General features: G+C 40.1%; 2 protein-coding genes across 6 annotated transcripts; one reads left to right on the top strand and one right to left on the bottom strand.

Annotated features, from left to right (window-relative positions):
* The first annotated feature begins 16,478 nt into the window (after nucleotides 1–16,478).
* LOC119492774 (nuclear receptor subfamily 5 group A member 2-like) lies at nucleotides 16,479–46,369 on the top strand. 2 transcript variants are annotated; one of them, XM_037777508.1, is made up of 7 exons: nucleotides 16,479–16,751; nucleotides 18,875–18,993; nucleotides 19,442–19,583; nucleotides 20,365–21,008; nucleotides 33,618–33,737; nucleotides 35,216–35,363; nucleotides 41,717–46,369. In XM_037777508.1, the coding sequence occupies exons 1-7, from the start codon at nucleotides 16,730–16,732 to the stop codon at nucleotides 41,968–41,970; spliced, it is 1,449 nt and encodes a 482-aa protein (XP_037633436.1). In that variant the 5' UTR covers nucleotides 16,479–16,729; the 3' UTR covers nucleotides 41,971–46,369. The 2 variants fall into 2 exon arrangements, with proteins under 2 accessions (XP_037633436.1, XP_037633435.1); XM_037777507.1 differs by having other exon boundaries at nucleotides 16,480–16,751; nucleotides 20,353–21,008.
* Nucleotides 46,370–49,937: 3,568 nt separating this feature from the next.
* Nucleotides 49,938–86,806, bottom strand: adgrd2 (adhesion G protein-coupled receptor D2). Of its 4 annotated transcripts, none has more exons than XR_005207984.1 (25): nucleotides 86,381–86,806; nucleotides 86,099–86,156; nucleotides 85,679–85,918; nucleotides 84,945–85,574; nucleotides 82,797–82,919; nucleotides 80,155–80,249; nucleotides 79,358–79,648; nucleotides 76,169–76,280; nucleotides 74,472–74,606; nucleotides 74,021–74,129; nucleotides 71,543–71,648; nucleotides 71,405–71,460; nucleotides 71,076–71,202; nucleotides 70,835–70,938; nucleotides 70,505–70,607; nucleotides 67,899–68,052; nucleotides 64,452–64,585; nucleotides 62,917–63,032; nucleotides 59,356–59,476; nucleotides 54,254–54,295; nucleotides 54,060–54,113; nucleotides 53,724–53,871; nucleotides 53,017–53,098; nucleotides 52,893–52,923; nucleotides 49,938–50,841 (listed from the first exon to the last, which is right to left on the bottom strand). XR_005207984.1 is itself a non-coding variant. In XM_037778927.1 (25 exons), exons 1-25 carry the CDS (start codon nucleotides 86,423–86,425, stop codon nucleotides 50,834–50,836), a joined length of 3,201 nt encoding a protein of 1,066 aa, XP_037634855.1. In that variant the 5' UTR covers nucleotides 86,426–86,806; the 3' UTR covers nucleotides 49,938–50,833. The 4 variants fall into 4 exon arrangements, 3 of the variants coding, with proteins under 3 accessions (XP_037634855.1, XP_037634856.1, XP_037634853.1); XM_037778927.1 differs by having other exon boundaries at nucleotides 53,017–53,075; XM_037778928.1 differs by lacking the exon at nucleotides 49,938–50,841 and having other exon boundaries at nucleotides 52,730–52,923.
* Nucleotides 86,807–132,477: the final 45,671 nt, after the last annotated feature.

Genomic DNA, 132,477 nt, shown 5'->3' with positions numbered 1-132,477 from the left:
TTAAAGGCCTCTTTTATGACAGCTAATTACCAACCAGCCTGCTGTGGCCTTGAAAATGAATGTGACTCTGGCATGAATCTACACTTCAACATCTGGTGTCCAGATAATAAAATCTCTCAGCACTACACTCATAATGCAATAAATTAATTTTCAAAATAAATAGCGATAAGACCGGCAATTATCTGGCGAGGAAAAAAGAGATTTGAAGAAACCAAAAGGAGTCCGTTTCATTTCCCATTTTCAGCTGTTATGAAATGTATGCAAAAACTTTTAAGATCTCTTTCCAAATTCTCAGAGGGGAGTGTGGGTCAAGGATTATTTGAAAGGGGTTTAGACAGTGTTTGGCATGGTTTACGGCAATATCTGCACTGTAAAATGTCTGCAAACTCACATAGTTTTTTCAGACTATAAACATTTACACCGATCAGCCATAACATTAAGACCACTGACAGGTGAAGTGAATAACATGGATTATCTTGTTACAATGGCACCTGGCAGTGGGTGGGATATATTAGACAGCAAGTGAACATTTTGAACTTTGAACTTTGTGTTGGAAGCAAAAAAATCGGCAAGTGTAAGGATGTGAGCGACTTTGACAAGGGCCAAATTGTGATGGCTAGACGACTGGGTCAGAGCATCTCCAAAACTGCAGCTCTTGTGGGATGTTCCCGGTCTGCAGTCGTCAGGACCTACCAAGAGTGGTCCAAGGAAGGAAAACCGATGAACCGGCGACAGGGTCATGGGCGGCCAAGACTCATTGATGCACGTGGGGAGCGAAGGCTGGTCGTGTTGTCCCATTCAATAGAAGAGCTACTGTAGCTCAAATTGCTGATAAAGTTCATGCTGGTTCCGATAGAAAGGTGTCAGAACATTCAGTGCATCGCAGATTGTTACGTATGGGGCTGCGTAGCCGCAGACCGGTCAGGGTGACCATGCTGTCCCAATGTTATGGCTGATCGGTGTATATAGACAGGTACCAAACAAAGTGACTTAAATTGTGTGTATGGACTTCCGTTGGCCTGCTGTGCATCCCTCAATGCATATCTGGTCTTGTATATTTAATAATTCAATCAATAATAACAAGTTCTGGTGATAGCCTGTATTTTTTCACTGTCTTCAAATCCCATGAATTGACCAATGATTGGTATTGTGTGTTTATCAAAGCCTGATATATCTTCTTCCTCTGTGCCATAGAGCTCCATTGTTGTCTAAACTCTTAAAAACACATCAATGAGCCCCATTGTTGCACTGGGTGACATGTTCCTTCATTACAGCGAACACACACAGTGTAGTTTAGTCTCGCATACACCGTCCTGCTGCACCAAATAGGTGGCAGCAATACACTGCCATACCAAAACACTCACTAGAGCACTAAATGTATTAATTTTAGGAAATTACTGAGACTTAATTTTTTTTTTTTACATTGTTAAATATTATTAAAGATTTACCTTTTCAGTGGGCAGGGATTAAAAATGGTGCTGGACTTTTGACCCAGAGTTATATATCATGAACTCCTTTTCACATAATACAGTCAAATACGACACTACCACAACAAAAATGACCACATAACTGAGTCAACAAACAACTAAATGAATAGTATCAACAATATCTGAACATCCCATAAAAATGCCATGAATGCATGGCCAATTTCTTATGGGTTAATAAGTGAGGCAACAAGTATTTATTGCTTTGCATTACATTATACAGGTTTTTTGTAGTTTTTATGTTCCACTCACTGTATACTAACTTCAAGTATTAGTACAGACTAGAATTGATTAGAAATATTTTTCTCTTTATATAAACCAAATTTATAAACCGGCACATTGGGAGAGCTCCCACTACTCCAGATTGCAAATCCATTTTTTTCAGTAGGAATAACTAAAGTCATATTATAGTATGTTGAAAAAAGTCATGAAAAAATCATAGTATAGTATGTTGAAAAAAGTCATAGTATAGTATGTCGAGTGAGGGTCGCACTGTAGAGGACAGACGGTGTCGTTTCTGTACAGATTGTAAAGACCCCTGAGGCAAATTTGTGATATGTGATTTTGGGCTATACAAATAAATTTACTATGTCGAGAAAAAAAAATCATTAAGTCATAGTAAAGTATGTCAAAAACATAAAGTCATAATATAGTATGTCAAAGAAAATTATAGTATAGTATATCCAAAAAAAGACATAAAAAAGTCATAGGATAGTATGTCGAAAAAAATCATAGGGTAGTATGTAGAAAAAACATTCATAAAAAAGTAATAGTATAGTATGTCGAAAAAAGTCAAAGTATAGTATGTCGAAAAAAGTCATAAAAAATCATTAGAGCATGTCAAAAAAAAGTCATAAAAAGTCATAGTATAGTATGTTGAAAAAAATTAAAAAAATTATAGTATAGTATGTCGAAAAAAGTCAAAGTGTAGTATGTCATAAAAATGTCATAGTATAGTATGTCAATAAAAGTCATAGTATAGTATGTCGAAAAAAGTCTTAAAAAAGTCATAGTATAGTATGTCAAAAAAAGTCATAGCGTAGTATGTCGGAAAAAAGTCATAGTATAGTATGTTAAAAAAAGTCTTAACAAAGTCATAGTATAGTATGTCAAAAAAAGTCTTAACAAAGTCATAGTATAGTATGTCAAAAAAAGTCATAGTATAGTATGTCGAAAAAAAGTCATAGTATAGTATGTTAAAAAAAGTCATATAATATTATGTCGAAAAAAGTAATTAAAAAGTCATAGTATAGACTGTCGAAATAAGTCATAAAAAAGTCATAGTATAGTATGTTTGAAAAAATCATGAAAAAGTCATACCATAGTATGTTGAAAAAAGCCATAGTATAGTCTGTCGAAAAAAGTAAGGTAAATACACCTCTCGTTTTAGCTGCACTGTGGATATTATTCAGCACCAGTTTGTGATGTCTGTGGTTTCATCCACCTCAACTGCAACAAACTGTGCCACACTCAGTTCCTCTTTTATGTCTTCCTTCAGAACATCTGCAATCGCTTCCATTAAGTCATTTGGGATTTTGTTTGACCTGCCGGAAAACACTGTTGATGATGCCAAGTGGGGGGCTAAATTAGCATCCTTGCTGGCTAACAGGTGCAACAGTTCAATTAAATTCCCCCGGTTTGAGGAACTTGCACTCTCATTGTTCCCACAGAAAGCTAGCTCATGTTTACCAAGGAAACATACAGCATCTATGAGACATTTAATGATTTCTCTATTTTTCTTTACCTTTTCATTGTGGATGCTAACGCTCAGCCGCCGTTGTTCATCCAAAGCCAGATCGATTCTGTTGTGTTCAAATATTTTCAGAGCAATCTGGCTCTGAATGTGGACCACCCACTGACTTTTCGTGCTTGGCTATCGCACAGGGCAAGTTGTTCGGGTCAGAATATCCTGCATTGGTCCAGACCTTGTTGGTGGTACAGCTAAACAGTAAACATGGGAAACAGAACAGCCTGTTCAGTGTAGCACATCCACAGAGCCAATCCTTCCTTTTGTACCACTCGGTCTGAAAAGTACGAACAATTTTCTGTCCCTTCCTTTGGTGAAGATCCGCTAGGTCAGGCGTTGGTCTCCCGACACTTAAAGGTTGACGCTTTTCTTCCGAAGAAAGCCGTGGAAATTGTTTTAGCAGTGATAGCGGTGTCATCATGTCGGTGAGCCCGCGCTTGAACTTGCTGTACGTACGAAGGAGCTGCCGGGAGGGTGTGTGTCGATTCAAGAAAGCATCATAGTATAGCATGTCGAAAAAAGTCCTACTATAATCGGTTGAAAAAAAGTCCTAAAAAGTCATTAAAGCATGTCGAAAAGTCATAAAAAAGTCATAGTATAGTATGTCAAAAAAAGTCATAGTATAGCATGCCGAAAAAAGTCATAGTATAGTATGTTGAAAAAAGTCATAGTATAGTATGTGGAAAAAAAGTCATAAAAAAGTCATAGTATAGTATGTCGAAAGAAATCATGAAAAAGTCATAGTATAGTATGTTGAAAAAAGTAAAAAAAGTAATTGTCTAGTATGTTGAAAAAAGTCATAAAAAAGTCATAGTATACTTATTATGTTCTGGTTAACAAAACGTGGGCCCAAAAGCAGCACACAACTAGTAACTTGAAGTTGCAACAAAAAGAGAATTTATTATAATAATAATTGTACGGGGGACAGGGCTGGGGGTCCTCAGAGTCCGACATGGCAGTGAAAATGATTATCAGTCTTAAAGGAAGCGAGGGGGCATGGGGAATAGGGTTCCAGGGATCCTCCAGATGGTGAGTCGTGTCAACGAGTGATCCGAGCAGGAAGAATGGCGTCGGAGAGTGAGCAGGCAGGTGGGCAACTAAGGGAATGGATCCGAGGTGAGTAAGGACGGCGTGGAGGAGTGAGCAGGCAAGTTACTGGCAGGAAACGGAGGCAGCTGACAGGTAAGTAGACCACGCTGGGTGACGGAACGATCTGGCGATGAATGGCAGGAAGACCGGCGTTGATATACTGCAGGAGCACAGTTTCATATAGTATGTTGAAAAAAGTCATAAATAAAGTCATAGTATAGTATGTCGAAAAAAGTAATTATAAAGTCATAATATAGTCTGTCGAAAAAAATTCATGAAAAATTCGTAGTATAGTATGTCGAAAAAAGTAATAAAAAGGTCATAGTATAGTATGTTGAAAAAAGTCATAAATAAAGTCATGGTATAGTATGTCGAAAAAGTCATAGTATAGTATGATCGAATAAGGTCATAAAAAACTCACATTACAGTATGTTGAAAAAAGTCATAGTATATTATTTTGAAAAGAGTCATTAAAAAGTCATAATAGACTTGGGGCTGAGAATCACAGACACGTTAGGTAGGTCAAAAAGTATTTTACTGTAAGATGGAAGAACACATTGTTGGTTTTTGCTCATTTCATGCAATTTGTTGACAAAATGGAAAATATAGCAAAACAAGCCTTATCTGTGTACGCAGCTCCCTCTGATTGGAACATTTCAATCAGGAACCTGTTTCCTTGCAAGTTATTAGATCTTATTTTCTTTGAATTAGAGGCAAGCAAATCTACCTATAATAGTAATTTGTTTTGTTCAATGGTGTCATCTGTCTCATGATTTTATTTATCCATTTTAATTTTTTATTTTATTTCTATAAGCACTGAGCACAGGTGAACTGTCACACATATATTCATGCAAACCAAGTAAGCCCACCAGGGGAGGATCCAGACGTTATAAACCCCTAGGTTTGGGGGGTCCAGGGGCCTGCTCCCCTGGGAGATTTTATTTTCCCATTTACGGCAGCTATATGTACTATTTTTCAAGTCATTTGATAACAGAATACCTAAAAACATGTAGCCTACATCATCTGGGAAATACATATGGTTGCCAAGGAAAAAACTTATCCTGTAGCCTCGATCCTATTTTGTATCTAACTGTTCTCCAACTGTCTTCATCATTCTGAAACCATAACACAAAAGATATTGAGGGTGATTAATTTTCTCTCCTGCCACCTAAAAAGACGCAAAAATTGTCTGATGTTATTATTTTTAAGTTAATTAGAGGGTAGGAATTTGGTGTAGACCGCATTACTAATCTTGTATACTAATCTTGTGTTGTACTATGCTGGAGCAGAGTTCACAGAATGAATATTTAGCTGACAAATCTGCTACATTTGAATCCATGCTATAATAATCTGGGCTGCTCTAATTGCAAATCAAGGATCCCCAACAATTTCAAGTAAATGTGCATGTCTTCCATACTCTGAATTGAATATTAGGCCAACAGAAGATCTTTTTATATTACAGATATTAGATTTCTTTAGGAAATAGCATAGGCGTAGTAGTAAAGAACAACCCCACATGACAATGTTAGGGCGGTCAAAGATTTCAATATTTTCCCAGTAATAGAACTTTTGCTCTATTGATTTGCCGGTTCAGTCAGAGAGACTGAGGGGAAATGACAAAAAGTTAGAGGTATTTCAAAAACCTAAAAGATTCAAGGCTTTTGAGAAAACATATCGAGGCTGGAGCCCCAGAAGTCCTCCCCCAGAAGCCTACAGTGATGGATTACTACACAGGAGATATATTTAAGAGTGAGCAAGGTTGCTATTGAGTTTAGCCTTAACTAACGTTTTCCTATTGTTAACCGAACACAAAAGGCGAGTTCTGAGAGGGGCACTGTCAAGAATAGGCTGTTCAAAATCAGGAACCTTGTCAAGGGCAAGAAGAGGTGGTGATTTGTAATGTACCCCCACCCCATGCGTTGATTCTGTACAGCTCTTACGAGTGTCATGCGTCACACAGCGTACACTGCTAAGACAATGTTTTTGTGCTGTTATTCATTTGGCATTCACTGTCTTGATAATGACTTTCTCACAGAATATTGAAATACCTATTCATATGTTATTTGCTACCAATTTAATCTCTGCCACAGTAAAAATGTTACTGTAGAAAAGCTCTTAAATCATTGCATATAATGTGAAGAAATGTCATATATAACAAGTGCTTACTGATTTATTTGCTTGCTTGATTATAGTTGTGCTCATGTATTTGCCTCTGCTTATCTAATTATATCTATTTTAAACTTAAAAGATACTCTCTTTGTATTTAGATACTAATTTAGTATCTACTTAACTCGTATCGTTTTAAATTATGCTGCTGACCTTGGCCCATTTCATGGGAGCAACTTTAAACAACAACAACATTAAACAACAAGATATGCCCTCCAGATAATCTTAAGTGTTCTCTGATCTGACAGCCCTATCACCAGGACAACATCATTCGCCTGCGCCTTCCAACATCTGTTACAAATCCCTAAAAAACTATATGAGTTTTAGGATGTGTAATTAACAACCCTTAAGGTTTGGTTAGGTTTAGGTACAAAAACAACCTGGATAGGGTTAGGGAAAGATCATGGTTTTGGTTAAAATAAGTTGTCTGTTGATTGGATATGGGAAAAGAACAGCAGTCTCCCGTGGTATGGTCTCATGTTTTGTTTATTCATATATCCACTGCGATTAAGGGGTTGATGGTGTGGGGCATGGGGAGAGATATTTTGGGTGGTAAGGTACAAGGGGGGCCAGAGGGCTGGCTTATGTGAGCTAGTTGTGAAGTCGAAAAGGCTCCAGAGAGGGACGCTGCTGAGGATCTACAGCCAGACACAGACGCAACACGTCCTGGCAATTTTTAGACAACTCCTCGTTGATGTTGAGTTTGTCTCTCAGGAACCTTACTGTCTCAAATCGTGTGTGCCTGTGCAGCATGTCATACAGAACCACTCCCAGTTGTCATACTGTGGTGGGACCAGCCCTGCAAGTCCAGCACTGGTATACCATTCTCGTGGGATGTGGGCTGAAGTACTGTACCATAGAAGATCCTGTTGGATGAGGTCTTCTTTGTAAAGCAGATGAGGCCGCAGTCAATCAGCGCTGCTTTCAATCAAAATGTTTTCCGCCCCGATGTCCCGGTAGAGGACAGACTCAGAGACACTCTTCCTCTTCTGAGGTGGTGTCTTTGTCAGTACCGATCTTTCTCTTTCTGCTCCTGGTCCTGACAGAGACATCACTGGACTCTGTGCTTGCTGCTGTTATTGTCTATAAATGAGAAAAATCCAGTGAACCATCAAGTTGTTAAGTGCATGCAATTCTGGTTACTAATTGTATGAAATGGCCTCTCTTGTGAAGTCACGACACAGAGCCAGATCACAGATGCCTCGTCAGTATTTTCGAAAAGGAACAGGAAAAGGAATCTGTGCAATAATTCATCATACTAGATTTCATACTACTTAATAAATTGCATGGATTAAGTAGTGGTTGAAATTAACTAAGTATGTTTACTCATGTAAGTACAATTTTGAGGTACCTCTCCTACATTTCAGAGAGAGAGATATCTGATAGCTTCAGTTAAGGGTTACTTTCTAGAAATGTTTACACAAAATGAGATGATCCTGTTACAGACAGTAGTGGAAGAAGTATCCTGATAATTTACTTAGAAAAGGTAGCCTGCTACATTACATTGAACATACTCCATTGCAAGCAAACATCGTGTATTTAACTTGTTACTAATGTAAGACTAGATACATAGACTACATATTAGTAGGTAGTTGGTAATATTTGTGTCTGCTACTAATGAGTAGCACTCAGTACTGTCTGTACATGGTGTGTAGGTGTTTAAATATGTACATTGCCTGAATTTGTAATACCTTGTGGTTCAATGATCAGTTGTCAGTCAGTGATTAATTTATACCAGCAGGGGGCATGAGCCAATAAGACAAGTTAACAGCTATGATTTATTATCCTACTCAAACAATCCACCGTTCAGTGCAATGCTAAGGCAGGTCAACTGATAGACTGAATTAATTTTCTTGAGTAAATTTTAAGAAGCTGAGTGTTATAGGATCAGAGAGATAGATTAGTTTTTTGTTTTTTTTTTGACCTTGTAGGATGACACTGAGGAAAACCCCTGCCATGTCTGCTTTCTCTCCATGCTATTGTAGTCGTTCTATTTAATTTCCCTTTTCTAAGTGGTTTGTTGTGGTTGCGCCCCAGCTTGGTCAAGGACAGACATGAGGACACTGAATGCAGGCTGTTTAGCACAAAATTGCACTATTCTTCTTTACTTATTGTGGAACATGATGCCCTGGCGCTCTCACCTGTTCATACAGCTCTCCTCTCTGGTACAGATTAACCAATTAGTTAAATATAAAGGTTGTGGCTGTGTCTCATAGTTGGAATACAGGCCTTTCTTGAGGATTTGAACATCTTTTCATTGGTAAATAATGTGATTAGTGGTATTTGATAATGTTCTCAATGATATGAGGTGACTTATATGGAAGGTTATTAGTGTCAAAATGATCGGGCTAGCCATAAATGTTAATCAATCTTTAGTCAAAAGCACACAGGGACAAATTAATATCACAAGCCAGGTTTTGATGTCAAAACCCCAATTTCATGCATGCTTTGTTCAAAATAAGTTATAGCACTGTCGCTGAACCAGAAAATAGTCACAGTGTAACAATGCAGTTACATAACATTTTTTTTTGCGGAAGCATAAATTAGCCTTGGAGGTCATAGTATATTTTACTGTCGTGCCTGGCAAATACGAAAGCTTCTGGACCATGCTCGGAAGTAGCCTGACACGTCATAGCGGGCAGGATGACACTTCACTCGAAGGTCGAACCCTGTAAAACTGGAGTTTGCATAGAATAGAGACAGAGCGCAACGCATCATACTCTGAAAACCACAGCCAGCGGAAGGGGAAAACAATCGCCGCCACAATATGCAACCAAGGGCTGAAACGCTAACAAAATGCCTGTAGCTAGCTAAAAACATTAGATTTCAGCATGTTAAATGATTGTTTCAACACCTTACGTCTACCAGGGGTGCAGTTGATAACTAAAATGATGATGAATGTTGATGAAGATGATGAAGTAAGCTATACAGTGGGTATGGTGCAGAGAAAAGGGAAACACCGGGCACAGGAGTTCTGGATTGTGGTTGAGACCGATATGCTTTATTCGCCGAAGACATTGGTTGTCATCTCTGCTGCTGGTCCACAACCTTACGAAGCAGTGAAAGCAAAGTAAACTTCCATGAGGAAATATATTCTAGTGCAAAAATAAACAGAGTAAAATACTAATCTAACACTGAAAATGAATTACAACACATCAAATTATATAAGGCACTCTTAACATCTAACATAAGCTCTAACGTGAAAATAATTTAAATGAAACAACAAGACAGATAGCAGACAATAACTGAAAAGGCTAATTCTCCAGCCTGCACTGTTTTCTTCTCCACTGCTCGTACTCAGCAACAAGCCAACATTACGGCCATCATTTATATACGAAACATATCTTCTCACTTTTACAACTCTCGCCAGTAAAAGTCAACATCTTAATTAGCGCAACAGATTAACTGCAAGAGTGTTTATAGTTTTAACTATACTATGACCTTTTCATGATTTTTTTTACATTCTATAATATGACATTTTTATGAAATTTTTCGACATACTATACTATGACTTTTTTTATTACATACTATGCTATGAATTTTTCAACATGCTGTACCGTGACTTTTCATGATATTTTTCTATATACTATACTACTAGTTTTTTCTGACATTTTTTAGACATACTATACTATAAAAAAAATGTTGCATACTATACTATGACTTTTTTTCATGAAAGTTTTCGACATTCTATGCTGAGACTTTTTTCATGATTCTTCGACATTCTATACTATGATATTTTTCGACATACTATTGGATGACTTTTTTCATGGAATTCTTTAACGTACTATACTATGACTATGCTATGACTTTTTCTATTCCAATTTTTCAGTATACTATGTAATATTTATTTAATTTTTAAATATCAGGGTAAATTTGATCGTTGCGACTGTGCTGGGAAAAAAACTAGGACTGTCAATTGATTAAAATATTTAATCGCGATTAATTGCACATTCTTTTATCTGTTCAAAATGTATCTTAAAGGGAGATTTGTCAAGTATTTAATACTCTTATCAACATGAGAGTGGGGAAATATGCATGCTTTATGCAAATGTATGTATATTATATATGTACTGTATATTGGAAATTAATTAACAACCCAAAACAATGACAAATATTGTCCAGAAACCCTCACAGGTACTGCATTTAGCATTAAAAATATGCTCAAATCATAACACGGCAAACTCAAGCCCAACAGGACACAACAGCTGTCAGTGTGTCAGTGTGCTGACTTGACTCTGACTTGCTCAAAACTGCATGTGATATCATAGAGTGGGCATGTCTGTAAAGGGGAGACTCGTGGGTATAATAATTTAGCGTAAGTTTTGAGCGTCATTTAGCCTCCTTCACGACAAGCTAGTATGACATGGTTGGTACCAATGGATTCCTTAGGTTTTCTAGTTTCATATGATGACTCTAGCTTTAAAACTTAGCCTGTTACAATCTAAAAATCACTAGTTGCGTTTATGCGTTAAAGAAATCAGTGGCGTTAAAACAAATTTGCATTAACGTGTAATTATCGCGTTAACTTTGGCAGCCCTAGAAAAAACTGAAACTTTAACAAATACTGGGTTTCTAATTTGTGATCTTGTTTGGGAAAGATGACAATTTTGGGATGATGGCTTCTAACTAACCCAACTCAGACTGGATGTCCATTCACTGTGTGTTAGAAAAAGGTTGTCTGTCATCCTGAGTGTCGAGTTTGCTGTGCATCCTGTTGAGCAAGTAACACAGCCAGGTCGCAGGGCATCAACTGATGGCTGAAGCACACAATGAATGCATCATACAGAGAGAAGAACTAGTCAAGGTACCGTACAGTATCCAGCATGTGCTGATCCATGGACAGTAAGAACGTGATAAATTACTGCTTTTCTGGAGGGTTGATGCATATCAACAAAGGAAGTAGGACAGTGAAAGAACTGCCATTCACTGGATATTTTCTCTTTTTCAGACTTTTTCGGTCCCAGTAGATCAGCAGTTTCTGAGCTACTCAAGCCAGCCCGCCTGGCGCCAACAACCAAGCCACATTCAAAGTCACTTAAATCACTTTTCTTCCCCATTATGATGCTCAGTAGATCGTCTTGACCATGTCTAAATGCCTAAATGCATTGCGTTGCTGCCACGTGATTGGGTAATATTTGGGTTAACGAGCAGTTGAACAGGTGTACCTAATAAAGTGGCCTCTCTCCCTCTTTCTCTTTTCCAGAACTTGACTCAAAGTGAAACTAAAAGAAAGAAGTAGAAACTTAGGTAGAAAAAGAACTATAGGCTTTGTGTGTAAGTACAATCGAAGCACTGTGTTATCCCGCTGGTCACTATTGTTGCCATCAACATGCACTGAACAAAGTTGAGTAGCCCAATTGCAAATGTATATATCAATACTAAACACCTTAAAGATGATGTGTACCAAAAATATTTGTCCTATCTTTATGTGAATGTTCTTTAATAACCTTTTGTTTGGGAAATTGATGCAGCCATCCTCTTCTCATAGTGCAACCAAGGACTGGAGCCGATCCCAGCTGACATTGGGCGAAGGCGGGGTACACCCTGGACAGGTCGCAAGACTATTCAGGGCTGACACAAACAGACAGGACATACAACCATTCACACTCACATTCACACCTATGGGCAGTTTTTAGAGTCAACAATGAACCAAATCTCCATGTCTTTGGACGGTAAGAGGAAGCCAGAGAAAAACCCACGCTAACACGGGGAGAGCATGCAAACTCCTAAACTCTAAACATGTAACATTGCATATATTTAACTTAGACCCTTTATTATTTCAATATTTGCTGCTACATAATTCAGTAACAGTTTTAGAGTCTTATAATTGAAACGTTTGTGACTGATGGGATTAAATCAGTTAATTGTCCATGATGTCTGCACAAGCACTTTTTCACATTACACAAGCCCATTTGGTTTCAGTGTTTCATGGGGTGATTGACAGTGTAATTCTGATTTAAGTTTAGCACCACACAACAAAGTTGGTATAACAAAAAAAAAAATGTGTGTTGTTTTTACCAACGAGAATATATCTGCCTACAGAGCATCTCGTTTGTATACATTAAACTGATTTGACCTATTTAACATTGCTGTGAAGCTGTGCTACGTTTCAATATTCTATAGGCTGTGTCTCTGAATAGTCCAGTTGATTATTTATTATACCAGCAAACCAACTCATGTAAAATGATAGTTTACAGGATTCTCTCCTGTGAACTATAATCAACCCACTCAGAATCTGAAAGCTTACAAATTCGGGTCAAATTCTATACAGCATATAGAAACTCATCCTCCTGTAGCTTTCACCCAGAGTGATTGCGGCGCTATCTTCTTTTGTCCACAAAGATCCTGCCACTCCAGCAGAAAATGGTTGTCGTGTGGGGGTACAAAATGAACAAAATATAAATGATGAAGTCAAAACACGAGCCAGGCCTCAGCCCTTCCCCTTTGTTTATTTTACAAATATATCTGGGAGACAGAGACAGAGCTTGTCTGATGCTGGGGCTCCGCTGACCTGTAGCCACAGCACACTTGCAAAACAAAATCGTGCCAGAGACAAACAGCAGATAGGCCATATTTCTTGGCCCCGGTGACAGAGGGCCCGGCTCAGCAGGGGCCTCCTGCCCCAGTCAGCCTGCCTTGTTTTCAGGCCTGTGCTCCCTAAGTCGGATGAGCAGATATAGGCTAATCGAGGACCTTGCAGTGACTCTGGGAGGTCAGGGGTGAAACAGATTGATAGATATCTGCCTGTATGAACCTTCTGCTGAGCAAACAATCTAATGGCAGAGATGTGCTGTGCAAATTTATTCAGAGGCGGGGCAACTTCGACATGGGTTCACGTAGTTTACTAATCTTTGCATTAAGCTGTTATGAAGTTCCATCTACTATCATTTACTACCATAACATAATAACAAAGTGTGAATCTTGAAAGTGTAGCAATGACTGATGACAGACCAGGATATTATTGTATTTTAAATGTACATTCAACATGTATTTAAATTGCTTATATCAGTAGAAATGAAATTACATCAAATGTAGTCTCTCCTAGACTCTGAAGGGGGCCCCATGGGCAAAGAAGCCCATCGAGGTAGGTATAAAAATATAATGGAATATTTTGCAGTAAGGCTCTCAGATATTATTTATTGCTTTCAGATATGTATTCTCCTATAGATCAATTATTTTCATTTAATTTCATACTGTATATTGCAACTGCTGCACAGCAATTTTCCTTAAGTTCTATCTTATCTTGAAATATCATTCAGCTATTCATTTTATTTTATTTTTGCTTTTCCTGTCAACATCAAGGCCAGAAAACAAAGCAGGGCCAGGGTCTTACCCGATTACAACTTCTTCCACCCTGACAGCTCATACTGTATCTTTAGCATCTTTGTCAAGCGATGTGAGAATTTACAATTTAAGAGCATCTTTTAGTGCATATAGCTCATTTAGTTCCTTGGTTTCTTGGCCCGTGGAGGGACATGGCTGTTTAGTTGATTTCTTTTATTGTATATTTATGGTAATGTATGCCTTTTTATTGGATAGCCAAGCAGAGAAGCGACAACAAATGAGGGAAATAAACCTCTTAAACTTTTCATCATAACATTGTGGTGGAATGGAACGGAGAAAGTGGAGCAGTGTATAGTGGTTAGAAGAAATGAATTTGATAATAGACCAAATTCAATTTAAATCTGTCCTCAGTTCCAGGATAACAGCAAAATGACTTATAGCAAATTCCAGCAACGTACCAGGAAGTAGTGTAACAATTTTATTCCTCCAATAAAGGTTTTAGAGAAGAGGTCAGATTCGATGAATGAGCTCCTTTGGCATCTCTTATCCATGATCAATCTATCTAGTGCTGGCTTGTCTTCATCTCACCGCCGCCAATTCAAGATCATCAAACCCTTTTATGTACTGAGAAACATCCTGTTGGTATGAAGACTTGTTGAGCCATTTCTAACTGTATATAGAATAATTACAGGATTGCGATTGTGAAAGAGGCCAATCCACTAAGATCTGTGAGACCTAATTGAGGTATTAATTAACAGTAATGTAAGGGTCCATTGGTATCAAGATTTGCATGTGTAAAACGTGATTAAGATGTTTTAAGGCTATGAAATGTTTTTCTATCCAATTATTTATCATGACTTATAGAACTGTCTTAAATTTGAGAAAAAAACTGTCATTCGTATACATTGTCTAATGGGTACAATTCTGGTGAATTAGGAAATCTGAATGAACATTCATAGGACCCTACCTCCCCAAGAACAGCCAGGGGTTTGGACATTTTTTACCAAAAGGGATCGTCCTAAGATCAAGAGGGAGATGAGCGAAACCTTCACTCTGCTGCAGAGACTGAACCCAGCTGACAGTGTCCAAAGTGACAGTGGTCAAACACAGTGAATCGACGTGAATGTTTTGTGTTGACTTCAGTCATCTTCGTATTTCCTGGCTTTTTAAAATTATGGTCTGTAGCTGAGGACCCTGAGCTTTGTTCGTGTTTCCACACAATGACCCTCAGCAGCCACCCACTGCTTCCTGTCTCAGCTAACAATAGACAGTTTGACTTTCCATAGCGCTTACCAAGCAAAATGCCCTGTCAGAGTCAATTAATATTAATGCCAATGTACTGTATTTCATTCTGCTGAAACATATGTTCTGGGACTATGTGTATACAGTCAACCAAGCATAGATAAATATAGAAATCTATACAGAATGAAACAGCACTACATTGTTTCAATTGCCATGCAATGTAAAAATAAAACTGCCAAAGCCGCAAATATGTCTATAAGATTATGTGTAATATATTTCTCTATGGTCTATTTAGGATAATACCAAACAAAACAGAGTGTCCAATGACTAATCAGCATAATATATCCCAATTAATACAATTAATAATAATAATGAAGACAATAAGATAAGATAACATAAGATAAGATATTCATTTATTATTCCTGCAGTGGGGAAATTTGCAGTGTACAGCAGCAAAGGGGATATATAGTGCAAAAAACAAGAAGCATCAGCTAACACAGTAAAAAAAGAGCTAAACAAAGTGTTACAAAATATGAACCATTTAAATAGAAGAAAGTATAAAAATAGGGGCAGTAGATACAGTATTGACAATAAACAGACTATTAACAAAATTGCACAAGTGGAAAATGATATTGCACAGAAATGAAATTCCACCTGAAAATATCAGGTTATTATAATAATAATAATCATAATATTAATTATAAGTGTTATTATTATTATCATTATTATTGATAAGAAGTTTTATTTAATTATAGAAGTATTATTACTGTAACAATAATTCAATACAGCTGTACAGTACACATGGCAGAACTTAATAATAGCCTACCATATTAGGCTATAACCATATCCGGTGTGGTGCATTCAGCTATCAGTTATCGCGATTTAAAAGTAATATGAAGACTAAAAGTTGGTCCATGAAAATGATATTGCACAGAAATGAAATTCCACCTGAAAATATTGGTTATTATATTATATATAATAATAATAATCATAATATTAATTATAAGTATTATTATTATTATTATCATTATTATTGATAAGAAGTTTTATGTAATTATAGAAGTATTATTACTGTAACAATATTTCAATACAGCTGTACAGTATGGCAGAACTTAATAATAGCCTACCATATTAGGCTATAACCATATCCGGTCTGCTGCATTCAGCTATTAAAAGTAATTTGTAGACTAAAAGTTGGTCTATGAAAAATCTCCTCTGCAATTTAAGCTGTGTACACATTTAGGGCAGTTATCTTTTTTTTGTAATAGTCTTTTTAGTCGTTTTGTGCGGTTCTTATGTGGCTTTATGTGTCGAGGGACTCCTCCATCAGCACCGCTCCTCTCTCCTGTCCAGGCATCTCACTGGAGGAGGCAGTGCCAGCGACCATCTGTCACGTGACTCGACCTCCACCAATGGCATCGTGGCAGTCTAACTTTAGTGATAAGGGGAAGCGCAGTAAAGCACGAGAGGACCAAAGGAGTTTCACTCTGAGATCTTTAATGGTCATCATCACACACGCTTTACTGGCCCTACGGTTGGCTCATTTAAAAAAAAAAAACAGCATTATTATTATTATAGACGGTGACCATCCGGATCTGTAGGCTATTGGTCTTTTTTTCTTCTTTAATTGTGTTCTCCTCAGCAGCCCATGCAAGGCTGTAGCAACACCTCCAGGTTCTAAGAATCAGACAATCATCACTGACTGGCTGCTGTGCTCATGTTGGGAGACAAGGCTCACGGTAAGTCTGTCTACTATTCTACTAGTCTGTGTTGTGCATTCACAGCTTGCATATATCCATGATAGATAGGACTTTTTCCTTTGTTCGAGTCAAGAAAAGCAATTTAAACCCACTACATTCAGATAAAGGCCTAAATGTTGAAACAAAGGCTCAATGGCCTGAACCTAATAACTTCCAGGGCATGCAGAGATCCATGCTGTTTAATTATTGAGATGAATAATTGTCTGATAAAAAAGAAATGACAGCATTTTCTTTTTTCCTTTTTTTTTTTTTTTATAGCCAAACACAGTTTTAGCCCTATTATAGAACGGCAACTAACTGAACCAACAGCCCAACAGAATGGCACTTTTAAAGTATGTGAAAAAAAGAATTCAAAATTAAAGTGATACCATAAATTGTGAAATGTTAATTTGAAAACAACATAATCTTTGATAACATCTGATAACAATTTTGCAAAAAATAAATAGGAAATAATACAATATAATAAAAGTATAACTTAAAACGCTATGACTGGTTCTACTACAATATAATCTCTGAAATAAATAAATAATAATAGTTAATAATAGTAATAGCTTAAGGATGTAAAAACACGCGTATAATAATAATAATAATAATAATAATAATAATAATAATAATAATAAAAATAATAATCTTTCAAGATTTGTTTATGTGGTGCTGATGGCGCGAGACCCCCCTATAGCTTGCGTGCAGCCCCGGACTGTTTCACGCGGGGCGAGATGCGCCTCTATATTTCGCGGCCTGCACATCAAACGGCCGCTGATCATTGCGTCCTATTCAGTTCAATTCAACTCTTTATTCTAACAGCCTGTATGGCTTGTTGACGGCAGCGGTATAACACCATATATGTCGCAGCTGTCGCCTACAGAGAGGCCGTTACCTCGCTGCGTCCTGCGGGACAACGAGAAGAGTTGAGCTCCACAGCATGAAGGATCTGCCAATGCTGCTTCCTCCGTCATATTCATCGCTGTGTAGGCTAAACGTTATAGGCGACTGACTGAGTGATTCATTTAACTTCACTTTTTTTTTACACTCACCGATAAAGGTAAGGTGTAAATCTGTCACCTGTCAGGTCGGTGCCATATTATCAGGCAACATCCTCTTCCACAGAGTATAGTCGCTAGAAATAAAACATATTTAAACAAGATACATGACGTGTTCTAATGTGGAGGATTCAGTGGAGGTTAAATTTCACTTAAGCTTATTTTACTGTGGGGATAGTTTGACACCGTAATAAAAAAATCTATAGGAATATATTTGGAGCGGCTTTAAATTGATTGATGGAAATTACCATTTATCAGTGGTATATCGGTGCTTATTCGAGTGGTTTAAACGTCCTTTTTAAATAGTTGTATCTGTTTTATAGGCTATGATGACAGGCCTAGAAATATTTTGGGCAACTTACGTGAGCTTTGATATTTTATTTTATATATATATATATATATATATATATATATATATCATTTAATAATAAATTATAATATAATACATTTTTACATTATATTATAATACATAAATGATAAGTAAATTATTTGTAATAATAAATCATAATTTTTTTTATTAGGCCTATTACTATAATAATGATTATAATTTCGATCAGATAAACACAGATAAAAACATTTTTTAATAAGAAATATAAAAGCTTATTTTTTTCTCTAAAAATGGTTTCTTATTTTTATCCCAGATGAAATATCATTAAATGTGAAAAACAACAACTGGGCAGCACTGAAACTATAGTCAACTAGTCGACTGCATTAAAATTAATGCAAATTACTCAAACAAAATAATTTTATTTAAGTTTAAAGAAGAAGAAAAAAACAGACGGCAAATTATTATGTTTGCCTAATAAAATAATATTGTGACATCACGCTCTTCAAACTGGCGTCTGTCTATCTGAAACACGGACACATTAAATGCACATTTACTGTTTAGGATTCGCTTTTTTTTTTAAATTTTCGTATTTCTCTTTATAAATTACCGACAATAGATTGTTCATGCTATATATTGCATTGCCCGCTTAATTCGTGTGCCGTGTTGACTTTGGGTGTTGCTTGTGTCTGTGTGTGTGTGTGTGTGTGTGAGTGGATGCCACGTGTGTGTACCAGGTGTCACGCTGAAGGTTATGGAATACACATATGATGATGACTTGGAAGAGCTGTGTCCTGTGTGTGGAGACAAAGTGTCCGGATACCACTACGGTCTGCTCACCTGCGAGAGCTGCAAGGTAACACATGGGACCTTCAACACAAATTATAAAAAACATTCTCACCAAACCTTAAACGAATCCAATTACACATTACTGATAGTCCGAAACACCAAAAACCTGTTATACTATTTGCTGTTTCAAAGGATGATGGTCGATGTAATAAATGATCACACCAAACTTTAAAGTAACCATTTGATTCAAATAGTGTTTTATTTAAAAATATTTCTTTCTATTCTAAATGCGTTTTATCCTTCAGGCTACTTAAAAGAAAAACGCACTACATTTTGGCTGCTTCCCTGAGCACTTGCTTTTAACGCACAATATGCCATTATCGAGTATTAATGTATCCAATACAATTATTGGATCATTTGTAATTTTGTAATTGTTGAGGATGCATCCTAAAATGTTTAATACCACGTATAATATTGTCTCCACCGCTGTTTTCTAACGTGTTTCTGTTCCTTAGGGCTTCTTCAAGAGGACAGTGCAGAACAACAAGAGGTACACATGTGCGGAAAACCAGGAGTGTAAAATAGACAAAACCCAGAGGAAGAGATGTCCTTTCTGTCGCTTCCAAAAGTGCCTCAACGTCGGGATGCGGCTAGAAGGTACACTTTACAACCCGTTATTACAATAGATTAGTTCACCATAATAATAATAATAATAATAATACTACTAATAATAATAATAATGTTATCACTAGGTTTATGTTATTATTCTGGAAAAAAAATAAAATCATAGGGATTTAAATTTTTGCCATTGTTACACATTCCTCATTGTGCATTTCAAGGTATTTTAATTCCATCAATAATTCAAATAATATAACTATGCACTTATTGTTTTTGTGTATTCATTTTAAAAGTAATTTTACAGTTGTATCATATGAATACTATTATTAAAACCCTTGAAATATCTTGTGATTTGTGGGTACGGTGGCTCTCATGTTGTTTCCTATATACACATCGGATGGGATTAATTCCCTGACAGCAATGCAGGAAAGCACCTGCTTCCGTAGCAGAAAAAAAGGACACATTCTTGACTTACTGATAAAACCCCAGAGACTCCCCTGTTTTAAATCAAAAGCTCTATTTAGACTACTAAGAAGGAGTAGAGCATGCGCAGGCTCTGGGGGATTCTTCTCAGCCCTAAAAAGGGAAGTATACATGACCAACATGTCTATTATTTACTCTTGTAAGGGATAGTTGGGGATACTGATGAAATGCAAGTTATGATTTTTCTCTCTGCTGTTAAAGTTCAATGCTCATCAAGGAGTCTTTTTTTTTCCAAAGGGGGATCTTGGCAAGTGCATGAAAATTACAGCAGAGTCCCTGTTTCATCTGTAAATCTGTTTTTCACCTCTTGTCTCTTGTGTGACAGCGGTGCGCGCAGACCGCATGCGTGGGGGGAGGAATAAATTTGGCCCCATGTACAAGAGAGACAGGGCCTTGAAGCAGCAGAAGAAGGCTTTGATACGATCCAACGGGTTCAAGCTGGAGAGCGCGGCTCCTCCGCCGGCCTCTCCTCTGCAGGCCGACTACGGCTTCACCGGCACCCTGCACAGCCTACCCACCATCTCCAAAAGTCTGCTCCCATCCACCCCGAGCTCCATCACCCCCACAGACTACGAGGCCAACCTCTATGGACCCCCGTCCCTGGGCATGGCCATGCAGTCCCACGTGCCCCTCGCCGCTCAGTACCAGTACACGGCCTTCCCCGGCAGGGCGATCAAAGCCGAGTGTCCCGACTACACCAGCTCCCCCGAGTCTCTGACAGGATACCCCTACCCAGACATGTACCCCTCGGCCTCGCCACAGCCGCCCAGCCTGCCGCCGCTGGTGCTGGAGCTGCTGCGCTGCGATCCGGACGAGCTGGTGGTGCAGAACAAGATCGTGGCTCACCTGCAGCAGGAGCAGAACGGCCGGGGCCGGCTGGACAAGCCCAGCACCTTCAGCCTCATGTGTCGCATGGCAGACCAGACTCTCTTCTCCATAGTGGAGTGGGCCAGGAGCTGTATCTTCTTCAAGGAGCTCAGGGTGAGTACCCTTCGTCCTATCCATCACGGTCACATAGGCACACATGCTGCACACACACTCCAGATGGTGGAGGATAATGTCACATTTCACAGCTGCACTCTACAATTACTTTTATGCCACAGTCTTTAGGCCAACATTACAACACAGCTTTGGTTTGTCTACACTTCCATTAACCTTGTTTTATACACATTCTCACACAATCCATAAATGTTTGTATTATATCCTACAAAAACAGACATATTTTTTGTGACATTTTTGTGGCATTACAACAGAATTCTGTTTTTGTCAAATAAGAATTAAATTACTGCCACACTCCCAGATCTGAATTCTGGCATGTCTGTACCAACACAGACATGGTTATCCATCAAAAATAATTAGTGTTGCTCATTTATGCTGCAGAGAAGATAGAGGGAAACAAGTTATACACAAATGAAGTGTTGCACGGAAAGATGAGGACAACACAGAGCTGTGGCTCTGCACTGAATCCTCTCTGATTTGTCTGTTTGTTTCGTTCTGTTTGTTATTTCCTTTCACATTCTTTTTTATCACTATTTCTCCTCCAAACCTTGAGACATCTGTGGTCCTAATTTCAGGAATAAACATGTTGTGAAGAAATGTTTCAATAAATCAACTGGTGTCAGGAGTCAAAAATTAGAAAGCTTTCTCCCTGAGCCAGTCTGCTCAGACTACAACAGACCAAATTACTCTGATTAGTCGTGATGTCCATAATCATAACTGTAATTGACCTGTCAATCATAATGTGTGTCCATCTGTTTAGGAATTTACGAATCAAAACTAAAATTTGAAATTCAAAAATGACCAAAACCCAGAAGTGTCCCCTCCCAAAGAGCAGTGAACAAGCGCTCACTGTTGTACCTTTTGAATACCTTCTCCCATCAAACGTGGAAAAAACAAAAACAAGCTACTGAAGAGAAAAAAAAATAAACATTCAAGTCAGCCTTTATTGTAGTAATTCATAGTAGTCTCATTTAAGGCCTCAAATTGTATGAACATATGAAACTTGGGTGAATCCATCAATACAATTGATCCAATCCAATCAAATGCGCAAGCGTGCAATAAGAAGGCCGTTTTTGCTTTTTGTAAATATGCTACGCTCAGAGCTAGTGACAGAATTCAAATTGATAAAGACTGCTTATGGTGGGTGGGAGGGGAGGTGGATGGGTAAAAATTCAGGACTTTCAACAAAGGACACCAGTGTTTTGTTTTACAAATTATTTTAGTGACATTTGTGACGTGTTTTTCGTACTTATGTTATGTTGTTTCCGTATGTATTGTACTTAGTTTACGTACTTATTTTAGGCCCAACCATGACGTTTTTCTTAAACCTAACTAAATGGTTTTGTTGCCTAAACCTAAGTGAGTGTTTTTTTTGCCCGTGACAATGACACGCTATCCTTTTGTGGACTAACCCGTTCTCACTCCCAACTCCTCGCCGTTTGGTTAAGTGCTCCTCGGCATCAGAAACCAATGTACGAAGGCAGCCTTTAGCAACAGCATGTGAAGAACCGAGCCTTCAACTAACTCCAATGTAAACCTACCCACGGCATTATTTGACGGTCTGGGCAAGTGACATAGTATTAATAACAAACGCAAGACTTTCAACCAGGAAACCGGTGTTCGTGTCCCATGTGAAACTAAAAGTAACGTTGACTTATTTTGTCGTCAGTCTTTAGTCACATGCCTCTTCGGTATCGACAGTCCCGTGAGTCCTGTGAGTCGCTAGTCAGTGACGTTAACGTCAACCACAATCGTTTCCTAAACCTACTCTAAGCGGTTGTGTTGCCTAAACTAACTAACTTCCTGTGAAAACAGAAGTTTATTTTGAAAGGACACTATGCATGTAACAAGCGTATATTGACACGCCATCCCTGGTCTGTCCAAAAGTAAAGCAAGAGGGGTACCCCGTGCATCGGTCTCCGATGCTGTGGGGCACTGACGGTATTTGACGAGTTGGGAGTGAGAATGTGTTGGGTGGACAGGCGGCTCTATTACACGCTTTGGCGTGGTACTGGGTTGCTACTTATGAAAAGCTGACTTGAAAGGGGATGTATCATGCTCATTTTCAGGTTCATACTTGTATTTTGGGTTTCTATCAGAATATGTTTACATGCTTTAACGTTCAAAAACACATTATTGTTCTCATACTGTATATGTGTACTGAATATAAATGTATTCACCCTCTGTCTGCAACACTCCGTTTTAAGCGCCTGTCTCTTTAAGCCCCCCTCCCCAAAAATCCCACTCTGCTCTGATTGGCTTGCGAGAAAAATATGGTGCACCTTTGCAAAGATAGTTCTCAAGCCGCGGGCGGTATATTCTAATGAGCCTGCATGTCATGTCATGACATAGGAAGGGGAGCCAAATCTGAATGGCTTGTTGAATCACAGGTTTTCTGATCTAAGCAGCCCACAAAAAAACTGACTGGGTGGTCTTATTTCACAGTTTGTGGGTTGGTACACACTCCAGATACCCAAATGTATGTGCACAAGCACTGAAAAAAAGTTATTTTTTTTCCACGATATGTCCCCTTTAATGGTTGTTTTTAAACGGCAGCTACAGCTGATGTTCTGTTTGCCATTGTGCATGTCCATCACTATAATAATCAGAAGCTTTAGCGAGGATTACATCTTGTTCTTCCTTTATTCCTGTTTAATATTTTCTGTTTGTTACTTTTTCTTTTACAATACAAAATGTTAATGGCACAAACATAACAAAAACATGACTACATAACATTTGCTTTGCTAAAAAGGAATACGAAAGGCTGTTTTAAAACTTGTTTTAGGTCTGTATTACGGTTCACAAGCTTACATGCCTGTAATACATGGATGCATTCAAAGTTGATGACTCATACACCCACAATTCACTCTCCTGCAATCCACTCAGAATGGACTCGCAGCTTACTGTAGGAGCACACACGACACAGTTGGCAACTCCTGATTTTTGTATTTTAAAGATTATTTGAGACTAGAGAGCTGCTTGAGGTATTAATGTAAATGTAATATCAGATTTGACATTTGTCAAAATGAATGTTCACTGTGATGGACTGGCCTACCGAAGTCTTTGCAAGTGGATTTTCATACATGAAATAATGACTGGAGACCAGAAGGGAAAAAAATGTGGTCTGCTTCAGAATAATACTGGAGAGTATACTGTTCATGATTTTAACTAAAACAGTCCATTTATCCATAGTTGGTGTAATACTTACAGCAGATGACGGTCGACATGCCCCCAACATAAAAAAAAAGACAAGAGCACCGGCACCGGAGAAAATGAAATATAGTGCTGTGGACGGGGACGACAGAAAAAAACATATTTTTGCCACTTAAAGGAAAGGCTCACCTAAAAAAAATTATATCTGTTTAAGTGTACGCTATATTTTTAATATTTTCTGACGGTGAACTGAACTGAAAGTGAAATGTATCTATACGGTTTTTGCCATCTAAGCCTGCTGGCTTTGGAAGGAGCATAGACAAGTTTCACTTTATGTTCAGTTCCCTGTCAGAAAGGAGAAGGAAAGAAAAAGCTGTGAAAATATTCTGAATATAGCGTAAACTTAAAGGGACTAAAAGGGATTGATTTTTTTAGGTGAGTCTTTCTTTTAGGTGGCTAAAATACGTTTTTCTGCCGTCCCCGTCCCCAGCACTGTATTGGTTTGCTCCGGTGCTCCTGTCTGTTTCTCGATGCTGGGGGCGCCAAGGGGTCTGACACAACGCGTCAGTATGTGACCAGTTGGGATGAGAAGGTGTTGTATTAGATTATGTTGCATCATAACCATTTACTGTGCTTGTAGGTCATATAAGCTCTGATTCTCAGTTTTAAAACTATAAGGAAGTAATAAGGAATCCATTGGTACTAATCATGTCATACTAGCTTGTTGTAAAGGAGGTTAAATATAGTGCTCCAAACCTATGCTGAATTTTGGCGAGGAAAAACTGGCATGTCCATTTTCAAAGGGGTCCCTTGACCTCTGACCTCTAGATATGTGAATGAAAATGGGTTTTATGGGTACCCACGAGTCTCCCCTTAACAGAACTGACCACTTTATGATAATCACATGCAGTTTGGGGCAAGTCTTAGTCAAGTCAGCACACTGACACATTGACAGCTGTTGTTGCCTGTTGGGCTGCAGTTTGTCATGTTATGATTGGAGCATATTTTTGAATGCTAAATGCAGTACCTGTGAGGGTTTCTGGACAATATTTATCATTGTTTTGTGTTGTTAATTGATTTCCAATAATAAATATCTACATACATTTGCATAAAGCAAGCATATTTGCACACTCCCATGTTGATAAGAGTATTTAATACTTGACAAATCTCAATTTAAGGTACATTTTGAACTGATAAAAGATGTGCTATTAATTTGCGATTAATCGCAATTAACTATGGACAATCATGCGATTAATCGCGATTCAATATTTCATCTAATATTGACACATAAACATGCAACTGTGTTCAATGGACATGTACAAAAATAAATGTTTGTACTTTCTTCCTTATTTCCATTCATGGCAACCGTCACGGATAATGCAGCATAATCTTGAATGTAATGATGTCGCAGCTCTGAAAATATGAGTGCTGCGGTGGAATACTTTCAGCCTTGTAAGGGCAATTCTTCCTGTCTGGTGTTTCCTCGGTGCTGAACAGTAGCTGTCGACACACAGACACATCTGGGGATAATGATAGGACATACATCAATGTCCCACTCCATCGTCTCCAGCACTGTGATTGTGCCACGGACACACTGTTGGACAGTGCAGATGATTGAGTAACAGAGTCCCATGCTGGAGGAATCAATACCGTTGTTGTGGTTAACTGTGCCGCTGCTGACAGTATGGCTGAATACGCCTACTGCTCCGAGTGAAAATGGAGGATTATAATTATTTTCTGACAAATCAGGCCGGTTACACAACAATAAAGAAAACCTTCCTCTGCGAGTCATGATACAATGTGCTGACAAACAAACATCTGTCGACAAGCCATGGTCAGACTGATTCAACCAATTAACAAAAGGTTGATTCTGGCCTTGGTGAGATTTGGTGAGATTCCTCCCAGTCTTTTGATCAAATCGAGTTTATTTACTGAGGTACAGCCGTAGCAGGTCTGCTCCTTTCCTGCTTCACTCATTCACTTGTGTCATTCCCAGGCTTGGATATGGGGTCTTCTACTGCTGGTTACATACTCACAATCTGTTTATAACCCCATTTGGCAGTACTCTTCGCACCTGGGATTTCTATTTAGCTAGAAACTATAATAAGCAGACCTTGATCAACAGAGCTGGATCACTTGTCAGTGTTTCAAATTCCTGCAACACATGTAAAGCTTCTTCTGGTTTCTTACCATGTGGGATTCTCTGCTTGTCACATTAAAGGGTTGGTTCACCCAAAATTACAAAAAAAAGCAGCACATACTGTATGTTGTAGAAACAAGAGAATTGCATAATTGATTTTATCAATATCAATGCTCTGTTGTTCAATGCTATTTTGTTGTCATGTGTGGACGACCAGTAGACTTCAGCTGAATTAGCGCAGGCTGTTCTCATACACAATTTGTAGCTATACCTACGAAAAGTAATGCTCTAGAATCTGATAAATCGAATGTAATCAATTTGTAATCCACGTACTCGTGATCCAGGACAGGTGATTTAAGTAACACTATTTCCGTAGCTATTCTTGCACAAACGTTGACTTATTTGTTGAACTTCCGTACTTAAAGGACCCGTGTGTAATTAGGGGGATAATAAGGCATCAACGCAAATTTATTTAAATTCCACTGTAATTTCTTTATTGCATTAACGCAACTTGCGATTTTTAGGTTGTAGCAGCTCAGTTTTAAAGCTAGAGTGAAGATACTGGTATCATATGAAACTAGAAAAAACCTAAGGAATCCATTGGTACCATGTCATACTAGTTTTTCAGGGAGGAGGCTTAATAACGCTCCAAACTTAAGATAAAGTTTGGTGAGTAAAAACTGGCATGGCCATTTTCAAAGGGGTCCCTTGACCTCTGACCTCAGACATACCCACTTTATGATAGTCACATACAGTTTTGGGGCAAGTCATAGTCAAGTCAGCACACTGACAAACTGACAGCTGTTGTTGCCTGTTGGGCTGCAGTTTGATATGTTATGATTAGAGCATATTTTTTTAATGCTAAATGCTGTACCTGTGAGGGTTTCTGCATAATATTTGTCATTGTTTTGTGTTGTTGATTGATTTCCAATAATAAATATACAAACATTTGCATAAAGCAGCATATTTGAGTATTAAATACTTGACAAATCTCCTTTTAAGGTACATTTTGAACTATATTAACTATTAACTATATTAACTATATTATAATTAATCATGGTTAACTATGGACAAACATGCGATTAATTGCGATTAAATATTTGAATCGATTGACAGCCCTAATAAGTATATTTTCTTTAGTGTATAATCACCTGAAAATGAGAATCGTTGTTTTTGTTACCTTGGAATGAGCTGTTTATATCTCCATGGAGTCTGCCATGTTGCACCACCATGATTCAACAGTAGCCCAGAACGGACAAACCAAACACTGATAACTTTTCCTGCTTGGGCCAAAGTCGATAACGTTACTTGCTGCCATCGCCGCCGCTTTCTCTCTCTTGCTTCACCACTCACTTTTCACGTACACACACATGAATGCAATCTGCAACCTCACCGCTAGATAACGGCAGATCCTACTCACTGCTCCTTTAAGTAACACCACTTCCGGACTTATTTTAACTCAAACCACGATCTCTTACTAAACTTAACCAAGTAGTTTTGATGCCTAAACACGGAAGGGACTTGGTGTTGCTGGACATTTGTAGGAAATTGCACGAAAAATAACAAAAATATATTTTCGTAAGATATCAAACTGCAAGGATACGTTGATTAGTGTTGTTGTTTGAATGACCAAATATTAATAATGTTAACACAACAATTATAACTATCTGAGTTAGTGCAGCCAACAACATCCCCAAAAAAATATTTTCTCATGCACCCCTAATGCTCTCTAACCGTGCTGTTAGTTTACGTTTTGTTTGTCTAGATTTTAGAACGCAGGTGAATAGAACTCTGAATTTCTCTTTCTAGAAACAGTATCTCCATTTCTCCATAGAGCACACTGTCAAAGCTTACCTTCTTCAGTAGGAAGTAATTCCTATAAAAACAGTTGACACTGTGTTAGGATATCTCCGATGGATATCTCAGACAACAGATTTCTTTTTATTTACATGAACCCTTTAACTGGATAATTTACTCACACTACACCAATACATACAGCAAAGTAATCTGGTACAATAAAAAAGCGTTTGGCATTTTGTGTTCCTTAATGATCTGTTAAATAAATGGAACTGATTTTACAACATTTTATCTGCTCTCACTGTCCAAATACCAAACCCAAAGTATGAAAATGACTAAAGGTGATGATTGAATTCTTAGTTTCTGAGAACATCCAGAAAGATGTGCTTTTTTTGCTGTTACTTTTGTACCTTCCTTGTCATAGAAACAAAGAGCACATTGTGGTGCTGAGGATATTTGTTGTATCTTCTCAGACTAACAACAACAAGGTATCTTTATACTGCCTGTATTTGTTAGAGGGATACTTGGCTGAAATGCAACCCCTGAATTACTGATACAGGAGAGAAGTGCAACGGTTGCTCATCTTTCATTATCACGAAATTGTTACATAAACATACTAATACATATAAACATATTAACACATTTCTGTGGAATCCTCACCAGAATATACAGATTATACATTTGTCAACTTGTTTCCATTTGTTTTGACATTCTCTGTCAAAAACACCCACTGTCCCTGTTTTCATTTGAGAAATCCCTCGGTGCGTTAAAACATACATTTCATGCATGTTACAGCCTTGTCATCATGTTGTTTAATGCACAAAAGTGGAACCTCGCTCAGATGCCGTCTCAGTGGGTCCCTTTACCATCTTAATGCATTCATTCTCACCAGCCCTGTCTCCTAAAAATCATGTTTCCCATACAACGAAACTGCTTTGTGAATTACGTTTTTAGGGAAAAGTATTTTGTCGCAGTTGTTACGTTTGTTCTTGACGTATCACAAATACATTTTTAATGATAGTCCATGGAAGTTCGCCCAGGGAAGGGTTCGGGTGGTGGATCAGTCAAACAAACACAGGACTTTCACCCACAGGAGACCACTGTTTGTGTCCTGTGTGAAACCAGAAGTAAATTTTGACTCATTTGAATTTACTTCCGCAGCTTAAATAACGAACAAACATAGTCCGTTTAAGCCAAACCATGATGTTTTTTTTTTTATTACAACTGGGGGAATTATATAATATCTGTAAAGGGGAGACTCGTGGGTACCCATAGAACCCGTTTTCATTCACATATCTTGAGGTCAGACGTCAAGGGACCCTTTTGAAAATGGCCATGTCAGTTTTTCCGACCAAAATTTAGCATAGCTAGTTTCATAAGATACTAGTATCTTCACTCTAGCTTTAAAACTGAGCCCACTACAACCTAAAAATCACAAGTTGCGTTTATGCGTTAAAGAAATTAGTGACGTTAAAATAAATGTACGTTAAAGAGTTATGGTAAATGGTAAATGGACTTGCATTTATAGAGCGCTTTTCTAGTCTTTCGACCACCATAAGTGCTTCACACTACATGTCAGCATTCACCCATTGACACACATTCAATCATTCGTTATGAGTAATTACTAATAATACAGTACCCATTTTAAATTGCTGTATTTGTTCTGATAGGCTTACTTAATGATTTTACTGTGCATTGTGAGTTACTTATAAGAAAAAAAGTCTCAGATACCAGAAAATATAAATATAAATTCAGGTTAATATTCCTTCAGAGATAGGAAAAACTCTGACTCTCTTATTTCAAAATAAATGGATCTTTTCATTTGATGAAATGGCCGCATATTGTGAAAAAAGGTCACATCCACAGTTTCCCAGTTTTCCACTTAATTTTTTGTAATATGACTAATAACAGTTAGTAATAGTTTTTCTAACTGTAACAACTGTGCAGCCTTATTTTGCCTCCTCGGAGCCTTGTGTTATACACATCTGATGTATTTCTGCTGACAGTCAGACCACTCTTATGTACGGTGGAAAGCCAAACATGGACAGTGAGAACAAAGCTGTTCATGTTTCGCGGAGAAAGCCTTACACACTGAAAGAGCTGGGCTGGATAATTACATTCCATGCAGGCGATAACAGGGAAATGTCCGCTCTCCACTGCTCTGCTCTCGCTGCGCTCGTCTACATTGTTGCTGAATTGTGAGCAGAATGGAAGCTATTGATTTGTGCAGTTCCCCAGGGGTGGTGTTCTTCGTGTTCCATTCACCTGTTGAACATGGAAGATGTTGTTGAGGAAGTGCACACAATGAACATCATAAATGTTCAGCTACTAAAGGCAGCATGCGGTAGACATTCAAATGTGTTTTTCTGCTGCTCAACCGCACAGGTTTGTTGATGAGGTGCAGCACAAATTAAGTTTATTTTGAGTCTGTCTATGTGCTGGCTGGTTTGCCTATAGTTTGTTCTTAGGCTACCAGAGTATGTTGTGTTGTGTATTAGACTATTTAAAGCAGTTCACAACAGCTATGCACAGATTTTTCATCTCAAAACATTTATACTGAACATTGACACGGGTCTCTCCAGGGCGAGGAGCCTCACTACAGCACACTGAACATTTCTCCCACTGGCAACACAGCTACACAGCGAGGGGACACTTCTTGTGCATGATTTAAAAACTACAAATCCCACTCAGTGCACATGTTTAGCCTTGACCAACAATTCCTCAAAATATAAAGAATTGGTTTGATTGGCAAGTGTAAGTATATGACAATGTCTTCTCCGGTACTGTATTCCCACTGCAAGCAATTTAAATCCAGAAATGGTTCTTCTTGGTCTTGTTGCAGACAGGATCGCTACTTTTCTTTTTTCTTTTTTTTTTTACCAGAATTGATTTTTTAAGGTTTATACTAATATAATATATTGTGTGCTAATGCCAGACATTTTTACTGATATGAAATGTCCATAACAACATTAGCATGTGTTGCTCATAATGGAATACTATCTAACATGTCTCTGTGATGAAATGCAAAATGCTGCCAATACAGAGTTCAGTTATTTGGAATAATAATTTAATATAAAAATGCAATTCATAGGTTTTTGTTTTGTTTTTTAAAGGTCAACACTGGCCTCTCACCCGTAAACATAACAAGCAAATGGAATAAAGGGTGATGGGAAATAAAAAAAAAAGAAACAATGTGAACCTTAAAAAACACCCTCTTTATCATGATCGTCTCTGGTAGCTCTTCCTCAACACAGTCGTCAGAAAAAGGATGTTGGTATTGTACGTTTCTGCAAACCACGGATATGTTGAATGTCGATGTTTTTTAACCAAAAATACGTTTCATATGAGCCTCTAATGCCACGTGGTTAACGTTGTGAAACGATGCTTATAGGTTTAGGCAACAAAACTACTTGGTTAAGTTTAGAAAAAAACATCATGGTTTGTGTTAAAATAATTACGAAACAACATAACAACCGTAACAACCGACCTTAGCGGACTTTCTTACTTAATGTTACGTAACAAACTAGGGCTTTTCTAAGTTAACATGATAATAACGCGTTACCGCAAATTTGTTTTAACGCCACCAATTTCTTTTCACGCATTAACGCAACTTGCAATTTTTAGGTTGTATCGGGCTCAAAAGAAATGCTAGAGTGAACTTACTGGTATCATATGAAACTAGAAAACCTAAGGAATCTTCTAAAGCTAAATAACGCTAAAAACCCATGCAGTTTTGGGCAAGTCATTGTCAAGTCAGCACACTGAGAGCTGTTGCCTGTTGGGCTTGAGTTTGCCATGTTATGATTTGAGCATATTTTTTATGCTAAATGCAGTACCTGTGAGGGTTTCTGGACAATATTTGTCATTGTTTTGTGTTGTTGATTGATTTCCAATAATAAATATCTTCATACATTTGCATAAAGTAATCATATTTGTCCACTCCCATGTTGATAAGAGTATTAAGTACTTGACAAATCTTCCTGCGAGGTACATTTTGAACAGATACAAAAATGTGCCATTACATGTTTTAATTGATTGACAGCCCCATAACGAACATAACAACGTTACGTAACAAGCATTGAGTCAATGTTTACTTTTGGTTTCACACGGGACACGAACAGCCGTTTCCAGTTTGTTTGACCCATTGGATTTACTCACTTGTTATACTCGCTATTATACCACATAACTTTCAACGGTTGCTTGATATATTACATAACTTGCTCTGACCGAATGCAAAAACAGCCACATTCAACATATTGGTTCTCAGAAATGTACAAAGCCAACATTTTTTCCCGGCGACTGGGCAGTCCTCCTCTATACTGCTGGCCAGCTGACAGCGCTGTCAGCAGCCATACAGTATGTTGACAGGATTACGATGAGCACTTTTTATTCCCGGTGACAATCCCAGAGATTTTGACTTCATGGCTGTGAGATAAAATGTGGCTTCCACAGGTAAAACATGATGTTTGACAGGTATATAACCTGATATATATCTGTCTAATCACGCTCTAACATGGACAAACAGAAACGTTGAGAATCCAAAATAAAACCCTTCTCCCCATGTTCAGTGTTTGAGGGTTTTTTCACAGTGACTTTTTTTGGCTGCAGCGGAGTGTCCAACTCCTCTTGAAGAGGAAGCGCATGGAGGTCGCCGAGACCTCTTGCTTCCTTAACCCTTTCCTTTATCACTGTACACCCAGACCCCCACCACTGCACCATTCCAGATGTGACCAAAACCAGATTGGACCCTCCCCTCTGCGACTGATATATAGTTTCATTCAGATGGACAGTAATTCTGTCAGCTTGGTGTCAGATGAATGTGCGTCTGGGCCTATTAGCAGCTGCGGCTGCAGAATTACTGACTGCCGTGTCCTTCAGTTTGCAGACAATATTGCAGCGAGGGGAGGGGAGGGAGGGGCTCAATCTGAAAACACACCCAACCCCCAGAGCAGAGCAGATGTGACTGGGAGAGGTGGTGATGGTGGGGTGGTGGGGGGAGGTTGGGAGAGGTGAGCAGGTTGAAGAGGTCTCAGACGATGCTCGTAAATACACAACATGGGACATGGCAATAACATAAACATCAGCGCATTCACACAAATACCAACAAGCGTCACTTCATTTCTCTTCCCTCCTTGTTTTTATGGTCTCCCCATTTTTCTCTTTATCTCTTTTTAGCGCATATTTCTGTGAGATTTGGCTTAAAAGCACGACAGTAGGGTAGATAGCAGTGTTGTATTCATTTGAAATCAGAATCAAATTGAATGGCTGAGCGAGTTTACGTATAAAAGGAATCCATTCATGTGCGATGTTTCCGTAGACCATGATAAACAACACAAAATGATAGAAATTACAAATTACTTTGAAAAAGAGGATATTGATTTCCGCTTCAACATGACCATAGAATAATCTCAGACTGTAGACTTGCTTTAAGATAGCGTCTCCGTCTTTGTCTCTCCCTCTGTGTGTGTGTGTGTGTGTGTGTTTGTGTTTGTTTCCTGGAGGTGGGAGATCAAATGAAGCTGCTCCATAACTGCTGGTCTGAACTTCTGGTCCTGGATCACATTTTCAGACAAGTGCAACATGGACAGGAAGAGAGTATCCTGCTGGTGACCGGCCAGGAGGTAACGACTCCCTCACACGACTTCCCATCAGCACAATGCACATGTCTACTTCATTCATTTACACTGCACTTCATTCAAAATGTGGTTAAAGATGGGCTCTTTTCCAAAATCTTTGGACTGTCCGCCCCAGTGTGGAGTCCCAACGTGTTTGCTTGATCTATCAAATGGACCAGCTGTAAAACCAAATTAATTAAATTTTTTTTGCTAATGTACAGTCATTTGTAAGACTTTAAAGTTAACAGCAATGCTGATATATCTCTTTATACAGAAGTCATTGAGAGTGAGACTAGATAGATAAACCAAAACTCAAAACACCTGTAAATTCTGTTATTTAAGTGCCTAAAACTACACGTACAGTATATTATAGTGTAATGTTTCCTCCAGAACTGTGTGTTCTATCAGCCTGTGAAACAGATGAAAGTGAAATTCTCTGTAAGGCATGTTGACCCACCACACCTATTCAGTGAAAGGAACTCTGGAATTCATTAAAACACTTAAAATGAAAAATAGATTTGCAATCATATATCCACAAAATCAAATGTAGGGTTTCCATACTTTTGTGGTCTTCATAGAGCTGGTTAAATGCTTGAGGTCAATTTATTCCTGAAGACATTTATTTAATAAGGGGATGTATGTTTTGATGTAATGTTAGAGAGAGAGAGAGTAATAATAAGAAGAATTTGCTGATGACTGAAAGAACACATTAAGGACATTTTTTTGCTGCTGTTCTGCTGTATTACACCATGTGGCCATGACTGGAAAAAAAAAAAATTTAGTTTTCAATCTTTCAGGTTTGTGTCTCTATTTTGCATGCCATGCTTATGAGGATGAACTTCTGTTGCAAAATCAAATCCACCACACCCATGAGCAAGCACTCTGTGACGGTAGCAAAAAAATCCTCCCCTTTAACGGGTAGAAACCTTGGGCAGAGAGACGGAGAGAGATGCACACAGAAATGCACAACAACAGCTATAATAATAATAATAATATGAATAAGAATAATATCATTGAAAATAGTAGTGGTGGATATAATAGAATGATAATAAGAATAATAGCAATAATACATGTAGTAGCATTAATAATAATAATAAAAATAAGACTGATAATAATAATGCTAGTGGGTGTCAAGCAGGGCCGCGGCAGCAGGCGGAACCACGATCCAGGTGTAACCCCGATCCATGGATACCTGCGAGGACAGGAAATCCTCCGGCAGTCTAGGCCTATAGCAGTAAAACTAGGGGCTGGTCCAAGGCAGCCTGAGCCAGCCTTGTGCCAGCCCTTATTATAAGCGTTATCAAAGAGGAAAGTCTTAAGCCTACTCTTAAATGTGGAGAGGGTGTCTGCCTCCCGGACTGAAACTGGGAGCTGGTTCCACAGAAGAGGAGGTTGATGGCTGAAGGCTCCTATTCTACTTTTCACTGACGCAAGTCTCATGAATACAAGGGACATAGAAAGTAACCAGTAGTGTCTGTTTTCAGGTCGAGCTGTCGTTCATCTTGTCCCAAGCTGAGGCGACTCTGTCCAGTCTGATCCAGAGAGGACAGGAGCTGGCAGCGAGGCTGCGGGCGCTGCAGCTGGACCGCAGAGAGATCGCCTGTCTGAAATTCCTCCTCCTGTTCAACCCCAGTGAGTCAACCTTGTGTTTGTGCTTCATCGCTGTGGCGAATGTATAGATGGTGTGTTGAATAAAAAAAAAAACATAATGACTTCTAGTCAGTGATCATCATCTGGCAGAAATTATAATTTGAGAAGAGATGCTGTCATCATATCTCAAATTATTAACATCGAACAGCAAAAACAGTATTCATATTTCCTATACAGTTAGAATCTCATCCTTTAAACATTAGTATTAGTATTAGTTAGAGTGATTGATCCTTCATTGACCTATCTGCAAATGAATGTGTTCTTGAGCTTGCCTGAGCTTACATGAGTAGCCTGTGGAGTGTATTTTCGGAAGAATGATGGGTTTTGTTGTAAAAATCAATCAACTTGGTGGGGCTGCAGGGCCATACTGATGCTGTCCTTTGGCGGAATTTGAATAGCAACACTGACATTTTAATGAAAAAAATGTCACAATTGCAAATTATCTGCAGTACCTATTTATCTGTAAGGTTACAAGCGTTTTTTTCAAACTGGCCTTTTTCCCTCCAATAAATTCACTTAATTAAATTTCTAGGGTTGACAAAAGCCAATATTAACAAAGACATCCTCCTCCACCATTGTCCACTAATGGCATTCAAAAGAAGCGTAATGGATGGTCTATCATTTGATGGCAGGACCGACATTCATGTAGCGGCTTGTGCAGATGGAGAGAGCATAGATGTGGCTTGCCCAGATTCTCAGAAGTGTTTGCTGTTTAGCGCTGGCAAGCGGGGAACAAAGAGCTTTTGAATGGGGAGAGCACTTGTCATAGACAGAAAATATTTGCTGTCTTTGCCTGCGGCTGCTTTGCTCTCGCTTTTCCTCATCTTCAGAGTCAGGTTTGTCGGGGGTAATTTAATTGCCCTTAAGCAGTTTGAAAAGATGATTCAGAACATTGATTCAAAACATTTAATTACTGTGTGAATGGATTCTCCAAGATGGGCTCAGCTGATGCTGAATGCCGGTCCACCGGAGGGCTTGGCTATTGTCTCACACAAACACACACAGCCAACCACACTCCATGCACTCACCTTATTTCATACTTGAAGTATAGATACAGCATACAAATAATACATAGTAGCTAGCATTTATATCATAAATTAATGGTTTACATGGAACATTCAAACCGTTATTTCTTCTTTCGGATATATAACTATTTACTTATATAATGTTACAATACTTACATAGTAGAGAAAAATTAAGGAATTTCTCTGAAGAAAATGGTCAAATTTGATACTAAATATTGACTTTGAGCAGCTTGAGTGCAAATATATTATCTGTACAACCCTTCAAAAAAGACTTTCCATCCAAATATGTACATTTTAAGCAATTTGTTCAAAAAAATCTACAAAGCAAAACAGGAATATTCTAGAAACTGATCTTAACCTGCCTTTTCTTTCAACAGCATCTCACAATCCTCACCAATGCATCATGGAGTTTGCTCAGTTGTGATGAGTTGGCTCAGTTGTTACAACGTGACCTAAGTATAAAACTCCATTCCATGATGAAGACTGTGAGATGTGGTTGAAAGCTCCTGAACAAAACCTATTGTAGTACTTGACAAAATGTACATTTGCAGCGTTATTTAGCCCATGACATGACAGGCTAGTATGACATGGTCAGTACTAAATGGATTCCTTAGTTTTTCTAGTTTCATATGATGCAATATTCATTCTAGCTTTAACACTGAGCCCACAACAACCCTAAAATTGCAAGTTGCGTTAATGCGCTAAAGAAATTAGTGGCGTTAAAACAAATATTTCGTTAACGCGTTATCGCGTTAACTTTGACAGCCCTAATTTTCCATAATTCTCAAATACACCAAACTCCATTCCATGTGAATCTTTAAGCGCTTTTATATGCAATTGTTTCCCGGACGAGCCCCCCCCCCCGATGTTAGAATCAGGGCTCAGGGGAACAAGGCAGCCAAACTAAGCAGACAGTTAATTCAACAATATTAATTTTACATCTTGCAGCATTTTACCACATCCAGGAGTGCGCCTTGGCCAACACATGGTCTCTCCACAAAAATAGTTATCTCTAGGCGGTCTTCCTGCAGAAGCAAACTCTTAAACATTGGTTTGATCATAGATTTATAGATATGTAATAAAAACTTGTGCTTGTGGTCAGTATAGACCACCACTTGTTACAGAAGATTCTATGTAACCATCAGTGTCATAAAAAAACAGAATAAAGTTGCACACAGAACCGAAACATTTTATCAAGTTGGAAGTATTGTGCTCCCATGAAACCTGGGAACAGAAGTATAGACATGACCCAACAGAGAATGACTGACCCCAAATCAATCCGTGTCTGAACAAAGTTTTTTAATTCTTAGCAACATGCAGCTCCCCTGATGGATTAACCAAAAAGTCTACACATTCTGCCATGCCAACTTATTTACCAAGGACAAAGACATTTCCAAGGGTCCACACTTGGTCTCATAAGACGCTAGTTACAGGCACAAAGACCTTCAACAACAACAACTCTGAGAAAACACTTTACCAGTGCCAATAAACACAGCTAAAGCGTGCCAATATACACCACATAAGTATCCGCTAAATGTATACAGAACACACAATGCTCCCTCAACACAAAACTTCAGCTACCAAAGACTACAGACTGAAGTTACACAACAAAGGCGCTTAAAGCTTGGATTGGTAATCTTCTTCAACAACATTTTTGTTATATTTGTTGAAATTCTCGTTACCTCCCAACAGCAGTATCTGTGGCTGTCGCAGGACTGTAATAATTCAGTCCGAATAAAATGATTGAACGGTCTGCCTGCCTGTCTACCTACCTACCTGCCTGTCTGCACACATTCTGCCCTGCACTTATTGGAGTGCACATGGGAGTACCAACAATAGCTATGTTCGTTGTTCGAGTTCATTATTATTTACGTGGCGGCTGTGGCTCAGAGGTAGAGCGGGTCGGGTTCGATCCACGGCTCCTCCAGTCAGCATGTCTAAGTGTCCTTGGGCAAGATACTTAACCCCAAATTGCTCTCGAAGGCTGTGCCATCGGTGTGTGAATGAGTATTTAGATTAGATCCTGATTGGCAGGTTGGCATCTTGTATGGTAGCTTCTGCCATCAGTGTATGAATGTGTGTGAAAGGGTAAATGTTGGTATGTAGTGTGCTTTGAGTGGTCAGAGGACTAAAAAAGTCCATTATGATATGTTTATGTTCATAATGATCATTTTTGGAGAGTGGCTTTGAAGGGAGGCCTGAAGGGATGGACTGTGAGTATTGCCGACTTGGCGACTCTTACTAGATTTAGCGACTTTTGGAGCAAGTGCTGCTAGCTACTTTCATTGGAAAAGAGTTGGCAACGCTTGGCTTGGATTTTCAGTTGGATACGTTTTAACATCTAGTGCATTGCTGGTTTCTCGTAACTCAACAATTTACTAGTCACCAAATCATCCTTAAACAACAAAAAGGAACCAAGCTCGTAGACAAAGCTCATACACACAGAGACAACTAAAGTATTAACTTAGCGCGAACGAAGCCGCTAACTAAGCTGCCAACGTGAGGACATTAAAACACAACAGCTAAATCCAGCTACTGTCTCCCTTGACAACATTTAGCAGACAAAAGCTTTATAGTAAACCCCAGTCCCGTCCTACCAGAAACTATAATGCCTAACTGTCTGTCTTTGAGGTACAGCATACCCCTAACTGGTACAAGAGTCCCCACCCAAGATTACTTACTAACAAAAAAAGGCATGAAACAACACACTATGTAATAACACTGCAATATGTAATCTCAACAGAACTCAACAGAATGTAATACATTTTCACTTCATTATGTTATAACACCCAGATTTTGTAACAACCGGCTGCATTTTGTTATAAACAGTCTGAACACAAGATTAATACATTTCCTTTTGTAATAAATCATTACATATTGCAGCGTTTATTACAAAATGTGGGAGTTGCATTTTTTTTTTAATGAAAATGTCATAATACATACAACAACAATGTTTATTTTATGCATTCTAGCATAAATTATCCTGACTCAAAAGTATTTATTTATTTATTTTTATTAAATTAAAAGATTAGTAGATTATCTTTCATTGGCGAAAACTCACATCAAGTGTCATTGTATTCCTTAGCCTTCCTTAAAGTGTCTTGAAATAACCACTGCAATATGTAATCATTTATTACAAAAATCAAGCTGTTTATTACAAAATGCAGTAGATTATTACAATATACTGGTATTATTACATGATGAAGTGAAGATTTACTACATTATGTCTAGTTATTACATTATACAGTCTATGGTGTTATTACATAATGTGTTCAAGGTAAAATAATAAAGTAAGTGAGCCGATGGAAGAACTGAGAAGGTTCAGCTGGTTCACTCGGTACCTAACCTTCTAAACTCAGACATAACGTGCTCCACTGTGCAGCAAACAAAAGGGAGAGACAGCCTGACTCTGCAACTTGGTCTCTACCCCAACTCAATCAAATACCAACACAGCAAGGCACCCTTTAGAATCTGTATGAGACGCACCAGGCTTTCAACTAACTCCAATGTAAACCCATCTGCGTGATAATTAAACGCTCAGAGAAACTGACGTAGTATGAAGAGAGAGAAAGTCCCGTCTTAGAATGAATGGGTCAAGCAAACTTTCAGCCAGGAGGCTGCTGTTAGTGTCTCGTGTGAAACCAAATGTCAGCGTTGACTCATTTTACCTTAGTTTTGTTACGTAACTTACGTACTTTACTAAGGCCAGTTACGTGATAATCTTAACTATTTCAAACTTATTTGAACCCAAACCACAATGTTTTCCTAAACTTAACCAAGTAGTTTTGTTTCTTAAACCTGCAGTAGGCAGAATGTTTTTTAGCATCATTAGGCAAAAAATCCATAATGACCTTTCAGCATATTGTAATTCAAGTGTTCTGAGAGAAAACTAGACTACTGCTCCTCCTCATGGCTCTGTTTTCAGTCTTTAGAAAATCTAGCCCGTAATGGAAGACTTATGGTCATTTCAAAGAGAGAGAGAGCGTTCCTATTGGCTTTTCATTCAACGGAGGCAGCTGTCAATCACACATGAACTCCGATCAAACTAGGCAGCGCTGATCAAATATGAACCAATATTCTGTTACTGTAATGACTATTTCTCACGTAATGTCAGGCTAATAGCAAAACTGGCAGAGTGAAACCCAAAAGCACGACCAGGAGGCAGGCAGTTCAGCAGTCAAGTAAAGTTTTTACTTAATAAAACAGGCAGAGGTATATACAACCAGGAATATAATATAATAGTAGTAGTAGTAGATAATAGGAATCAGGCAGGTCAAGAAAACTAATAAGTCAGGCAGGATAAGGAAACGCTGGAAAGCTTGGTGGCAAAAAACTCTAGACAATCTGGCAAGTGACTGGTCAACTAGGACGGGTATATATGGGCTTGGGAACTGATTAGTGAACAAGCTGCAGGTGAGGAGGTGGCCAGGGAAACCCAGGTGAAGGGAATGAGGTGATTGCAAGCGGGGGGGCGGGGCAAGCTCTGAAATGACATGAGAGGTTAGTGATGAGGCATGAAAACAGAACAGATGAATAAATAAACTAAGAGTTGGCAGGGGTCATGACATGTCAAATATTTTCAGAAACATCTTGTAGTGTACTGTTTGGCTATAAAATGAGAAAACCGTGCTTGGTATTTCCTACTCTTACCTCGACATGGCTACCGGGTCACAAACTTTCTCGTTTTACAGCTAAATGTTTCTGAAAACATTTGAGGCGAGAAATAGGCATTACAGTAACAGAATATTGATTCATATTTGATCAGCGCTGCCTAGTTTGACCGAGTTTGCGAGTGATTGACAGCCGGCTCTCATAGACGGCAGGCTCCATATCAGCTCTGACTGCTTGTTTTCCTTCGGTCTGTGAAATCTTATAGATGCCATTAGGAGCACCGGAGGACACAGAGGAACATGATGTTTTTTTCAGATTATTTGTCTCATGCATTTAAATCATATTTGCTCCATTTCTACCCACTGCTGAATTTAAGTAAACCTTAAAAACTAAGTAAACCTACACTGGAAGTTTATTTTGAAAAGAGTCCGTATGCATGTAACAAGCGAAAACTACGTTTCCTGTGAATACGGAAGTTTATTTTGAAAAGACACTGTACATGTAACGAGCGGAAACTGACACACCATCCCTGACACGTCCAAAACTGACGCTATAGGGGTTGCGTCATATTTTGACGCTTATAAATCCACTGACCGAGAGTTGAAAGTGAGAATGTGTTGGACTCTGCCACATATCAGCAGATTCATATTTCCCTCACTGAGTCATGATGCATGTTTTCCTTTGTGTGTGTGTGTGCAGATGTGAAGCTACTGGAGGACCAGGCATTCGTGGAGGGCGTCCAGGAGCAGGTGAACGGGGCTCTGCTGGAGTACACCCTGTCCACCTACCCTCAGTTCCAGGAGAAGTTCAGCCAGCTGGTCGTGCGGCTGCCGGAGCTGCGCTCCCTCAGCACGCAGGCTGAGGACTACCTGTGCTACATGCATCTGAGCGGAGAGGTGCCCTGCAACAACCTGCTCATCGAGATGCTGCACGCCAAGCGGGCGTGCGTGTGAGGGGACGCACGCAGGATGCTCCACTGTCATGTGTTGTTTCTCTAGGTGAGACTGTGTGTGTGGGAGGGAAAGTGTGAGTGAGATGAAAAAAAACTGAAAAATGGAGATAGACAGGTTCATTTTGGGTCATCTTGTGAGGGCTTTTGTTTGAGTTGGAGAGGAGAAAATGTTCTTTAGAGTTTGGAATTATAAAGCTCCATCTGTACTCAAGGTAAAACTACCTGTTACATTTTGAATGTTTTCATATCCTGCAGAGCTACATTAATGTGACCTTTACAAACTGGATTTTATACCCTGTTTTCAAAAAATCTAAAATTAGATCTGCCTGTAGAGTTACATAATATCCTCTTTGACCAAATATGACATGAATTCAACATCGCAGACACGATTTTCTACGTCCCACAGAGCTGCCCAGCAAACATTTAGACTCAGAGGAAGAGGCTCCAGCCTGCATCAGTGCTGAGCAGCCATGAAAACATGGTGACTGTTGAGACATCGGTCCATAGCTGCAACCTGCATCATTTTGAAACATCCTAAATATTGTTCTGATATCACTGTAACACTGTTTCCAATATAACTTTAGGAATTCTGTTGTGACATCTGGTGCTGGGTGGGCTGATGTTGAACTGTCACATCACAAAATGGGACTATTTGAATGGAAACACGTGTTGAATGCTTGCTGGGTGAGCTGATGCGCACTTTCTTTCCCCCCCAACAGATTTTTTAGCTTCTTTTCAGAAATTCAATTTTAATGTTAAATGAGTCATTTTTGATCCAACTGTCAGATGCGACTTTATGATTCCAAGTTCACCAACACTGTCCCTAGATTATTATTATTATTATTATTATTATTATTATTATTAATAATATTATTATTATTATTATTATTATTTTAGAGGCTTCCGGATAACTCAACACACTGTGGTCTCGTCGGACTAGACTAGCGCTGCTCATATCTCTACACTTTTTCTTTTTGCCACCAATGTTTTAAAAAAAAAATATGAAAGCTCTATGGGGTTCAATATAGTTTTGTTTTAATCTATTTAGATGTTAATATATTGATATATAGAATCCAGACATGTTAAGAAAAACACATTCTTATTATCAGTTATTCATCAAACCCGTACCAAGGAAGAGTAAAGGAACGATAGAGAAAGACAAAATAAATAGATGTGACGCTTTAGGGATGAACAAATAAACAGAAGCCAGAGCAGTGATGAGCAGAAAGAGGAGGGGGGAAAAAGACACATCAACGTGCAAATGGTAAGAGAGAGATGAATGGAAAAGACAGCCTTTTTCTTTATTTAAGTAAAGATGTGAATAACAAAAGGAAGCATCTGTCAGTGTTTGCCCTTCAGTTTCCACCGAGGAGACACACACAGAGACGACACAGGGAGGGAAAAGATGCATCTGGTGACATTTTGATTTCAAGTTCCTGTGTAAAAATTTGATTTGTTTATGGGTCAATGCCTCAAGAAACAATGGATCCTCAAAAAAGAAATTGAAGGTGTCATGTTCACACTCACATTTGTGTCCCTTTTCAACACACTGTACTGTATGTGGAGTAGAGATGGACGGATCTGAGTGTGTGCGGATACTCCATTTGTTTTGCACTGGAGCTGCTGTAGAGATGGTTTTTATTACCCATAATGAAAATGATTACATTGTCCAAACTTATATGTTCTGTAAATAATGTTAATGCTTATTTTTTTTTTCTTATTGTCAACAAATTCCATGAAAAGACCAAAACCAACAATGTATTAGTCCGTCTCTCAATGCTTTCTGACTTCCCGCCTCTGTCTGTGACTCTCAGTCTCAAGCCACATTTGTTGGGGACTATTTACTATTTTAACAGCAGATTTTTACACATTCGGTGCTCTAGTGAGTATTTACACCAGCAGGATGGCAATTTCCACCCTAGTCCCCCCAAATATATATAAAATGGAAATTTGTCCCCCCACCCTCCAATAGTTGAAATGACTATCATCAAATGCCACCAAGACCTAAAAGAAAACTATTTTTCTCTCCTCAATATTCCGTGTAAAACAAACTCCAAAACACACTGGATGCTCACTGAACACGTCCTGCTTCATGTTGGTGTTCCTGTCAACCAGCAAGAGTGAACACAACAGCTGTACACAACACACAGTCCGTTTAAATCACAGGTGCATATGTCAAATATAAACCATTGTGTTATGAGGACATCATGTGACAGGAGGATGATCTGAGTTTCACTGGTCTTTAGTAAACTGATTTTCCACTTAACTGTATCACTGTGAACCGACCAGGTTACCACTGTGTTGGTGGCGCACGGTCTTGATCGCTCTGCCCTGTATGTGTTCTGTGTTTAACTGAACATCTGTCATGTTTGATCATTTTTACACAATGAGCTCATACACAGACTGTGTGTCAGGATTTTGGTTAAATATTGAAAAAGTAAACATCCCATCTCATGCACCAAAGCCATGTTGACTTTCTCAATATTCAACCAAGACTGTGATGTTTCCCCTAATCTTAACCTAGAGTTCTGAGCAGAACCATAAATATATGAATCATGTTTTAGTTGCCACAAGTAAACAAATGAAATACGTTGTCAGAGAATGTTAACCGATATTATGAACATCGCAAATACATTTATTTAAAAAATGTAATTATGTTGATAAAAGACATAATTCAGGCGGCATCACATTTCTTTTCAAATGTATTTTGCTGTTGTGAATTAGTAGTGCTGAAACATCATTTTTTTTCGTGTTAATATTATTTTTTTAATGATAAAGTTTTTTTTTAGCTCTAAACAATCAGAAGAGAGTGACATGTCCGCCCTGCCGGCATCATTTTTTTCAACACAGAAATGTGTTAAGTTTCTGTAAGTCGACTTATAACAACAACGTGTACAGTTGCCTCAATCTCATCCACACCTGTCGCCACTTTTGTGGACGTTTTTCTGACACTAGTTTTCATGGATGTAGCTCGGTAGCTAGCTAGATACGTAGGAAGATGATCTCTAAACTTGAAGGACCAGTGTGTAACAATTAAAGGGATCTATTGGCAGAAATGGAATAAAATATCAATACGAAAATAAGAATCGTTGTGTTTTCGTTACCTTAGAATGAGCCGTTTATATCTACATCAATGGAGTCCACCATGTTTCAACAGTAGCCCAGAACGGACAAACCGAACACTGATAACTTTTTCCCTGCAACGTTACTCGCTGCCGTCGCCGCCGCTCTCTCTCTCTTGCTTCACCACTCACTTTCCACGTACACACAAACTCTGAGCACTCATTCGCGTTTTTGCGTTGGCCACCGTAGCAATTCTGCACGCTTAGCACACGGGAGAAGTTGTAATCTGCAACCTGTTCCTTTAAACCTGCCTAAAGAGCTCTACTAGCCGTCAATGGGCACAACACCTGACCTTTTGTATCATTTTGAAAAAACGAGAGTCGTGTGTTGTGATTCAGAGTTGTGGAACCAGTCTAGGAGAGACATTTCATGATTTCTTTATTATTTGTACCAAAGTATGTCTCCTATAAATAATTAAATAAATAATCAAGTTAGTGTTAAATATAGAATTTTGTTCTCAGGTTGATGAGTGTAACCATCATGGGTCACTAAAAGCTCTCCACTGATAAGAATATCTGACATATTCTTGCATATTGTATACATTTTAAACAAAATATCTTATCAGACGACCTGTGGAGAACACTGCAGGCCTTAAACCTAAACTCTGTACTGTATATTTGTAGCAGTCAGTGATTTATCTGTGGCACTTACTATGTTGGAAAGTAACACTAATGTCCTTTTTTTTTTTTTTTCAAAACTGGACTCCCAGATGTATGAAAAGTGACACACCCTTTTTAAAAGCACATGACTTTCACAGAGAAAAACAAAGACACAGCCAAAGCAGTGTTTATAATATTGTCCAACTCTCTTTGTCCAACTTTCTCACTGTGGAAATTGAAAATCATTCCTTGTTCGTCCATTTCAAGGTGTCGTAGACAATCACTCCACCTGCCTTAACTTAATGTCTGCCTGAAAACATACACACACACACAGACTTTGGTTTTCCAGTTGAGATAGCTGTGTGTTATCACTCTGTACAGTATATTTATGTTGTGAAGTGAATATCTACTGCAAGATGAAGATACATTTCAACCGAAAAAGTTCTCCGCTTTATGTTGGGTCAAATCGCTACTGTTGTGGAACTGATTCTCTTGATATTGCCTTTGTTTTTGCTCTTTGTTCACTTTTTATTTTCCTGTGAGTTGATAGTCCCATCTTAAACTGAAGTGTTTTTGTTTTTTTTTCTCCCAAAAAAGAAAGTGACCAAAACATTTTTTTCTTTAAATATATTTTATTGTAATAGCATCAAACCAATAAATTTCAGTGAAGTAAAGCTCCACTTGCGTGTCGGCTATTATTTCACCACGTTCATCAGTTGTGCAACAAGTGATACCGAGCTCATAAATACAAGATTCATTACAGCGGTCATAGTGTGGCTGTTATTCAGCCTCGTCTGACTTTTAACACAGAAACATGATTCACATCAGTTACATTCTAAAACATTAAACATCAGTTTTAGAAACAAATCATTACAGGAAATGTATGTCTCTCTTCAAATAGACATCAGTCAAACTGTGACATTGTCATTTTTAAAGTGTAAAATGTTTTTTAATCCTTAATATTCTTCTAATATTTTAAGGAGCGATTAAAATTCATGGTGGAACACAAGACTTTAGTGGGAAATTGATTTAGTCTTCAAATGTCCATCTACAAAAATGTTGAAATGTAGAACATGTCGATCATGTTGAAGAATACACTATGATGTCTGACATTAGAGGCGAGGGGTCATTTGGGACAAAACTCGCTGCTTTGCTGGCAGCAGAAAAAAAAATCTTACTTTAGTGGTAGCCTACTGAGAAAAAGCCTTTACACACTGGGGGCGTTTTTTTTTGTGCTATTAATTCGCACGACAATATTTTTTTAATATTTCTTATTACAGTATTTAATATTATTTGGGAACGGTTGTTTTTGTCATGAATATTTTCATACATAATGCAGATATTATTTTTTTTTTTATTTAACAAAAGTTGAATTAGGTTAACAAAGGTAACAAAAATATGAATTGTAACGAACGATGCTGGCAGAAAACATGCTGCCAGGGTAACTTCATGAATGCTACAACAAAATAAAAGGTGACATAGCACCAGGTGGTGCCGGGGGAGTGACGTCCATAGACTCTCAGGATGGGGCGGGTCTTATAGACCGGAGAAACAGTGGCCAGCTGTCTCCAATCTCTTGAACACCTCCAGCTCCAACGAACCGGGGACCAGGAACACTGCAAGGCACATACACACGCACACACACTCACACACACACACACACGCACACACACACATACAATCCCTGGCAGAGGCCCTGGGGCCGACAAAGCATCAACCAATCAAGTTGTGCGGACCGGGTTGAGTGGCACCTATAGTTATGAAACAACAACAGAGGATCCGTAGTCCAAACCAAGACAGCAAACTGTATTACTCCTTTCAACTTTGACAAAGGCAGCGCAGCACAGATCCACTCCTTCTGTTCTTCCTTCACAATAAAAGCCCTTGACATATAATATTCGCATTTTTGTGTTATTTATTTGCATGCCCCCGGTGTGTAAAGGCCTTAACTCAATGCATGACATAAACACTCTTGTTTGCTGCTGTTATATACTATTATTCTACAATTTAGGGTAAGTGGCGGATAGAATAGTTTTAAAATGGTATTTTAATTGTGCTTGGCTCTTGCGGCCGCTACGTCGGGATAGCCCCACGCTCTCAAGACTGCCTTTGGCGATGAAAGCGGATGGCAAAAAATTTGATACCAAGTGTGGCTGATTTCCTGTTGCCCCACTGTAATTTGATTTGCTATTTGCCAAATAGGCGTTGTCGTCATTTGCACAAGTTAGTATTTATTTTAAAGAAGATGATAATTGTGGTCACCTCACGATGTGGATGATCTTCTACAGCACAAATTTGAAAGTCTGTCTTCTGAAGAAAAATTTGGGATTAAACACCTCAGTGCCCACCAGCCGTGGTACACACTGCTGAGTATCAAGTATTGTTGTGTATTGTCTGTGTTATCTTATATACCAGTACCAAAGAAACTAATTTCCATTTTATTAAAAAAAAATAATGGACAATAATAGTAGTCTGAATCGGAATATTGTTATAAACCAAACCACTGGGAAAAATAATTAGATTTAACGTGGAGTGGTTCTCCAGGACAAAATGGCTAGCTTGTCAGAGAAGACGCTTTTTTTTGCTTCCCATGTGTTTTATTCGAAGGGGATGGCACCTGGTCAAGAACAGGCATTCAGTATCTGAAGCTGAGATGATTAACCAAACATGAAAGCAGCAGGACAACAATCGGCAGAGCAAACATACAGTAGCTACCCAAACTGACGACACATACAAACTGGGAATTGAGCAGTCGGCCTATAACAACATATTGAGGATAACAAGTATGTGCTCTGTCGGATTATCTAAACTGCCTGGGAAATGTGAAATTATTTCAAATTGCAAAATTGTGTAATTTTCTGGTTTCGCATCGGTGCACAGTAATCGTTGCCCCACTTTTTATATGCACCTAAAAACGCCTCTATCAAACACAACAGAGAGAACACATTTTAGACCATAGCGGACCGTGTGAGTACAGTAACAAACATCAAGAATTGTGATTCTTATTTGAAGATATACATCAGCAACTATAGCCTACAACGTGATTCCTGGTAGGTCAGGCTATCTACCAGCCCAGCAGAGTCACACACAGACCTCTGGTGTATCCACAGACATTCAGCATGTTGTAACAGTTGGAGTTTATAGTGCATCCTGCTGTAGGAAACATAGGGGAGAGTTAAAATCACTGCTGCTTGTAGTAATACAGAACAAGGGAGAAACAAAGACGATTCTGCAGTGTCTAAAAGCCATCACTAGTTTGAGAATAGATAGGTTTAAGAGCGATTAGAGGCAACAGAACATGTGCCTCCTGTCTCTCAAGTCTTCAGAATACCTCTGAACATGTGAGTTTTACACTCACAGCATCATACTGCTGTCTGCTGTTGTTGCACATCGCTCCATGCCTGATGAGCTGCAATGGTACAGGCTTATTTAATGCGTTATGTAATCATCTATTTATAACAGTTAGACTGTAAACACACTTACAGGGAGGCATTATCAAACTTGGTCATCCACGCTGAAGATGTTTGGTAACTATAAGACAACATGTCAAGAACTACAATATATTGCCATATCAGGGGTGATAGGATTTTGTTATTTGCGGTAACCTTGAATTACTACTGAAATGTAGAGCTATTTACACGACGCGAGGGCAGAACTGTAAGAATGAAGCCCAGCATTAAAGGGGACATATTATGAAAAATCACTTTTTCAGTGCTTGTGCACATACTGTACATTGGGTAGCCACAAACTGTAAAATAAGACAAGCCAGTCAAACTGGATCAGAAAACATGTGATTCAATTCAATTTACCCACAGCTTGAGAACTACCTTTGCAAAGGTGTACCATATTTTTTTTCGTAAGCCAATCAGAGCAGACTGGGCTTTTGGAAGGGGAAGGCTTAAAGAGACAGGCTCTAAAACTGAGCGTTTCAGACAGGGTGGGTGAATGAGGGTTGAATACAGGTATATTCAGATGGACCGGATGAGAAAAATAATGTGTTTTCTGAACATTAAAGCATGTAAACATGTCCTAGTAGAAACCCAAAATACAACCATGGACCTGAACATGAGCATGATATATCCCCTTTAATATTCGTCACACATAACCAGATCATTCTTCATTCTCATGGAGGTCCAGTAGAGAACTGTGTTTGTATTTAAAAACCCTCTAGATGTCTTCAGTAAAGACAGTTAGACAGTACATCGTAAATGTATTTGCTTTGTGGTTGTAGGTAAGCCAGTAATACTTTAAGAAAATTTTATTTGTTTTTTAATTAAAGGAAGGGTTGGTTCACCCATATTACAGAAGTATAGTTTTATTTACTGACGTTTTCAGATACCTACTGCTGAGATTTCTGTCTCCACCCACTACATTTATGCTGAAAACAACAACAGCAATGTGTCTTCCCAGATACAATATCCCGATTAAACAGAATAATTCACAGGAAAAAACTGTCTACAGTTTTATGGAAATATCTTAACTCTACTGTACAGATTCCTGTTCACAGTGAGGTCTGTGGAGTAAGTTACTGTGCTGTTTTCAAATGCTATTTTCTGATGCTAGGGGCACCACAAGAGAAAAACAAAAAAAATCTGCTCCACTGTACCCACAATCTTAGTAAATAAAACTGATTTGGTTGAGCTGACCCTTTAAAGTTTTATGTGACGCAATAAAGTTTAAATTCATTTGAAGAGATCAGCTTATACTTCTATCAGGCAACAAGCGATAAATAGGATATTTTTTAGACCGATGTATTACTCACTACTCTATTTGTTCCAATGCTGGGGACTTTCTGCCAGAGAGTCAGCTACCTCACCTACAACTTGTCCATTTGTCATTTTGTTGGCGATATACAACACACAATATACACACGACAGATGCTACGTTAGAAAAATTAGTATTTGAGGGAACATTGATCTGATCTGAGAACAGAACAGTGACAGAGTGAGAGAAGCTCACTTCTTCTTCATCCTTTCTTCGTTCTTATTTTATTCCACACTCCTCCCAGCAGAGTGTGTGTGTGTGTGTGTTTGTGTTTGTTTGTGGTGGCAGACAGTGCACTTCTTCAGGTGGGATCTGTGTGTGTGTGTCCAGCGTGGTGAATGCTTGTAATTGCGTATCAGGATCCACTCCATTTGCGGTTCAACAACCTGCGGTGAAATAAAGTGAAAGGCGTTAGCTACGTCTCCCGGCTCAATCTGATGTTTAATGTTTTTGCAATATAGGAGTGCGAGTGTGTGTTTGTGTACAAAAGAGGAAACCAGAAAGGAGGGGAAATGAAAGGCAGAGTGAGAGAGAGAGCAGGTGTTGGAGTGGTTAATGGCTGACGGCGTGAATAGCCAGCTCTGTCCGTTCCTGATTAAGGGAATGAACTTCTCCTTTGTCTCGTCGGTCAACAATGAACACCCAGCAGCACTCGAACACCATCCATCAGGTGTTCTTCACAGACGGCTAAATATTTAATGAATCTAAAAACTTCCTTTCCCCATACTGCCAGGCAATTTAGAGCCATTGACAGTGACTTGACCCTTTGGAAAAATGGGGGGACCATCTGTTGTGTTCGTCTGCGCATTCAAATCAACAAAAGATACCGGGGGAGTTTTCACACAGGCCTAAATGCTGTGCACTGTGCAGGTAAATGGAGACAATCTAGGAAAAATAAAACCCCTTTTTGCTCTTTCTCCTCCGGTCAGTTGTCAGCTGTTTGGATTGAGGTCATTATTAGATGATGCTTTCTACAAATACTCAGTTTTTCATGACAGAAAAATTCTATTCTGTGTTTGTGAAAATTAAGAATAAACATAAACATACTATAAAAAACAGCATTCAGACCATCATCCCATATGGAACACTTCTGTTAATTCTAACAATATTAACATAAACCGGCAGAATAATGAGTTCATTCAGTCAACTAAAATGAGGAATTCCAATGATGTATGTATGAAAATGCAAATACATATTTTTCTTTTTGTTCTCAAGGCTGCTTCAAAATACTCTATATGTCATTTAAAACCAGACAAAGCAGGTAGAGCTCAATACATTCCTAACATGAGAAACCAAGAGGCCACAGGTGGATGCTGGGATTGGAAGCATATACTGTACGCGGTGTACAATTCCCATTTTCCGAAATGTATAGGTGATGGCATTGACCAAACTCCTTTCACAAAGTGTGACTCAATTTAAAGATTGATGTATTTGCCATCAAAGCTCTATTTCGCATCAGCAGTGAGAGACCAGTGCAGCCCCTAAAATCTGTCTTCACCACAGGGTAAGACACCTGCTACAGTATGGATCACCCACCATACGACAGAAACAATCCTTAAAATGCGTGTTGAGATTTAATTGGAAAGTTCATTCCTTTCTCTCTAATTTCAAGCCACACTAGTAATCTAAAAGCTCTTGCTTTTACAAATCGCTTATAGAACTCCTTACTAAACAGTTCTTTTTCGAGGGTCTGGATTTGGCAGTTTTTACCAGTACTTGGACTAAATCTGGGCCAGTTCGCTGCCTTATATACTGTGGGGTCCGCACGTATTTGGGTAGGCACATCCTGATTGGCCGGCTAAGTTTATGCAAAATTCAGTGTGCGTGATTGGAGGAGAGTATTACCCATAGAGTTTTGTACTTATGTAAGCAAGTCCGCTCAGGGGGTTGTTATTTATTCACAGTAGTTACTCTGTTATGTTATTCAAACACAAGCCATGATCTTTTTTCTAACCTTACCCAAGCAGTTTTGTTGCCTAAACCTAACCAATCGTTTCACAACCGCGCGACATTGTGCATGTCTACAAGCATGATACAAGGCTGATATGAGACATATTTTTTTAAATCTATTTTTGGTTCAGAAACGCTGACATTCAACGTATCCCGTGGTTTGCAGAAACCTGTGCTGACGTCTTTGCTGTATGAGAGACTCGGTTCACACACTTGTTTTTGCAGTTAAAAGTAGAATAGCTGCGTTCTATGCTGCTAAGACTGCTTTCTGCAGAAACAAGACCCCTCGAGTGCAATTTGTTGTATTTAATAATTAAAACTTCCTCATCTCCTCACTTTATTTGTGACTATTTTGAGAGTATTTTTGTTTCAGTACAGTTTATAGTATCTATACCATGCATCTGTTGTTGTTCTTCTGATGCTGTGACACTTGACTTCAACTAATACACACTCTTCAATGAAGACCACTGTCAAGTGTAAGTTGTACCTGATGGCTTGAACCCAATCAGCTGGACCACCTGTTTTAATTGAAAAGACATACACAATAGTCAGTCATATTTAAACAGTATGATATGACAATAATGCAGAGATAATGCATACGTGTTACTTACTTGATTTCCTGATGCTGGTTTTAAAGAGAAACTCACAAAGCTTTCCTTTCTGAAGCTCTCTGAAAGACGAAAAAACACACACCTATTTGTATTTAAGGTTTGCACTTCTCTTTCAAGTCCAACACAAGCAAGATCACACCATACCAGACAAAGACATACAAGCAGCACGAAGCACAATTATAAAAAGACTGCTTTGTAAAAATACACACAGCAAAACAAAAATGCAAAAAATGTGAATTCCAAAAGAACATTATGAGAACTCTCATCTTTTGGTTCCTTCTGTATGCAGATCTCTATTATTATTTGTCCTTTTCTTTCTAAACAATTAATGACATTTAGTTACAGCCTTGTGTCTGCTGGAAAGATTGCTGCAGATGAGATAAACCAAGATATGAAAAGAAGTGAAAACTGATGTCTATCACCATCATTCATCTTTCACTTATTTCAGCCACAAAATGCAGTGAAGGTGCAGGAGAGAGTGTCATTCACAGCAAGGGTGGACATGTCACTCCTTTTGCGCTTCTAAACAGTTGCACTTGAAACACATATTACGGTAGCACAAAACCTCAGTGCGGTCCTTTGGTAAATAGTGACACATTTTGGCTGTGGTCCACAAATCCTCACAAAATATCTCCTCTTACTCCCTCTAGCCGCATAACACCATGTCACACACAGCACACACATCAGCCACAGGTTATGCAGCCTACCGTTCTTGATGACCAATGACGTGGAGGTGGAGCTGGGGGGTCCAGAGGTCTCGCTGGTCTCTGGGCTGGAGGGGGTTGCTGGACTGCGACCCCAGGAGGTAATCGGGGCCCGCTGGGAAGGTAGAAAGCTGGTTGGCTGGGAACAGTTCTGAAAATACATCACAATCAGAAATGTTTCAAAGTGCTGAATTTATCATAGTATTATATAATATGTAATATGTGGGCTATAGTCTACTAAACTTAAGAAAACTTCCACTAAAGTTCCACTAAAATCAACATATTTTCTGTCCTGTACCGATGGACCCGATCACTGCTGTGTACTTTTTGCTCACTCACCGTGAAAGATAAGGCCTTTCTTTTTTCTTTGATCCTCTTTATGGCATTCCTCACCTAAATGAGAAGCAGTGTTTACACCCACTGGTTTGTCCAAAAGGCGGGCAATCTCACATACCGTACAAAGTTACATTCTGATATTCTGCCGCAGTGGGAAACAGGCAGCAGCACTGACAATGGACTGAATGCCTCCTTACCTCACTGTTGTAAACAGCATACACTAAGAAGATATACAGGCCCTGTGGAGAGGAGAGGAGAGAGGCACATGAGGCATGCGAAAGGTGGAAAAGTAGAGAAGAAATAAATTCCTATTCCATTCATACAGCTTTTATTGACAATACCTTCATCAAGTCTATTTAGTACTCCACTCACTCTCAGTCAAACCCTGCTTTTCTCTAGACAACAAAAAGAGAGAACCATGTATTGTAAAATACCTCTTCATGCTCTCAATCTGTTTGATTTGCTACTCCCTTTTGGCATGAGCTTCAGTCGAATGCAGCAGGGTGCGGCTCTCAACTCTTAGCTGAAGAATCCAATCTATATCTGTACCAGAAATGGGGATCTTTTAAATACTCGGATAACGGCGCACATTTTCCGACAGTCTCTCCTGGAAGACATTCATAGTGTTGCAGTTCAAAGTCTCAGTCTCGGTAAATGTCTTCTTGTTGCTTTCAGAAAGTTTCAGAAATTGTTGGACACCCATCACCTTCTCCAGTTCCAGTTAAGGTTTGATGATACTGGTATCATATGAAAACCTAAGGAATCCATTGGTACCAATCATGTAATACTAGCTTGTCGCAAATCAGGTTAAATAACGCTCCGAATATATGCAAATTTTGGCGAGGAAAAACTGTCATGACCATTTTTAAAGGGGTCCCTTGACCTCTGACCTCAAGATATGTGAATGAAAATGGGTTCTATGGGTACCCACGAGTCTCCCCTTTACAGACATGCCCACTTTATGATAATCACATGCAGTTTGGGGCAAGTCATAGTCAAGTCAGCACACTGACACGCTGACAGCTGTTGTTGCCTGTTGGGCTGCAATTTGCCATGTTATGATATGAGCATATTTTTGAGGGTTTCTGGACTATATCTGTCATTGTTTTGTGTTATTAATTGATTTCCAAAAATAAATATATACATACATTTGCATAAAGCAAGCATATTTGCCCACTCCCATGTTGATAAGAGTATTACATATTTGAAAAATCTCCCTTTAAGGTACATTTTGAACAGATAAAAAATGTGTGATTAATTTGCGATTAATTGCAGTTAACTATAAATCAGGGTTAGGATTGACAGCTCTACTATAAACATATGCTGCACTTGTGGTTTTCGTTTGTAGTCTGAGTGGTATTGTCTGGTCACGTTCAACAGGCTTCAGTTGAATGCAGGTAAACAGTCCATGTGGAGAGCAAAAGAGGAGGAAAGCATTGGCAGAAAATGCAGTCTCGGAACCCACTTGTGGCTCTTGGCTACTTGTGAAACAATCTGGTTGTACACGTTGTGTCTCTACTCCAACTCCTGTCTTGCGTGTAAAGTTGCTAATCGGACTGTAAACAGTGGTTACCGGACAATCGAACATACTGCCATAATCTGGAGTAGTTGTTATTATCATTGTTTTACTAATTGTCTGTGCTTATGTGCTCTTTTCTTTGATGCCATCAACCTGCCAGGGAGTGCAGATGAAAATTAGGCACATTTACATTATGGCTCATGTTAATTAATACATTAGTGCATTAACCCTTCTTAAATAAAATAAACATAATAATTTAGACTGCCAGATAATTCAGTGTTGATACAGACATTTAGTGGACAGAAGCATATAGTGGAAGATTTAGTGATATCAGAGACAGAGATTAGTTTAGTGAATTAAAACCTCTGCTGGATGTTGTTATTCAGCCCTGTTTTGCTCTCACGCTCTGCTGTCTTGGCCCTCAGAGTCTCTCCATAATAGACTGTTGAAGCAGCCTAGAAAAATAACTTTTTTCTTTTTTTTTTTTGGTAAGAAGAAGATGGGCTGGCTCAGCATCATCCTCCTACCTACATGAGGAAGAACTCCTACTGTAGTGTTATCTGCCCTCAGCTGGACACTGGCTGTAAATCTAAATTAACTAGCAGCTCTCTGGGGGTCACCCAGGGGCTAGCTCATTTTGATTAATTAAAGACCAGGGAAGAGTATGGAGGGGTGGGTGGGGTAAAGACAAGACCAGGAGAGAGATGTACAGAATGGACAGAGAGTATAAGAAAGACAGGGGACAGTGTATGGAAAAAAGGTTGAAGTGAGGGAAGAGAGTCAGAGAGAGGAAGTAACTGCTGTGTTATCAGGGGAGGAGAGCTGGAAGTAGATGGGGTATGACCTGCCGTTCAAAGGACTCACTGTCTTCTCCCCCACATATGCATGCACGGACACACATGCAAGCAGACACAGTTATGAAGTTACAACTGCAGATGACCAGATAAAGACATTACATTTGTAAAAAAAACATCTGCATAGACCAGGGGTCAGCAACCTGCTGCTCCGGACCAACATGCGGCTCTTTAGCCCCTCTCCAGTGGCTCCTCCACTTTTTAAATATGGAAATGAATAACTGTTTTTCGTTTACATTTTAATTTTTATTCATCATTGTTGTAGGTCTATGGTACAACGGTACGACGGAGTGTTAGGGCCATATTGAGGAAAAATAAATAATAAAAATAATAAATAATAAATCTGAGATTTTGAGAATAAAGTCATAATATTACAAGAATAAAGTCATAATGTTATAAAGTAGTAATTTTACGTTTTTTTTCTCGTAAAGTTATGACTTTATTCTGGAAATATCCGATTTTTTTTCCCTCAATGTGGCCCTAATACTCCGTAGTACATTTGCACTTCGGCCCTCACTGCATTAGACTTACATACTATATACTTAGACTATAAACTGTGTTCCCTTCATCACAATGCTCAAATGTTTTGCGGCTCCAGACAGATTTTCATTTTTTTTCTTTGCCTAAAATGGCTCTTTTGATAGTAAAGGTTGCTGACCCCTGGCATAGACATAGACACAACACTGAGTAATCACACACAATACAAAGCTATGACACACATGTACACACACAGGCCCACAGGTCTCCATATCTGTCATTTCAAATGCCAGGTGCAAAACAAACACTCCAGAAGTGCACAAAAATATATATTCATGAAAATGTATTCCTGTAGTTTAAGTGTTTGAAGCAGTTTTTGGGTGTAAAGATATGTTACTGGCCTAAAGAGTATATTATGTGGTATGTTACTGTATATGTGATCTGTCAATGTGTGGAGATGTGTGGACCTGGTCTGATTCACAGTCTGAATTATTACCCGAGTCCGGCCTTGGTTGCTTTCAACATTAATTCATCTCAGTGTTCCCATGTCACATCTGTGTAGGTGCTGCGTCATGGTGTGCACTGCTGTCTGCCACAGTTTCTTTTGTCATAATTTGGATGGCACTAAAGTCATGAGTTTGCTAATTCTACACATGGTGGCTTTAATAAGTTAACATATTACAATGAAAAAGTCATCATGTAGAGCTTTCATTGTTCATGTATCATACTTAAATTTAATTTTGCTGTACCTGGAATTCGTTATTAAATATGTTATTACCCACCCAGCCAAATTTGAATGATTAAATAAATCTTCAAGTATATAAAATTAGGTTTAAAAATCTTGAAAATATAAGCAATATTCTCTGCTCTGAAAAAGCGGGGGCGTGTCCGTAGAAGGCTCTGAAGCCACGCCCAATCGCAGGTGAGGGTTGATTACATTTGTACAGTTAAAGTAACACTTCTTGTTGGCAAACCCACTGCTGCACGCTACTTTTGCAGAATGTTTACGTGCATGCTCTATGACCAGACACTTCCGCCGACCGAGTCGGCTAAATTCTGGTTAGTCCTATGCTAACTTGAATGGGGATAAAATAATTCAATAATGCAGCTCTTCTAGACTTTCCGAATGTTATCAGACCAGAATTCAGAAACTAGTCATTTCGCGGAGGGTGTGACGATCAAAACAATTTATCTACCGTTTTACAGCTGCAACAGTAGCGGCGGATTAGGCTACGGCGGAGTGCCTATGACATAAGCACAAGTTTAACTTACTTTAAAACAGTTTAATGGTCTAACTCAACAATTCAGTACTATATAGTTCACAGTCTTTTCACATGTTTTCAGAAGTTATTTTCTAACATGTGTAATGTTTTTCTTTACCCATACTTTAAACCTGTCATGACAGATGTTTTTGGCCAACTTGGGTGGGGGGTGTAAACACATTGACTTATCACCTGGGCTGTAAATCGATTAAAATATTTAATCACGATTAATCATAAATTAATTACACATTTTTTTTATCTGTTTAAAATGTAACTTAAAGGGAGATTTGTCAAGCATTGTATACTCTTATCAACATGGGAGTGGGCAAATATGCTTGTTTTATGCAAATGTATGTATATATGTATTACTGGAAATCAATTACCAACACAAAACAATGACAAATATTGTCCAGAAACCCTCACAGGTACTGCATTTAGCATAAAAAATATGCTCAAATCATAACATGGCAAACTGCAGCCCAACAGGCAACAACAGCTGTCAGTGTGTCAGTGTGCTGACTTGACTATGACTTGCCCCAAACTGCATGTGATTATCATAATGCATAATGCATTATGCATGTCTGTAAAGGGTAGACTGGTGGGTACCCATAGAGCCCTTTTTCATTCACATATCTTGAGGTCAGAGGTCAAGGAACCCCTTTGAAAATGGCCATGCTAGTTTTTCCTCGCCAATCCCATTGCATACATTTGGAGCGTTATTTAACCTCCTTTGCGACAAGCTAGTATGACATGATTGGTACCAATGGATTGCTTAGGTTTTCATATGATGCCAGTAAAACTGAGCCCACTACAACCTAAAAAGCGCAAGTTGCGTTAATGCGTTAAAGAAATTAGTGGCGTTAAAACTAATTTGCGTTAACGCGTTGTTATAGTGTTAACTTTGACAACCTTACTTATTACCTTTTAAGTTGATATGGCGGACTTGCAACATTATCATTCATTTGGAGTTATGTTTATGTCCACCTAATGAATGAGAGTCCATTCACCCTCTTTTTGCTCTGTTTATGGTCTCCACCAACTCCTGAGAGAAATCTGCTGTTTGTTGCTGAGCAGATAGTGTACAGTAGGGTTTTTTTTTACATAATTTTCATTGGAAACTCAGCTGACTGCTGCTGCTGCTGGAAGCCACGCTCATGAGACCGGTGAGAGTTTGTTTGTTTGTTTACCTGGACGGCATTGAGAGCGATGAAGACATAAGCCACTACTACCGACAGATGGACCAGCACTCCGCACAGCCAGGTCAGACCCAGCACTGGCAGCAGGATGAGAACTGGACGGGTCACGGCCCTGCACACAGAATGCAGAATGCAGATACATGAGTCATAAATGCACATACAGTGTGTGCATGAATTACAAACACAAATACAGATACATGAGGATAGGGTCTAATAGACCACTGGAACTAAACTCCACACTCCACACGTTGTGGCCCCTTTTGATTCCTCAGTGCTGTGTATACCTTCTCTTTGTCAACCATTTTACAAAACAGGAGTATAGACCGACAGAAGGAGCCAGCAAAGTGGAGTTTTCAAGGTATTTTAATGACATTCTCCCCTCAAATATTTCCTCCTTGAATCCTCGTCAAACATCTCTGCACAGCTATAGATTTTACCGCCTACCACAGTCATACTCCCGTTTCTTTGCAATCATCCTTTCAGTGATCCTGGTGCTTATACGGCCAATAACCATTTCACGGGGCAAGGCAGAAAAGGTTGCCTTTGTTCAAACCACTATTGTTGTCACACTGCTGCACCTGGGTAGAGAGATTGAGTTTTCAGGCTGCACTGTGTCTGCAAGGACAAAGCCGGCACTCACTTCCCTCTCTTCCCTTTTATTTTTGAAAGTCGTTTTTCCCTCTAATCTCCTGAATTCACGTTAACACTCCAGAGCTGGTAGAGACATCTACTTTCAGTCTGTTTGTGAGGGAATGAAGAGAGACACAGTGAGAGACAGAGAGAGAGGGGAAGACAAATGTGCGAAAAGAAAATCTGGAAGGAACAATATAATGTAGAGAAAATATAGAAGGGAAATGCAGATGCTAAATCTTCATGTGGAAGCTTGAATCTTCTGTGTTTTTTGGACTATGTGTTGGCAGCACGGTTTTGGAGAGGTTAGCATCACGCGGCAAACTCCAGTGCTTAGAAATTAAGCCAACACGGAAGCAAAGAACGTATTCTTTTTGGACTGAATGCGACTACCAGACCAGTAAAGCGTCCGCCAACAATGTGCCGTAGAAAAGTAAAACTATATAATTCCTACAGTTCCAATAGGGCCTTTGCTGCCCGACATTGTCGGTGCTCGGGTCATATATTTGATGTTGCTCTATACCGAAATGGCCTGTTTTGAACAATACAAATATTATAAATATGCATGCTATTATAACTATTTACTTACTTACTTACTTATTTATTTATTAGACTTTTTTGCCCAACAGAGGAGCATAAAATGAGCGATGGGCATAAATGGAAGTTAGAAAAATCCAGCACATTGATTTTGAGAGCAATCTCAAACTTTTTCATGTCAAGGACCTCCAAAATGGATGAACAATAGTCCACAGACCATGGATGTATAAGAGAGTTGTGTCCTACGTGTTAATAAAATACTAGCTTTCTGCTGCGTGTTGGGTTGAAGGACTTTTTTGCCTGAATATGAAAATAAACCCAAGTTTCTCCTCAGCTATAAGACATTAATAATACCTTCTAATTCTAGTGTACTGGCCTGTTTTTAACTTCTTAAATACTGAAATAAAAATGTCACTAATACATACTGCACATAATAATATAATCCTATTATAAGTACAATATTAGGATGATTTTAGATGGATTTTTACTGCACATGTATCGTCAGGGTGAATCAGACAATCACTGGAGATCATTCAACACATTAAAGGGAGCTCTAGTGGTATAAAGCCGTACACAGTTTTGGATGTATTTGTGCAGGTTTGGAGACATCTGTCTCTCAGAGTTCTGCCTCCACACAAGTACAATGGAGGTGAATTGAGTTTTATTTGTTTTGCTCACAGAATTGCATTGAAAAAATTCTCAACATCCACATCTCTTCCCTAAACAATTGTTCCCATGGATACGTCACAGGCCTCACAAACTGTTTTCATTGGGACTATGTATTTGGTAGAAGGTAGCTCCAAAAACAAGTGCTAACAACAAGGTATGTGGATTGTCATAGGTAATATGTTTAATGACCCTTTAATGTCTATGCATATGTTTATGTTTTGCAAGAAAAGCGTCACCTGCATTACATGAAAAGAAGTCATCTGCATCATGGTTAGCATCAGCGGCTCAGGTGCTAAGAAATGTTGCTTGAATATATAACTGCACTGTAGCAGAATTACCAGAAATGTTTGTACTACAATCCTGTAACCATAGCAACATAGACAGACGTGACACAATGAAAAGGGAAATTATGTTTGCTGCTCAGCTCCGCTGACTGCCAATAATACAGTATGTATTCAAAGTTGAAGCAGAGTGGTTGTAATAGGAAATACTAATTTTGTAAGGACAAAGCAAAAAATGTCTCTCTACTACAAACTAGCTCATTTAAAGGTTAAGGCTGGAGATATATTTTTCCTTATTGTTAACAAACAATGAATGTATCATCTAACAAGTGTAGTGTGTGTATAAAAGCCTGTCTATCTTCTTCTGTGCCATAGAGCTCCTTTAAAAAAATGAGCCACACTGTTGCACTGTGTGATATGCTCCTTCATTACCATGAACACACACACTGTGGTTTATTCTGATTCAATCCCACATACATCGTCCTGATGCCCTGAATACTCACTAGACTAGAGCACTGAATGTGGATTAATCCACCACTGAAAATAGTCCCCAATAAATGCACTATTTCCTCATGTTTGAGTAACATTTGATAAAAACTACAGCGACCAGTTGTTTCAGGAAATTACTGAGCCTTTTTCTAAAGATGAGATGATAATTTGTGTCACATTTTGACAATTTTGAATGGGTTTGAGGCTGACAGGGTACGGAAGTCAAACAAGTCTTTTCACAGGATTTGTTGACAGCATGAATACATGGCCAGCCTTATCCATTAACTTGATCATAAAAGTAGAAGTATTTCTGTATGATGTGGTGAAAAAAACTACGAATGGGTTCCATCGCCATTCAGAACTGTGTTTTTTCAAGATGAAAGATGTGCATGTTTTACAAAAAAAGGCCTTCAAACTGTCCTCAGAAATTAGGCTTTTGTTCAGTGAACGGCAGAAACTGTAAAGGTACAATTCTGACTTCACTCTTTCACCCGTTGTCCGCATATGTTTTCATGTTTTAGACACTGATCGTGTTGTTAAGTGTCTAGCAGAACTGAACACTGCTAGATGGAAGCACTTATAAAATAACAGAATTTATGGCTGACTAAATTAAAGACGGAACCCAAGATGGAGCGCTCACACACACACACAGTTGTGTTGGGACCAGGTGTTAAGCTGATAAGCTCTTACAACTCCCACAGCAGACTCCCAAACCTAAACTCCCAATCTCTCACACTGTCTCTATTGACTGTGGTTGGCTTGGAAAAAAGGAAACAGCAGAGTATGTGTGCATGTGTGAGAGGGAGAGAGTGTGAGAGAGAGAGAGTGGGCGCATGAGAGAAAAAAAGACTCATGAAAGAGGGTGCACAAAAAGCAGGAGGAGAGAGAGAGAGAGAGAGAGAGAGAGAGAGACACAGAGAGAGGTAGAGAAGCCACTGTATCTCACCAGGTGAGGTCAAAGGTCTGCATCTTTGATGCTGAGCTTGGACTGAGCATCTTAGCACGACGACGAGCGCTGGAGACAGTCACCATGACAACCCGACACAGCACGACTGCGTTGACCTGCAGGCAGAGGACAACAGCATCAACATGGCCTACAGTGAAAATGAGACGTGCCGCTGCAGAACCACTTGGCCTCAAGCTCACATGTAGAGGAGGGCACGTTTAGCCCTCCTCCTCAGGCTGCAGGAAATCACATCACACTAGACAGCACTCAGCTGATGGACATTATTTCATTTTTTTCACTGGACCTGGCTGACCTGAGATGAAAAAATAGAATATAGAGAGAATATATAGAAGGGAACTACATACAGTAAAGCTCAATCTTCATGTGGAAGCTTGAGTCTTCTGTGTTGTTTGGATTCATCTTATGTGTTGGCAGCATTGTGGTGTGGTGGTTAGCACTGTCGCCTCACAGCAGGGCTGGACTGGGACAAAAAATCAGCCCTGGCATTTTGGCCCAGACCGACCCCATCACCGGTTATCTGTGCTGGATGTACCATTTTTTGTTGAAGGTCAAATTAGAGTTTCAGAGACTTTTTTTCCTGAATTCTTGTGACTTTAAAACAATGAAAATAACACAATAATAAGTACACTGCAACAACATTTTGATGTTAAACTTCTAATTTTACCTTTAAATCTCAGGAAAGAAAACTGAATTATTTGCCCCTCTGGCATAAACTTTGCATGTGAATATCTAGCATCACCTAATATTCATCAGTTATAATTCATTTATTTGTCCCTGCAATCCCTTTAGGATTATACATGCTGTACAGTGCCAGAAACAGGTTAAAAAAAGTAAATTTGACATAAATTGGGAGAAATACGCATTGTGACCCAGAGAGGAAACCAGGAGACGGCAATGAAAAATGAGCGATTGGGCCAGCCCAGTGTCAATTAAGGAAAAGAAATGGGCCGATTTACCTGTTTTATGGCCCAAAAAAAGAAGAAGACATACGTCGGCCCAAAAGGACGTCGGCCCAACGGGAAAACGCCTGGTATGCCAGATGGCCAGTCCAGCCCTGCCTCACAGCAAAACATGTATTGCCTTCCTCATAAAACATCTGTAAAGCCGCTTTTATTTGTATATTTTGAAACTTGTATTTTTCACATCCATGTTTTGCCAGCTAGCAGTCTTCTTCTTCTCTTCCTTTTGCTAGTGGGTTAAGTGCCGGGATGCATCACCCGCATGCTCCTGCACATTTAGGTGCATGTTCACGCTAGAAAACATTTCTCCCTCGCGCAACTAGCGGTCAAAAACTCCTTGGGGATTCAAGGTGAAACTGTCAAATATGGCATTGGGCTTCAACACAGAGTGCAAGCTGTCACTATCTAAATTTAATATTATTGTCCCTTCTTTTTCCTCTTCCTCCTGTAAACGTTTAAAATGAAACACAAAAGAACAAAAAACAATTTCAAGGTTTTCTAGATTTCTAGACACACACACACACACACAAACACACACATAGTGAGATTACATACCGCCAAGACAAATATAACAGGTCCCACAAAGGCCCAGATGGTGTCAGTCTTCACATTGAGCCAGCAGTGATCATCTGCCTTGTACTCATCCACTGATACCGCCAATGTAACACCAACTATTAGAACAGGTAGTCCTGAAAAACAATTGGATTAGAAGACAATGAACTGTGATAGTGTTGTGACAACACAATAATCAGCATGTTTAAAATACATATTTATGGAACAGGCTAGTTGGTCTGTCCTGTTTTCTCAGTCTATTTAGTCTGAAGGAAATATTCGGCACATCTGCTTGGGAGAGCTGAGAGAACCCCGTAATATCGTGTGTTTGTGGTGATTATACTGTACAAACACTGTTCTCGACGACATAACACACTCGCAGATGGATTTGGGAACATGAACAGCGGCAGCTGCAGGATGTTTTAAAAAAAAAAAACTGGGTTAAGGTTGTAGTACAGCAAAACATGACATCACATCACATCCACCACATAATGTTTAACCCAGTGAGACCTGACCGATTTTACTGTCTTTCAGAGGCTGCAGGTTCAGTTTTAGAGCTAGGGTGAAGGTACAGATATCATTATGAAACTATAAAAACCTAAGGAATCCATGGTAACAACTATGTCATACTAGCTTGTCAGAAAGGAAGCTAAATAACGCTCCAAAGTTAGGCAACATTTTGGCGAGGAAAAACTGGCATGGCCATTTTCAAAGGGGTCCCTTGACCTCTGACCTTAAGAAATGTGAATGAAAATGGGTTCTATTGGTACCCACGAGTCTCCCCTTTACAGACATGCCCACTTTAGGATAATTACATGCAGTTTTGGGGTAAAAAATATGCATTATTTTTGCAATAAATTGGGTATGATTTGAAAGCTGAGACTCTTGTGGATCCAATGAGCCCAACTGTATTCATGTGTGATGATGTTAGTCCCCTTATTAGCCACTTCATTGTAGTGAGACCATTTTTTTAAACTTGACCCCTGTTGTGACTTCTAGGATAATCAAAGAGGATGTATGGAGGTATATTGATAATAATAGGATTTGTGAGCAGTTTGCGGAACAGACGTACTCGCCATTCAATCGCCGAAAAATGCAGTTCCAGCAGAAATCTCCAAATGTTGAAGGTTTTTGATACCAAATCACAGCGTGGCTTTTTCTATGGTGTTCCTGGAGGTCTTGGTGTCTTAATGTGGTAATTTGGAGGGATTATTGATAATTTTTATCAATTCTCGAGTGGTAAAAAATGGTTAAATTTAACAATTTAAATCTATGTAACGAATGGTATTAATCCAAAAATTGATGCAACAACTTATGAGACATAATAGAGCATTGGAATGACCATCATATACTTCTATCACCATGTTCTAAGTCCTTATACGCTTTCACAATTTATTTTAATTAATTAATTAATAATTAATGTTTATTTCTGATTTATGACTAGAACAAGTTGAAACAGTGCTGAGCTGCATCTCAAATTGATTTTCAGGTTCCCATGAGCTTTCAGATGATGTACATCACTTATATGTGACATCTACTGATGCACAGTTTTTATATAAAGCATGGGTTATTTATTAATAAGATGGCCAAGATGCTATGAGGCCCTGAAACGGACAACATGTTGTAAGTATCAGACATGTCAAAAAATACAACACAATAATACATCAATAAATAATATTGTTACTCAGGTGAATAAATAGTGCACAACCTGTGTTTTGGTATTCATTATTAATATAATACCTGTCTATTAGTTTAGGTCGGAAAAAAAAAAGTCCAAATTTGACATTTCACACTTTTGACAAGCCACTGTCACATTTCATGTGACAGTGGCTTTCTTATTATTTCACTTCCCAAAAGGAATGAATCAATAGAGGTACTATTGAACAATTGCAGACCGGTGAAGCTGGCTGCCTGTGTCCTCCTCACCCTGTGTGTCTCCACATGAACTCTCCCTATCATCTGTCAGAGAGAGAGAGAGAGAGAGAGAGAGAGAGAGAGAGAGAGAGAAGGCAGCAAAATGCCCCGTTCCTCCAGCAGCCAAGCCTGGCAAAGTAAATGCCACCCTCACAACTCAGGTCATTTATGGCTAAACACACACAAGGGAGATTATTGCTATTCCTTCAAACTAACTGCGCTGTAGCACTTTAGACACATGTTGTTGTTTTTTTGTTCTACATTCTATTAAAAGTTTTCTTCTGTGCTTATTGTTGTTCTTAATCCTGATTTGACAAAAAAAACTATATCGCAAAGATTGGAACTTGTTGATATGTTATCACCTAAATTCTGCACAAACAGTGAGAGAAACAAAGTTAGTAAGTATCTGATGTTTGAACATCCATCAGTCCATCCATTATCTGTGCCCGCTTATCCCATTCAGGGTCGCGGGGAGGGGCTGGAGCCAATCTCAGCCGATGTTTGAACAATCAAGCAAATAGATGCATATTTGTTTTTAAGTGTAAATTGTGACAGCCACATTTCGCCGACGGTTCGGTTTGTACGTCACTTAACAGTTCCGTTATACGCTTCGGTTTTGCTTCCTCAGTGAATATATTTTCAGCAGTTTTTTTGAAAGTTACACATTATGGATTTCTGCCGGGAGAGAGATCCAAAGAGTGGGGACTGGCACACTGATTCACTGCATAAAGACACAGTCAGTGCAACAACAACTGCACCAAATTTAGCTGCAGTCTGATTTAGCTGTCTATAACATGGCTCTCAAATAGGTTTATAGATTAAGAAATTTGACATTAAAGAAAATTTGGTAAATAAATGTGTGAAATCAAATCAGAGACATTACATAACAATATAATTATCTAGAGATATATTAAGATCATTGTTCTCTTCATCTGTATCGCATTATCAATCTTTTAATTTTATTTTATTCACCCTTATTTATCCAGGGAAGTTTTACAGAGAAGAAGCCTCTCTTTTTCAGCATCACATTCACACAGTTACACACATTCACACCTGGAAGCTGTCCAGTGCAACCACAGTCGGATCTGCTGGAGCAGCTCCACTGGAGCGGTTGGGGCTAAGGGCCTTGCTCAAGGGCATCTCAGTGGTGGTAATGAGGGAGGGGCAAGTGCTGCTTTTCGCTTTCTCCACCCAAATTTCCAGGGGGATTGAACTGACGACCTTCCGGTCACAAGCTCGCTTCTCTAATAAACTTTAGGTGCGCCACTGCCCTCAATCTCATCATCCATAGGTAATAAACTTAATAAACTTAATTTGGTATTCTGGGAAAATCACCAGGGATAGGGACTGTTGTGATGATGTCATGATGCAGGATCATAGTGAGCAGGATCCTGACTATGTAAATCACAATCAGTTAGGTGATACATTGTGGTAGTGACTTTGAATATTGAATTCATGCAGTCCCTCTCCATCCAAATCAGGTCATAAATCAAACTCCAACTTGACACTTGTCACTGAAGGGAGATGAGAGTTTACCCCAGCCGATGATGTAGTAGAGCTTCATCCTGCGGTCCTCGCTGATGTTGACGGACACGACTTTGCTCCAGAGCAGCAGGCCCTCCACCAGCATCCAGGAGAAGGAGGCCATGAAGAAGAGGTGGAGTAGTGCAGTCACCACGAAGCACGCTACCTATACAGGATTAAAAAATATACAAAGATGGTCTGTGGGCTACAACTAAACAGCAACATCCCTGGGATGGAAGTGGTTTTATTATTATTTGAAACGGTATTTCATCAGTAGTGGAGCAAAAATGTTCAATTTTGTCCTGAGAAATCAGTGTCCAACACATACTGTAGAGGTTATCAGTAGATTTCATGACAATCTTGATATTTATACTGAATTGAAAAAAAAAATCAAAGATGTGGGTGGCATTTTAAAGGTGGCATAGTAGGAGTTGGTGGCATCTCGTTGTGAGGTTGCAGATTGCAACAAACTGAAACTTCTCCCGTGTGCTTGTGTAGGAGAACTACAGTGGCCGACGCAAAAACTTGAAAACGCGAGTGGCCCTATCCAGAGCCAGTGATTGGTTTGTCCATTCTGGGCTACTGTAGAAACTGTCATGATATCACTTTGGCAGTCTAGTGTTTCCTTTTGTTTCTTCTGTTTCCCTGCCCTTTTGTCTCCTGTGTGTTTTTCCCTGGTTTGTCTAGTCTGTCAGTGTGTTGGGAGGTGTGGCCTTCCTCCTCCTCCTCCTCCTTCTCCTGGGAAGGTACTGCTGGAGCAGCTGACAGCAGTCAACCAATCATCACACACACCTGCAGTATATCTACCCCGGTCTTCCTGCCAGTCATTGCCAGATCGTTCTGTCGCCCTCAGTGGTACTAAACTAAATCAGGCTCCCTAGTATTTTGCTCTTGACTTTGCTGTTGCTCTTGTTTTGGATTGTTTGGACTCACCTCGTTTTTGCTCTGTGCTCAGGTCTGTTCACCTGCCAGCTGTGGCTGCTTCCAACCTGCCTGCTCACTCCTGCACTCTGCTCCTCCTCAACCTGGAACCCTGCTTTAGTTAATTCCTGCCTATTCACTCTCCGACGCCATTCCACCGCTCGGAGCTTTTGTGGATTCACCTGTTCCTCCGGAAGGATTTCTGGACACCCCCTCCCCGTGCCCCCCGTTCCGTGTATTAAGTATTGACTTTGTTACTGCATGTTTCGGACCACCAGGAACCCCAGCCCTGTTCATTGAACATTTATTATTTGTGTAAATAAATTATCTTTGTTCACCTTAAAAGAATCGAGTCTGTGTCTGCATTTGAGTTCAAGCTATTGTTGAAAAGCCAGAACATAACAGAAACAATGAGAGGACCCGTTCTGTACGTAGATATAAACGATTCATTCTAAGGTAACAAAAACACAACAATTCTTATTTTCTTACTTTTCTTTGTGTTTTTTTCGCTGTTGTATCTTTTACAGAAGCCTGTATGAGAAAATTCTAAAGTTATACAGTACTACTCAAGGACTAAACACGGCAGTGTTTTGCATAAATTTGTACATCAGTGTGTTGTTGCTGCTTTGAAAGATTAATTCAAATGCTGCATGTGTGTATCATTTTGTTGCAAAAATTGCCATTTTGAAAAAGGATTGTTTGGTTCTGATTGCAGTTTCTTTTAGAAATAAAAGTGAGATGTTTATCTCGAAGTGTTGTGTCTTATTTGGATTGTGTAGAGTTTTGAGACAATGAGAAAAAGTGTGAAAGCAAATGCAAAAAAAAAAAAATTGTGACTGAAATCCGTACAAGTACATTACGTCAAGATTGTACAGTACCTGAGTAAATGTACTTAGTTACATTAAGATGGTCTTTAAAGCATTTTTTGCTGAAAACAGACGCCTACTGAAGCCTGAAACAAGATTGAGAGCGGTGAGAGTGAACCACAACAGTAAGTGTGGGTGAGTATTGTATAATAACTAGGGCTGTCAACGTTAACGTGATAACGCGTTAACGCAAATTCATTTTAACGCCACTGATTTCTTTAACGCATTAACGCAACTTGCATTATTGATCTCACGTAGGTTGTAGTGGGCTCAGTTTTAAAGCTAGTGGCATCATATGAAACTAGAAAATCTAAGGAGTCCGTCTGTACCAACCATGTCATACTAGCTTGTCAGCAAAAAGGCTAAATGACGCTCCAAACTTACGCTAAATTTTGGCGAGGAAAAACTGTCATGGCCATTTTCAAAGGGGTCCCTTGACCTCTGACCTCAAGATATGGGAATGAAAATGGGTTATATGGGTACCCACACATCTCCTGTCTGCCTGTTGGGCTTTGTGCATAACTTTTTATGCTAAATGCAGTACCTGTGAGGGTTTCTGGACAATATTTGTCATTGTTGACATTTTGAACAGATAGAAAATGTGTGATTAATTTGTAATTAATCGCAATTAAATATTTGTAATCACCTCCAGTTATGACTTGTGTCTGCATTGTGCTTTGTTTTATACTGCGGCTGAGACATTTGATTGTCTACGAGCACATTTTTATTTTGTAATGAATGTAGAAAGATTCCTTTTCTGATTATTTTGTGAATATTCCACCTGCTGTAACACACTTCAAATGTACAGATATGTCATAAGTTGAGTCTCACCTCATTAGCAGATGCCCAGTCGCTGCACATCAACAGCAGCTCAGCGATTCCCAGAGCAACAATCAGGTTCTTATGGACGGTGGTACGGTCTGATTTAGGGACACTGCGCAGGTACACACACACACACACACACGCATGCATGCGAACACACAGCATACAATATTTGAGTGAAGGCCTCACAGTAGTTTTGAGTATTTTTCAAAAACGGTTCGCTGTGTTTTTCTTTTTTTTTCTTCCTTCCATTTATCAATGTGAATCTGGGAGGGTTTTATGAAATGCTTTTCACCCTCTGTGCTTTACAGAGTGCACTCTGTGATGTTTCTGACTCACCCCACAGCGATGAAGAGGATGAAGGTGAAGAGGAGGCCACACAGAGACACTCCACAGCCGATGAACGTCAGCACCTGCAGAGCTTTTTCGTTCTCCGGGCTCCTCTGACACACACACACACACACACGCGCACACACACACACACACACATAGAGCATGAGCTGTAAATAGCAGGATATACAATAGATGAAAGCCTACATAAAATACACAGTGATAATTAGAGAGAGTATAATAATGTTACCTGGACTTCATAAACCTGCAGCAGCAACGCAAAATTGGTGGTGTGGTTGCAGTAGCACACAGTGTATCCATATTGTTTGGACACTACTTCACAGCCTTTGGTATTCCACCACCCACCAGCCTCCGGACTAGTTAGACACAACAGCACATACTTACATATCTACATACACACAGGGATAGAAAAGAATGAAAATATGCTCCTATCTAAAGCTTTTGCAGCATTTTTCACATTTCTTTTGGCGAAACACGTAAGATAACTATGATATTACAGAGGAACAGGAGACCTCCAAATTTACCAAGCTTTTTTAAAAACGTTCCATTGGTACTTACGTGAGATCAAAATCCCAGAAGGCGCACACTGGATCATACACAGTACCAGTGGGATTCTGTAATACGTATAAAATACATAATGAATATGATATTTAAATAAGAAAAAAAATGGTGGAGATTTGAGAGATGTTTGCTAACCTGTACTCTGTGCTGGAGCTGGAAGCGAACTGCTGTGCTGACCGGCTGGTCGTCTCCCAGCACTGTGGTGGATATGACAGAGGAGCCCAGGACGGTGCCCAAATACCTGGTTATGAAACAAATTCACACATTATAGCAGTGGTGGAGAGGAGGTTGTGTTGCTCTGGGTCTATCTATTTGGCATGGAGAGGAGGTTGTGTTGCTTGGGCTCTATCTATCTGGCGTGGAGAGGAGGTTGTGTTGCTCGGGCTCTATCTATCTGGCGTGGAGAGGAGGTTGTGTTGCTCGGGCTCTATCTATTTGGCATGGAGAGGAGGTTGTGTTGCTCGGGCTCTATCTATCTGGCGTGGAGAGGAGGTTGTGTTGCTCGGGCTCTATCTATCTGGCGTGGAGAGGAGGTTGTGTTGCTCTGACTCTACATATCTGGCGTGGAGAGGAGGTCGGGTTGCTAAGGCTCTATCTGGTTGACGTGGAGAGGAGGTCGTGTTGCTCTGGCTCTACCTGTTTGGCCACGCCTGGAAGCTGCTTGACATTTGTGTGACAAATTTGTGATTTGTGATTTTGGGCTATACAAATAAAATTGACTTGACTTGACTCGACATAAAAAGCAAGCTACGACAATAAATGGAAGAACATGAAAAGAAAAAAAAACGTGTTCATTTTATTTGCAAGTTAATTAGCTGGTAATTCTTTGCACACATTTGTGTGTTCAATGTAAAAACACTGTCAATAAGCTAATTTTTTTCCAGTAAAGAAAAGGCTAAGGGAACCTGAATTTAAAATAAATAATATGTAATATTTGAAATGGGTTCCCAAAATGATCCCTGTACATATGATGCACTGCTACGCTTCTAGCTATAACGTTAACAGTACTGTTAACTTTGCCGTCAGTCCGTCACACACACGCTCCCTCTCGGTCTCTGTCTGTCTCTCTCTCTCTCTCAACCGTACATCAACACTCACTGACGTTAAGAACACAACCTAGTTCTTCCTTAAAGGATTTCACTACTCGTTTAACACATTTTAGTTTAAAAAAACATCTTAAAGATACATTATTCCTGATGCTTAGGCCCGACAGGGAGTCAATTTAGGCCCGCTGGACTTGCAATACACTGGCGGAAACCCTGACCAAACTTTCTGTTCATGCAGCTATAACAGCATGTGTCATCTTAGGAATTCACCTCATCAAATAGAAATGGTCAAATAGAAATGATGGAAAAGCATCATAAACCACCAAACATAATTCAGTGATTTAACATACAGACATATTGACTGAAAAAATGAACTTGGCTGATTAAGTTTCCACACTTTTTAATTGAACTGAACTCAGGGTGATGAATCAGCATCATTTTATGATGTCTGGATGTTGGCAAGTATGCTAATCAACCATACTTATTCATCATTGACCATGATTATTGACTTGCCTTTCCATCTATGAATGCTTTAAAATTGTGAATTTGGCTGCTGAACTTATTAAACAAAATTCCTTTTTGGGTTGAGGAGTGATGACCCCTGACCCCTGCGGTGGGTAATGTCACATAAGGCCGACTCATAAAATGCACCGACTTCATATACGATACCGAATCTCACTCTAAACTAAATTGAAAACTTGGCAGCCCTGACTGTGGACCGTTGTCTGAGCAGACATATACTGACATGTCAAACACAGGTCGAACTAATAAAATGAATTATAGGCTGCATGACATTTATGCTAGCTCATTAGCATGACTTACTGGCACAGCTAAGTGGAAAGGAGCCATCGTTAAAGGGGACATGTCATGAAAAACTCACATTTTCAGTGCTTGTGCAGATACATTTGGGTATCTGGAGTGCCTACTAACCCACAAACTGTGAATTAAGACAACCCAATGCGGGCTGCCTAGATCAGAAAACATGTGATTCAACAAGCCGTTCAGATTTGGCCCCCCCTTCCTATGTCACACGCAGGCTCATTAGAATATATAACCTGCGGCTTGAGAACTACCTTTCGCAAAGGGGCACCGTATTTTTTTCGCAGGCCAATCAGAGCAGACTGAGCTTTATCGGGAGGGAGGCTTAAAGAGACAGGCGCTAAAACGCACCATTTCAGACAGAGGGTGAATACAGGTATATTCAGACAGACAGCATACAGTATGTCCCCTTTAAGCATATTCGATATCTGTGCTTTATCTGTGATAACAAATAGGTAAGGAGGTGGATTAAACTCTATTCCTGTAACATGTAGTGTCTGATTCTAGACGACAAAAATGTGGGGACAAAAGTGTTGGGCGTACTCATTATTTTGGTGGAAAAAACACTTTTCAGCATGAAAATATTTCTTATTCAGTAGCCCACAAGTAATTTGCAAGCTGTACCGCAATATCTGGCGTACAAAAAAAAACATGCTATACTGTGATGTGTGTGAATGTACAGTAGAAAATGTCATGAAAGAAAAACAAAAAGCATTAATTTCCAGCTCCACTTGAGCTTGTATATTACCTCTGACTGCCATCCGTGACGGTAGGAACCATGGTGATGTTCTCCTCAGGATTGAAAAGAGGCCGCAGAGAGCCGTACCACGTGTTGACCAACGTGAGCTTAAGGAAGCCTGCGCATTCAACACAACAGCAAGATGAGGCTTTTCTTCAGCTTGCAACAGACTGCCAAATAAAACTACTAAGAGAGATGTAGTTCATTTAGGATCACTTATTGTTCAAGATGAAATGGTTGCTTCAAAACCCAACAATGAGCCTCCATCTGCACTTCACTGCAAGACCTTGGGAGCGTAAGTGAATGCATGCTACACATTCACAAGTTTGTCGTTCATTTGCGAGACTTGGGTTAATAAAATGCATCTTCTTTCTTTGCAAACACTCATTGATTTGACTGTGAATAAGTGATTGCTTTCAGTGCGGAGGAAGATGATTGGTTCCTGTGGCATTTTACCTACCGTTGTTATGGAGATCCTGTATCTTCTGTTGGGGGACTGAAATACAGTCGAGGTTGGTGTATTTCTCCGTCTCAGGCCCACAGAAGCTCGATCCTCTGGATCCTTCCTGCAGCCTCTGCTGCTGCACCTCCACTTCTGAATAAGACAGGACAACAAAGAGCAAAGTTCAATTTCTCTTCATAAAAGAGCCTTAAGAAAGAGTATACTGTCTTTAGTTACGCCATTAAGAAATTTCCTTAGATAAATGATGTTTCATTAGTCTAGTATAAATACATTTTGATGGTGTAAGAAATTATGAATTGTAGATCCTAAAAAATTTGCAAAAAAAAATAAAAGTTTTGGGTCAGATCATATTTACTTTACAACATGTTTTCTCATGTTATATTTAACAAAATGTTCCGTGCTTATTACCATACATTTTTAAAAAACACATTATACAGTAATGGTTTGAATTTCAATCACGTTTGATTAATCTGAGCTGGAACAGTGTTACCATGGCAACTTTAGCATATTTCTGCTGGGTTTTAAGAAGTCAGTCACTTTAATTCATCTCAGGAATCTACTTGATGTTTTTCTTACTATGTCCTTTAGTAACAATGACCGGTAAGGAGGTATGGGAAATTGGACACCTTAAAAGAAAAATTGAGGTTTTGGAAGTTCCATTGACAAATCTTTACAGCTCTCCACCTCCCACCGGAGCTCCGACTACAGGTCGAAGGAGGCAGCCGGATCTGGGTCTGTCTGCGTCGGGCTGGCCGCTGCCGGAGGCCCCGCTGGAGTCTGAGCTGAAAGAGTTTCTGGTGAACCTGCATGATTTTGTCTGATTTTGTGAGGAATCTGATTCGATGGCACCGATGACAAGCATTAAGAACAAGGCAAAAGTGAGCATGGCTCACATACCCCCCACCCCACCATATTTGCCCACTCCCATGTTGAAAAGAGTATTAATACTTGACACATCTCCCTTTAAGGTACATTTTCAACAGATACAAATTATTAATTTGCAATTAATCACAATTAACTATGGCCAATCATGCAATCATGATTAAATATTTTAATCGATTGGCAGCCCTAGTATATATATATATAGAGAGAGAGAGAGAGAGAGAGAGAGAGAGAGAGAGAGAGAGAGAATGAATGGGAGCTGATCATTGGCAGCCCTAGTATATATATATATATATATAGAGAGAGAGAGAGAGAGAGAGAGAGAGAGACAGAGAGACAGAGAGAGAGAGAGACAGAGAGAGAGAGAGAGAGAGAGAGAGAGAGAGAGAATGAATGGGAGCTGATCATTGGCAGCCCTAGTATATATATATATATATAGAGAGAGAGAGAGAGAGAGAGAGAGAGAGACAGAGAGAGAGAGAGACAGAGAGACAGAGAGAGAGAGAGACAGAGAGAGAGAGAGAGAGAGAGAGAGAGAGAGAGAGAATGAATGGGAGCTGATCATATTATCCATGAAACATCTGTTGTTTCCCACTCTGTTACTGTGTGATTATTCTGTTACTGTTGGGTAATGGACCATTATCTTCTTCTTAAAGGTCAACTTTTCATCTGGCATCTTCAGTGCAGCCAGTTTTCTAAAGGACCTTCTTGATGGACTCAGACCTGGCACAAATGTGTCATCCCTTTTATCAAAATTCCTTTGCTATAATTTGTTTCACGTTTTCACATGTCAGTGTGTGCGCGTGACTCACTGATGTTGGGTCTGTGAATGCTCAGGTGATCAGTCTCCGCCATCAAGCGAGGGCTCAAGCTGGTCACCATCCGGTCAATACTCTTGACCACATCCATGGGGCCGTTCACCACCTAAAACACACACAGAGCAAAGGCAGCAGCAACGCTCATCCTCTCTGCCCCGATGAGCACGGCCGTCAAAGCCAAAGAGGAAGGCCTACATTTCAAAATGACCATTCAAATGCCGCACAATGAGGAAAATGCTTTCAGCGATAACTGTTTGCCAGAGTCTATGCACAGTTTGGCTGAAGAGGGCACACACAGTTCAATAGATTGGCCTATAATGATGGGTACAATCGTGGATGTTGCCATTGTCTGTTTTGTAACCCCTCCTTCTGAATTCAATATGCCCATCTAAGAGCTGAGCCTTAGAGACAGAGCTGGGAGCAGAGCGAGGGAGGTTTGTGGATGAGTACAGCCACAGTTTTTCAGAGTGCTGTTCATCCATTGAGTCTGGGCTGAGGTGGCCTTGGAGCGCTGAGAGGCCTGGGGGAAGGGAGCCAAGCGCTGAGAGAAACACAACACTTGTCATAAGGCAACCTCATCAAGTTGCACACATCAATAGTGCCGAGGCAGAAGTGACAAAAAAAAGACTCGATTGAGAGAACGCGATGTACCAACTGTGAACTGGGTGAGAGCACGGTTTCCTTTCTGAATTATGTTCTGATATCAGAAATTCACAATATGAAAATTGTATGATACAGCTTTTTGTGTCAATCAAGACGTATGGAGGATGCTGTAGCATTTGTCAGCTCTGTTTCTGCCATTCTTGTGGTAACTTCACAGGTGCTGATGATGAGCTGTTATAATAGTGTAATCTATAGAAGCACACTGCCCTCTAGTGCTTTAGAGCAGAGATAGCATCTATCTATCTATCTATCTATCTATCTATCTATCTATCTATCTATCTATCTATCTATCAATCTATCCTAATCTATCTATTCTAATCTATCTAATAATAATAATTGAAATAACTTCAACTTGGTTATGAATTGTAGGATATTTATGAGTACAATTATCCAAACAATGCAGAACATGGACATTTTAATTCACAGACCATTACATTACATTCTGAGGTGACAATTGGGTATGGGAGGTAATAAAGGCCAAATACCAAATTAGAATAATATTACTATGGCTAAATAATATCCTGAAACAAAGAGAGAAGGGAGTATAATACAAGTAAAAATGATTAACAGGTAGAACACATGAGTCCTGGAACAGTATACCCAAAATTATTTAGAATTTTGAAAATGTCAGAAATGGATTCAGCATCCTCAATAAACCCCCAAACCTCTCTCTCTCTCTCTCTGCAATTTCAAAATATATTCCTTAGTATATATATATATAAAAGCTAAAGACCCTATTTCCTGTAAATCTAATAATGCCTGAAAATTGAATAAGATCTTCACTCAACCTAATCAAAAATGTAATAAAACCCAATAACAAAATAACTTGCCAAATAATGTACTAAAATGTCTCATAATGTATGATAATGATAATGTAATACTATATGTTCATTTTCAGTCCAGTCCAGAGTTCTACATTTTGTGTTTTAATAATTTAAGAATGTTATATACTTTGGATTTGAAATGAAAGACTGACTATAAGGTTAAAGTGCAGACTTTGAGCACCATACAGCCATATGCACACATGGGCAGAAACTCATAGACATGCAACAACATCCTGGTCTTCACCCCGTCATTATCTCTGCATGTACAATTGAGTAAAATTCAAAAACCTTCTACTTGTATGTTTTTCTCAGTCGGTTTGGTACATTTTTCTATTCATGCATAACATTTTCAAAACAGTAGCTGTGTTTCCATTCAATTGTCAAGCGAATTTTAAGCGAACTTTTGAAATGTTACAAAAAAGAAATGTCCATTAGGTGAGTTTCCATCAACCTGTTTGGAACAAATAAACTCGGCTACAGCGTAGTTTGGTCAGAAGTTGGCGCTATAGGCTACGCATGGCTGTAATCCGCCAGTAAACAGAGTAGAAGAAGAAGAAGTAGCGAACTGGAAACAAAACAAGTCACCTTGGCACATCCAACCATCTATGAGAAAAATATGGAGAAAGGTCTTCAGGAATTTGTTTCATATGGGCAAGTTTTAATTGTTCTTTCATGTCAGCTAGTATTGGCCATGTTTCATGCTGTCTGAAGACGAAGACGAGCATTCGCACGTTATGGGAATAACCGAGAAGATGCTGACAGCACAAACAGCTGAGTTAAATGTTCGCTAGTACAGAATTTGTTTGGCTAAGGCGTTTCCATGATCCATTTAGCGCATCAACTCTTTTTTGACAAAGGCAAGCGAACGTAAAAACTTTTTTTGTATTTTCCACTCAATTTTGCCATTTCAATAAAGCTTTTCTAAAGCAATACTTTAAAAAAAAAAATCTGAATGGAAACACGGCTAGTACGTGCATTTCTCGTAAAACAATTAGTACAAACAGCACCACATTGCTGGATTACCTGCAAAAGCCCCTAACTTAAAGCTCAAAGCTCAAAGTCCTGAGTTTCCCTCTCAAAAATAAATATTGAGGTCAACAAACATGTCAGTGCTATCCTTGTGTCATTGGTTTCAAACACTATAGTCAAGATGCTTAGTCATGTTGTCAATATAACAGTGTACTCTATTAATATTTTCAGGCTTTGATGACAATGATATAAAAGTCACAAGGCCACACTTTTCCTGCTTGGCGTATACCAATTTCAACAATACAGAGTTACACATCAACCTACTATATGTGGGAGATTGATTGCAAGAGACTGGACAGGTATCATATTTGCAAATTGCTTATGATGTGCACGCATGTGACAAGAAGATGTGGATGTTGAACAAGTAGTTTTGAGAATTTCAATTCTAATCTGAGAAATGTACCAAAGCAACTGAGAAAAACTGTAAGTATCATCGATAACATTCGGCCACTAGATGTTGCATTCTCTCTCCCCCATTCCATTGCATTAACTTCAAAACAAGTTGTTGCCAGTTCATTGCATAACCTGCATATTTTATGGTTGAGTGGAGCGAAACTCAGTGACGAATCCATCGTAGTAAAGTAATGAAGTCATTTTGCAACATGTAGCTATAAGCCTACATCAGGTGCGTGTGTGAGACTAGGCAGTGTTGCTGTGTATGTGCTACCTCTTTGATGGCCTGCCACTTGAGGGCGTTGTCTTCACTGATGATACTGTCGGCCACACTGATGAAGTGCTGGCTGAGCTCCTGGATGGTGTCCTGGCTGTGGTTGGTGGCATCGGTGAGTGGCTGTGTGGGGGTGTCGGCGGCCAGAGAGAGCAGCTGGATGAGGGACACCATGTCCGTTGGCTGCAGTCCCTCCTGCTCTGTGTCCTCCAGGGCCTGGACAGAGATGTCCAGCAGGGCAGACGCCTGGGCCAGGCTGCTCAGCCCTGACGGCTGCTGCCCCAGCACTGCCTGGGGGGGGTGGAGACAGAGACACTGGGTTCAACAGAGCTATGGGACGTCTATTTTTATTTCAGTTTCATTACGAACATTAGGGAGTGCTCCACCTATATCTGATACGATGGATATCATTTTTTTTTCTGCTTGGGTGCATAATAAACTGAATTATTTGGCCTAACCAAAATATTGGTATCGGCATCATAGAAACCTGTATCAAACACCCATGAAAATACATGTCAGACTTACAATTGAATTATTTATTAATGTAGAATGGTGTAGAACTAAACAAAGGAAAATCAATCAATCAATAAAGAATGAAAATGTAATTTTCCACCCTAAATACACCTTACAGTAAAACACTCTCTGGCTTAATTGAAGACAACTCTATGTTAGGCATGGTTAACAGGCTAAGAAGTCATTTGACAGCAAAAGGTTTGGAAGGAACGTAGTCAAATCTTTAAAGGAGTGGGGAAAAGAAAGGGAAGTTATGCTACATGAAGATGTATGGGGTTGTCTACCTGGGTTTTGTTGGAAAGCTTCATCAGATGGTTCATAAACGCCGTGGGCTGGGAGCTCTGAGAGTCTCTCATCTGCTTCATCTTCAGGTAACGCTCTGTGCCAAAAACAATGTTGACATCAGTGCGGATGAAGTAATGGCAACATGCTCTGCTGCTCAAAGAACTCATCCTTCAGCTGGAAGAGTTCAACTCTGAGCCTGCTGAAGCGTCCAGGATAAAACACTGAACTCTCTGACCTCCCTGTCAACAGGGGGGATATCCCTCAAGTATTAGTTACAGCAGGTAAATGTTGTATACTCTTAATCTTATCAGTCACTCGAGTGGTTACCGTCAGTAACAGGTCAACACTGTACTGAAATGACACATTAAATGCTTCACATCATGTACTGAATGTAAACATCTCCCTTTTCAGATTGCCAGTTTACTTTATGTCACTGCATGAAGAGGTTTTCATATGCATAGCCTGTAGACCCTTATTATAGCCGACATAAAAACATATGCGTGCAATATTTCAAACATTGTGGAACATTTTAAAAATTGTGTCCATTTCCAATAAAACCTGGAGCTTCAGAACTAAACGATTTCAGGTCTATAGCACTTGCCTCCATCCTTTGTAAATGTATGGAGAGAGTTCTAAGCAGAAACATGACATCTCCTGTAGCTGCTTAGACCACCTATACAGCTTTCATATAAAAGTCCGAGGGGCACAGATGATGCGACTGTAACCTTGGTTAACAACCTAACAAAGCATCTACAAGTCTCCACTCACTATGCCGGAGTACTTTTCATTGATTTTACCTCTGCAAATACATATTCTTCTGCAGAGACTTGTGCAGGAGCACCACAGGGGACAATCTTATCACCGCTGCTTTTCTATGTTACCACAAACAAGGTCAAGATGGATCATGTTCATTTTAGTTTATTTAAATATGCTGATGACATGGTTCTGGTTGCCCTAATGCAGAAAGGGGATACTGAGAAAGAGTTTATATTTTAATCATGTGTGTCAACTCTTCAGAACTGGTACTTAACTAGCTCCTTAGAAATAAATGCGCATCTTCGGATTTGAGTTCGACTTCAACTTTGGTGAATTTTCAGACGAGGCTCTCGCTTGCATTCGCGCATGTGTGACCGTGCCACGCGGTCACTTGTTAAACCAAAACACCGGCGGGGTCTATGGTTGCAAGCTAATTAGATGTGTTGACACTGGACTGAGGACACAATCAAAAATCCAGCGCCCATTTAAATGAATTTGCATATATATGCGAGCATTTGTATGCTCGTAATTTCTTGCTGGTGTAATGTTACACACTAGGTTTCTCCACCAAATACATGTCTATATCTGGCCACTAAATATTAGACCACTACGTAATGTATTCTACCCACTCAGTGATAGCACACAGATCTGAAAAGTCAATTTGTTTAGGTTCCATTTGCGATCGTTGGTGGTTAATGCTCCCTGCATAGCTTGACAAGCCATTGCATTCCACCGTGCTTCTGTTGGCAAACAGAAGCCATGTTCGTCAGCAAGTGTTCAATGATCACGAACACTTGTTCGTCATCATTGTTTGCAAACTGTAAAAGGGTCTATTGTGTTACAGCAGTATTATAAATAAGCAATCATGTCACTGAATCCTCTATTACTGTAAGTCAATGTTATTTATTTATTTATCTTACTAACATATTTAACATACAAGGAGAAGACTAAACTATTGTAAGAAACAACCGTTATAGCAAAATGTCAACTTATTTGTCCTCAAAACATTATTAGTTATGTATTAACGTCATCTGATGAAAAAAAACAAAACAAAACAGATTATTATTATTTTAGGAAAGTTACAGTTCAGTTGCATATTGTGTAAAACGAAAATAGACAAAGACACGAGGAGATCTGTGTCTGCTGCATTTGTGTCTGTCTCCTTCAAAATGACTGACAGAGTGCACCTACCCCCCCTGATAGTATGTGATACTTTAAAGTAGCACCCATGGCAAACATTTCATTTATCTATTGTAGTTTATCTATTAAAACTGTATAGGGGTACCTTTGACGGAAAAGTAGCCTATACCTCTGGGGTCTGCGGGGACCCTATAGTTGGTATAGGGTGAGGGGGAGGAAAAGGGGGTATAAACAGGGCTGTAGCTAATATTGAGCATCACAGGTGTATATGTACAGTATATATGATTATGACAGAAACTGGCTGGTAAAAAATAGAAATGCCATGTAAACCTCTGTAGGCTATGTGCACTAACTTTCTGATTATATTTGTGTCTTCACTTATTTGTGTCTTATCTTTGACTGATGTTCAATTCTAGTATCTTTTCAGAAGAAATAACATATGAATAAAGATTAAATGTTTTTTTTTTTTTTTCAAACTGAAAAACATTGTTCTCCTGGCTACAGCCCTTGGTAGAATTTTGTGAAATGACCTGGTTTCTGATATGAATCAACTCTAATGTTCTCGCTGCATTGGTAGATTCAACATTAAAGTGAATGTTTGAAATCTCAGTTTTTTGTCTAATCAATCCCATCACTTCATGCAGGCTATACGCCACCATTACCCCTCATATTCTGTCATTAACAATAACGATTAGAAGACAAACCCTGAGCTGTTGTTGTGGACAGTGTACAGTATGAGGCTCACCTCTGCTGCTCCTGCAGATGAACGACAGTGGATCAGAGCAGTCCGTCAGGCCGAACAGTGGGAGCTGATCTGACCAGCCCTGCAGCGTCCTGCAGCCCTGAAGCTCCATCTGCTGGTGCACTGCTGCTCACACATTTCATATGATCACACATTCACACACACACACACACAGTGACACACAAACAGACGAGAGACAGCTTGAGTATGTGTAAATGTCTGAATGAGATAAATATAAGATAACTAAGAGCTAAAAACTCTTCAAGCATGAATTGTAAAAAAAAAAAACTGATTGCATGGATCTTGTAAGAGGAAAAGGAACTTAGACAGTGGGGGAGTTATTGTTCACCACTGCATGGAGCTCTGTTCTTCCCCCCCAAGCTGCCCCCGCACTGCTGGAGCTGTGGGAATCCCCTCCATCCATCGCTCTCTCCCTCTCTCCCTGCCTCACTGCCCTTCCTTCTGTCAGTCAGTCAGTCAGCTTAATGTGTTTCTAGAGGTGTCCTCATCTCAGACTGTTCGGTCTCACACTGTCTGGTTTAACAGGCCTCTTTAGGGAGGAATTCATCCTACTATACACACACTGTGATATTAACATGTAGTGTCGTCAGAGGTCAGAAATGTACCACGAGATCACAGAGTACTGCACACCACAGTCACAGATAGACCCAACTTCTTTTTATGATGGTTTGTGAAAAAAATATACTGAAGTGGAAGATACAGTATGATGAATGACTGATGTGTGATGAGGAGATCGACTTTTAGTTTACAGTAAAGCAGGGTGAGTGGGGGCACAGTCATATTTTGGTTTCTTCGATCTTTGAGATTGAGAAAACATTTGCTATGAAGCATTTTTTGGTAATTTGACTACTTAGTAATGGACAAAAACTCACACAAACTCACAAGAAGTTTGCTTAATGGACAGTTTTGGTAAAGTTACACTCTCAGTTAGAGATTCTGGTGGAATTAGAATTGCTTTCATATACAAGCATGACGCAAAGACACATTATGAGCATCAATAAAGACTGGAATTAAAGCAAAAAATGCTATCAGTTATGATAATGTACTCACAAAAGAAATTGCTGAGATCTGGAACGACATTGCTACAACAAAGTCCATTAGAGTGCTACAGGAATGAGTCCTAAAACCCGGGAATGAGTTAACACTAGGACTTCCGGTTCCCTCAATCTTGCTGGCTAAGTGAGACCAATAAACGTCATCACATCGACCCGTCCGCCTTTACAGCTTCGTTGTGTATACTCATGTTCATGCAACCGTGGTATAGTTTGTTTATAGCAAAACGGCGATTGCATTCCCGCTTCAAAAATCATAGAGGTGGTGTTCAGTTGTGGAGATTATCTTGCTGAACAAAACGTTTAAGTATCATAAACTTGTATTTGGCGACCCTAATAAAATCTCCTGCGACCCACCTGTGGGTCCCGACCCAGTCTTTGGGAATGACTGTTTTATTACAACCGAACGCTGAACAACGCCGAAGAATCAACACAGTGGTAGCGACCTGTAACTCAAAGCGGCCACATCTTAATTATGCATAAATTTAAGCCTTAATAGAATTTAAACCGGTGAGTTTAAAAAAATTCACCCCACCCCCATACAGTTGTCATGAACGGGAAAATTATCTATAGAAACCAAAACAGTTTTTTGTACCAGGCTGTAAACATGTCTATGGGGATTGAGTCGCTTTTGGAGCCAGCCTCAAGTGACCGTTTGAGGAACTGCCATTCTTGGCACTGCTGCGCTGGCTTCATTTTCCAGCCTCAGAGGTTGACGCTTGGTTCCAATGCAATGCTTTGGCAAGAAAGATGCAGTGCCGGCCAGCAAAAAAGTTTAGCCTGGCTCAACTTTCAACACAGTTCCTGAAACATGCCCCCAACCAATGAAGCCCCTTGCATTTTTCAAACAAGGGTTTTACTCGGTCTGAAGAGTCACTTACCGGATGTCCTGCCCCTCACCTACAGAGACATTAGTTATATCCTCCATATTCAGACACAGGGAGATTGAATACAACAGAAACATTTGGTGGACCCCTTGGAAAGGGTCAGTCCTATATAGTCAAGACCATGATGAAATGCTGCCTTGAAAGAGACAGCCCCTAAAATGGGACTCAGCACATACATAATGTGATCTTACCTGGGCAAAACAGAAGGACCTGCACCTCTTTGACCACTGGGTGGCTGCTTAGGTGGTCAAGATTCCAACTGAAAAGCACTTCCTGGGTCATGGGTGTACATGCGTTGAGGGCATGGACATGCCTTGTTTCCAGGGACATATTCCAAACATTCAGGTCAGTGATATTTCCAAAAAAGGGCTCTGTGAAATTCCCTCCGAACGAATCTTGGTCCTGACCCAGAATGAGTATACCATCTCCATAGATATTCCTAGAAGTGTCTGTGCCTGAGCCCGTGTCCTTCCTGTCCCCGTCCACATAGATAGCCCATTGGCCGCTGCTCTGGCGCCACGTGACACAGATGTGATGCCAAGCTCCGTCGTTAGGGAAGGACGCCTTGTACGGCAGGTGCTTCCCGTGGATGATGAGCGCCAGAAGAATGCGTCCCTGCATGTCCACTTGGCCTCGTAGCTGGAACTCATTGGTAAAGACGGGTGCGGCGTAGGAAAAGATGGTGGACACGTCGTTCCACTCCGGGTTCCACTGGACTCGAACGCACACGCTGACGGACGACAGGGTGGGAAAGGACATGTTGACACGAGTAAAGCTCTCACGGGATTCCTTTGGGAAGTTTAGAGCTGAGAATTGTGAATCTAAACAAGAGCAGAAGAAGAGTTCATTGATCAAATTGTACGTTTTTTATTTTGTATTTCGTAACTTGCTTTATAAGATTGCAGGTCCCACTGATTGCACTCACACTGTTTGGAGAGGGCCACAGGCTTGGAGGCTGCTTTGCTGGGATCCCTGACCCAGATCGGCAAGCGATGTCCAGTCTGGCGAAGTAGCTCCGAGGCTGCCTCCCGGTCCTCTGACTGTTCAAGGGTGACAAGGGAGCTGAACTGGCCTCTGCAGAATCTGTCGGCCCCGGAGAAGGCCAGTGAGTCATTGACCAGCTGGAAGGCCCAGTGAGAAGTTAGATGGACCAGTCTGGATTGTTCTGGAGAGTCAGACACAGAAACAATCACAACAAGCATGAATGAAAAAATAATGAGGCATCAATCGAATACATATTTAATGATTTTTCTCGATGGATCGAGTGGATGGACAAGAGAAGCCAGTAATAAGGATTAATACTGCTGGCCACTAAATGCCCACTAAAAGTGATTAACGGTCTCACCATGTGAATCCCCCACTCTGTCTGGCCCAGCATGTGTTGGCTCACTCTTACATAACACCTACAGGAGAAAAAAGTCATTTACTTTATTATTTTAACAGTTGCTGTGCAGAATTTGTCTGTAATTCAAAAGTTTGAAAATAGAATCCGTCGTTGTTGTAATATTCAAAAGTTGATATACTGAGTAGCATTTTCAAATAAAACAACGAAAACTTAATTCAAGTTAAAAATTAAACTATTTGCATGGCACAAATATAATATTATGTAGTATAGAATGGGTATTACCACAAATGAGAAGAGTATGAGTCCAGTATGCAGGGCTCCAGTCATCTCTAAGCCAGTGTAGTCTCCAGCTGAAGTAAACCACTGGTCTTATCTAGAAAATAATATTTCCGCTGGATCCAGACGTACTTCAGTCACAAAGTGAATACAAGACCTTGTTAGTGTGTCACTCTTCAACAGGTAGTTTTCAAAAATTCTGGAGTTAATGTCCTGATTCATTGTTGCACTCTCCCCATTTTCCCCTAAAGCAGCAGACAGTCTCTTTGAGTAATCTGGGAACGAACTCCATTGTGTGGTATGATCAAACCCAAATCTGGTCCAGACTCCTCATCCAGTACCTCGGCTTCAATATCCAGCATATCCGATAGAGTTTCTGGTCTCCTGACTGGGAGAGAGCCAGCGATCCCAGTGCGTCTGTCCAAGAGTCCCAGTCTGTCTCCTGCGCCTCCCTTCAGACCCTCAACCCCTCCCTCCCTCTTTAGTACCCTGAAGCCATCTGCCTTTGTCATGCAAATGCAGTAATTTTTTAAAAGAACCCTACTTACGCAAGCAGTGTCAAGCGTTTGGCACAGAGAGTGCAGCGGGGCGGCAGACATTTTTACCACACAGCCCTTCTTTATGCCTTCTATATGACTCTCTAAAGTTAATTAAAACATCTGTTTTATTGTTGTACTTCACAGTCAATAAAAGATTAGTTCTACTCATGTAACCATTGTATAGTAAATCGTAAAGTTTGTCCGTTTTGGATGGCTTTCATCCGGTGATTTTGTCCAACATGCTTGAAAAGCTTTTGTATGCATTTTGACATCAAATGCATCTGCATCCACAATACACCTGTCGCATGCTTTTCACAGGCATTTGCAGATCAACAGATTGATGACTAAGTAATTGTATAGGTTACAGAGTTAAACACTGGATCCCAAATCTACATTTGGGCAAAAGAGAAAGAAGTTAATGTGGGACAAGCATTTTGCAAACACCAGCCTGACTGAAACACAGGGAGGTCACCTATCCATCACTAATATACATATCATGACTCTTCAATTTAGACACAGCATGAGTTATTTGGTTATTTTTCTGGTTTGGTTATCATTTCTATCAGGTATTTTATTTTTATTAGCCTATATTTTAAGTGGAGGTACATTTAAATTTAGCACACTCTGAGGAATGTTAACAATGAGAGAAGGACCACTCACTGTTTAACAACCTGGTCAAAGGACAGTGCCACTACTCTTAAACCACCACAGTCTTTGTATAAACGAACACTCAAAATACATGGTAAGAAATCGGTATACATTCTCATTATTGTCCAATATTTAAAAAATACAATGTGTTGAGTTGGGAAAACATGATTAAACATGCAAATGTTTGTTTGCTTGTCTGCTACCCCAACCTTTGCTTCACATTGTTCTCCTCCCATCGCCAGCTTCATGCATCCCTGAACACACAGACGTTCTATATTGTAATGACTGTAATGTGTAGAAAGAAGTTAGATGACATCTAGCAAATTATATATTTAAATGGTGTAAGTGCCACAGAGTAATTTGTCATATGATTTGTCAATCATAACAATTTGTTTTGTTTTAAATTAGAAGAAAATTACAACTAAAGTCCTTAACTACAGTTGAACAGTTTACAAGCACTGCGTGTGTTTAGGAAGTAAAGATGTCCATGCACACCGTTATGTCAGCAGAGTTACAGAAGTCGCAGCTTGTTTGAACTGCTGTCCGTGTTGTTGGACGAAAACTGAACATCATTACACATCACAACTTATTTTGTCATTTTACTCGGGAGATCTTTGCAAGAAACAACTGCATGCCAAAAACTCACAGCACTCGATATCAGACAGTCAGCTGCAGCAGAAGTTGATGTTTGCAAGCAGAAACAGTTCTGAAACATCAGGGTTCCCTCCAAACCCTCAGGTCTGTACACAAACACACTGACACTGGAACCATTTTTTGGAAAGTTGTTCTTCCAACTGTGGTGTGTTTAACTCGATGTGCTTTAAGTCGTAAAGTGGAAACAATGTGGACGCTACAAAGAAGATGTGCTGTATTTTATTGATTCAAAAACACGTTAGCTGTTTTTGAGTTGTTCTAATCTGAGGGGGCGTTCCCGTGAATTTTCCCAGTCGGGAACCCATTTTTCTGATTGAGATAGTTTCAAAGATTGAGAAAGTTTGTTGAGATCAGTTGAGGAAATACCAAGCACCGCCCACCAGCCAAAGCAAACGTTCTCATTTTGCAGATAAATAGTACACTACACGATGTTTCTGAAAACATTTTACACGAGAAATAGGCATTATAGTGACAGAATATTAGTTAATATTTGATCAGCGATGCCTTTAGTTTGACCATTTGATCGGAGTTCACGAGTGATTGACAGCTGCATACGCTCAATGAACAGCCAATAGGAATGCTCTCTGTCTGAAATGACCAGTGATTGGCCAAAGATTTTTTGAAGCCTCAAAACAGAGCCATGAGGAGGTGCAGAAGTCTAGTTTTCTCCCATAACACTTGAAATACAATATGCTGAAAGGTTGTTATGACATTTTTGCCCAATGATGCCAAAAACATTCTGCCTACCATCACTTTAACATGAACAACTTGCCTAGTGTGACTTTACACACCTGTCTAGACAGACTCACACACAGACACTGCTGTAGCCTACTTGAGAGTAAGACTGTTGGAGTAAAGCCTTAACATCCCTAATGCCCCGAATCCAGTGATCCAGACAAAGACTGATTGAGACAAAGCCAGCCATTGGTATTCCACCCAGGTATCTACTCTCAGTGAGAAAAACTGGACCATAGCCCATATCAACAAAGGCTCCTCCAGAGTGAGACTCCTGGACTTCGCTCTCCCTTGTGCCCCCCTCTCCGGTCGCCTGTTCATCTAACTGAACAAGAACTTTCTCTTTCAGTTACACCGGAGTGAGCTCCTTGTCAGCAAACAGATACATTGGTCTGACCATGTTACACATTTTAAAGAGTGTCCGCAAGAGAATGTTACTCCAAATAATCATCCAACTCAACTTGACTGCAAACGAGAGAGCACGAAACCAGATACCACACTGCTGTGTCATCACCAAGTAAAAACAATTAAAGGTTAATATAACTTATAACCACCACATTAAAAGATGCCACCTGGTCTTTACACAGTGACAGGACAACATCTAGTTATAGAAGGTCCTTGAAGAAATCGGCTGAGGCCGCACTGCTCCAAAGAAACCTCTGCGCTAATGCCACAGACAAATTCCTGTTGCCATGACATGACAAATAAAGTTATTCCCAAAGACGGAGTGAAGCACGCTGAAGTGATAGGGCAACAATGTCTATTTTTAAAACATTGATATTATTCTGGAGGCTATATAACATGGTGGAAAAAAATACTGCAACTTGCTCATGGAAACTCATATTGCAAGGGTGAGCCGAGAAACCATAAAGTGGCAGCGTCATTACGGTAAACGGCAAACTGCCTGTCAGTGGCAATTTGAATGCAGTATAGAATTTCAACAATATTTTCTATTTTTTCTATTTTCTGAATCTATTTTATGTAAATAATAAACACAGGGAAACCGTGTGATACCTTTCTTACTTCTTTCTTCCAGTAGTTATATTATGAGTGTTGTCCAATTGGAACCAAGCAATCCACTGGAACAGGGAGATCCATGATAGGATTTGGGCAGCAGCTAATTTGTAGCAGCTTGTAGATTCCACGGTGAGGAACAGCAAGTCAACAAGTTTAGTACTGTATTTATGGAATTAGTTATAGCTATCTTTATTTTATTCTCTAACTAACGAGTTACCAATATGCCGTGCCTGTTGCTAGCATGGTCACTAGCCGTGGGATGACCGTCACAACATGCGCTGAAATCCTGTCATGGATTACTCTGCTCCAGTGGATATCTCTTTTAAGAGAGATGGTGATGTCAAAAGGGGCCTCAGACCACTACCAGAATTGTACCAGTGCTGGACCTACAGGGCTGGTCCCACCACAGCGTGGCAACTGGGAGTGGTCCTGTAAGACATGCTGTACAGGCACACACGATTTGAGACAGTAAGGCTCCTGAGAGACAAACTCAACATCAACGAGGAGTTGTCTCAAAATTGCCAGGACGTGTTGCATCTGTGTCTGGCTGTAGATCCTCAGCAGTGTCCCTCTCTGGAGCCGCTCTGGCTTCACAACTAGCTCACATAAGACAGCCCTCTGGACCCCCTTGTGCCTTACCACCCTAAACCTCTATTCACACCCACATGGATGGTTTTAATGACCTGACAATGAGTTTATTTCAGTCAGGACCACTTTGTCAAAGAAAAACTTTATTTCCATTTCCAGTAATATATATACAGTATATTTGACGTCATACAGAGCCGGCATCAATGACAACAGAAATTACATTGATTAAGTCTGACACAGTATTAAAAGGAGGTGCTGGGGTGGAGGTGGGATGGGAGCGGCTTGTAGAGGAAGCAGCAATGGTAGGCAGGCTGAAGCAGCTTAAATAAGGCGCCCTGTATGAGATTTGCCAATTGAATGTGTGGAGGGGAACCAGTTGATGCATCAGCGGATGCATCAGCTGATTGGGCTGGCTTAAGATCAGCTGTTATCAGCTGATAGAGCTGTGATATGCTTACATCTTAAGTTTAGAGTACATTTTGTGGTTTTAAACAAAAGATTCAAGCATGTGGACACCAAGTGATTGGCAAGTTTGCAATTTGTTTCCGCCGCCCACAAAGTCAGCTATTGCAAGTTTAATTAAAGGATCTGCCACGTCTGAATAAAGCCGTAAGTAACATTTATTTAATAGACACCCATGTCCGAATGACAAAAAGCCAATACTTTAACAGATAGATACCCGAAAAGGGCTTAGGAAACTTGTTAAAAAAAAGAAAGAAAGAAGGAAAGCGAATTTTCCTTTAACCCCAACACTGGTTGTGGTGTAGCAAACTCCTTGTAAACTTGACAGCTGGTGAAAACAGGGAGGTGCTGGAGTGGGTCAACTAAAATCCAGTGAACTGGGTCATAAAAACAGTGGCAGTCAACAGAAATGCCGAGCAAGAGACGCTAAGGCATTTCCCTGTGCATCCCAGAGCAACACGTACACAGAACACGGTGGAACGGCCCTGACCTACCTAACATTTAATGTTTGGAAGATTTCTGTTGTGAAAATAAAATAAGGCAAAAGCCTAAATGTGCCCAATGTGTCCTGGCTTAAACATGCTGCATTAATGCCTATACTCTCTTATCATAATGTACAGACATAACAGCAATATATCTGGAGTCTGGAGTGAAAAAAAAGTAAGGTATCATAGTTCTGTGCGTGTGTTTATGCATACAGAGTGTTTCTTTACACTATCAGCCCTGAGCTCAGTGTGCAAACAGTAGTTCAGGGCTCTTTTACTGGCTCCGAGTCAACACTTCACTCTGCACACTTCAGTTCAGTAGATGAGCAACTGACTGAGCATTCAGGAGAGGACCATTCAGGTTTTTTGGGGGGAACGGTTCAGCAAGTCAGTAACGCCACATACAGTAAATCTAACATCTTTTAACCCATGTGTTTTGACCACATTGAAGAGTTGCGGTCCTTAACGAGGCTCCTCGGTGATAAATAGTGCTCTGGGTTTTTCATTTGAATAATCTTTCCTGCTTTTTTTTGCCTGAAGTCAACTAACACCGTTGGTCAGAGCTCTATTAATCAACAGGCTTGGCCACAGTGAGCATAAAGCTCACAAAAGAGGCCGGGCTAATTGACCTCCTCCCTTTCGCTCGCTCTTTCCTCCACTGTAACTCCGCTGCCATTGCCACCCAGTGTATTTCCATGACAACCTGGGGATTGTAAGAGCGGTATGGAAACGTCAAACACTCGGTGGGCTCGCATCGTCGCACACAAAAGGCCAGTGACCTACATGTGGAGCGAGGATGAAGGCTTTTCCCAGAAGAACATAGCCCAGCAGCATTAGAGGACGGGACGGAAACACTGTGACAATCCGCCTCCTCCTCCTTTTTTTTGTCTCACCCAGCTGCTCGGTTGCAGACCAGACTTGAAATGAAGTTGACTCCTCTAGTATGTAAACCTGCTTCATGGGAAATATACTGCATCCTGATCTCACAGTAACGTGATATGAAAATGGAGCAGCTGTTTAAATGGAGTTGGTAAATTCTCAACAAGCTTGTATTCCAACTTACATCATCGCGTATAGAGTAAATAGCCGACGCTTTCAATCCTCTCCTTTTAGATATCTGAGAGGATACATGTCTGTAAATCTGAGGGCAGAAAATGCTCCCTTGTAAACAAGCATTCCTGGTTGGTCAGTATTCGGGGGGCCATGTTTGTCTGACCTAATCTGGCAACAGCAGATAGTCTTTATGGCCGCCCATCGGCCATCAATCAGGCCCGCTACTGAGGACCTGGTTGACAGAAGCAGGGGTCACACCGTCGCTACGGAGACCGCCTTTGAAAGCAGCCATATAAACGATATAGGGTGCTGGCATGAAACAAAGAGAAGGAGAAAGACAGAGGGAGAGAGGGACGAGCCAGTCCAGTGTTAATTGTGTCCTCTTTGGACAGAATCAGGCTTCAGCGTGAGTGAAACAATACGGAGCTGAGTCAACCCCTCTCTTTGCAGAAAGAGTTCATGCAGTGCAACACAACAAGGTTCACACCTGGTTTTTGCCTCTATAGGATATAGGACAGCTTTGATTGATTTGCATTTTTTTGTAGAATTGACCAGAAACAGTTTTTCGGGTTGAAATGCTGCTCAAATGTGTTATAGCGTTAACAATACAATTCTGAGTTTTTTTGAGTTTTTTTTTACGACAAAAGCATGAAAATGTCAGATTTGATCGGGTTCAGCACAAAAATATCAATATCAGTACCAATGTAATACATTGGTGATTGATTGAATCTGAAGCCGCCATCACTCAGATGAACACGTCGTAGCAACACTGTACAGATGCTATAGAAGCAATTCTTGTTTATTTATTTATTCATATTGATTCACTTTATTTTAGCGGTTTTAATGATCAGCTTTGAGTATTCTTATCATGTTTGTCTATTGTCTGTGTTGTTTGTCACAATGGATAGCTTGTTTTTCTACTGCAAACCTAATCTACATATGGATGCAAATAAAGGAACCTGAGACTGAACCTCATCATATTGTAAGGCAGGATATGAGCCAAGGCGTATGAACGACACGATAATTCACATGGCATTTATCGTAATGAGTAATAATAATAATCTGTACTGAATGAAATGTAATCGCGTCCATGTAAATATGCTACGCTCAGAGTCAGTGACGTAGAAAAAGAGTGAAAGAGATTGCTGATGGTGGGCGGAGGTGGATGGGTTTTCAGGGTTTTAATTTAAAAGGTGGACCCAAACGCAGAGAGACCAAGCAGGCAGGTGAATTTAACAAAAAGCAAGCTTTTAATCTCTAAAACTGAAGTAACAAAACAAAGTTGACAAGAAAACAAAACCAGAGTCCAGACTTGAGGAAACAAACAAAGTACAAATGAAATACACCAAAAACTAAACTGAGAACAAAAAACTAAATTACAAACCAGAAGACACGAGGAACACGGGCAGGAGGAACACTATTGGAACAAGGCAGGAGTGGCGACGAACTGACAAAGACAAAGGGGAACACACAGACTTAAGTATGTGTTAATGGTTACCAAAAGATTTGTAAAACATCTATAAACATTGTATAGATAGATGGAGCTGATATTTGTAAAACTGTGTTAAATGTTAATAATTGGTTTGTAAACCGTCTATAAACAGTATTTAGACAGTTAATGATTGGTTTCTGGTCGGTTTATCAATGTCATGCTTATAACTGTTTTACAAACAAATTTCTTAAAGGTGTGCAAATCATTTTTTAATCATTAAATATCTAATACAGTATATACATGTTATAATGTCTGCAAAAATAAACTGTTAATAAATAGTGTACTAATGTAATCAGAATGTAATTATTATTTTCTCTTATCAGCTATGATACAATATATAATTTGTAAACTATTTTGTTTTTACATTACACCAACTAATGATAAAATAACACATTATAGCAGTGCTAATAATTAGTAAACATATTTACTTATTTAATTGTTTGTTAACAGTAAAATAACTATTAACTGAAGTTGAATTAACTATCAATTTGCCATTTATTAGTTATGGTTATTAGAATGTGATAGCGTGTAATCATGTCAAATTACATGTGAATGCCTGAGCTAAATTCATTCATCACATTTTCATAATTGACACTTAACTTCAATATAAATAAAAGTTGCTCTTATTCATTACATAACATTTAATGCAACATCCTTTTACAGGAACATACATATTCTCAGCAGAATTCATGGCAATCTGGCCAAAAGGCTTCAAGACACTTTGTCATAAATCAAGGTGTTGGACAGACAGACAAACAGACAGACAGACTGAGAGACAGACAGACAGACAGACAGACAGACAGACAGACCATTGACTGACTAACATTGTCTTTCTTTGCCAGGGAAAATGATTGTATCTTATATAAACACATTTTAGCATATATTGAGCTTAGCTTTAACAGCTTATCTATACATACATGTATATCGTGTTCTACTGAGTACACTGAGGCTCCAAGAGAACCATTTGTCATCTTCTGTAAAATAAATCCATCCACTTGTTCTTCATTAACACTGCAGGTGAAACAAATAAAGATTTCACAGAGGTTTTAGGGTTTAGGGGTAAAATATGGAACGAGAGATGCTTAAAGAGATTCACTCATCTGCCTCTGTTTTTGTGACCTTTCTGTTTTGTAGGAGATGAGCTTTATGTGTCTGTGTATATCATACGAGCTAATGTAAGTCTCTTTTATAGGGAATCCTCAAAGGAAATGTCTGGCAATAGGAAATCCCACCAAGAGAGAAACCTGGAAATGAAAAGAAGCAGCTGTAAAGGGAATACGGGAGAATGTAAACCATGAACCTATTGGCCCTATGAGACTACAGTGAATTAATGTGATGGGGATTTTGCAATCATCGTTTCCCATATATAATGGGTAGTACATTTTCTTAATATTTCCTCATCTATATATTATTTTATTCTTTTTTGAATAGATATTGTTTATATTCTCCAGGGAGTGTTTGTTTCACCTGCACTTTTTACTGAAACTACTACCCTGTATTAGAAAGTCTACTATGAATGAGTGTATGCTGTTGTACAATTTGAGGTACTTGTTTATGCTACTTTATACTTCTTCTCCACTAAATTTGTACAGCTATTCATAAGAGACCAAAAGTTTCATAAATACATTTCATATTTCACATTTCATCATCCTGGTATCACGCTTGCAGAAACGCATGACAGGGGGTTAACGTTGTGAAATAATTGGTTGGGTTTAGGCAACAAAACTACTTAGAAAAAACATCATGGTTCGTGTTAAAATAACCTAATAATGTAGCTTAACAACGTAACGTAACAATGTAAATACCGTAAATAAACAACAACTGCCCTTAGCAGACTTTCTTACATAATGTTGCGTAAAAAGCGTAATAACGTTCCATAACAAGCGTAAAATTAGCGTTTACTTTAGGTTTCACACAGGACACGAACAGCGGCCTTCTGGGTGAAAGTCCTGTGTTTGTTTGACCCATCTGACACCCCTCCCAACCGCCTTGAGTGGATTTGTTATACTTGTTATTATACCATGTTCACTTTCATTCCGTGTAACTTTCAAAAACAGTCGCTCCGTGGTTTGCAGAAATTTACCACGCCAATATATTTTTCCTGGCGACTGGGCTGCACAGTAAGATATCATCAAATTATCATATAAATTATGATGCTTTTTTTTGGGGGGGGGGGATTTATCTACCTGAATAGTATTTGAAATAGTAAAAAAGCTATAACATTAGATTGCTGCTCACTAAGTACTGCATTACTAATAATTATCCAATGATATACTATACGTAATAATATAAAGGTGCCTTTCTGCATAATGAGTACTGCTTGATACTTCAGTATTTTGCTCATAATACTTCTGTACCTTTAGTAAAATTTGAATGTGGAACTTTTATTTTTCCAGGAGTATTTTTACATTTTGGTATTTATTTAGTTTTTACATTTGTTTAGGTCTGAATACTTCTTCCACCACTGACTTTATGATCTTACATTTTTCACAAAAGACCCTTATCTCAAGCTACTACTTATTTTGATGTATATAATGAATGTCTATAATAATAAATAACCATTAAGAGGTGGTAAATTATATTTTGCCACTTCAAAAGTGGGCTAATTTACTGATAATTGTAGGTGTATTTTTTGCCTCTTTTTGAACACGGTGTAGTAGAGAGAAGATACACAGGGCTCAGTCCTCTTCATTTTGGCACACTGACACCATGTGGCACAATGCTGCACAGCTTTGCCACGAGACCACATTATACCACAATCCTGCTTCATTTCACACTTTGTTCTCTTTGCGCTCAGTAAAAGAACACCTCACGTTTCCAGACACCCACACCAATAACACTTATATTTTTCCACCACATTAATGCATTGTGAGATCACTTAAATCACTGCATATGTCTTTGTATGGAGTGAGATATATTTCTTTTCTTGTTACTTTTTATTTCTTTATTATCATTAATTTATCTAATGAATTATGTAATTACTGGGTTCTTAACCCCCGATTTTTTTTAAACTTTTGCAGCTAAAATGGTGTGAGCTCTAATCATAGCGTTTGCTCTATTATACCTTAAACTGTTACACTGCACATAATTGCAATATATTAAAACAATAAAGTAAAAGAAAGACAAAAAGGTGTGTCCTTAATACAGTGAAGTCCAGTAAAACCTTTCATTAATAAATCGAGAAAGACAGGATGGACGTATGTGTACTTATACACATATACAAATGACATGTATAATATACACTGATACATATGTACGTGTACACATTCCTTTCGTCCACTGGCTAACTTTACGTACAGTAGCACCATCTTGTTTCAAAACAGTCAGTATTGCCTCTGATTTTATTCATGATTTCTCCAAGCTTTTAATTAGCTCTATTAAATCTTCCCATGTGTCTTCGCTTTGCCTCCAATTTCTTGTAATTACTTTTAAAGAATTGTTCTAAAAATTCTAATAATCTTTTTTATACTTTAATCGATTATTTCAGGAGGTATTCCGTCATCAGAAACATCATAGGACCCATAGAAATGTTCTTAATTTCTAAAAAGAGACGTTATACTGTATGACGTTTTCTTTCTTTCAACTCCACAGGTTGTATTTGTTCCTTTCTTTGCTTTCAGGGTTTATAGATCAGATACAAACAGCCAGAAGCCTTCAGGTGCTCTTGAAGATATAGGTGTTCACGACTGAGTTCAAAATGACCTAACAATTTCATGTATTTTCATTCTTTAAACTTTAGTTTTATTTTTAAGGACCACCTCCAGACACGATTTAATTGTAGTCACAAGATGTGCATGCTTGGAGTTTTCATGTCACACTTTGACCACAGATGGCTTTCAAACTAGTTGTGACGTCACAACATTTTGCTTGTACGTCCTTGTTGAGCTGGGCGAGACACATTGTTCTACATGCAATGGTCAATTTTGTGATTTTAAAATATTATTTCTATTTCTAAATTCAAGAAAAGTTAGCATTAGATAATGTCTCATTTGCATATTTAAACATATACTGTAATTTCAGAAAACTTGTAATACAAAAAATAATTGTCTTAATGTAAGTAAGCAACTTGGGAAGTTTCATGGTGATATCTATTAGGTAAAAATGTATCTCGCAAAATATATGTAATTTTACGATATATGTCTTTGAGGTTTTTCTCAGACTCTTAGGCAGAAATCTCCACTTCAGTAGCACTTACATACTCCAAACTTTTCAGTTCTAACTCTCTGCCCTCAACTGAACTCTATATGTGTCAGAGCAGACCATGCAGAAGAGGGCGTATAGTCGGTCGATTCCCAAGATTCAAACGCCAGCAGAGATGGGATCATTTTCGACGTTGCGACATGAGACTGTGATGACAGTGACCGGGAGTCTGAGTTTGACGCTGCTGAGATCCCAGCTCTGGCCTCCACCCCTGCCTTAGGCCATTTCTGCTGATGTGCCGAATTCGTCGGCTGATGAAGGTGATGATATTTTTCAGGTTCTCCCTGAAAAGGGCATAAAAAAAAACGCAGGATACCAGGCAGTGCGAGACGCCGCCGTATATACTGTGGCACGTATTTGGTAAGCACATCCCGATTGGTTGGCAAGGTATATGCAAATCTCAGTGGGCGAACACATGTGTTAGAAGAGAGTATTACCCATAGAGTCCAGTAGAGGGCTCCGCCTGTGCTTGTAGAGCTAGGGTTACAATATTGTAACCTTCGTTTTACAGAGGGGTTGAGTGATAGAGTGATAAAAAGAGATATCCAAATTTCCCTCTGTAAAAACCTTTGACTCTAATATGTCAACAAAATGAAACCTGGCTTTATCCAGTGTTCAGATTACTGTTCTGGAAATGTGCAAATTAGCACATATTTGATAAGATAATGTCTCATTTGCATATTTAAACATACAATTTCAGAAAACTTGTAATACAGGAAATAATTGTCTTAATGTAAGTAATCAACTTGGGGAGTTTCATGGTGATATCTATTAATTTATGATTTGTTACCCTATTCTCCTGGGGTGTCTCCCCTTAAACTGAGAATTTAAGGTGAATGCAGAAAAACAAAGAAAACAACCTTCTAGTATCAAACTCTGCAAAAGGAACAATTAATAAAACATTTTTTCGAGTGGAGTGGGACTTTAATTATACAATTTATATACCTAAGTGTATTTTGTCCATGTTTCTCCATGCACTTGAAGGCAATAGTGTACAACATAGCAATCCATGTGTCCCCATGTGTCTGAACGTACATGTGTGTGATAGCTTGGGATCACACCATCATACAATGTCTTCATTTCATTTAATCTGTACAATTTTCACCTGCTAGTCTCTCTACAACCACTAGATGATGCTCTGGTGTAGGACTTGACAGTGTACTCGATATGTATACATACTCTGTGTGTGCATGTGTGTGTGTGTGTGTGCGTTTGTGTGTGTATGTGTGTGCGTGCCCAGGAGAAGCTGTCAAAACATCCGTCCCAGTTGTCCCTGTATATCTCTGCTGATCAGAGAGCAGACAGATTTCCTGGTCCCGTTTTACCTGCAGTCACCTGCAGCTGGCCTCCGTAGAGATGACTGAGGTGGAGGCAATTACAGGAGCAAGCAACGGGAAACAGATGTGCAATTATGAGAACAGAGGTTTGCACTTAGCCCGCTCATTGCCCCAGCGTCGTCACTGCAATCCACAATGCAATCCGTGGCAGCCAAATCCACAAACAGCTAATTAAGTCCTCATAGCACCTAGAGAGCTACACGCAATGATCATCACAAACACAAGTCAGAGTCAAACCCTCTGCTCGTCACAAGGTGCCTCCGCAGCTCAAAAATCACCTTTCATTACTGATGAATTTTCAGGGACAGGGATAAACTGAATCCAAAATATGCTTTCACCAGGCTGCCATGGTTGAGATCAAGAGATGTGCTAATGAGTTTGTACCTTTAGACTGAGGGTGCCACCAACTAATATTTCTGCTGATACTCTGATACTGGTCTTTAAATTTCACCTTTTCAGTTGTAACTCAGTCATTTTGTAAAAAAAAAAAAAAATACCTCTCAGGTAGTAGTTACACCCTCATGGCACATTACAATTCTCCACTGAAATGTATCCATCCACCATCCATCCATATTTTCTGACACAATATTAAAGGTCACAGGGGGGCAGGGGCCTATTCCAGCAGACACTGGACAGAAAACAGACTATGCCCTCGACTATCCCTGTTGCCAGACCAGAGCATTGATATTGGATCATTCTAAAAATCACATTAATTGACAACATTTTTAAAAGTTTAGCGCCAATCTTTTTAAATATGATTTATCTTTTTAATATACTGTATATAAAACAACATTTATTGTCTATGACTGGACACTATCTCTGGTTTCTGGCATGAAGGGTGGATGCACTTCATGTTCATGGTCGTCCTTTAACCACAAGGTTGGAGATTTAATCTCTGGTTCCTACTGATGGCAAATTGAAGTGTCCTTAAGGGACACACTGAACCCCAAGATGCTCCCCGGGCGCTTTACAGCAGCTCACTGCTCCTAAGAATAAGTAAAATGCAGAATTCATAAATTGTATTCAAATTTCATGTATGTACCTGTATGTATATGATGATTCTAATAACGTTTAAGTTACAACCTTTCCATCTCACTAAATAAAGAGTACTCTACTGTTTGCATTGGCACTGGATGTTGGCATTGGTGTCAAATGGTCATAAATACCTCTCCCCCAGGTTAACAGTTAGCTCTGTCAGCACTGTGGCCGTTGTTTTCACTGTTAACGCCGTTAGCACCGTTAGCTAACAGCCGCCGGCTCAGCCGTTGCCATGTTGAGAGCCGTGTGGAGGCAATAGAAATGCTTCCACACGTCTCACATTTAGCACCTTTAAGGCTATCTCACTCTAAAGGCTCAGAGAATTGCGGCCAACAATTGTTTGGAGCTGAAGAACACAACGGGCGTATCGTTTTGTCCACAGTGCTTGTGTGGCTGGGGGTGATAACTTGCGATGATGACATGGTGAATTTTCATTCAGGAAGGAGGTGCAGGTTCAGCCCACAATCCTCCCAAATGCCACATGCTTCGTACTGTAGACAACAGCATCAGAAGGAAGCGGCCCCTGAGTTAGGATACATTTATCATCTGATAAACGAGTTAATTTATCTATTCAACTAATGTGAAAGATGAATTGGTAACGATGACACAACCACTGTGTGTACCAAACATACAGGATATGTATGCTGACTGGCTATATCTCCTCATTTGGACAAGAGACTGCAAAGCATATATACTCTCATCCACAACCTGAGGAACGACACAGCTTTGAAATGCTAGTATGCCATTGATGGGACACCTGAATTCTTTGATGGTGTAAACAGCAGTGCCTGTCTGTCTGTGTCACCACAGACCTTAGATTATTATCACACACCAGGGTTTCTTCAACTCATTGCTAGTTGGGATAGACTCAATATTAAGTGGTCACAAATTGGGCATAGAATAAAAAGAGAATTAATTCAAGAACAGCTTAATCCAGGGGAACATAAGGGGGGAATTCTGAATTAAGAATTCCAATATGTTATATCCATGATTTAGGAAAGTTCAATCAATATTTGTTAACGTGAGTTATTCTCTCTCAAAGCCAGAAAAAGAGTCTCAAACTTGTGATGTCATAGGCTATAAAGTCTGGAGGTGCAATGAATGGGAGACTGATTTTGTGAACCCAATGTTTGATTTATTTTGTATACCCAAATGAGCTTAATTCTATTGTAGTGTTCTCAGAAAATGTCCCCATATACTCAGAACATTTCCCTGGATGCTCTCAGTGTCATATAATATCTTTCCAAATTCATATGTCTATGGAGCAGTTCGACACTTTATACCCTATGACATCACAAATTTGAGTTTTAGCACAATAGTTTTTGGAGAGAGTTGTTCATGTTTACTAATATTTTGGACTGTCTTAGACCATAGGAATAACATGTATGCATTTTGAAAATGGCCATAGTTGCCCTATAAGTGTTCATATGCTTCAAATGATCGAGGTTGAGTGTCATCCAACCACATCTAAAGACAAACGTGGTTATACCTGTTCTAAATGGTCACCCAAAAAACTGCTGTCGGAGCCTCCTGTTTGTTGCCTCCCAACGCCTCCCTGATCTCTCTCCAAGAAACCTTGCAGTTTCTATGTCAGTAATCCCCCAAATTCCAAGTTTCAAGTTTGAAATTTGAAATTTGTGGGATTACAAATGGGGATAACAGTGCACACTTTCATACAGTCACTCGTTGAAGGCATTTATGGTGTCGCACTCACTGAACACTTCCTTCACACATGAAAAGTAACGGAAGTATAGCTGTGTGTAGAATACTACATGTGAGCCCATTGGGTGTGGGTCTGTTGCAGGGCTCTAACCTGTGCTGTTTCACCTTGCCACCACAGGCCCGTTTTAACAACTGACATATTTCAGAAAGAAACATCCTGTCTATAGACAAACGGTAATCCTCCAACTCACTCTACACCTGTTTTAAAGGAATACTTTACCCTTAAAAGGATCATTTGTATATCAGTTGCTCGCCCTGAGTTACCTTGAATTCGTGAAGAAAACGTTTTTTATCGCATGCCTCCACGGTGAATCCAAAAAAGGACATAAACGGAGTAAATCCTCGATGAATTGAAGTAAATGGAGGCCACGTTTCACTTCCGCAACTACCGTCTCATGCACGGACGTGCAGTGCTCCTGCACAAGCATGAGACAGTAGTGGTGGTATTGTTTTGCGTACGTTACTGAATAAAGTTGTGTGAGAGTTCGTAAACGGATGTTTTTATATAGTTTTGCTGTTGTTAAACCTGGCCTCCATTTACTCAATTCATTTCATCAATTATTTACTCCATTTTTTAATTCTTCGTTCACCTTGCAGGGAAACAAGAAGACGTTTGTTTTCAAGAATTCAAGCTAACACGGGTGAGTAATTGATATACAAATGGTCATTTTAAAGGTGAAGTATTCCTTTAAGCTCTAACCACGATGTAAACGCCATGTTGTGCTGTTGTGCTGATGTCTGTGACTGTGTTTCAGACTGTAGTAAAACATCCGGTAAACTCTTCTGCATAAGGCAGCATTTTAAGACTTCACAACAATCGGTGTGACCGCTGGTCGTGTCGGCTATTTATATGCTGACACACCTGCACTTTCCCTCTCCTTTTGACTTATGCATGCCCCCGCTGACTGATAAAAAACATGGAGGCCATGCGGAATGAAGTGTGCCTCTGCTGATGAGGGAGAGATTGAAGGACCCACATGCGTTTCCTGTGTCTCTCCGGGCTTCTGAGGAGATCTGCTGCTTACTCAGGAGTGAAAGCCTCAAATTAAAGTGTTTGTGCTGACAAAGGACAAATGGGATTTTTCTTTCGCGCAAACGGTGCAGGATTGTGTTGGCTTGCTCAAAGTGTCAGGGAAAAATTGTCTCCTGGTCGACACCTCTAATGAAACATGCGCATGAAATTAAGGCCTGCATATTGCTGCCGATGTTTAGGTTGTACACGTATAAAGAGGTAGGCAGAGGAAGAGGAGGAGGGAAAAAAGAGAGATAAGGCAAGATACAAGAAGAGAGCGAACGGAGAGAGAGATGAAGCTCCTCTCTCCTGTGTATAGATATGTCTTTTGTACCCTTGAAGAAGGAGTAAATTGAATATTCATGAGTGAGCATGAATAAGTGCTCTGTCAGCCAGTAGTGTCACTGATAGATGAGGGGTGGACCTGCACGGAGCTCCAATGGCCAGCCACGGTCCTCCATAGAGAGCCACGGAGGCGGGGGTGGGGGGGCATCAGGTACAGAGAAGGCTTGCCCTGGAAATAGACAGGATAGAGGGGTTAACTTCAATCCATGCATATACTGAGCTCTATCTTTAGGAGGCCGTGCCACAGGCAGGTACAGTAAGGCCAATGTTGACTTGACAGTTTCAAGCTTTACTGACTGGGCAGCTGGACTGGAGATCACTGGAGATGAGGGAGGGGGGGGGGGGGGAGAGCCAAAATATTCTTTTCCTTTTACACACGGCTGGACAGAAGTCTGGGGGTCTCTCTCTCTGATTCCTGTTTTCCAGCCAGTGAGTCCATGGTCCAGAAACCCACTCTAATTTCCTCTGACAAGTTCTCACAGTTGCTTCTCAATCCCCAGCGTCTACCTCCTCCTCCTCCTCTTCCCTCTCCGCAAGAGGAGGAGGCTGACACACACACACACGCACACACACACACACACACACACACACACACAGAAACAGATCATTTCACCGCTGATATTTTGATATGATAATTTTATTCATGATGCCACTCCTCGGCCGCTGTGCAGCTCGTCTGTACAAGTGTAAATGAGGAGTGTTCCAAATGTAAAATGTTCTGCTGAGGGGGATCAACGAGGCTCTGTGGCCAAAACAAGGCGATATACAAAGTGAGTTGTGTTCCAGTACGCAGACTGGCCTGGTCCGCACCAACTCCAGTCAGCATGCCTGGCTCCACCAACATACACCAGATGGCCTCATCCTCAGGCAGAGAGAGAGAGAGAGAGAGATGGAGGGAGAGAGAAACACAAATAGAGAATGAGAGAGAGAAAGCACCGGTGCTTGACGTGTCCCAGAGGGGCCGGGCTCAGTCAAAGTTATATCCAACACTGGGCTTGGATGCTACTGGAGCTCATCTAATGTAAAGACTAACTAACTGGAAAAGCCTAAATCCCACAAAATGGACATAGTAGGCAACCTTATTTCATTACCTCTTTCTCTTCCTTCCATCTCATTACATATGAGGACTTCCTGTCTGAATTCAACCAAATAAAACTGACCCTTAAAATTATTTGTGGTCAATTTCACCACAGAGATTTACTGGCAGAATACTCCCATCCCAACACAGTATGTTTGTGAGAAGGGTTGAACAAGTAATATTCAATTCACTTCCTGTTGGGGGACAGACAAAAAACTAAAAAAAGGACGGTCAAAATAGACTGAGACACCCTGACTTTTATGCCTAGTATGGCTCAAACACTGGACCCTACATTACCCATAATGCAACTTGACAGTGCCTTTCATTCAACCCTCCCTCCCTGCCTAGTAAACACCCACATTGTTCAAACTCCACACCCCCGGTTTGTATTATTAGGCATTATGTTAAAAATTCTTCATTTCCAAGCCCAAGATGAAATAACCTAAATGACATCATCAAGGGTTATTACATCAGACGTTAGAAAGCTCCTTCAGAACCACAGAAGTCATTATACAACTGTTTTCATTGGCTGTGTAGTAGCAGCCTACTCCCCGTGACAAAGGAAATTGACTTTGACATTTGAAATTGGTGGAGCGCCCCTTTAGCATCAATAAAACAGCAGTGTCTTTAAAACATTTGTATAATAATTACCATGAAAATACAAAAAACAGACTGTAGATTGGCAGCATGTGAAGTGCATTTAACTCTTTGTGCCATCAGACTGGAAGGATTTTAATCCTTTTCAATAAACTCAAAGACACCAGTGAGTTGGGAAAGGGGTCGGGAAGTAACGGGGTATTATGGGAGATGTGGTCTTAAATCAGAGAAACGATAGCACTAGTAAGAGGCTTCCAATCATCTATATGGTCTCATTTGTTAAAGCCTGCGTTGGTAATCTTGAGAAACTAGCAGGAATGTACTAGATTTGAAAAAACATCTAACCGATCACCCAGGCCATTGTTGCCAGCTCTTTTCCAATGAAAGTAGCTCGCAGCACTGGCTCCAAAAGTCACTAAATCTAGCGAGAATGTCGCCGAATGAAACAATTGGACGGGCTTATTTCAGTCTTGCGACAGCCACAGGTACCAGATTTGTTTTCTTAATTTTTGTCAGAGCATTTGATTTATTGACTGTTGTCGGGATGTAATGAAAATTTCAATAAATATAACAAAGTATGTTTTTGAAGAACATTACCAACCGTAGCGTTAAGAACAGTTATAACACAGTATCTAAGTTCACTTTAATACAGTATACTGTGGTTAAATAAATGTTTAATAAAAGTAGACCTACAAGCAGGTATACCAGGTCCAAGCGCCCGACACAACTCTGAATCAATGGTTATCCAAACCAGTATCACGTCAAAGCGTGTAACAGGCCCGCTTGTCCACCAGAGGATAGCGTGTCAGTGTCACGTTTTGCCTCACAAAGACTTTAATATTACACGCCTGTATAAACGTGCAGTACCAGCAGGGGGCAACAAAACCAATGATTTATGTTCAGGCAAGAAAAACACTTTGTCATGGTTGGGCTTAAAATAAGTAAGTAAACTAAGTAAAACATGTAAAAAAAAACGTAAAATCAGTACGTAAAACATGAGACAACCGTCACTACAAAACACGTGACAAACGTCACTTACGTAGCTTGCAAAACAAACCACCGGTCTGTAACACGGGTCTCCCGGTTGAAAGTTTTGTGTTGGTTGGACCCATCCCATCCACCTCACCCCTTTGCCAACTATAAGTGGTCTTTCTCACCATATATACTATATAACTAGCTGTGAAGTTACACTTACGTCACTGCTGTACAACAACCGTCACTAGAACACACTGCACCTTCATGCGGGCGTGTAATATTCACGTCACGGCGACTGACAAGCTTTCTTCCAGTGGACAGGCGGGTCTGTTACACACTTTGCCGTGAGACTGCAACTGGGGGGGGGGGGCGGATGAACACATGAAACAGAACCTACACCTCTTGCCTTGACTTCACGATGGTTGTAACTGCTTTGTCCCATCACAATTAATCTGATCATATAGCATGAAGTCTAAGAATCATACATTGAGCGCCTTGAAGAAATCGACACTTGCAGATATTTTTTTTTAAAGTGTGCAAAAGTGCCAAAAGCACACAGGAGTACTTGAAAGATGTGGAAAGCAAGTGTCATTTTCCATCTCCGAATGGCCGCCCAAAGCCATAATACAGATGGCCCAGCGGCCCCTCCTTGCCTCCCACTGCTCTGTTTTCATTCCTCTCTTTTGGTGATAATGTATTGTCTACAGGGTGTGTAATGATCCTCGCGAGCAGTCGTATACCACTAACAGGCACTTCTGTCAAACACATCACCATCGCTGTGCTCATTGATTTGTGTTGCCTTTAAAATGGGGCTGTTTCCCCCTGCGCCGGGCGCAGCCGTAATTGCATCTTGCTTAAATGATTCAAATAAGGCGGTCTGTTGCTCTTACCTCCGCTTCCCCTCCCTCCCCTGTCACTGTCACCCTCACTTATTTCATTACGGATTCAGCAGACTTGATAAAACAGCAGGGGTGCCCCATTCCACAGCGCTTAGCCAGCCCGGCCGAGACAAAGAAGTGGTCAAGCGGGGCAACAAATCACACCAAATGGAGCGTTTGCTCTTTGTGCAGCCTAGTTATGGAAAACTGATAGCAGCATCCAGAATACTGAATAGGTGTAATAAATGCTGAAGAAGGGGGATTCTTCTCCTAATTGGTGAGGGGGAGGGGGGGGGCGATGGAAGCACCGGCATTCCCCTTTTTGTATCTGAAAATGAGTTCTGTGAAATAGTCTAATAGCCTGTACACAGTTAAAAGGGGCAGTGCGATCCCCCCCACCCACCCCCACCCCTCCTACTCCTCAAAGCCATCCCATCCTGTCTTTGGGCTGACAGATAAACATGTTCTCCGCTGGCTAATTGCACTACCTGTTTCTACCCAGTCTCAAGTGACAGGCTAGCTGTGTCTATGTGAAGCTTCAGATCTCCCGGACCCCGCCATGCTAGAGTAAAACACTCAAATATACAACAGCCAAAGTGAGGCTGAGGAACTTCTGAGGGAGAAAGTGGAGGATTATGTACCTTGAAGCGCACTGTGTAACTTTCCAAATGAGCGGCGAAGTTTACAGCTAAAAGAGACAGCTGTTGGACAGGCATTGATGGATTACCTAACATGACAAGTGCGGCAGGAAATATGACAGCGCCTGTCTAACGATATCAACGTCAACAAGAGGGAAAAAAGCAAAGACAGACAATTTAAGAGGTAACCCGAGAAAGTCGTATCTTGGCATAGCGAGTCTCCTCCTTTTTCACAATGAAATAAAGATCTTCAAAATCAATATGCAGCCATATACATCAATATACATGTGCTGCGGGTCCTGAACGTATTCCGTGGAGGTACCTTTGTCTGAATGGACTGCAAGTGGTCATAAAAGATGCAGGCCCTCAGCTGGACACTGACTCCCTCCAATCAGATGAATAATAGTACAAAGGGCTGCTAAATCATTGAGACAGCTGCTCTGCTCTGCCCAGACTGCTCTGGTCCAGCACAACACTGCTAACAGATCAGTGCAGAGGACATAAGAGGCATCGAGGCCCGCAATCCTCCAGACGAAGCCCGGGCTCGCTTTCTCGGGGAGCAAGTCAGAACTGCAGGAAGACTTTCAACCCGAGTGTCTGTGGGAAAAAAAAGGCTGATTATTCAGAAGCATCAAAACCGACATAGAAAAACCTCACGCATAATAAAAGCGGGACACTGTTTCGATAAACTGTGGAATTCTTAGAAGTTAAAGGCGTGGGGTCTGATCTGTCCTTTTAGACATGAGAGGATAGACTAGTGGACAAGCTGTCCTCTTTTCTCAGAGCCATGTCGATCATCTTGAAGGGGTAACGGGGGGTTCGGCTTGTCTCACACTGTTGAGGAAGTGAACCAAATATGGGGCAAGGTCATTGCAGACCAATTTCATTTAGATGTAAGCTAAGAGAGTGGGCTGTAGCTGGGAGAGAGAGAGAGAGAGAGAGAGAGAGAGAGAGAGAGAGAGAGAGAGAGAGAGAGAGAGAGAAAGCATGTTGTTTAAGTAAAACCCTCAAGAACATTATGATTTATTTAAGTGAGGAGAAAATATGAATAATGTATTGGCTATACGGAGCATGAATCTCTTTTGTACTAATTGTCAGGAAGGCTTGCATCCAGTGTGTGAGGGGTGGAGGGGCTCGAGGACCCAGAGATCACAGGGGCGCTGCGGCTCAAAGCCGCCGGTCCTACAGCCACAGCCATTGACTTGCAAATGAGCTCAAGGAGGCTAATTAATGGGGGGGCTAATGAAAGCAGTGGTTGGGCTTGAGCGAAGAAATAATCTGGGACCCCCGTTTCACTTTTCCCCCTCTTCATCCGACTTTTTCCTCGCACTCTCCCTCTTCCACACCATTCCCTGGCTTGATTCGTCCTCTCTCTTCCCACAAGATGGCTCGTGCCATTGAAGTTGATTGCAGAACGCATCAATATGTGAACAAAGTTTTTTGGTGGTGGGGTGCAGTGGTGGTGATGTGGGGGTGGCGGGGGGTGTTAGTAGAATTAGCATTCATTTGAAGCGAGCCCCCCCCACCCCACCCCTCTTCATCTCTGTTATTTATTCTGTAGCTTTTGGCACATTTTCTGGTTCTCCACTCCCAGGAGGCGAGATGGAGGGAGATAGAGCAGGGTGTTTAAGCTGTGTGACAGGCTGTAATGGTAACTTTTGCACTTTTTCTTTCTTGTTTGCACTGGAGAGAGTTCGGCAGCGGCGAATAGAGAAGTCACCCTCTCCTCCTGGATGGTTGCGGTGGTTGGAGGGGTGGAGGCGCGTGCTTGGATCAGATACTGTGCGCTGCAGTTGTCTCTCTTTGAAGCGGTGTGACTCCTCTCAGTGCCAGTGGAACTCCCTGTGACTATTAGCACTACTACTACTACTGCTGTGGCTACTACATAGAAGCATTAACCCTTTGAAAACCGTCTCTCACTTAAAGTGTAGAAAATTTTCATAACCATTTGCTAAAATATAGCTGTAATGACATTTTAAGCTCTTCAAAATCAGGTATCAGCTATGTTTCTGATTGCCTGTGTCATATTCAACACCTTCATCATTGTCAAGTCAATTTTATTTTTATAGCCCAATATCACAAATCGTAAAAAATCTAAATTGGTTTACAATCTGTACGGCATCCAACACCGTCTCCTTTACAGTCACATGTCACAGCTGTAGGAAACACTACATCGAAGCAATGGTAATGATCTCGGATGAACACAAAAAACTGACAACATCAGCTGTCTGTGAACACCAGACTAAAACCACTCACTCCTTCCACTGGGAAAAGGTCAAAGGTCATCGATGAGAAGTCGGTGGACGGCCTGAGAAATATCAGGAGGACATTCACATCTGACAACAGACACCATCTTTGAGCAAAGAAAGGGGTTACCATCTCCCCTCAACACTTAAGTGACACCCGAGTCAGCTCCTGCTGCTGAATGTGTTAGGTTTTGTTTTTAGGTTGGACCCCAAAGCAGAGACTGGCACAGGTAGGTAAAAAATTAAACAGAGTTCATTTTCCAACAAAGAGGAAAAAACACAAGCAGGAGGGCAGGGAGCTTGCCGGCTCGTGGCTCGTAGGAATTGGACCACGAGGACTAAGCGCATGGAAAACTCAGTCACTAGAGACGCGGAAGCAGCAGCAGTGAGGCAGACCGGAAGATCTGACAAGGATACAAAAAAACAATGGGAAGTCAAAAAGTCACGAGTGAACACTAGAAAACTCTCAGACTAGAATATATATATTCAGAAGAAGGAACGTGATGCACTACCGAACAAGACGGAATTATCTGGTGCCGTAATGGAGTGGAGACCAGGCTTTTATGGTGAGGTTGATGAGGTTGAGTGGAACCTGGTGTGCCTCGTCACCCCCTGCCACACACATGCCCTGCCAGGAATAAAATACAGAGGGGAAGAGAACAGATAGAGCAAGCAAACACAAAACAACCAACAACCAAAACCAAAACTAACAGAATCATAACAGAATGAAGACAGTGAGATGCTGCTGAAACCTTTGTAAGCCAGAGGTGTGGAGTTGAGTCACTTGAGATGAAATCAAGACTTGAGTCATAAAGTGATAACTTAAAACTTGACTTGTAAGTTTGGCTTTAAAAGCAATGATTCGAGACATCACTGTGACTTTAGCCTTTTGACTTGGAATGATTTGGTATAAAAAAAGCTGTGCAGTGAATCAACTCTTCCTTTTCCTGAAAACAGATCAGTGCTCCAAGTGGGCCGGTAGTCACCGATATACACAGTACTGGCACTTCTACATTTTACTCCTAGGCATACCGTAACTTTTTCTTGCATACTTCTCACAAGCTGCCGGTACTCTTTTCTGCCCTCTCCATTGCAGGTTCTCTTGGAGAGTCATAATCATAAAGTACATCACCAACGTTCTTGCGCCGCCCCTCATAAGCCGTATGAACATAAACAGTGTGTAAACTATGTGGAGAGCATCTAGACGCAGCGGGCAGGACATGATGCTGATTATACCGCGGTCTCGTAACTGGTTCGTATTTTGGTCATAAACAACCGAGTCTGTTCCGTGAATTTGTCTGACGATTTTGGCTCCCGAATCTCTTTGACTCTACAAGTAAACATTTTTGTTGCCGTCTTTGTGTAAATGACCCTTCTTCTTCTTCTTCTTCACCCTTGGATGTTTGTTGTCTTTCGGTTTTGCGCCAGTTTCATGATTGAAACGACCAGCTTTATTCACACATGGGCTCAATCGGACATTACGCAGACTTTGTACTAGGGAGCTGGTAGGGTAAACTCTGTTTAATGTTCTGTCCGAATGTTTCAGACCCTTGCGTTCTCACATACAGCTCCTCCGGGTAATGTCTGGATAAGTTCAAGGTTGCAGTGCATGTGTGAAAAGGGCTTTGCACGTGACTTGAAAAACACCTCTGCCTGAAAGCTAGTGATGGGACCTTTGAGTTAGATCACTTAGGCCCTGTTTCGACATGGCATTAACATGCATAGAATGCGTCTCCACATGCATCTTGAGTGACCACTTGTGATCGGATCTCACTTCCCCGCTCTACATGCAAATAAACATGTAAACACATGGCTAATACAGCAGACGTTGTGATGTAATATTACATGAATGCCAGTAGTAATATCCTACATATTCGTTAATTCGGGTGCATTTCATTAACATCAAAATATAAGGTTTATTATATTGTATCGGCGGTCCCGGGCACCTCAATGCCAGCAGCATCGGCGCCTTTGCCGGGGAACATCAGGTGGAACCGGAACAAAAACACAGACACATCACAGAGAGTATGATAATAATGCACTTCATGTGCCTAGTCTGATAGTCTGTAGATACAGTACATAGCCTGTAGGTAAGATATATTTAAAAATGTAAGATTAAGATTTGTTTTAAATACAGTTGTACCAACAGGATGCAGTACAGTAGTGTACAGAAGCCGTTTCCATGTCGTGAGTCTTGCGTCTGCCTGTCTATTCACATGAGGAGCACAGTGAGACCCTGCAGATCCAAGCGGGACGTCAGTTGAGTAGGCGGTCTTTAATGTGGCCCAGGACACATTCGCGTATACACTGCTAAAAGAATGTGGCCATATGCGGCCCAGACCACCTCTGAATGTGGTCTGAGCGATCGGATCTCAATGCGTCCTCAATGTGTCTTGAGTGCGTTCAGGTCAGTGTAAATGCTTTTACCTGGAAAGCAACAAGTAAAGCAGCTGTCAGACAAATACCTCAAAACTGTACAGAGGTATGATACTTGAGTAAATGTACTTTGTTACTTTCCACAACTGATTACTGCACTGCCACCACTACTGCTACAAATACTGCTGTTGTTTGTGTGCTCCTACTGATAGCATAGCCTCTAGTACCTACGAATGCTCCTCCTCCTCTAGTACCTACGAATGCTCCTCCTCCTCCTGCTTCCTGCTACGGCTATTACCACTTCTATTATTACTTTTACCACCATCATTGTCAATATTACAGTGCTCTAATAATTCCAGTCTTAACAGCTACCACTGCTATTTCTGCCACTACTACTGTAGTACTGTAGAACTTCTTCAACCTCAGCTAGAACTACTCCAACTATTACTACTACCGCTTCTACATTTTCAAATACTACTACTACTTGAAAGATTTGAACTTGACAACACTGTGAACTTATTCATGCTGTGTGAACACTTTTTTTTAAAGAAAATGTATCTTTTTTAGTTTATTCTGTAGCTTTTGGCACATTTTCTGGTTCTCCACTCCCAGGAGGAGAGATGGAGGGAGATGGAGCAGAGTGTTTAAGCTGCATGACGGGCTGTAATGGTAGCGTCTTCAGTTCTTCTCTCTTGTTTGCACTGGAGAGAGAGTTAAGCAGCGGCGAATAGAGAAGTCACCCTCTCCCCCCCCCCCCTTCTCTCCTCCTTGTTGCCGTGGTTGGAGGGTGGAGGCGCGTGCTTGGATCAGATGCTCTGCCCTGCAGTTGTGTCTTGTTTTTTTGAAGCAGTGTGCCTCCTCTCAGCCACCCTGGCAGCCCCCGGCACTGCCACCGTCTGCAGGGTCCTGCTGCATAGAACCATGCCGCTGTTTGAAGATATGGAGCGAAAGCCTTCTCTGCTCGACCCCTGCTACCGCCACAGGCACACACACACACATAGATACATACACATGAATGCTCACACACCAACTCCCACTCATACAATCAAAATCAGTCTCAGCTTGTTACCCTTTGATATGTACTCATGCTCTGACTCCCTCCCTCTCAGACCTCAGTAACAAGCAGCATCAGTTACTACTATACAGTAGTAACACTTCATATAACATTTCAGTTAGAATTTTTTTTTTTTTTATCAACTAATTATGCTAAGTAAGGAGTGACACATCTGGATACATGCTAAAGTTTAATGCCACTCACATTACTGCTCAAAACACGCAATCTGGCCTAACTTGAACGATTTGGGCGAATGTTTAGTTATGTGAGTTGTGATGGCTGAAAATGGACTTGTACAACATATTCTCATACAACAGTCGGTATGATATCCTCATTTTTCGTGTGTTCTCCTACGAATGTCCAGCAGGACGTCTCAATTTCTGCTTGTGTCGCTTCTGTCTTCACAACTGGTTAGGTTTAGACAACAAAACTACTTAGTTAGGATTAGGAAAAGATGCTGGTTTAGGTTAAAATAACTACAAAAGTGGCGTTACTTAAGTACAGAAGTTAAGGGACAAATAAATCAACGTTGACTTCTGGTTTCACACGGGACAGAAACAACGGTCTCCTTGGTTTTGGTGGACCCACCCCACCACCCCAACCCCCTCCTTACTCCTTGTCGTTCTTTATACTTCCTGGTTACGTTGATTAAACACAAAATTATTTGTGGGTTATATGCGAATTAGGAGCGTATTTATGTTCCCTTAGCCCTCAGATCAGTACCTCCGGTGGTGTCTTGCCATTGTCCGGACGGCCCATTATTTCGAAACCCCATGACACGCCCTAATCTACCTGTGATTGGCTTACCCTGGTGTTCTTACCCTAACCCTAACCAATCACACTCCTCATGCCTAAATCTAACCAACCCAACCAACATAGGGGCTGAGGGAACATAGGGTTGACTTTTACATGGGAATTACAGTGCATTACTTTTCGTAGGTATAGTTGCGAACAGTGTTTGAGAACAGCCTGACTTGTATGGCTGCTGAATCATTTTTAAAGTTGCTTTAAATAATATTCTTATATTAACGATGGATCAAATTACTATGTGTGATGTGAAAGGGGTCACTCATGGTGACAATCCACAGAGAACACCAACTCTGCAGCTGTCAGCTACAGTTTCAGCTAACTGCTTTGGTTTTATGGAGTGCAACTTTACTGTTTTGGTTTAGCTCTCATCAGTGTTGTTTCCAGCAGAAGGAGGCCGCAGTTTTTAGCGAGAAGGCTCTGTCCAATGCACACTACCAGCACAAAACACAGGATAGACAAAGTTAGCAACTAGCTGGTGAACATGGTAGAGCATTTAGTAAATTTTTTTTCAGGTGTTGGAGGAGACCAAAACAGAGCGTAAAGGACAATGAATATCGGACTCAGGTGGACAGACAGGTGTGCTTACAGCTTCTTTCTGCTGCCCCCAAGTTAACCAGGTTAAACTGGTTTACTAAATGGATTTCCACTCTATTGAACAATTATATAACAAACATGACAAATGTCAGCATTTAAAAGAAAAAAAAAAAGAAGATCTGTTTCATCTTTCGTGACAAGAGCGCCGCCATGTTGTAGTACTCTATCCTGTGACATCACGAGGTTGGTTGGCTCGGCTAAGTTACACAGAAACAACGGTAGAGACTGTGAAAGATGGAGACTGAGGAGACACAGGAAAGAAGAAAACAAAAGAGGGGACACTATTGTATTGCTCCTGCTGTAAAGATGAGTTTTACAATGGTATAACCAGAGACATAACAGTCCATTTCATAATTATTTAACCAGCGTATAGGAATGATTCTGACCCAAGCAGGGATTGAATCTGCTGGAGGCTTTTCTCATTTTGACAATCTAACCGGTGGCAACACATTAGTTAAGGTTATAAGGACATTGGCTGTTGTTAGTTGTTGTTGGTTTTGTTTAAATATGCCAAATTGTAATTTTATTCTGCAGCCTGATGGAGACACCAGTGTCAATCAGCCATTTATCCTTTTTTTTCCGACACTAACTGTCAACTTGATCACTGACGACACAGAGATACCACGTGATACCATCGTCCTTATACTGTTGACTCACAAGCCTTGTTAGAAGAACGTCTGATCTTCCACAGATATAAACAAAACATTCATTTTGGACTCGTCAAAATTTTTAAAGGATTAATATACAGTCATCATTTTGTTTGCGGAAAAGCCGTATATTTATTTGGCACCTTTCTAAAAGCTCTGTGGATGTATTATTATTATTTTAATTGTCTACATGAACATATTAGCAATATAACCATTAAACATTATGAAGATGTAGCTCTCATCATAGCTCTTACGTTCCTCTAGTATTTTGTAACCCCTGTGGCCTGCTTAGTGGTCACAGGGCAGTGAAATGAATATTGGACCAGTGTCTAACCTTGTAGGGAGGTGTTGATTGGGAGATGAGTAGAGGACAAAAATCAGTAGCTAAATTGTTTTTAAACTGTACAGAATCTAATAGTATGATGTTTTTCTTCTAACATAAATACTCAATTATGACGTGTAACCTTTTAACCATGAATTATGGCAATTGACATTTTAACAATCAAATGTACATGTTACTGAAGGGCAGGGCTTAACTTACTTCCTCCAACAGGAAACTCTTCCTCTGTCTTACCAATAAGAGACCAGACAGACTAGGTGAGTTAACCTATTCTCTTTTTTGTTCTTTGTAACAACAGAAAATAATACTGTTACAATTAAATAATTAGATAACTAGCAATGTCAATGTGTTCCCACATCTCAGCAACTAGCTTGTTGATAACAATGATATTACTACAGATGGGAATGATGCCCAAAACTATGAAAATAAGACCCCGGTTGAAATTACAGCAACTGGATTTACCCTTAAAGCTGTGTGCTAAAGTACTAATGTACAGTAGCTGCTCCTGACTCTTACTCTTGGTGTGGCCTCTCTGGTGGTTCCTCTCTTCACCGTGTCTCCTGGCCCCTGGGTTACTGGATCATTGGGCTGCTAGAGACCCCTGCCCTGCCCTGCCTCCCTGCAGCTCCTCCCGTCTCTCCCCAGGTATGTGAACCCATTCTACCCTTTGCCTCCAAACCCCTCTTGCCCCGTCTTCCCACATCAGGGAGCAGGGGGCTGAGATGGATGGCGAGGCAGAGCATAGCCCCCCAGACGGGGTGATTTATGGCGCCTCCTTTCCATCTAGGCAGAGCGGAGGCCCCTAGGGGCCCCGTCTGGAGAGCGCTGGGGACAGCCGCCATCTCAGACCTGACGGCCCCGGGCTCCCAGTCTACCGTGATGCCAAGTACCAAACGGCCACTCCAGAATGGTCGCCATTCGTCATATGGGCAGCCTGGGATCTGCCTTAAAGAGCGGAAACACAGAGAGCAGGAACAATGAGACTCGCTCCCTTCCTCCCTCGCCTCTTCCCACAGACATTGATCTCCACTGCAACAATTTATTATATCACCTCTGCTATGGCTACTACCAGGGGGATGGTGGGAGACACCTCCATGCTTTTGTTTAACGGTCCGTACAATCACTATAAATATAGCAACATCATAGGCAACAGAGAGCAACCTTTTCTGTGCTCTATTGACAGCATATGGATACTTTCTGCTTTATCTAAATAGACCTCTGAGCCTGTGCAGCATCGAGACGGCATGCTGTCCTGACGGCATACATACAATGATAATAGGCGGTGATGTAATAGTGAAAAATACTTGAGTAAAGCATGTCATACAGTCAGGGATTGAATCTACCAACCACTAATATAAACTAAACTCGATACATTTTCAGGAAACATTAATCTATGCTGTTATCCGTTAAATGACTAACGACTGAAATACAAAAACGACAATCGCAGTTAAGTACATCACGGCTTATTACATGTATGTGAAGCTGCATTAGTAGATTATTGGCCACTTGGCAGCAGTAGAACTAAGTGAAAACACATTCACATACATCTTATAATGTTGTAGATGCAACATTAGCATTGGAATCGTCTTTCCGGACACCTGATAAATAAGTTAAATAGTCACTCTCCTTTTAGCTTTGGTTTGGTCTCCACCAACTCCTGAGAAAAAACATAAGTCTATTTAGCTACTAACTGTGTTCCACCATTAGCTATATTTCACTTTCCTCACTAGCTTGTAGCATACTACAGTGGGTTTACCAATGTTTTCTTTGCTCCTAAAATTCAGGGTTGATTACAGCTGAGTTTATGGGTTAGCTAAAAATGGCTAAAATTTTCTTTAGGGGAGAGTGGAATTGCAGAGTTGGGTGATAATTCTCTGTGGGTTTGTAACTGCAAGACATCGGATCCTCGGTTAATATAAAAAATATTCATTGGTGCAGCTCTAGGAAAAAAACATATACATACACAATGCACAACAATACATTTTTCATAAATATATTCACCTCCCAGATAGCCAAAGTTGTAAATTCAACATTGAGTTATGGTCAGAGGGGTTGGTATATGATTGAGATTGAAAAATCTACTTTCAATAAACATTTCTACAACAGTCTGTGTTGAATTTGGTGCAGTTTGGACATGCGACGCATTCAATTAATAAACTTTATAACTTAATAAACGGCTCTCTGTGCAGCAGCGGGGGCGGGACTTCAGGGCTCTGCAGACTGAGTCCAGCATGTCATCTGCAGCAGGCTCCTTGACCGAAGTTCACTTTTGCTGCTGGATGCTGGATATACTAAAGTTACAACCAAACTCTTCTTCACTTCTCTGAAGTCAACGAGGGATGAGCAGTTCTCGACAATGTGCTCCGAACGGCTCAGTAAGTGTCACAGTGAACACACAGATGGCAAACGTAAAACTCTATAGGCCGACGCCACACACGAAGATTAGAAGATAACAGTCTTATTTGGAGTGTCTCTCAGACTATCAGCAGTTTGGTTAAAATGTACGTATTCTTGCCCTGCTGTTAGTTAGTAGTTAACTTTTTATACAACTGATGACTCTAAAATTCATGTATGGACCCAGTAGTAGAGGCGAAATGCTGTCCCCTATTTCTTTGGAGCAGGTGTTTCGGTAGTACACGTCGCACCTTTAAACATAGCGAGCACTTTCAGTTTGGTTTCGATATCGGCCATCTATGTAGATTCAATCCTTCTGCCTAACAGTATTTTACTCCTGATTTAATCATATTTTGCTATGTGCACTGTGCTGTGGTCCAGCTTGCAGGGCATCTGCACTGCAGAGAGTGGCCAACACTCTGCAGCCTACAAGTTCACCTGCCAGGCGGCTGGAGCTGTGAAATAGGCTAGTGGGACAGCAGCTTGGAAGCTTCTCAGGGTGGGGGACCAGTGGGCCTGACATGGCCTGGTCCAGCACCACACTGAATTGCACGTACATGTAGGATTAAATTATTATATTAAGTAGATATTTACCTTAAATTAAAGGTCCTAAATTCAAATTCAGAGCACTAAGCCTATTATAGCATAATAAGATATAGTGGAGTAATGACTAGGTTGTGTCAAGAAATTAACACGCAAATTACGAAAGTCTCGCACACGCGAATCTGCAGTCGTAAAATACCAATATTAAAATTGTTTTCTAAAAAGCGACACATTGTTTGGAAAAACTGGTTTGAACTGTCAGCTACAGTTAAGGTTAGCTAACTATAACGTTAGCTAGTTAGTGGTAACGTTACTTGCTACCAGTGTCAGTCTGATCAGTGTGTCCCACTGACAGGCTTCTAGTGACACACACACACACACACACACACACACACACAAGGTTCATTCCAGAGCCTGCAGTGATTGTTTTTAAGTAGTAAACAAAAGTACCACTTGCGACCATACTGTCACATACAGTGAACCACTGGAAGCATTCAAATTCCCTTTACTGAAGTAAAAGTACTAATGAAAAGTAAAAGCACTCATTGAGCAGTAACATGTGCCCTGTCGTGTTTTACTATTATATATGATGTTTTTTTGGATTCCTACTGCATTAATATGTATCTTGTACAACATATGTAACCTCAAATTTTCTCAGATCAGAAAAGATAGCCGTTTCCAGCTCTGTGACGATGAATTCTTTTTCAGGTAAGTGGCTTTTTTAAATAGTTTATTATCCTTCAGTTTATCAAAAACATTCAACATCAACACAGCTGGAGATATATGGTTTTCACTTGGCAGGATGGGGATAAAAACATTTAATCAGAAAAATAACTAAAGCTGTCAAATAATTCACAGATTTCTGTGTTCTTGTTTTATCATCTCATTGGAAGGATTATTGATGTTCTCATTTGTACAAAACTTTGTCACATTTGTATTAATGTAATTTAAAATGCTCTGTGGAGGTGAGGGAAAGAGAGTCCATGAAAAATCTCTTTGAGTTTGACATTAACACAATTGCCAGGTTTCCATCCACATGTAGCTCAAAATCTACCCGCATTTCCTGAAAACTGCCAAAGAAAATGTGAAGTAATGTGTTCCACATCCACAAAATGCACATTACCCAGAGTCATATGATACATTTTTTTATATATAAAACATATTACAATAGCTTTAAATTCTGCTCTTGCTTGAATAATAGTGAAGTGACAGTTAAATGAGATAAAATGACATTTAACTGCAAGTGGCAATAGGATACATTTTACTGCATCTGGAACACAGTACTACAGTTCTCTGTTGGCGGAGGGCAGGAAGTGTCAGGACTTGGACAGGGTGGCGAGGTTACATGCCAACGTCTGTGGGTGGCAGCGCTGGCAGGCGCTCACTGCCTTAGGAATCACTATGCAAAAATGCAAAATATTCTTTATGTATTATATAATCCAATATAACTTCACTGATGCAGAGTATTTGCCCTTTTTTAAGTGAGGAGGAATCTGATGAGAAATCCCCCCCCACCACCACAAACAACAGAACACTGAAAGAAATCAAAATCAAAACATCAGATGAACTCTCCACGGAGCATCCAGACAATGTGTCGTCTGCACAGTAAAAGACATTTCTCTATTTATTAGCTCTTTCTGATTCCCGTCACCATTGTAACATTTCCCTGAATCTCAGCAGGCCATTAGTGAGCACACAGATGAAAATTGACAATAGGCAAAAGACAATATGGGAAGGATCAGTGGTGCTGTTCTCTGTGTTATCAGTGTTTTTTGAAATTGTTATTTCAATTAAAAAGCGGATAAACTGCTGATTAATTCAGCACACTTCCCAATTACAGATCAAACGGGCCTCCTGGGGGCTGCAAAGCCCCAAAGATGGCAGATGCCGTGCACACATTCAGGCATATTTCATATGGCTATGAAATATTGAGCTGGTGTGTGGCGTTGTGGTACGCCCGGGTGTCTGTGTTGTTGGGGGCTGTATGTAAATCCGGCTGTGACACCCCTGTCTGCAGCAGGAGACTGATATCTGGGACATGTTGGGAGATACTACGCGGAAAATGATGCAATCTGAAGCTAAGACGCACCAGACGAGTTGCGTCTCACATTCTGCTCGCTATAGCAGAGCAATGCCTGTGCAACTTTGGAGGAAAATTAATGTGAATGCAAGCATTGTGATGAGATATGCATTGATGTGGGTGAAGGTAATTAAGCATGCGAAGCAAAATTGTGGTTCGTAGGTTAACTAAAACAAAAGTGGACAGAAAAAGGCAAATTCTGGTTTTCCTGGATCCTTCTTGAAGCTTTAATCTGGGTTATGTAACAACATACATATCAAAAAGAAGGGGTATCTTAGATATTATATCATTCAGAAATGGTCTTTTCCTGTCAAAGTATGTACTGGTATGGTACATATCGTTGTACTATGATCATTTAAAACAGAATTTGATGCATGTTTGTCTTACAGATTTCATTAAAAAATACAAATTACGGAAATAAGTGTATATCAAGACAGGTGGCAAACGTGGAAGCAAATCATTTGATTTTGTATTAGACAAACACTTTTATTGGTGGGCAATCCCACCACCTTTAATGTTGTATCCCATGTATTACAGAACACCTGTTCAGAGGATAAATCTGGTGATATTCTATATTTTTCCTCATTGTCAACAAATCCCATGTGCAGACCCAAACCAACAATTACCACGTATCCTCATACAATGGTTCGTATGATATTTCACGAAAAGGTAATTCCTAATTTTTCGTGCGTTTTCCTACGAATGTCCAGCAACACGTGACGCATGTGTCAATTTGCTCACCAGTCTTTTTAAAATACACTTCCATCTTCACAGGAAACAACTAGGTAAGGTTTAGGCAACAAAACTACGTGGTTTGGGTTAAAAAAAAAACACAGGAAGTGGAGTAACTTAAGTACGGAAGTTACGTGACAAAAACTATTTAGTTAGGTTTAGGAAAAGATTACGGTTTCGGTTAAAATAACTCAGAAAGTGGCATAACTTAAAGATAGGGTCAACGATGTTGGAAATAATTGGCATAATTTGAAAGTAGCATTGCCTCAGGAGCTCCGTCTCCGAGCACTGCCGCATCGTAACTACTTCACAGACACAGAGCGGAGAGAGGACCTCAAGACAAGTAACTGCGGCAGTGCTACTGCAGGGCTGAGTTTTCTCTTCCATTCTCCAGTAAACTTGCGGCGGTTACGCGCTTTGAGTTCAGACTGGTGCACACCAAGGGTAGATTACGAGCAGGGAGGCAGGGAGGCATCTGATTGGTTCTTTTCAAGCGGACCTCGAGGCAGTGATTGGTAGACATTTTTACAGGATTACAGCAGCTACAGATGACGGCTCTTTTCCGGTCCTTTTTCAGAGCTCATAAGTAATGGATCGCTGTCGGGGTGTAAAGACCATTTCAACCAATATAACAAATAGTGTATACTGGATAACATCGTCAACCCTGCCTTTAAGTACAGAAGTTACGTGACAAATAATTCAACGTTGACTACTAACAAGTATTGTGTATGAATCAAAGCCTCTTATATTGAATCATAGACCCTGTATGCACCTGGCAATAACATGCGTCTTGGGTGATCCAATCACAAATGGATAGTGTATGGGTTTACATTATAGTTAATGGAACTAAAGGGTGCCTTGTTCTGACGGCCGTGACAAAGCCTCGGTATTTGACGCCCCAGTAATGCCAGGTGTGAACGGGGCCATAGATCTTCATTGTTGCTATTAAAGCTATTAAAACATATCAGTAAGCCACACTGCACTGGGTGACATGTTCCTTCATTGAATACACACACACACACTCAGTTTATTTTGACTCAATCCCATACGCAGTCCTGCTGCCACAAATACTCATTACAGCACCAAATATGGATTAATCCGCCACTGAAAATAGTCCCCAAAAAATGCACCATTTTCTTCCTGGTTGAGTAACGTTTGTTAAAAACTAACCATTAAAGTCACTAAAGTGACCAACTGTTTAAGGAAATGTGTGGGGAAATCAAAGTATTGAGAGAAAAACTAATACATTCTTGGTCTTTGTCTTCATCTACTGGTTTCTGTTAATTCCCAGTTAATACAAATTTTGACTTGCAGAGACTTGTCTTGACTTGACTTAGGTAACCCATCACAGGCCATCAGTACACTGCATCCATCTGCTTTTATTTTAAACACTAACCTTTACAACAGTAAAAAGCAGAGATCATGTTCCCAATGATAGATGTTCTCATTCAATGAAATTTCAAGTGTCGGTTTGTGGAAGTTGAAACGATGTTGCTGTTGTTCCTTATCATACTTATTTGTAATGTTATGAGCACCACTATATGGAGTGATACGAGCAATGTCATAAAATATGTTGTGAAAGTGCACCTAAAATGTAACATAGTGATTTAACACAGTGAAATAAATAGTGATTAGCAGTACTGTGTGTTTCATAAAGCACTGCCAATATTCCGCAAACGCTATCTTCCCGTGTAAATGCTGAGAACAGGTCACACATCAATGACCTAACTGTAAGAAAAAATGAAAAGCCCCTGAGCATCAGAACATGAAATATTGCCTTTATATCTGCATGCTTGCTAATAAACCAGCACAGACAGTTTTTAAAATAACCTCACAGATGTATTTACATGTGTAGAGTCTTTTCCCGCTCCCTGTGCAGTGCTTAGAAGTTTTCAGATGCTGTGCACAGAGTTGCCTGATTTTTCTCTTTTCTTAAGTTGAGCATTAGCGGGGGCTTTAACTTCCAGTAGTGTCAACCTATCCTGATGATAGCTTCTTACGCTGCAAGATTCATGGCGAGCATTGCCAGCCTTCCCTCCCTTAGTGTGTCCATAACTCATTTGAGTGTAAGAGCAAACAAACTGCTGTAACAGCTCTCTGGACAGGAGTTTGCCTGGTCCAGTTATATGATGCTGCTCTCCTCTCCCTGTGCCGCCTCCCAAACGAGCCTGCGGCACTTTGTAACCACCACTTTATGTCCCAAAAGACGCCGGACCAATAGTTGCTGAAATCCGATGTGACCATAACACATAAATCATCTTTTAAGCACTGAGAAGAGCAGGTGCGGGCATAAACAGTGTCGACGCTGCTTTCTCAATGATGTAAATAATTTATCAAACCTACACACACACACACACACACACACACACACAGCACTGTTTATTCCATCCCAGTCAGTGTGTAATCCTTAGACGCCATTTTAGTGGAGGGCCTGTCAAGACATGCGCACATGCACGCACACACACACACCGCACAGTCAGTGTTTTAGAGGCGGCCCTGTCTGTCGCCGTAATGAATCCCACTGTGATCACTCTGGCAGTTGTGGTCATCACTCTCTGACCAACACACACACACACACACACACACACACACATACATGCATGCGCGTGCACACTCCCCCTGCACACACACACACACAAACACACACACACAGACATACACACAGAGGTCCTGCTGGCTGTCTGCTCATTCATCATGCGACCCCTCATGGAGTTGCTTGTGGGAGTCTGGGGATGCGATGGAGATGGAAGGACTGAGGAGGAGGAGGAGGAGGAGGAGGTGTGTTGGTGGGGAAGGTTTGTGGTGGTGGTGGTGAGGGGGTGATAAGGGTGTTGGAGAATGGGGGGGGGGGGTCTGAGAGCCTAGGTGAGAGAGAGAGAGAGAGGGAGGGATGTGAGCAGACAGACAGAGAGGGATGTGTCTGTACAGGCGAAAGGATACTGTGTTATAGAAGAGGAAGAAACCTCATAGCTCTGTGCCGGGGGGACTGACTTCCAGGCAGAATAGGGGGGAGAAGGAGTTGGGGGGAGGGCACCCATGGGACCACAGAGAATCCCCCTTCTCCCCTCCACTCTCCCGCAGAAGAAACTAACCCGGCCACCGGCACCACATAGGTTTTTAATCACCCTCGATTTTAGCCACGCAGAGTCCTGAGAAGATTTATCCCTTTCTCATCTCCTCGCCATTATGTTGGGAGTGTTTCCTCTTCCTCCGTCCACCAGCCAGCTGATAGACGTTAGCTTCCCCAGGAGCGTTAAGTGCATATCTAAATAGTTGATGAGCACTAAGCTGCTGGGGGAAAGTGTCGCCGGCGGCGCCTCATTGAACGCCGCCTCGGAGACACCCAGTGGGACTGCTTTAAACAACCTGGCGTCCCGCTGCTCGGCAACCTGGGAAAGGAGACGGTTCCGAGCCTAGCAGGTTCTTCACCTCCCCAATCTTTTAAGATAATTATCAGAAGACGCAGCTGTGTTTTATTTCATTCAAACGATGAAGGTAACGCGCAGATGAATGGGGTTTTATGCAGGGAGATTCTGAGAAGAGCTTTTAAGGACAAATCCCCCACTGATTCTCTCACTTTGTTATATATCATCAGTGTGTTACAGTCTATTGTGATGTTTTACTTTTCAGTGATCACATATTCCTTCAACTTGTCTCGGCTGCTTCGGTTAGTGTTTCCTACATCTCCCAGAATACCTTTTGGCAGCCACCAGAAGAAGAGGTGTGATAATTTTGCTGCTCATTTTCCATTTTCCATAAAATTATCTTCTTTTTTTTCTTAACAAGACTGAACAATAGCATCAACCATACATTTAGACTTAAAGCAGCCTATGCTTACGTGTATCTCTTGTGGCCACAAAAAAACTATATAACTTTTTCTCTTAGAAGCAAAGGTGGAAGTAGACTGACACTGTTTTAACACTACAAAACCACTGAGGAGGAGTTTGGAGTTGATATTTGGTATCCTTCTTACTTGCTGAATCTCCCTGTTCCACCACTGGAACTCCTTTAGGAGACTTATACTGTATGTGAATGTTGAAAACTGCTACTGTATCTTAGCCAAGTTCATAGATCTGTCCATATAATCAGTGCAAAATTTGCTTTTTTTTCTTTTTTTTTTTACATTTTCCGCAAACAAAAATTACTTACAGCTGTAATTTAAAAAAGAAATGTATGACATAAAATATAACATGCAGGTATGGTGGAATCCATCAAAGTGAAGAACAGATTTGGGTTAATTCTTTTGCAAGTTTTGCAAATTATTTCATCACCATGTGATAATGCAGATCAGACCTACAGTATAACTGTACAGAAAAGTCTTTCATGTTGGTGCACTCAGGTGCATTTAAGGGCAGTACTACATCTGAAAAGTAAAAGTTGGCTGCCAACAAGGCATCGCATTGACTTGCAATGATGTTAGTTAATCAACGTAAGATATAATAAGATTAAACTCTATTATTCCTAAGGGTAATTGCTGTGCGGGAGTATCAATACAAAGTGGGAAGAGTGCAAATATAAAATCTAAGATAACAATAAGGTGCAAAATCCAAAACTATATACAATATATACAATGCCAAAATCAGGTTAACAGTATGAATCATAAAAATGTAAACAGGTTAACGGTAGGGATCAATCTAGGTGGGTTGCATATGCATCAGATTTGAGGTACAGGTAGTGTAAGAGGTCACACAAGTTAACGTAGGGCAGCAACTAACAACTTTTATCATTACTAACTAATCAGGCGTTTGTCTTTTAAATTAATTGTTTAGTCTATAAAATGTCAGAAAATTGTGAAAAATGCCCGTCACATTGCCCAACTTCTAATGGCTTGCTTTGTCCAACCAACAGTCCAAAACCCAAAGATATTGTTGATCACATAACAAACTAACTGAGCAAACAAACTAATTTTCTCAGCTGAGAATCTGAAAATATATATTGTTTGGCATTTTTTGCTCGAAACATCTTACAGATTCTAAAAGTCCTAAAACAAACCCTGAAGAAATACACTGAACAAACATAAATCCTCTGGAAGGGATAGAATGAATTTTGCTTTTTTTTGTATTCAAAAGGTTGCAGTTCCTGTAAACTCAGTAAGCCTCAGTTGTCAGAGCTTCGCACAAGCACATGAATGCATCACCAAGAAAGTGTTTTCCAAACAGCTACTGCTTGCAAATTACTGTAAGTCACACAATGATGACATAACTTTGAGAAAAAAAAAACATAAATAAAGTGGACCAGATGTTCATTGTGGTGAATTATGTATCTGAAGCAGGTGTCAAGTTGATTTTCATTCTACGCTGAAAGAAATGGGAGACCGGCAACAGCAGCCTGGAACTGCTTTACAAAAATAACGAGAAACAAGAAAAGAAATGGTCCTTTAACTGTATTTATTTCCCTTTCCTTATCTTTGAGTGGATTTCTTTCCTACATCTGTTTGCCATCAAGCAGCTTTCCTGGTTCAGTACTGATAGTTATATGAAGCATCCTCTGTCACTGTGGTGTAGTGGCGCTCAGAGTCTACACTTTCCAGCTGCTGTTACTGTTGTGTGTGCGTGTGTTTGTGTGTGTGTGTGTCCATAACTGCATGCGTTTCCAAGGGTGTGTTGCCGTGTGCGCTTCATTCTTCTCCAGAGAGCTGGGAGTTGATGCCCACACTGTGGCAACGCAGAGATGGAGGAGCTGGCTTGTCCAGAATTGATGTCTCTTGAAGGCGTTTTGTTGTTGCTCACCCCTGCACCCTAGGGACCATTAAGCTGAAAATAATTGGCTCTGAATCTCCTCCCTTCATCGATCCTTTAGAGTCAGTGAACTCTCCGAGACACAAGCTCCAGCGTATTCAGAGACAGAGAGAGAAATATACACACACACACACACATAGACACACAAACAGAGAGCCGGAGAGGGAAGTGTGTGTAAGGGAAAAGGAAAAGAGAAAGAAAGGCAGGCACACGAGGGTTTAAACACCAGCAGTCAGCAGCTCAATATAAGGAAGCACATGGCCTTAGAATAGCAGTCACTGGTTCTCAGCGGAGGTTAAATCAAGTGAATTTCTTCATCTCTGAAGATGTGTATTTTTTATTTTTTTATTTTTTTTTGGAATGGAGCAGGGAACAGTGGCCTGAACACTTCTGGATACCCATTTATCTCCAGTGACAGTCACACTGGCCTCACATCCCCTCTATTACCGGTACAACACAGTCCGGCCCGCGGCCAACAGAGGGAGCCCATGCTATTCCACAGACATGATGCCATGATGAGGAAAGGACATACCCATCTGAACCAGTCATTTGATACTGCACACAATCTTAGAATTGTGCTAATATTGAGCAGATGCTAATGGACTGCTCATAATCTTATTTCCAGTGCGGTTTAACTTGTTTTACATGATTTTCTCGGAGCAACTGAAAACATAATAAACGATAGTGTAGATAACAACACTTATGATGTCAGTTAAAGCTGCATTAATTGATTTTTGACCAGTGGAACAAGCTGAAAACACGGTAATAATTATTAGTTTGTAAGCAAACAGTTGCCTGTTTACACACCCAGCAAATTTGGCATTTATTAGCATTTATTTGGAGTCGTGTTTCTGTCCACCCGATGATGCTTAATTTCCAGCGCATGGTTCGGCTCGACTCGACTCAACTCACTTTTGGTACCAGGTCCTTTTCTCTGTTTGTTTTCCACTGCAGATAGTATCTCCTCAGTGTAGGCGGGATTCTTAGTTGATCACCATAGCGACGACGCGTGAAACTGACGTGACATCATCTTCAACATGACACTGAATCCTTTCATCGGCAACCAAACAGAGGAAATATAGAGCGTATAGTGTACATAGTGTACGGCGTAGTTTTGCAGGCTACCAGTTTTTAAAATCTGGGTCGAGTGAATAAAAAATTGCCGTTATAATATCGCTATTTAAAAATGGGGGGTTTGTGCAGGATATCCAGTGTCGCGCTAGTGACAATTATCCCTGACCAATCAGTCATCTGCAGTGTTTTAACTTCACCTTCTAGTATCGACTTGTCTCGCTTGAAACCTCGAGCAAGATGGTACCAAAAAAGTGCCGGTACCTGGTACTATCCACAACTTTTGCTAATGGAAAGCCCAAAAAGAGTGAGTTGAGTGGAGCCGTGTCGTACCTAGCAGTGGAAATGCGGCACAAGTCCAGTATTCACTGTTCTTTCAGCTCTGGTTTAGTCTCCACCAACTCCTGAGAAAGAAAAACAAATATCCGTCTCTTCAGCTGCTAAATGTTCCAATATGTTCACCAGCTAGTTGCTTATGTTGTCGGCCTGCTGTTTGGTGCTGGGCAGGTAGTGTACAGTGGGTTTATCAGAGCTCCTCTTTGCTAAAAACAGCCGCCTGCTGCGACTAGAAATGGGGTTGAAATGTAGACTTTCAATGATTCTTATTTTCAGGTGATTATACACTCAAGAAGACATACTTATTAATATTATAATAAACTTCTGCCAATAGATCCCCCTAAATGCTACACACGGTTCCTTTAAAATAAGATCGACTTTATTGATCACACACAGTGACAGGGACGTGCAGAGGATGTCAGAGGGGCAGGGGCCCAAATTCATAAAAAAAGGCATTTTTTTTGCAAATAATAAAATAAATATTTGCCTGGAATGAGTTCTTTTGCGACACTCTTAAAGGGATATTAAAATGTATTGAAAACAAACCCATGATCAAGATCGTAGGTTTCATTTTAACATCTGGGGGGTACATATGAAGCGAGGGTCTGGGGGTCGTCACCCAGGAACATTTGAGCGTCAGATATTCTGATGGAATTTGTATGCACTAATTTGTGCCTTTTTTGCATCAATTTATGGTGAAAAAAGTATTTATTTATGTAAAGGAAAACACAAAAATCAGGTGACAATTCAAAATAAAAAGATATAATGTAATTTAAATGGAGCAAGACTTTCAGGCATTTTGTATTGCTTTGAAATATTTATGTTATCCCTGCTGAGTCAACACACATGTAGGCTTGATCTACTCCTCCTCCGTCATCCTTTTTGGGTCTTTTGTTTGGGGAAGTAACCTCTTTAAATGTGCATGTGGCAATTATTCACATCTATGATACATAATTCATTTTAAATAATTTATAAACCTCTGGACTTTAACAGCTCATACAGTGTGTTTCAGCAAGATTTTTACTCATGTTCAAAAGTTTGTGCACATTCAAAACACGTCCCACACGTCTGTGTTCGAAGTCGTCATATTTTGAGAAAAAAAAATATTTTGCTGCAAACAGTAATTTATCTACTTATTCAAAATAAACACCACAGAAAAAGGCCTCTCTAGGAGGGCAAACGGCAGGTGCTCAAGTCCCCTCTGAGGTCTATCTGTGCAAGTGCATGCACAGGGAATGTTTGAAGGCCACAAAACCAAAACGATGAGCTAAAAAGACACTGAATGCTCTGCAGGGTTGAGGGGAACTGCAGCGGTGGGTGATATTTTTTTGCCATAATGGGTGACCCCTTTCATATACATACATATAGTAATTTCACCAGTTGTTCATATGAGAAATATTGACTAATGCAGCTTTAATTAACAACAACAAAAACATTACTCAATACCGATTTTCTTTACATGGTAGAAAAAAAACATCTTCCACAAAGAGCAAACCACATTTCCCTTGTCATGATAACATGGTATTGTCATGAACATTAGCAAGTTCATATTTGAACAAGAACCTTGTGCAATTATCACTTAATTTAATCATTTCAAAACTCAGCATTGCATGCAGCTCCTTCTTCATTTGCTGCAAAGCGTGTCTGCGAAATTCTCGGAACGAGGACTGGGGGTTGGATTAGCAGCCATAGCGTGCATTCATCTTCAATTAGCTCCTTCAATCTTCATGTAGTCAGGTTCGGATTTAATTAAACCTATATCCATCTGTCTTCATCATTTCTGTGGTTGCGGGAGGAATCCACGGCGCCGGCGGTTCCGCCATCAATACGGGCGGATGAAGGCCACTCTCGGTGAAGAATTGATGGCCACTGAGGACACAACAGGGGGTGTTCATCTTCAGTATCATTCACTCCCTCTCTGGCCTTTACAATGCAGAGTAGTTCATCACCATGAATATGGAATATATTTACATACCCTGTCCATCCATAACGTGACACCAAGGTAATTAGTTCTCTTCATATTCATACTTCAGAGATGACATGAATAATAATCCTGTGTCCCCACCATTGGAAATAGGTCAGGGATAATTGAATTTGTTTATCGTATTTTCTCCCATTAAGAGTAATCAGATAAGTAGTGGGGTACGGCCCCGTGACAGAGTCCTCCACCACTGATGAACCATCACATTAATTGAAGTTAATGGGCAGAGCGGAGAGCGATGGGATGAGAGAGAGCGAAGGAGGGAGGCTGCATGGATGAGTGCATCGAATGAGTGGCAAAGGGAGGGCCGAGTTCATCCCCCTTGTTCTTCCAGGCCAGGACGAAAGGGCTGCGTATGCACAGGAGCAAGCTGGGTAATCACACACAAAAACGCTGTCATTAAATATTTACTGAGATTAACTCTTCACACGCTCCCCAGCAAAGTATCAAGGCTGTCCAGCGTCCTGTGGGAATAGTGCATTCAGTCTGAGCTCTAAAGGATGAGCTCAAAACACTCCAACACTCTCATGTGCAGCAGTCCACAGAGCAATGACTTTGTTCCCGGCATCATCCCAGTTCAGCCATGCGACTGCCATGACAACGTTCAAATCTGCAAATTATTTGGAGAAAAAGTTGTGTCCATGCCATGTACACTACTTTTTTTGTTCTATTGTGGGAGTATTTTTAGAGCACTACAGAGTGCATACATTTCTCACTAAGAATTCAGACACCCATGGTGGACAGCGCTGTAAATGTAGTGCAGCATGAAGTATTAAGTTGCAAGTCACAAAGTTGCTAGCTTTATTAACTGACATGTGGTAACTTGTTTGTTTAATCTATTTTTACATTTCTATAATACCTATGTTCCTATAACAGCTATAATAGAAATGTCAGAATATAATAGTTTTGAATGACACAAAGATTAATGAGGATTTGGAGAGTAAAAAAAGGGTCATTGATCTGAAAGTTAGACAAACTCTGGCGAGAGGATCATTACAGCTGATGGATTTTTGGCTTTGTGGTGGATTTGTAGCTAGCTATTACAGACTTCAAAAATATTTTTATTTTAATATTGATATCAATACATATTGTATTATTATTTATTTTCCTTTGTCCAGTCTGGCATTTTGTGGTTGTTGTCTTTTTTTCTTTTTTTTTTCTTTGAATGTGGGTTGTGTATGTACATGCTACTTTTTTGTGTGATGAAAATGAAATACAATAATAAAAACAAATCTTAATATTTGCTTTTCAATATTAAACACTAAATACATGTTTTGCTTTAACACTGACAAAGTGACTGTACCATCAATTTGATGCTTTTGCTTCAACAACAAACCATTGAATTAACAAATTAATTAAAGGTGGAGTGATTCTGTGGAAAGAATGTTGACTCAACACCCAAATTCATCAGTAAAAATCACTCATTTTCATCCATGTGTATTAGCACCATTTCTTTAGCCATTCAAAAAACAACAGCATTTGTGATGTGTCTATTAATAGGGGGAAATGCTGATTCTGTGATGTGATCGGTGGTTGTCAAGTTCATTGTCAAGCAGTGTACTGTAAGAAGTGGACAAAGTCACCCACTGGTTTGTGGACTAGTGTTTTGAAGCCTCAAGTTTGGTGTTTGGGCTGTCGCCATCTTGGTTTTTGGAACCAGAAGAACTT

The sequence above is a fragment of the Sebastes umbrosus genome, chromosome 8 (assembly GCF_015220745.1).
Source record: "Sebastes umbrosus isolate fSebUmb1 chromosome 8, fSebUmb1.pri, whole genome shotgun sequence".
Lineage (NCBI taxonomy): Eukaryota > Metazoa > Chordata > Actinopteri > Perciformes > Sebastidae > Sebastes > Sebastes umbrosus.
The sequence above is the reverse complement of the archived record's forward strand: the minus strand, read 5'-3'. Positions and strand labels throughout refer to the sequence as shown.

What these genes read in the sequence shown, in the direction of transcription:
- LOC119492774 (XM_037777507.1), top strand. Translation starts at nt 16,730, where the DNA reads ATGTTGGGAGACAAGGCTCACG. An exon ending in TCTTCTTCAAGGAGCTCAGG is followed by an intron (nt 21,009 to 33,617) that starts GTGAGTACCCTT and finishes TGTTTCCTGGAG; the next exon opens with GTGGGAGATCAAATGAAGCT. An exon ending in TGCTGGTGACCGGCCAGGAG is followed by an intron (nt 33,738 to 35,215) that starts GTAACGACTCCC and finishes GTCTGTTTTCAG; the next exon opens with GTCGAGCTGTCGTTCATCTT.
- adgrd2 (XM_037778925.1), bottom strand. Translation starts at nt 86,425, where the DNA reads ATGACTGGAGCCCTGCATACTGGACTCATACTCTTCTCATTTGTG. An exon ending in AGCTTTCCAACAAAACCCAG is followed by an intron (nt 79,649 to 80,154) that starts GTAGACAACCCC and finishes CACCCCCCCCAG; the next exon opens with GCAGTGCTGGGGCAGCAGCC. An exon ending in GTCACGGATGGCAGTCAGAG is followed by an intron (nt 71,649 to 74,020) that starts GTAATATACAAG and finishes TTTCATAACCAG; the next exon opens with GTATTTGGGCACCGTCCTGG.